Genomic DNA, 144,179 nt, shown 5'->3' on the forward strand with positions numbered 1-144,179 from the left:
AACTTTAAATTGTGCTTGGAAATGTACTGGGAGCCAATGTAGGTCTTTCAAGTGTTATATGTTCTCAGTGGCCACTCCCAGTCATCAGTCTAGCTGCTGCATTCTGGATTAGTTGCAGTTTCCGGGTAGGACCACATAGAGCGTGTTGCAGTAAACTACGCGGAAGATAACTAGAGCATGCATCACTCTGGTGAGACAGTCTGCGGGGAGGTAGGGTCTCAGCCTGCATACCAGATTTGACCTGTGCCTCCATGGACAGCTGGGAGTCCAAAATGAATCCCAGGACCTTCACCTGGTCAGATTTTAAGAGAGAGGTAGAGCTGGGTATCATCTGCATACTGATGAACACTCAGCCCAAACTCCCTGATGATCTATCCCAGCAGCTTCATATAGATAATATAGACATGGGGGAGAGGACAGAACCCTGAGGCACCCCACAAGTGAGAACACCTCTATATTGTCCAGAAGGATGCTATGGTCAATGGTGTCAAAAGCCGCTAAGAGATCCAGCAGAACTAGGCAACAACGTTCACCCTTGTTCCTAACCTGCTGGAGATCATCGACCAGCTTGACCAAGGCGGTTACCATCCCATGATGAGGCCTGAATTCCAATTAGAAGGGATCCAAATGGCCCACATCCTTTGGACATGCATGGAGTTGTTCAGCAATCATCCGCTCCATCACCTTGCCCAAGAAGATTTGAGACTGGGCAATAGTTGGCTATATCAGCTGGGTCCAGAGATTTGTTTTTAAGAAGTGGTCTAATGGCTACCTCTTTCAGTGGGGCTGGGAAGACTCCCTTACAGAGGGAAGCATTCACCACCCTGCAGAGCCCATCGCCCAGCCCTTCCCGGCTCAATTTTAAGGAGACAGGTGGTTGGTTTCACTTGTCCAAGCATCCTGTCCACATCCTTGGAGGTAACAGATTGGAATTTATCCCATGCAACTAGACTAGACAGGACTCCTGCACTCTCCCACCCCAGCCCTACTCACATGGTTGGAGTCTACCTCTTTCTGAATCCAAGCAACTTTATCTCCCCCTATTGCCCAGCTTCCAGAATATGCACTCATAAAACTGGGTCTTCCCAATAGAATGCCTGGTCCAAGCTATTGACTTCCTAAAAATCACTGCAACCCCCTCTCACTGCCCACATGACCTAGGTTGCTGTGCCTAAGGGAAACCTGGTGGACAAGCAGCAGCAAGCAGAGGCCCATCTGCTTCATCCAACCAAGTCTCTCTCACACATGCCAGGTCAAGTCCCCCATCCATGAGCAAGTCATGGATGGCAGTGGTGTTATGAATCTTTGACAGGGCATTGCACAGCAGCACCTTCAGGTCATGTGGGTCTCCCTTGCTGATTCCAATATTCTTCCGGTGAAGACCAGACCCGGAGGCAGAGGTAGTCTTCAAAGCCTCCTCGGTATTGACATGGTCTGGCCTTAGCGTAACTCCTCCCCCTACCCGTGATCACAGAGATCGGGCATCCCAGAGAATCCTCCCCTGTGAAACCTGCCCCAGACATTCGGTTGGCTAGGGCCCACTCCCAGGCAGCCCTAACCCTCATTTGCCATCAACTTTGAAGAACAGACATATCTGCTGAGCATTTATAAAAAATATTGTTGTGTTTCACCTTTTATCATGCACACTACTGTTTTGTGGATTTTCTGGAGTTCTCACTTGGTAGCAGTGTATCAGACAAGGTCTCTGCTTTCTGATTCTAACTCTCTGTATCTGAATGTACAGACAGCTGCATTCTCTTGAAGGTAATCTCTCTCTCTCTCTCTCTCTCTCTCTCTCTGTGTGTGTGTGTGTGTGTGTGTGTGTGTGTTGGTGTGCATTTGTGTGTGTGTGTTGGTGCGTAAGCAAGGAGTGGGCATGTCCAGAATCCACATGGGGGAGAGTGATTCCCAGATTTTCCGGATTTCTACTTCTCTTCCTTCAGTCCCACCAACTGCTTGTTTGAAATGTGACAGATGTATGTAAGGAGGTGATCATCTACTCCACCCATTACAGAGTCATGGATGAACCACCAGTACTTCTTAGACCCTTGTAACCTGCATCTGAATGGACCAAAAGATTTCTATACTTTTCTTGTAACTCAGTGGCACTTATATAATTGGTTCATACAGTGGTTTTTTTCTAGAAAAAAGGGGGCTGGAATTGTGTTTGGCGCCTGCTATAAACATTGAGACTAGCCTATCCATATGTTTAGGCAGTAGATGCAAGTTTTAATATGCTTTTATTCTATTGTAATTTTAACTTTTTGGATTTTATTTTTTTTAACAATCCAGGATTGTATAAATTTAATTAAAAAAATAAAGTGATATGCCAAAGGATTTTTAACACTTCTACATATGTCTACTAAGAATTTATTCCAAGTGAAACGGCCTTGAGATGGCACAATTACATTGCTCACTTCAAGGGTGGCAAACTGATTATCAACCCCGCGGGGAGACCCCTGTCATTGGCTTACTGGCCCAAATGCTCTGACACTGAGCCCCCTCTGCTGGAGATGGGTGGCTTTGGGTAGGAGGCAGTAGGGTTCCGGGTTCCTGTCATAGCCTAGTGCCTCCTTCCCCAAGCCCAGGTAGCATTTGCTCAACTTTGGTCAGGAGGCATGATGCTCTGACAGGGTCTGAGAGTGCTCCCACTACCTCCCCAAAGCCCACCTGTATTTGGGTTGGAGGCAGCAAGTTCCAAGATCCTGTCTCAGACTCATGCCTGCTTTCCCAAGCTTGGGAATAATTTGATCAAGAAAGGAGGTGGTCTGATTGGGTTTCCCAGGGCCTCCTGCATCCTTCCCCCCAAAATGTGGCAGAACTATGTTCCAGCATGTTCCGCCAGAAAAACACACTGTTTTTATAAGCCCTTGACCTTCAGAGATGCAGATACTCACGGTGGACAGGTTCCTTATTGCACTCATCTGTTTGGCAGCAGGAGAGCTTCAGCTGGAGGAATTTACCTTGAGCTGCACTGAAGCTGTAATCACCTGTGTGGCAATAACCGGGAAACGAACATCCCCGGTAGGTTACCACTGCATAATCTGGAACTGAAAAGAACAAAAGGAAATAAATTACAAGATACGGAAAATAAAAATAAAATTTCCTCCCCTCCAAATATATTTATTTTTAATGATACTTCTCTTTAACTACATTTTTTCCAGTGAGAAACTACATAATGCAGAGTTCTTGAACCAAGAAATGAACCAAAACACATTTCTCCTTCAAAATCCATAATTCTCCAACCAAACAGTGCATACAAATATGCAAACATTAAGAAAAAACTAGCATAGAAACAGTGTGTGGGGGGGGGTATTTCAATTGTATACCCTGAGTAGGATTTAGCTGAATGCCACTCAGCTATATGAGTTCAAACAACCAACAGAGTTACTTTGTCTTAGGGGAAATCACTTGATTTCTCAGATGGGCATGCAGACGAAGAGAGATCTGGAAGCTGAAACCTCGAATGACCAGTGTTCCAGGAATCATTGTGTGCCAAAATCACAGGATGCTCAGGATAAAAGGATGATGTGGCTGCTCTTGAGCCACCAATCCCATGAATCGCTCCAAAATTCACAGACAGTTTAGATGCGTGACTTAGTCTTAGCGTCATTGCACTCTGAGTTTCCCACCACCCTCAAGACGTTGAAGGCAACAGAGGGTCTCTGAGCATGACTTCATATCACACCTCTTCTTTCACAGGATGTTATTTCAAGTAATGCAAGAAGGAGAGATAGGGTTGCTAGAAACCATTTTTCCATTATAATATCTCATCTGGAACAGCTGGTGTAACAGCAAAGAGAGAAAGAACTTGTAGGTGCCCAAAATGATGCATGCATTGAAATTGTAATAATATATTTAACTGAATACTTTGCCTTATGATTGAAGGCAAACCAAAACCAAACCAGAGTTCACTGCTTCTGGAGTTAAGACAGCGATGGCTAATTTGTGGCCCTAAAGAATTTACTGAACGACAGCTTGCATCATCTCTAGCCATTTTCCATGCTGGCTGAGGGGGATGGGAGCAGTAGTCCAGAAATGTCTAAAGGGCCAAAGGTTAGTCAACCCCAGGCTGATGCATGCCAGGATCTCTCTGATGTGATGCATGTGATGGAAAGGAAAAGGGAATGCCTTTCCGCCTTATGTGGCTGAATATGGGTGCTGAGTGTTGGACTGGAATCTGAGATGCCAGGGTTCAAATCCCCTCTCAGCCATGAAGCTCACTGGGTGACCTTGGGGAGTCCCTGCCTCTCAGCATAATAAACCTGACATGGTTAAATGCATAAAAGAAGAACCATTTCCTTGGAGAAATTGTGGGCTATAAGGGCAATTAAAAATAGTTAATAATGCTAATTTACACAAGAAAGTCATTCCTTGGGGTGACCAAGAGTAAGTGAGAAAATTCAGCTCACCTATGTTGTTACTCTGAGAACCAGAGAAACAGGTGTCAGTTTGATTGCAGGCTTGGCTCTTGCTCTCTTCGCATGAGGTACTCCTTTCAAAACAGTAGTCACATGTAAGATGTGCCGCTGCAGAAAGAAGATAGAGGTTGGTGGAAGAGATTTCTTGAGATGGCAAAGAACTATAATGTGGGAGAAGGTGTCCTTCTTCTTAAGCAGGTGTCATGCAGAAGGGAAGATGTGTGTTAGCTGTAATGTTCATATTAATTATTGGGTGCCATATTTAGTCAATGCAGCCTTCCCTTCCATAGAATGGTTTCTTAGAGTACCCTCTATGCACCAGTTGAAAAAATAGGAAAAGGAACCGAAATATCTCAATCCTGATGCATGCCAATGATGTTACACTGTGAACAGCCCTGCTTCATGGTGTGAAAGGAGAACACAGTCAAAAGTATAAAAAAATGTGCTTAAATCAAGAAACTACAGAAGAAACCTGTTCATTTATATACCTAGGTGTATTTGTTACTGAAACCCTCTCTGGGAAGAGTCATATTGAGGCACTGAAAGTCAAAGCACCAAAAACCAAAGGCACATTGATGAAATTCTATTACAATAAGGGAGGTCAGCTGAATGAAGCTGTCCTAAAGATACTTTGTAGCAAAGTGCTTACTGAAATGCTCTATGGCACTGAAATCTGGGGGTCTGAGTCAAACCTCCTTAAAGATTTGACACTGTGCAGAATAAAAATGATTTTGAAAGTATACAACCTACTACTAGTAATATCAGCAGCTTTTATTCCTACAGAATCTAGGTAGTCAACAAGTAAGGCAAGAGTGAGATGTCCTCAGTTAAAGTGTGTGTGTGTGTGTGTGTGTGTGTGTGTGTGTGTGTGTGTGTGTGTGTGTTTAATTGCTTCTATGCCAATGCAACATTTTCCTGTATGGAATTGGGGGCCAAGTTGGTTTTTGGTGATTGTTAGGTTTAATCTGAAATCAAGCTAGAATTAAGTTTGTTGGTGTCTCTGATATCTTCTCTCTCTTACATCATTGGTGTTGGTATAGATTAGGGATGTTTGTTCTGTGTTATTTTTGTATACTATTGCTACATTTTTGTTATGGCCTTTGACTTTAAATAAGTGTTAGATAAGGGACCTGCAACTACTTAGAAATGCCAAGTTTCCTCCTTGGTAACCACTCCTGAGAACAAAGCTTTCTAGAGATAGTTATCACATCAAAGGTTTGCCAATCTCCTTAAAAATGTCTTTGTTGAGCTCCATCTCCAAGGGAAACCCAGGACAGTCTTGGATGTCTGCTATAACAAGGTCCTGTATGCAGATGCTTTGCATTTCTGATTCACCTCAGGTGGAATTCATGACTCATACCATCTCCTGGTATGCCCTGCAGAGGACCTTAAGGTCCATGAATAATCATAGTTTAGAGGTCCCGGGCCCTAAGGAAGTCAGATTATCCTCCACCAGGGCTAGGGCCTTCTCAGTGATGGCTCCAACCTGGTGGAATGCTCTGTCCCATGAGACCAGGGTCCTGCAGGATTTAACTTCCGCAGGGCCTGTAAGACAGAGCTATTCCACCTGGCTTTCAATTTGAACTTGGTCTGATCTTTTATTCTCCTCCCTTCCCTCACCCTCCTCTTTTTATGAAGATTACCATCTCTGGGATCCCACAGCTAATTCCCCTCTGTCTCCTCGCTAGCCCAAATAGGACTAATTTAGCCAGCAAGCCCTGGTGATCTTCTAATGTTTATTGGATGGATTTTCCCCCTAAATTGATTTTTGAATTCTGAATTTATTGTTATTCACGTTTTATAATGTATTTTATGCTGTTTTGTTGCATCAATTAAATGTTTTAAATTTGTTGTTAGCCTCCCTGAGCCTGGTTGTCTGAACCAGGAAGGGTGGGGTATAAATAAAATAATAATAATAATAATAATAATAATAATAATAATAATAATAATACATGTGCTCCTTAAATAGAAACTAAGAGATCACTTTCTGAAACCTTTGTTTGTAAAAGCAACCCCCCCCCCCAGAAGAAATAGTTAGGTTTCTTTCGTAAGGCAATAATGGCTTTTTAGAATGTCCCTCTATGCACCAACTGAAAAAAATAATAGGAAAAGGAATTAGATAAGATTGCTATAAGTTGTTTTGGTGATTGTGAGGTTTAATGTGAAATCAAGGTAAAATTAAGCTTGTTGGTTTCTCTGGTATCTTCTCTCCCATACATTATGGATGTTGGCTTATATTATGGATGTCTGCCCTGTATTGTTTTATTAATACCATTCCTACAAGTTTGTCATGGCCTTTGGCTAGTGCAATAAAGTTAGGAACTATATGTGAAATGCTCATTGCTGCTCCAGTACTTGAGATTTTCTCACTCACACACCATTTCCCCATTACCTGACTCTTGTCTTCGAAGGGAGCCCGGCTTAGAGAACACTTACTAAGGGTAACGATATTAGAGAAGCAGGTAATGGTTGGTTATATGCACACCCAAACACACACACACACACACACACATAGAAAGGGGGAGAGGGAGAGGGAGAGAGAGAGACAGAATAACCTCTTAAGCAGGGTGGTATATATGTTAGGGGCTTTTTATTGCATATTTTAACTATGATGTACATTTTAATCATTCTGGATTTTAACAAAGATGCAGATTTCTTTTGTTGCTGTTGTTTCTAAATAGCAGAGAAGCCATTTGGGAATGAAGCAATACATATATTAATGAATAAATAATAATATATTCTAGATAGAATGGCTTTCCTAAGTATCCTGGAAACGGTAGCCTTCACTTCTTCGTATGGTTAATCGGATTCCTCCGTCACAAAAATACATGTTTGCAACTGACTATACATGGCCATCAGGGCTTAAATGCTTAAACTCTTGAGTTTACTCTCCTTGGTAAGCCAGCAGTCATTATTCTCTATTATGCTGATATCCTGTCTTCACTCACATTCCCGCCCAATCAGGAAACATTTCTGGAGTCATCAAAAGATGACAAAAGGAATCCCATTCTATTGGTTTCTACTTACCTGAAGAAGGCAGGGCCAAGAGGAGGCTCAGAAGTGTTTTCATCATTTTTGAAAGATCAGGAAACTCAGAGATGGACCAGGCAAGAGAACTGATACAGGGAGAGCTTTTACTTGGAGATATTTATAGGCCAAGGATTCATGTTGTGGGCAACACTTGGGAACAAATGGTTCCGTGAGGTCTGGGAGTGGGGGCTGTGTGTTTGCCAAGAAGACGCAGAGGGACATAGTGAAATTCAAAGCTCGGTGTTGAAATTGGCTTAATTGTTTATTTTTTATTTCATTAGTTCTTGCCAGAAACCTCTAAGCATTTTTTTCTTTATTATTAATGTACACTTTAAATTGTAATGGGACCAAAGAAAGAATCGAGGGATTACAAAGGCAAGGGCAAAACCAAGATGCAACCTGCATAGAACCCCCCCCCCCAAAAAAAAAATATCCTCCTCCAAAGGATTCGTCTTCTGAGAAAGAGATAGGTCTGGATATCAGATTGTTCTTGGTAAGACTTGGTAAGACTGTAAGCAAGGGAGTAGCCCTCAGCTGAGAAGACTAGCCCTTAGCCTTCAGCATCTAAGAAAACTCTTAACCCATCATGGCTTCATAGTGCCTTAAGGTACTGGCGGCTTCAACAAGGAAGACTGATTCTCCTGTCAGGGAAGTGGTAATCCTCCCATAGGAAAAAAGGGAAGATAAGTGGGCTCCTGTGGGGGACTTCCGGGTTGGCGCCTCCGGCAATGGCAGAGCTCCTCCGATCGGGAGGAACTTGCTCCGTGAAAAGCGGGGTCTGACCGCCACGGTGAAGGCGGAGACCCATAGAAATCACAGGCGGGAGAAGCCTGTGTACTCGGGATTCGGCTGGCACCCTTTGCGCCTCCCCTTCTCGCGGGGAAACCCTGTTTTGGGGATCCGGAGCGACGTGGGGTGAGCGGCGTGGTGCTTTGAATCGACCGCTTCTTTCACGGAGTGAAGCCGCATTGCTGTTACCGGAGAGCGCTGACTTTTTCCTGTGGACAATTGGATTTTAAATGACTACCCGTGAGTAGAACGGAAAATTGGATCTTGAAACATTTTAATTTGGCGCCGAAGCGGGAAGGCTCTAAACAGGAAGTCCGCCTCCCATTTTTGTAAATAGATTGAAGCAAAGACGTTACAAGCTGAAGTCTTTGAAAGCTTTTGATAAAGGATTAAATTCCCACAGGACAAAAATATATAACCCCTCTTGGAAGCAGGAGAAGAGGGGGGAAGTTTTGGATCTAGTGTGCCTGCCTTTGCTTTTGTTTTACGTGGTTTCTAACTTGGTTGGAAAGAGCTTTTTTTTTAATCATCTTCCCGGCCCCAGAAAAAAGCTCTGCTGAGGTGGTAAAACTAGGCATTGCTCAGAGTTATAGACAGGTACCAGGGTTCTGCCATTTCATTCCTCCTTGTTCCAATTGCATCACATTGCTGGCAAAGAGTGAAGATACTTTGAGTCATCTGATCTGCTTGCCTTTAGCCACGTTGTCTTTAACTGAATAAAGCTAGATGTTTACACCCACTTCACTACCCATCTTTAGTAACAACATCATCTTTATGCATTATATTTCTCTATTAACTGGAAACCTTCTTTATTTTCTGATACCTGAACCATTTTTAACAATGTATATTTTATTGGCTTTTATAAATGTATAACAAAGAAACAACAACTCTAAGCAGCTACACAAAAGCAGAATATGCCACCCTTTTTGCAATCTCTCCAGCTACCACATAAGTATCCATATTTTTCAAACATTTGTTCTTCTTTTAAATTTTCAACAAAATTCTCCTATGTTATTTCATCAGCCTTGTATGGAAGCATCCATCCAGAGTGTGGTCATCTTCAACTAAAGCATCAAACAGGTGACGACATCCAGATTTGTGATGATTCTGCTGATAGCATATTGCTTAGATGTTTTTAGCTAGGATACGAAGTAAATGGCCACAGGATGACATAAAATGCATCCGTTGTTTCTTTCTTTTCAGCACTGTTACATTATGGTTTATTTTCTCAGTTATATTCAATATTCATAAATTTTCATACATTTGGTCTCTTCCCAAAGCATGTAATTAACTCAGCATTTGGACAACCAATAATCTTGATGCATCATGCAAGTATAGAAAGTGATCTGTTCTCTTAAGAGACTTCTTAAACCATGTAAAGTATGAAAGGAAACACAACTGTGGGGTAAAATCAATTTGTTCCTATACAACAGCAGTTCTCAACCTGTGGGTCCGCAGATGTCATTGGACTACAACTCCCATCATCCCTGACCACTGATCATGCTGGTTATGAATGATGGGAGTTGTAGACCAACAACATCTGGGGACCCACAGGTTGAGAAACACTGCCACAGAATATTAAAATTATTGAATATATTCTTCACACAAAACCAAAAAATGTTTTCTGTGGCATCCCCATCTCAAATGGTGGTATGTCTCTCTATAACTGGAATATCTCCACCACATTGACACTATTCCAAAATTAATGGGGGAGAAGTTCACCGGTGTGCTATGCCACCTATGCATTACCTGAATATGCAAGGTCCATGGGAAGTAGTTTATTGAGGGATTAAGAGATATGTTGACTATGAACCAGTGCCTCCATCTTTGCTCTCACTTGGTGTGGGTTCCAACTTTATTTGGAATACAAAATTAGTTCCATGGCAAAGTTCTGATCTTCAAGGGCCCAGATAAAAATGTAGCTAAAGCCTATAGGAACAGCTCAGGTAAGTGCTCTTGTGGTAAAGGTGGACATAGTTCAGGGGTACTGATGGGTGCCAGGGACACAGTATTATAATAATTTGGTGGTGGCTGCCCTTAGCCACACTGTTTTGAATGGAACCAAGCTCATGCCTTACAGCTGGTTCGAACCCAGTTTTCAGTGTGAATCTCATCCATATGCCCTAAATCTGGAGCTATTCAAGAACAGGCTGCACAGTGATCTGTTGGATATTCTCTAATGTTTGCTTTTCTGCATTGGATAGGGTGTTAGACTAGCCAACCTACCAGAAACCCATCCCATACACCAAACTTACATGGTTCTACGGGAGTGGAATGTGGAGTTATTGATAGATGTTTGAAGGCAAAGACCAACAATATATGCATGTGAGAAAATGGCCTTTAAATGAAATTACAAAAATGTAATAAAAAGGCTTGTTGTTCGAATCAAAGGTGGTTGCAACACTTTGCTGCTACTCTTAAATGGCTGTAGATGTGCAACTACCCCATCCCCCTGCCTAAAGAAAACTCTGCAATTACAAAACTGTCACCTGCAAATTGATTGAGCAAATCTCTTGGGGATGCTCTAATCTTGGCTTTTCTGCCTTGGATAGGCACATAAATCGTACATTGTTATACAGGGGTGGAATGTGGAGTTATTGATAAATGTTTGAAGGCACAGATCAACAACACAAGCATGTGAGATAAACGCCTTAAAATGAAATTACAAAAATGAAATAACAAGGCTTGTGATTGTAACACTTTGCTGCCACTCTAAAATGGCTGTAGACGTCCAACAACCATGTTCCCCTTGCCTATAGAGAACAATGCAAATTCAAAACTGTCACCTGCAATCTGATTGAACAAATGTCCTAGGCTGTGGTGCAGTTGCAGATGACATAAAAGCAGATGATATGCCCCACACTGTTCCATGTCCCATTAACTGCTGTGCAGCACTACAAAAGCTCTTAAGCAAACAAAACAAAGGAGAAGAAAGAGCAAAGAAAACAATAACACCCAAACTCCAAAGAGCCCAATGAGAACTGAGCATGTCAGTAGCTCCAAAATGTTGTGTGTCAGTTGAACTAGAAAGATGTAAAGTGGGGCAGTGGGGGGGGGGGGTGGCCTTCCTGAGGAAGAGTAGCACTGCCAATGTTTGGTTGCTGGTCTCATTGGTGTATTTATAGACATGACAGCATGCTTCTTGCAAACATATGCAGATTTCTGGCTGTCCTAGGGGAATAGGGTGGGTTGTCATGAAAGGTACACCTCTGGAAATGCCCAGCTTTGCACAACTGTTAAAGGTTAAAGAGCTCAGTTTTAGCCTAGATTATGTTTGTTCATGAAAGAGAGCATCCAGAGAGTTCAATGTTACTGGAAGATTGGAAGCCATTTTGTAGTTGCAGGACATCTTTCTACGGATCTACTGCAGTGGCAGAGAAGCTTTTCAGACTGGGAAAACATTTATGGGATGACATTCAGCTGCTTAAGTCCAGGTTATGTCAGCAGCATGCAGAAGCTATTATTTTTTCTCAGAAATGCTTTTGAGTGCAAATTCTTGAATTTGGACTGTGACCATCTTCCAAGATAGTTTAGTTTAAATATTCCTCTAACATGTTGGGTCAATAGACTTGTCTATGACAGTCTCTCAACAATATGATAACCCTGTTATGTCACCTGGTTTTTCTCTGATTATCATTTTAATTATTTAAAAACGTATCCTCCAATGTCTTATATGATGTATCCATTAATGTATCCATTAATTATGTGGTAAGAAGATAATCTATATGGAATGTCCATCCAATTGTCTGAACGATCTTTGAATGTTATATGTGAGGTTTCTGAGAAATTCAAGGCTTCATTTGGATCCCTTCCTATGCTCTACTGATGCAGTTGTTCCTACGTATTGCCCTGAAGCTGAAGTGGCCCTGATGCCAAGTTGAATATGAAAGACGTGTACTATCTGTCAAAATTACTTTGTGTTTCTGAAACACAAATTATCTGGTTACAACACTGAATATATGTATTTAATAACTGCAATGTGCACGGTGCAGAAACTTAATTGTACCCATACCTCTGAGGCTAAATGCACTTTATAACAGCTTAATTTGTGCATAAAGAAGTTTTTTAGGCTGAGCCTTAGGCTGAACTGTCCTGGGTCAACATTTTTCAGCATTTTGAGATTGGGTCTCTCTTTTCAGCTTCTTGTGCTTAAGACGCCCCAAGGTGCTTGGTTGCTTTCACGGCAACAGGCACAAACTGCTACTACCCAAGTAAGAAATACAAACCTAAATAAAATACCGCATAGAGGTCTTGAGAATAGCACATCCTATCATGCCATAACAAATGATAATTCACTATTCCTCTGTGTTACACATATGTAGAAAAAATTAAGTATGAGTTACAAAAGAAAAGAGAAGAAAAAAACAGTGTCAGCTACCCAGATACTAGAATAGTTAAACCAAACCTATTTAATCACTCCCACAAAATTTGCAGTTATATTTTTCTGAAGCACAGTTATGAAAAACCAAAGAAGCTCCTTATCTGTTCCACTTTCCCTTGGTCCATCCCAGATACCCATCAATGCGGTTTTATTTATTTGTTATTTAATTCATAAATTTCATACAATTTTGAAAAGCCTCCACCCTATCTTCGGCTCATGTGAGCCTGAGGCAGGGTGGGGGCTCTGTTAAACTGTTCCTGCCTCCCAGCTATGTAGAACCCAGTGCCTCATTTGTGAGCCAGAGAGGCGTCAGGGCTTGCTTACCTGGGGGGCAGGAGCAGTATAATGTGCATGTTATGTACTAAGCTTGGATCCCAGAAAAATAGGAAAGTAGGATCCTAGAATGCAACAACTGATTGGCTTGCAGGAAAAGATCCAGGAGGGAAGCAGAATCAGATGGGACTCATTGTGTAAATAATGTATATAAAAGCCTGAGGTTTGGGGGGCAATTCAATCACTGTTTTACAAGCTGCAATAAAGAACATGAAATCACTGCAAGACTCCAAGTATATTTCACAGGTGACAAGGATGGGATCCTGCTGAGCTGTCTGCCGCGCACCGCACACAGCCGCCATAGGCAGCACAGCATTGTACCACACATCCAGGCTACAGCTCCAGGACCCAAGGACCCAGAATGGCGACAGACAACAGCTTCATGGAGTTCAGACCATGCCTTCTTACCTAACAAGACAGCAGTAGTGAGAGCCAGTGTGGTGTAGTGGTTAAGAGCGGTAGTCACGTAATCTGGTGAACTGGGTTTGCGTCTCTGCTCCTCCACATGCAGCTGCTGGGTGACCTTGGGCCAGTCACACTTCTTTGAAGTCTCTCAGCCCCACTCACCTCACAGAGTGTTTGTTGTGGGGGAGGAAGGGAAAGGAGAATGTTAGCCACTTTGATACTCCTTAAAGGGAGTGAAAGGCGGGATATCAAATCCAAACTCCTCTTCTTCTTCTTCTTCTTCTTCTTCTTCTGCACAGACTGCTTGACAAGCGGGCCCCTTGTTTGTGGGGGCAGTGCCAGGAGGCTGTGTTTCAAGCAGTCAAAGATCTGCTCATCTCGAACTCAATCCTGAAGCACTTTGATGAGAGGTTGCAACTTCTGGATGAAAGAGAGGTGCCAGTAGCTTACTTTTCCCAGACCCTCTCCACTCCAGAGGAATTATTTGCAAATAGACAAAGAGGGCCTGGCAATAGTGAAGGGAGTAAAGAAATTTCATGATTTCTTGAATGGGCATGTTGGGATTTTGGATACGTGCAGCTTTACACAGAGGCAGTTAGGAGTTGGCCGACAGCCAAGGCAATGTAAAGGAGTAAAATCTGCCTGGAGATATAAAGGCCTGGAGACAGCTCCAAGATTGGTCAAGCTTTCTCACGGGAATAATGATTTATGGCCTTCTGACTGGAATGTGTTAGTAGAGTGTAGAGCGTTGAGAGTTGAGTATCAATGTAAGAGTCGTGTGGTGAGAGAGCTAGTTAAAGATCCATGTTCTGTTCTCTTCCTGTGAATAGTAACTTGAAGTCCAATGTATATATTAAACACCTATAAGTAAGAAGTTACTGGTTCCTGTTTTGTCCATCCTGCCTGCAACCGATTGCTTTCGTGAACTCTGCATATACTCTGCTAAGGTCTGGCTAAGGTCCTGCAACAGGTCAGAAAGTTGCAAAACACCAATATGGCACCCCTTTACTGTTGTGACAGATCACAAGCCACTGCTTGGCCTATTTGCCCCCAAAAAGCAGACCCCTCAGGTACTGTCACCCCACGTCCTCAGGTGGTCGATTTTCCTCACCAGCTACCAGTATACACTGGTCCACCACGGCGACTGGGAGTACCGCCTCGCTGCATTTGACTGCCACTGTGCTCAGCTACGGTGGTGATTCCCAGGGGGGGAAACAGTGAGGAGGGCTGGACAGAGGAATCTTAAGGGGATAGCAGAAGGGTGAGGCCCATAGAGCAGGAGAAGCGGGTAAGGGATGCAGAACTAGGAAGTCCGGAAGTGACCCATGAGGATGAGCATCCACAAGCACCAGTTCCACGACTGGGTGGACCAGCAGCACCGGACCCAACGGCTCCATCACAGCCGGCAGCCCCAAAGCAAGAGCCAGAACCAGGAAGCCCTACCGAGAGACACCCGAGACCACATCACATACGTAGGTGTCAGGGGCTCAGGAGCAGAGGCACAGGGGAGAGAGGAAATGGAGAGCGAAGGGGAAGAATCTGAGGGCAGCGTAGGGGAATATGACAGTGACCCGAGAGATTCCATGAGCTTCTCCAGCGAATCAGAAGATTCCCAGAAGGAGGCGCCGATGGTCAGGGCAAGGGGGGTCCCAGGGAGGACGCACCAGAAACAAGGGGCCAGCGGGGACTCCCAAAGCAGCAGCAGGAGATCAGGACCAGCTTCCCCACCAGAGCGTAGTGGGGGGGAAGAGTCCCATGTGTCAGGGCCAGCGTCTCCTCCAGCAGGGAGAGAAGATGAGTCAGGGCTGACCACGCCTCTATCGGAGAGTGGGGGAACGGAGGGGAGGTCCGGTCCAGCTAGCCTCCCCGAAGGGGGAAGCAGTGACAGGAGCAGTGTAACGGTCAGGAGGAAGGTTGCCGGCTGGGCGCGCACGCCAAGTTCGAATGTACAGGCGCGCGGGACAGCAGAAAACCCGGATTGGGAACCAGGTCCTAAAGCCCGCCGGAGGCAGGGGGAAGACTCAGGGGACTCAGCGTCAGAAGAGTCTAGGAAGGGCAAGACCCCAGCGGACAGGCGGAACCAGAGGAGGAAAGAGCAAAGGAAGAGGTGGAGCAAGGCTAGAGTCTTAAACTGGTGTCTGGGGGGAGGAGATTCAGACGGAGCTTCAGCGGTCTAGAGTTTGAGACGTAGAGCTGCGTGCTGCGGCTGTGAAAGCGAAACCGAACTTCAATAAAGACTTTTGTATATAACAACGAACTGGCGTTGGTCCTTTGTGAGCGGGGACCTCGGGCAGCTCTGACAGTAGGTGACCAGCATACTTCAAAGACTAGGAATGCTAACCTTCTGGGAGCAATGGAAACTTAGAGAGGAGGGGTTTATGTACTAAGCTTGGGTCCTAGAACAACAGACAAGTAGGATCCTACAATGCAAAAACTGACTAGCTTGCAGGAAAAGACCAATCAGGCTCCAGGAGGGAAGCAGAATCAGACAGGACTCATTGTGTAAATAATGTATATAATAGCCTGAGGTTTGGGGGGCAACTCAATCACTGTTTTACAAGCTGCAAAAAAGAGCATGAAATCACTACAGGACTCCAGTATATTTCAGCTCATCTGGGGGGGCAGGAGCTCCTTTGTCCTTCCAGCTGGCGTGCAAGCCAGAGGGACATTACGGCTTGCTCAGCTGGGGGTGGGAGCCTTTGCACCCTGCAGCTCAGCAGCGCCAAAAAAGTTGTGTCATTCTTGACTTAGTGAGGTGCTGGGGTGAAGCCACCTCCACTTCCTCAGTGAGAGTGGGGACAGTTTCAGCCAGGCTCCTTGCGACGCTGGCTAAAATGCAGCTTGGTGTTTAAAACTGTGATGTATCTCCAGATCGTAATGTGTGGCTGGTGATACATCACGATGCTGAAAATCTGATGTCACCAAACTCTATTCCTTACGGTCCAGTCAAAAAACGGAATGATACATTCAGAAGTTGCACATGAGATAGAGCAGCCCATGGGCAGGGCTCCATCCACATAAAATTTGCCATTGTAATAGGGAACCCTGACCATTAGGTCCAGTCGTGACTGACTCAGGGGTTGCGGCGCTCATCTCGCTTTATTGGCCAGGGAGCCGACGTACAGCTTCCGGGTCATGTGGCCAGCATGACTAAGCCGCTTCTGGTGAACCAGAGCAGCTCACGGAAATGCCGTTTACCTTCCCGCCGGAGCGGTACCTTTTTATCTACTTGTACTTTGATGTTCTTTTGAACTGCTAGCAACAGGAGCTCACCCTGGTAATTCAAAATCATCTGGGTGGACTATGAGTATGTGCAACATAGATTTTTTGCCACTCTTTTCCGTTTCAGATGTGGTGCCAAATGTGCGCACGAAACCAAAACACTGTCAAACAAGTATGTAACATCATCAAGCTCTTGATAACTTTCCTGCAATTAAAAACTTGACAGGGTTTAATTTTTCCCGTATAATATTAGAAATTTCTGAATGTATTACCACCCACCCATAAACTTCTATTCTTGGACAGTCCCACCACAAGTGATGGCATGTCTGCCTCTAACTAAAACCTTTCCTAAACATTGGTGCTATCCAAAAGTAATTTGTACAATTGCTCTGCTATTCTACACCACCTATGTATTAACTTGATGTCCAAGGAACTATGGGAAGTTGCTAAGACATTGATAGATAGAGCAATATATTGATGCTGACGCAGTGCTCCTATGTTTCCTCTAACTCGGTATGGGTCTAACTTGGTTCAAAGAATCATATACTTTTTTTTCTGATCTTCCAGGCCCCAGATCAAAGTAACCAAGGTCCGGTACAGGTAGCAAAGCTGGACATAGCTCAGGGTTATGAACTGTGCCAGAGACAAAGCAGTACGCACTGAATATTGGGCAATGGAGCCAGAGTCATTAGAGTGAGCTTTTATAATTGCCTTCTGGAATATTATTTCTCCTTGTTCCAATTGAACCAAGCTTGTTATTTGCACGTGCTTGAAGTCCCATATTCAGTGCCAACAGCATTCATATGTTCCACGTCTCTCTAACTAAACGTTGGTGACATCTGCAGTCACTGGGAACCTCTCCAAACAAAGCATCCAGGCAGGTTTTCTTATCCTGGTAGGAAAGAGACGTAGAAGCACACAACATGTTTGCAAAAGGCCAGAGCTCCCAAGGAGAATTATTTCAGCGTCAAACTGCCACTACTATTCTAGTAACTATTCTTAAATGTTGTCAAACCAATTCTGCCATCATTTTACTAACACCTGCTTCTTCGGAAAGTAGTTCAGGACTGATTAAAGTACTGCCCATCTCTCCATCCATCTGTTCCCTATGCGTTTAAACTCTTCCTGAGACATTGATGTCAATTTGGCATGACAGTTTTCAAAGTGAGGAAGCCAGATTTACTTCATGTTTGGTTACCATCAGATGCCATTTTGAATAAAAATGTCATGCCAAGCTTTTCCAAACTGCACTGATTACTTCATCGCAAAATTTGGCATGATGGTTTCTGGAGTGAGGAGTGTGTTGTGGTATACATTTGGAAACCATCAGATGCCGTTATGAGTCAGTATGGCAGACTGAATATTTCCAAACTGCACAGATTTAGACACTTCTAAAGTTATCATGACACAATTTGATGTGATGGTACCAAACAATTATATGCATGCTTTTGTTGTTGTAAGGTGTTGGATGCCACTTTGAGTCTCTCCCTGTTTCTTCCAATGCCCTCACCCTCCCTTATACTGTGAAGATGAAATGATACTTTGAGTAATTTAATCTTGTATGTAATTTTGAATCCACAACTGAGTTAATATTGATATACAACTGAAACAATTGGGCATATGGCGCCTATGTGAGATATTTGCATGGTATGTACTCCCAAGTGTCCACAGATGATCTGTAGATTAAGAGTGACAAAAAAAATCTTTCTTCTTCTTCTTCTTCTTCTGGATTTGGGGAGGGATACTCAAGGCTACACAGTACCAGCACCTCCCCCCAAATGTTAAAATTGTGGCACTTACTGCAGCAACTTCATGGTGACTACTGGCACCTAATTTTCTTTAAAAGAGAGAGCACTGATGATGGTGATGATTGGCATCTGTCTGTCTCAAGAGACAATTGAGTGCACCTGGACTGCTTCATTAGCAGCACCAAAATTACTTCCCCAGGGTGCAAACAGTGGAGTGAGTATGGACGTCCTGGGCTGCCTGAATGACAAGACTCTCCTAACAGATTTGGATATTCCACAAAAGAGGAAGGGTATCTTTTTATATGCGATGGCGGCAGCAAGAGTTTTGATCGCAGCAAAATGGAAGAGTAATGAAATCCCCTCTATTCAAGATTGGATCCAAAAGCTGACAGAATATGCTGAATTAGATGGTTTATCAGAAAAAATAAAGAATAAATCAAAACAGGAATTTGTTTCTAAATGGGAGGTTTTTAAAGAATATCTGAAAAATAAATATAGTAGTTTAAATTCTTCCGGAGGCGGCACCATCGGCAATGGCGGTCTCCTTCTAGTTAAGAGGGGGAAGCTCCGCAGAAATCGGGTCGGCCCGCTACGGCGTAGCGGGGACCCTTCCAAAAACCGCAGGCGGGGAAAGCCAGCGGCCGTGGGACTCGGCGGGTGCCAGAAGCGCCCTCCCCAGTGGCAAAGGAACCCCGCAAGGGGCTCTGGAGCAGAACGGGGGTGGCGCGGCACTGAGAGTCAATCACTACTTCTGTGGAGTGAAGCCGCAGCAGCTGTTGCCGGAGAGCGCTGACCTTTTTTCCTTGGAAAAATTGGATTTTAAACTACAACCCGTGAGTAAGACTTTGTAAAGATAGAAAGATCAAAGGACCTGTTCCTTGGATCGGCAAAAAGAACTTGAATTTGGCTCTGAATGCGGGAAGGCGCAAAAAGGAAGTCCGTCTTCCGGTCGTGTAGATAGACTTAAAGCAAAGACGGTTGGAACTGAGAACCGGGCAAATTGACTTAAAAGGAACTAATTTCAATGTCAAATTGAAGAAATCCCCTTCTGAGTGGGGGGGAGGAGAAGGAAAACTCTGATTGAAGGGAAAAGTGAGGAAAGGAAGGAAAGGACCATCACTTAACCCCTGATATTGGGCTGCCAGAATAATAGAAAGCTCTGCACCATTTAGAGACTGTGTAACTGTATGTGATTAATCTGCAATTGAACTGTTGAAGGACCCCCTTTGCAACTGTTGCCTTCTTAGGGGAAAAGTGGAAAGTTATACTAGGATACTGCTGCCTTCTAGACACAAGTTGCATTGAAAAGAACATTGTTGCTACATTATTGCTATTGTGCTCCCCTAGAGGAGGCTGGTGTTACAACTGGGGATTTTCCATTGCAGCTGGCAGACTTTCTCATAACAAAAGCAAGTCAAAGCTGTGAGAAAGACCTTGAGACATTAAAACAAAGCTATGGATCAGGAAAAACCCCAAGAAAAATCTACAAGAATAAAAACTAGGCAGCAGCAACGAAGACAATCAATAGTAGTCCCCTCGGTTTCAGAAAAAGAAGATACTGGGCAGACTGGAGCAAAAGGTGCAGGCTCTGAAGAGACATTAAATGCATCACTGGATAAAATATTTGGAGCTTTGGAAAAATTGTCAGCAAAAATTGATTTAAATACTACAACTATTAACTCAAACACACAGGCCATTGATCGGCTGCTCCAGGAATCTAAAGAGACAAGGAAAATTGCTGAAGAAGCAAAAGAGAAGGCGGTGGAGGTAGAGGGAAAGATACTGCCAATTAATAAGCAACCGGAGGACTATAAGGCACAACTATCCCTAATTGAACTGAGAGATAAACAGATTAATTTAAGAATAAGAGCAGTACCGGACGTGGAAGGAGGTAACTTGTGTGACTTTCTTACACAGGAGTTTGAAGAATTTTGGAGCCTTGAGTCAGACAAAGATTTTAAGATAGTGACTGCCTTCAGAATTGGCAAAGGGGGAAGAAAGAACAGAGTAAGAGACTGCCTGATTTCACTAAGATCTAAAGAAGAGAGAGATAAAATATTGAGCCTTCATTACAAGAATCCACTGGAGATAGAGGACGTGAGAATCGAAATTTTTAAAGATATACCTAAATATTTGCTGGATCTGAGAGCTAACTACGGAGATTTAGTCCATCTGCTAAGGAAAAACAATATTATTTTTAGGTGGGAGTTCCCCCAGGGCCTGTCCTTTAACTACAAAGGGAAAAAAGTGAAGATAAGATCAGAGGAAGACAAAGAGAGATTTCTGAATCGCCACGAGGAAGATCTTCAAAAAGAGCTGGATAAGGAGTTAAGAACACCAAGACCAGGAGCCCTGGACATAGGGAAGCCACCACTAGGACTTGAGAAAATAGAGAAGGTAATACCACCCACTGATCAAGAACAACTGACAGGAGCAGTTGGAGGGACAATAGAATAACTAAACAATGTCTCTGCAATTATTAAGTTGGAACATTCGGGGCCTGAATTCCCCTGACAAGAGGAAAAAAATCTTTCATCTGTTGAAAAAAGAAAATTTGGACTTGATTTGCCTGCAAGAAACTCATGTGACTAGACTTCATAGGAAAGTTTTGATTAATAAAAGATTGGGCCAAGAATTTATTTCATCAGACAAAGTTAAAAAGAGAGGAGTTGTGAACTATGCGAAAGAAAGTCTACTACCAAAATTCATCTTTAAAGATGAACAAGGAAGATTTGTGGCAATTGAAATACAATCCCAAGGAGAGAGATTCTTGATAGTTGGAGTTTATGCACCAAATGAGGGGAAATCAGAATTTTTTAAGAAATTGAATGGAGTGGTATCCATGAACATGGATAAATCAGAAAGACAAGTAATAACAAAAGATGGAAGACTATCGAAATCTTTTTTTGAAATGACAGACAATATGGACTTAATTGACACTTGGAGAACAAAGAACCCCCTCGGTAAAGAAGGGACTTTCTTTTCTGAAGCCAAAAAGACTTGGACAAGAATAGACCAAATCTGGATAACTAGAGGAATGGCCCCAAAGATCCGAAAGGCGGCAATTTGTCCAAAAACTTGCTCTGACCATAACCCAGTGAAATTGGAAATGAAACTAACATTGACTGGCTCCTTCAGATGGAGGATGAATGACACCTTGTTTAGAGATCCAGAAATTATCAGGAAGGCCCAAAAAACTGTGAAAGATTATTTTGAGATAAATTTGAAGACACCAATGGAAAAAAGGGTAATCTGGGACGCAAGTAAAGCCGTTATGAGAGGATTCCTGATCCAGCAGAACGCAATAAAGAAGAGAACTCAGGATGAGAAAAGGGGAAAGATCTTGGAAAAAATAAAAGAAGGAGAGAAGAAGCTTAGAGCTAAACCAAAGTCGCAGGAAATCTTGAGAGAGATCAAATTTTACCAAGCACAATATATGAAAATGACAAATCAGGAGATAGAATGGAAAATCAAACAGATGAGACAGAAGACCTTTGAATCTGCTAATAAATGTGGGAAACTGTTAGCATGGCAATTGAAGAAAAGACAAAATAGAAAAAAGAAAAGTTAAATACAGTGACCAATCTTGAAGTGAATGGTAAGAACATACAAAACCCACAGGAGATTAGAAACTGCTTCCAGAGATACTTCAAACAACTTTACACACAAGGGCCACAGACAGAGATACAAATAGAGCAATTTTTGAAAACTAATGGATTACAAAAAATCTCCCAAGAAAATAAATTATTGTTGAACACCAAAATATCAGAACAAGAGGTTGAAGGTGCCATACAGACGATGCAACTGGGAAAATCTCCAGGGCCTGATGGATTAACCTCCAAATACTATAGAACTTTGAAGGACTATCTGATTCAACCACTAAAGGAGGTTTGCAATGAAATCATGGAGGGGGAAAAGGCGCCGGAGACGTGGAAAGAAGCTTATATCACACTTATACCTAAGACTGAGTCTGAAAAGACACAACTTAAGAACTACCACCCCATATCCCTACTTAATGTGGATTACAAAATTTTTGCAGATATTTTGGCTAAAAGATTTAAAAAAGTATTATCAGAGATGATACACAAAGACCAGGCCGGCTTTCTCCCTGGTAGGCATCTATCAGACAACATGAGGAATGTAATTAATATTTTGGAAAAGTTACAAGTGAACATTAACACAAAAGCTGTTTTGATATTTGTAGACGCGGAGAAAGCCTTTGACAACATTTCTTGGAGCTTTATGAAGAAAAATCTTCAGGGGATGGGGGTTGGACAAAACTTTGAGAATGGTATAAGTGTGATTTATTTTGAACAAAAGGCTAAACTGATAGTTAATAACATAGTGACAGAAGAATTTAAAATTGAGAAAGGGACACGGCAAGGCTGCCCAATTTCCCCACTGCTTTTTATTTCGGTCCTGGAGGTTTTGCTAAATATGATCAGAAGGGACCAGTTGATTCAAGGTATTCAGGTCGGAGCTAAACAATACAAACTTAAAGCCTTTGCAGATGATCTTGTACTGACGTTACAGGAGCCAGCATCTGGTACTAATAGGGCACTAGAATTAATTCAGGAGTTTGGTCAAGTGGCAGGCTTTAAGTTAAATAAGTCAAAAACTAAGGTCTTGGAGAAAAAATTGACGCCGATTGAAAGAGAGAGGTTTCAGAAAGAGACAGATTTAACATTGGTAAAGAAGGTTAAATACCTGGGGGTGAATATGACTGCTAAGAATGTGAATCTATTTAAAGATAATTATGAGAAATGTTGGTCAGAAGTCAAGAAAGACCTAGAAATCTGGTTGAATTTGAAGCTTTCCTTGCTTGGTCGAATTGCTGTTATAAAGATGAATGTATTGCCGAGAATGCTGTTTTTGTTTCAATCACTGCAAATTATTGACAAGATGGACTGTTTCAAGAAGTGGCAAAGAGACATCTCTAGATTTGTCTGGCAGGGCAAAAAGCCCAGAATAAAATTTAAGATACTTACTGATGCTAAAGATAGAGGGGGGTTTGCCCTGCCGGACCTTAAACTCTACTATGAATCAGCAGCTTTTTGCTGGCTGAAGGAATGGCTGCTTCTTGAGAACACTGACATTTTAGATCTTGAAGGTTACGATAATGTATTTGGGTGGCATGTATATCTGTGGTATGGCAAGGTTAAAGCGCATAAGGCATTTAAAAACCATATTGTCAGGAAAGCACTTTTTAATGTTTGGATAAGATATAAAGATTTTTTGGAGAATAAAACTCCAAGGTGGTTATCACCTATGGAAGCGAAAGCCTTGAAAAAACTTAACATGGAGGCCAAATGGCCAAAGTATTGTGAAATTTTGGAACAGGATGGTGACAAGCTTAAATTGCAGAGTTATGAGAAGCTTAAAGGGAAGGTGCGAGGCTGGTTACATTATTTTCAAATAAGAGAGGTTTATAATCAAGATAAAAAAATTGGTTTCCAGGTGGAAAAATCAAAATTGGAAACAGAACTGTTAGAACCCAATGCTAAGATACTATCAAGAATGTACAATTTGCTACTGAAATGGAGTACGGAGGAAGAAACGGTAAAATCTGCTATGATTTGGCACAAGATATAGGATATAATATTATGTTTGCTGACTGGGAGCAGTTGTGGACCACTGGGATTAAATTTATGGCATGTAATGCTCTTAGAGAGAATATTATTAAAATGATGTACAGGTGGTACATGACCCCAGTCAAGCTTGCAAAAATTTATCATTTGCCTGACAACAAATGTTGGAAATGTAAAGAAACTGAAGGTACATTCTTTCACCTTTGGTGGACGTGCCCGGGGATTAAGGCTTTCTGGGAGATGATTTATAATGAATTGAAAAAGGTATTTAAATATACCTTTGTGAAGAAACCAGAGGCCTTTCTCCTGGGCATAGTTGGCCAATTGGTGTCAAAGAAGGATAGAACTTTCTTTATGTATGCTACAGCAGCAGCAAGAATACTCATCGCAAAGCATTGGAAGACACAAGATCTACCCACCTTGGAAGAATGGCAGACACAATTAATTGACTACATGGAAATGGCAGAGATGACTGGCAGAATCCGAGACCAGGGAGAAGAGTCGGTGGAAGAAGATTGGAAGAAGTTTAAAATTTATCTACAGAAATATTGTAAAATGTATGAATGCTGATGACATTGAAATGAAATGAAGGGGTTTTAGTAACAAGATATAAAAATTAGAAACTATAAATTTGGAACTTAATGTAAGTAAGGATAAAGAAATAGGATATGAATTTGCTGAACCAACTGTTAAAAAGGGATACAAAAAAGGGAGGCGTGAGGAAGTCAGGAAAATAAGTTATCAAAGATAAGAAATTAGAAAAGAGAGATTTGTGTTTTACCTCTTTGTGTGAGTATTGACTTTTTTCTTTCTTTTTTCTTTTTTCTTTTTCCCTTGGTAGGTTAAATGTCTGTATTTTTGTATTGTGAAATTTTGTATGTTTTATATTCCATTTGTGTTTATATTGTTTTTGTGGTTGTCTTTTCCCTATTGTTAAACTTAATAAAATATTATATATATATATATATAAAATTCTGTTGCAGCATTCAAGGAACTTCAGTAATAGTTGTAAGGTAGATATAAGAAATTAGATTTAATGAGAATAAGTTTAATTATGAAAAAAAAAAGTGTATTGGCAATAAGTAATATGAATTTGAAGTATGGAATAGACGGGAGGTTGGGCCTTTAGTGTTAAGACCAATAGATGTTTTATTGTTTGCTAAGAATATTATGTGTCTATGCTTATTTTTGTAATTTGTGTATAATTTGTATTTGTGTTTAAATAAATAAATACACATTTTGGATAATCAAAAAAATAAATAAATGACAAGACTCCTCTCTTAGACTCACTGAAATGGTCCAAAAGAAAGCAGAGCAAGACATCTGGCACCAGCTTGGCTGCAGGAGTTGCCAAAAGGACTTCCTTATGCCATCCAACTGTCTCATGGACTCCACTCTGGATTTGTGTCGCGTTTATTTCTTAGCCTCCCCCTCCCCCATAAATATATCCCACAAGACATAGTAGGTTTAGGATCAGAGTATGATCCTTCTCCTGGATCAGCTACCTTCTCAGGTTTTAACCAGAGCCATCAGACCCTCACTTTCTTCTACAACATGTTTAGGAATCACTTTCTTGCCAGCTGGACCCATGATGGGTTTTGCCCACTCAAACCGATGGAGCCTGTTATCACATGTAAAGAAAGTCCGAACTCACTGAAGGTTTGGGACCCATCAACTACCCTCACTTGGCTTAGCCAGCCAGTTCAAGCTGTTCCCAGGATGTGGCATCTGTCAAATGCTGACAGCTTCTATGACCCACAGGGGAGAGTTGAGTGCTGGGTGAGGACCAAAGGTGGACAAACCACCCAAGAAAAACTACCCCCCGAGGCCCTACCCCTCCACTAACACCTCATATTCACATTTTTCTCCAAGGAGCTCAAGCTGGCACACATACTTATCTCCTCAATTTTATTTTTATTTTATTGAACTAAAAATAAAATCAAACAAATCAATATGAAAAACCAAAAGATATACAAAACAGCATTGCAGTATATCCAGGAGAGATGTAATATTTACTTGGAAAAGTACTTAAGAACAATGTTGTTGTTGTTTAGTCGTTTAGTCGTGTCCGACTCTTCGTGACCCCATGGACCAGAGCACGCCAGGCACTTCTGTCCTCCACTGCCTCCCGCAGTTTGATCAAACTCATGCTACTTACAAAAGCCAAATTTCACATATACAGTGGTACCTCGAGTTACATATGCTTCAGGTTACAGACTCTGCCAACCCAGAAATAGTGCTTCAGGTTAAGAACTTTGCTTCAGGATGACAACAGAAATCGAGCTCCTGCGGCGGGGCAGCAGCAGGAGGCCCCATTAGCTAAAGTGGTGCTGTAGGTTAAGAATAGTTTCAGGTTAAGTACGGACCTCCAGAAGGAATTAAGTACCCAACCTGAGGTACCACTGTAGAGGGAGTCCTAGGTACCTGTATTTGTTGCATATATGATAAAATGCCACCCAACAGCAAAGAAATTTTCAGGGTCTTCCAAGCCTTTGATAACAAGTAATTCATGATTTTCAACCAATATTGACCTCCACATAGTTTTAGAAGAAACGCAAATTCTCAAATTCTGTGGAATCTTTTATATGGGGTTCCAGCAGACAACAGAATCAATGCCAAGAATTCAAGAGAGTCAGTCACACCATAACTGTGTTTTTAAAAGTTGTGTAAAAGGTGGAATGGGATCTTTTAATATTTTGGTGTGGGGGTTGTTTCCAGGGGGTCTTTTCTTCTCATGAGGTGGCCAAAGTATTGGAGTCTCAGCTTCAGGATCTGTCCTTCCAGTGAGTACTCAGGGCTGATTTCCTTAAGAATTGATAGGTTTGATCTTCTTGCATTCCAAGGGACTCTCAAGAATCTCCTCCAGCACCATAATTGAAAAGCATCAATTCTTCGGCGATCAGCCTTCTTTATGAGCCAGTGTGGTGTAGTGGTTAAGAGCGGTAGTCTCGTAATCTGGGGAACCGGGTTCCCGTCTCCACTCCTCCACATGCAGCTGCTGGGTGACCTTGTGTTTGTTGTGGGGGAGGAAGGGAAAGGAGAATGTTAGCTGCTTTGAGACTCCTTAAAGGGAGTGAAAGGCGGGATATCAAATCCAAACTCTTCTTCTTCTTCTTCTCTCACTTCCATACATCACTACTGGGAAAACTATAGCTTTAACCATGCGGACCTTTGTTGGCAAGGTGATGTCTCTGCTTTTTAAGATGCTGTCTAGGTTTGTCATTGCTTTTCTCCCAAGAAGCAGGCATATTTCAACTACTTTATTAACAGTCTATATACAAAGAATCCATCAGCATGTCTGTGCTCTCTCAGCAGCTGTACAAAACAGCATAACACACAGAAGTGAAACTAAACTCTCCAGCAAAACTCCAACATTACTGTGACTTCCTGTCTCACACTCTCAGACACTCACATGATATAAGCTACCAGAGAGCTACTACTGAGCAGCTTGGGTGGATAAAAATCCTAACACTACTTCCCACATCCCAAGAAACCAGGTTTCCTAAGTGTTACCCTCAGGGCCCTTTCCTTCTCCTTTAAATTCATCTGAATGGACTCTTTTCCTGTATCAGTTGCCTGTGGTGGTCCAGCTCTTCCTGACTCTTGCTTATTACAGTGCTATGAAGGCACTCCTGGGCACATCCCTCCTCCTGGTCATCCTTTCCCCAGGTGAGTGGAAATCAGACAACTAGCATTCTTTTTTCCCTTTTTCTTTTTACACTAAGCCGCTTCTGGCAAACCAGAGCAGTGCACAGAAACGCCGTTTACCTTCCTGCCAGAGCGGTACCTATTTATCTACTTGCACTTTGACTTGCTTTCGAACTGCTAGGTTGACAGGAGCAGGGACCGAGCAACGGGAGCTCAACCTGTTGTGGGGATTCGAACCGCCACCATTCTGATCAGCAAGTCCTATGTTCTGTGGTTTAACCCACAGTGCCACCCGCGTCCCCTAACTAGCATACTATTCATCATCTCAGAGGAGGTTCAGGATCAGAATTTTCCATAGGTCATCAATACATACATTTCACTGGAAGAATTGGAAGGGTGTAGAATTTATAATAGACATTGATAAAATTATGCATGGCATATACAGAGCGGGTAGCAAGAATTATTTATCTCTAGCACTAAAACATATTGTGATGGGATGATGAGCTGCTTGTGCGTAAAATCCTAATCCCTCAGAGTTTGGTTAAGTCCGCAAACCTCTGTCTATAACGGAGCCCCTTAAGCATGGCTCCGTCAGTCGCTAGCAGAATCCGACAGTGGACGCTTACGGAATCTCTTCCAGCATAAAAGCTCCTTAACGGAAACGCGTCTTCTGGACTCTCGGCGCGACAGTTTCCAGCGAGGAGTGGGTGTCCCTATAGGAGGTCCTGAAACCTCCCCACTGTTTTCGCTGGAAGTGTCTCTGAGCCATCCCTCCGACTGACTTTCCCTCGGAGCTCCTTCTCTCCCCCTGCTGGTTCCCTCTTCAGCTGCTAAGTCTCTCCCAACCTCTGTGAGCCCTTCCACCTCCTGTCCTTCCGATGGCAGTTCCCTGACATCCACCTCCCCTCCAGGGCCCCCTTCACCCCCTCCCGTCCCCTCCTCTATGGGCGGTGAGGAAGCAAAACCCCTGAAAGAACCTCCCTCATCTTCCGAAGTCTCGAACATTTCCCTTCACCGGTTGCTGTTCCTGGTCTCTAAGTACTCCTCCTCATCGGAGTCTATTCCTTCTTCCAACTCCGATTCCATGAATCCTTCCAGTTCCTCCTCCTCGTTGGTGGTGCCGAAGTACTCCCTCCGGAACCTCGCTACAGACTGAGGTTTCCTCGGGAACCTTTGATGGAACGTTTCTATTAAGACCTCGTCATTGACATCCTCTGCCGTTACCCAGGTGTTTTCTGACTCCGGTTCCCCTTCCCACACTACCAAATACTCCACCTGATTACCCTTCCACCTGGAGTCGATGATTTCCGCCACATGGCTGCTGTGTTCCCTTTCTTCTAAGACTGGTCCACGTGTGGACACCCCTTCACGCCCCCCCTATACGGTGACAGTAATGACCTATGGAATACTGGGTGCAGTTTCATGTGGTTCGGTAACCGGAGTTTGAAAGCCACTGGGTTGACCTGTTGAATGATCTCAAATGGTCCCAATCTTTTGGGTCTCAATTTCTTACAACCCCCTTTGAACGGCAACCCTTGGGTTGACAGCCACACCTGATCCCCCACCCTTATGGTTTCACCTTCCCTTCTGTTCTTGTCTGCCTGCCTCTTATATTCTTCTTTGGCCCTTTCTCTCCCCTCCTCCCTCTGGAAATGCCCTGGGGTGACACCCATAATTAGCCAAAAAGGGGCTCATCCCGGTGGACACATTCTCCGCATTATTGTAGGCAAATTCTGCCAGCGCCAACTTTTCGACCCAATTGTTCTCTCTGTCATTGACATAATACCTCAGGTATTGTTGGAGGATACCGTTTGCTCTTTCCGCCTGCCCGTTGGTTTCAGGGTGCCGGGCAGTCGAAAAATTGACCTCCACGTGCAGTAAGCTCATGAGCTTCCTCCAGAACCTGGACGTAAATTGTTTGCCTCTGTCTGAGACCACCCTCAAGGGGGCGCCATGCAACCTAAAAATGTGTTCTACAAACAATTTCGCTGTCTCTTCCGCCGTGACTGCATGTGAGCATGCTACAAAGTGACACATCTTTGTTAACAGGTCTACTACGACCATGATGGCTGTTTTCCCCTTGGACTTCGGCAGATCAGTCATAAAATCTATCGATACTGCCTCCCATGGTCGTTCTGGTGTGGGTAACGGTTCTAATAACCCCGCCGGCGCCCGCCTCTCCCCTTTGGCTCGCTGGCATTGGTCACACCCTCTTACATACTCCCGTACATCTTCCCTCACCTTGGGCCACCAAAATTCCCTGGTAACCAACCACATGGTCTTGTGTTGCCCAAAATGCCCCGCTGTGGGGCTGTCGTGCAACTGCTTGAGTACTCTCCCCCTCAATTCTCCTTCGGGTATATACAGTGCCCCTTTGTAATAAAATGCCCCGTTTCTTTCCTCAAACCCTCCGGGGTTCTCTCCCTCCCTCCTGAGACCTCTGAGCTTATCCTGGGCGTATTCATCATTCTCCGTTCCCTCTACCAGTTCTGTTTGCCCCACCAATGCCGCCCCACACACCCAGCGGTCCTCTGGGATGATATGTCTCTCTTCGGGTGCTCCCTCCCCCTCCAAATATTCAGGTTTACGTGAGAGAGCGTCCGCCCTGACGTTTTCTGGGCCTGGCACGTAACAAATTTCAAAGTGGAATTTGGAGAACTCCTGGGCCCATCTCACTTGTCGTTGGTTGAGTACTCGTGCCGTTCTCCAATACTCTAAATTCTTGTGGTCGGTGCACACTTGCAGCTTGTGTTGTGCACCAATTAGTAAGTGCCTCCATCTCCGGAACGCTTCGTGAATGGCGAGTAGTTCTCGGTCATACACCGTGTAGTTCCTCTCGGATTTATTCAGCTTTCGTGAGAAGAAGGCACACGGTCTCCACTCCGACTTACTCTTCCCCGGCTGGAGAAGCACCGCCCCTACCGCCCGGTCTGATGCATCAGTTTCTACTCTCATCGGTTTTTGTAAATCCACATGCAGGAGCTGTTCTTCCGAAGCGAACGCCTTTTTCAGTTCTTCAAATGCTCGCTCCGCCTCCGCCGTCCAAACAAATTTCTTCTTGCTGCTGAGACAGTCAGTGATGGGAGCCGTCAAGTGGGCAAAGTTCTTGATGAACTTCCGATAAAAGTTTCCAAACCCTAGGAATCTTTGCACATCCTTCTTCGTTTTCGGTGTCTTCCATTCCAGCACCGCCTGGACCTTGCCTGGATCCATGGCCAATCCCTTGTCTGACAAGCGGTACCCCAGGAATTCCACCTCCTTGGTATGAAACTGACACTTCTCCAGTTTCACCCACAGCTGGTTTGCTTGCAGTTTGCCCAACACTTCCCGGACGTCCCTTACATGCTGCTCCTCATTCTCTGAATATACCAACACGTCATCTAAGAAGGCCACGCAATTCTTGTAGAGCAAAGGTCCCAGGACGTGGTTCATAAACGATTGAAAACACGCTGAGCCTGCTTGTAGACCGAAGGGCATAACGAGATATTCGAAGGCTCCCAAAGGGGTGAACATGGTGGTTTTCCATTCATCCCCCTTCCTTATTCGTATCAGGTTGTACGCCCCCCTCAGGTCCAGTTTAGTAAAAATCTTTCCCTTCCTCACCCTGGTCAAAATGTCATCAATTCTGGGCATAGGGAAAGCCACTGGTTCCGACACTGCATTTAGGGCCCGGTAGTCCACTACAAGCCTTGGTTTATCCGTGTTTTTTTTGTCCACAAAAAACACTGGGCTGCCCCCCACCGCTCTGGACTCTCTGATGAAACCTCGCTTCAGGTTTTTGTCAATGAACTCCCTTAACTCCTGCATTTCCCTGTCTGACATGGCGTACAGCTTGCCCACTGGGAGCTGGGCCCCAGGGAGTAGATTGATTTGACAGTCAAAGGGTCTATGCGGTGGTAGTTTGTCTGCTTCCCTTTCGCTGAAGACGTTGCCCAGGTCGGCGTATTGTCGGGGCACCTTCCCTTTGTCCGTTACTTCCGTCCCTGCTAGAGTGGCTCTGGCCCCTTCCGGAGCCTTCCCCTCTTTGCAGTGTTCTAGGCAATGTGCTGACCCAAAGGAGACCACTCTCTGATGCCAGCCCACTAGCGGATCATGTAGCGCTAGCCAGCTCATCCCCAAAATAATGGGAGCTCCTCCCAAGGTAGCCACATTAAACGCTATCCGTTCGGTGTGCCTTGCCACCCTCATTATCATTGGGGTGGTCTGTTGGCTAACTTCTCCTCCCAACAGCTCCCTCCCATCGATCGTGGTCACCTGCAAGGGGTTACTTAAGGGGATAGTCTGTATCTGGTGTTCAGCTGCAAACTCCTTACTCATGAAATTACAGGAGCTGCCTGAGTCCAATAGCGCCTTTATCTTTAGTGGCCGTTTGGCAGCTCTAGCAACACCTCTATCACTAGGGCTGGTCTTGGAGGTTCCGGCGTGGGTACTTTCACTGCTCTTTGGCCTGGCTGCTGTGCCCCGACGGTGGCAGCCAGGCGTTGGCTTTTACTTGCTCCTTGACTTCCTCCTCCTTTCCCCCAACAGCTCCCGCCATCCCTTGCCATTCCTTTCTTTGTGGGCAGACTCTGGCAAAGTGACCTGGCTGTTGGCAGAGATAACATTTCTTGGCGCTCTTCCCCTCCTTCTTCCGCCCTTCACTGGGATTTGAAACTGCGCGCGCCCGCGCTGTTCCAATTTCCATCGGCTCTCCTGGCGGGAAAGGTGGCTCTGGAATCTCTGGAATGCGGAAATCCCTCCAACGTTCCCCTTTCCCTTCCCACTTCTCCAAAGCTCTCGCCTCCTGGCGTGCTCCTATGGTCAGCGCGGATTTGGTCAGCTGGTCCATAGACTCCGCCCTGGGCGCCCGGGAAAGTTCGTCTTTCACCGCCAAAGAAAGCCCTTCTTCGAAAAGCATTTGTATGGGTTCCGCTGATAGATCCCACCCCAATTTATGGATCAACATGGTAAACTCAGTCCAGTACTCACGGACAGATCGGCTCCCCTGTTTACAAGCCATTAACTGTTTGCGCACCACTCCCTGCTCAATGTCGCTGGAAAACATCAGGTCCATGGCGCAAAAAAACTTCCTTGTGTCCTTTAGGATCTCATTATTCACTGCCATCAGGGGCCTAACCCAGTCTTTCGCCCCTGCTTCGAGATGGCCAATCACAAAAGCCACTCGCGATTCCTCGTCGGGAAAGTCATCAAACTGCAGATTGAGGGCATATTGCATCTCTGTCCTAAAGGCTTGATAGTTCCTGGGATCCCCCCCAAACTTCTGCACCAATCCTGGCACCTTTCTTGCGAGCGGGGTGGTTTTTCCCTTTTCTGCATCCTGAGCCCTCCTCTCCTCGAGCCTCGCCGTCTGCAGCGCTAGCTGGACCTCCAACACCCTGTACCTTTCTTCCAGGCTTGGACCCGCTCCAGCTCCTCCTGCTTCTCCGGTTTCGGCTGGGTTGCTCATGATGCCTCTCCCTGCACAAGCTGCTTTCAGGGACTGTCGGATTGCTGTGATGGGATGATGAGCTGCTTGTGCGTAAAATCCTAATCCCTCAGAGTTTGGTTAAGTCCGCAAACCTCTGTCTATAACGGAGCCCCTTAAGCATGGCTCCGTCAGTCGCTAGCAGAATCTGACAGTGGGCGCTTACGGAATCTCTTCCAGCATAAAAGCTCCTTAACGGAAACGCGTCTTCTGGACTCTCGGCGCGACAGTTTCCGGCGAGGAGTGGGTGTCCCTATAGGAGGTCCTGAAACCTCCCCACTGTTTTCGCTGGAAGTGTCTCTGAGCCATCCCTCCGACTCACTTTCCCTCGGAGCTCCTTCTCTCCCCCTGCTGGTTCCCTCTTCAGCTGCTAAGTCTCTCCCAACCTCTGTGAGCCCTTCCACCTCCTGTCCTTCTGATGGCAGTTCCCTGACACATATATATTGAATGATACGGGCATCAGGAGAGTTGGACTTAAGATTTGAAAAATGAGAAACTAAATGAAAGTGATATGTACAGATTCACCTATAATTAGTCCAGGATCTTGTGCTCACAATGGCCAACTAGTAGACTATGGGAAGCACATAAGCAACACTTACCGTATTTTTTGCCCTCTAGGACGCACTTTTTCCCCTCCAAAAATGAAGGGGAAATGTGTTTGCGTCCTATGGGGCGAATTCAGGCTTTCGCTGAAGCATGGAGAGCGAGAGGGGTCAGTGCGCACCGACCCCTCTCGCTCTCCAGGCTTCGCGCACCTCTCCGCAAGCAGCGGGAGCCCGGCGCTGGGCTCTCGCTGCTTGCGGAGAGTTGCCTGCACGCTGAAGCCTGCGCGTGCTGAGCTCAGCGCGTCCAGGCTTCGCGGACCTCTCTGCACGCTGAAGCCTGCGCGCGCTGAGCTCAGCACGTCCAGGCTTTGGGGACGTCTCCGCAAGCAGCTGGAGCCAGCGCTGGGCTCCCACGGCTTGCAGAGAGCTGCCTGTTTGTGGGCTGGGTTTGGGGGAAGCTCGGGCTTCCCCCGCCCCAGCCCCGTGCCTGGGGAAAAAAATTTCCCCCTTTATTTCCCCCCCCAAAAAAAACCTAGGTGTGCCTTATGGGACAGTGCATCCTATAGGGCAAAAAATACGGTAAGTACAACAGCACTTTCCACTCCTGTGTTATCCTGAAACTACCATTTGGAATCATACTACTTTCAGTTATGAACGTAGAATATAGTCATCAAAGTAGTAATTGCTTGATCAAATGGGCACAAGACATCGGTCATGATATTATGTTTGCTGACTGGGAACAGTTATGGATCACCGGTGTTAAGTTCACGGCATGTAATGCCTTAAGAGAAAATATTATGAAAATGATTTACAGGTGGTACATGACCCCAGTCAAGCTTGCAAAAAATTATCATTTGCCCAATAATAAATGCTGGAAATGTAATGAGGCTGAAGGTACTTTCTACCATCTTTGGTGGACCTGCCCGAAGATTAAAGCCTTTTGGGAAATGATCTATAATGAAATTAAGAAAGTCCTTAAAAGGACCTTTCCTAAGAAACCTGAGGCTTTTCTCTTGGGCATGGTAGGCCAATTGGTGTTAAAGAAGGATAGGACGTTTTTTATGTATGCTACTACAGCAGCAAGGATTCTTTTAGCAAAGTATTGGAAGACACAGGAACTACCCACACTGGAAGAATGGCAGACGAAGGTGATTGACTACATGGGACTGGCGGAGATGACTGGCAGAATCCGTGACCAGGGGAAAGAGACAGTGGAAGAAGACTGGAAGAAATTCAAAATATATCTTAAAAATTGTTGTAAAATTGAGGAGTGTTAAGATGTCAAGGAATTGGGAAATAGAGAATTGCAGCTGTAATCAATAAGTTAAGGAAGAATTTAAAAGAAATTGAATTGAATAATTAGTTAATTGGAGGAGTTGCTGAAGAAATGTAAAACAAGGATGCAGAAAAGGGGAGGTATGGGGAAGTCCGGGAAGTAAGGTGTATGAAAATAAGATTATGAAGTTATATATGTTTATATGTTTGTATGTCTGTGTATTGTGTATTGTCTGTTTTTATTTTTTGTGTTTGGAAAACCAATAAAAATTTATATATAAAAAAACAAAGTAGTAATTGCTATCCTTATTCCCCTTTGTCTAATCTGCATTTAACCTGAAGCACTACTTTAGCTAATGGGGCCTCCTGCTGCTTGCGCGCCGCCGGAGCACGATTTCTGTTTTCATCCTGAAGCAAAGTTCTTAACCCGAGATACTATTTCTGGGTTAGCGGAGTCTGTAACGTGAAGCATATGTAACCCGAGGTACAACTGTATTGGTTTTTCATGTTCCAGAAAAGTTTCGATTTACAGATTGTACCTGAAGGAAGTTCTGCAGTATTTCAAATTAACGTATTTTACAAGTTTAAATACAGCAGTTGCATTAAAAAAATGCTTCAAGAAAAACAAATCCCCAGCACTGTTGTTTCAAAGAGTAGCGGCTCTTCTCCTAGTTTACCTAATTTAATAATTCTATATGGTTAATTTGAAATGTCCCTCATTCAGCCAGTTAAGAATATTGGAAACATTACAATGAAATTACATTTGGAGTCAATAGACCAACATTTTTTTGTAATAGTTTTTATTACATTTTCTGTTTTACAATTTCAAATAAACTTTATAAAACTTTAAAATATCCAATGACTTCTCTTACTGTAACCATTCAAATCAATTCTCCACTTTTACATCCACCGTCAATTATTTTTTATAAATGCTGCCAGGATTTTCAGCTATAGAGTTATTCTCCATTTATTCAATTTTCTTTAAATGTGTGTTCTTCTTGCTCTCTTGTTCTATATGGTAAATCTGCAAGTTGTGTATATTCTGTCAACTTAAGTTGCCAATCCTCTTTAGTTGGGACCTCACTAAAGTGAAAATAGGAAATGTTGAATAAAAAGTAGATTTGTTTGCGGATGATACATTGGTAATTGGGCAAGATCCAGTTGTTGTGCTTTAATCTTTGAAAGAACATTTTGAAAGTTTCCATTGAATTTCAGGACTACAAATTAAATATGCAGAAGTTCAAAAGCAGCTGACAGAAATGTCAAAGATAAAGATAGCCCTTGGGGGTTTAAATACCTGAGGATAATCTTTACAGCTGATCTTAAACAATGAAAATGAAGAAATGATAAGTCTTTGCTCAAAATGGTAATAAACAACTGTTTTGATGGAAGCACAAAAACCTTAGCTTGCTAGGTCACATTCCAGCTATAAAAATGTCAGTTCTGCCAAAATTCTCATTCCTGTTTCAGGTTTTATAAACATTTTTTTAAAAAATGGCAAAACAAATTAATCTCCTTTATCTCATTAGGAAAAAGACCCGGACTCAGTTAAAAAATCTTATTTAGACATAGCAATAAAGAGGGGCTAGGAATACAAAATCTTGCATTATACTATGCAGCTTTCCAAATTAAATCATTGATGCCACTCATGAAAGGCAAAGTAGATATTGCATGGGCACAGAGAGAAAGTATCCACACAAGACCATCAGTACGTGCTCTGCCCACCTGAAGCTGCCTCAAATGGAACACGAAAAGGTGGACAACCCTTTTTTCAAAGTAACATTGGCGGTGTGGTGGAATTGGAACTCCGTATTGGCTCCTAGGCCTTCATCACTGATGCCCCTGCTAGATCACCCCTTATTTAAACATGCAAACAAGTACAGTATAACCCATTTGGAGATCTTGAAACAAATGGTTTCTATAGGATTAGAGATTTGTTTGTAGATGGTAAAGGAATCTCAAAAGAGGAAATGAGGGAAAGACAAAAGCCATTAAATGGTCCTGGTTACAACTGTATCAACAGTGCACTTTTGCAAAGTCTCTGGAATGCAATGGTGAAGGCTTGAGACCCTTGACAGCTTTTGAATCACTATGTAGCAGACATAGCCATGACAGGAAAGAGGCAGTTTCAGTGATATATGGTATGATATTAGACAGCTTTGTGGGCAACACAGAAGAGATGGGAGACTGACATCTCTAAAAACAAATTTCTTCTCACCTCCAGGAAATTTCCCTTAAAATTACCTTTTGCTGTCATGGACCTCCACAAGTCTTGCAAAGATAAATCCATCAAGCTCACCATTATGTTGGAAAGACTGTGGAGAATGAGGTTCCTACTTTCACCTTTGTTGTGGGGTATACTGTGGGCCACACCTTTTGGCACAAAGTTTTTCATCTGATCTCTAGATCAGTACTTTGAAGTTTGATATGGGAGTACTGGGAATAAACCTCTAGTATACTGTATTTGATGGCTACTACCATCTCCTCCTTCTCCTTCCCCAACACCACAGATAAAGTTGCTTAAATAAGGCAAAGAGGCTGCAAGCTTTGGAAGGCAAGGGGTGGGAAAGAATTATAAGTCACCCACCAGCGCCCCTACTCCCTGTCTTTTAAAGCAATGGAGATCTGCAGCAACCACAACACAACCAAGGAGCAGCTTTTTACCCATCAGGCTGGCTGAGCCTTGCTCAGAAGTGCTGCTGGCTACTGCATGTGTGCTGTTCTCTCCCTCTTGCTCCCCCCCCCAACACACACACTCTGCTCCCCAAACTCCAAGCCTCTCTCCAGTATGGGTGCCTATGGAAACTCAGCATGGGACTCAAGGAAAGCCACGGCTGGCAAGCGAGTGACCCGTTCGCCAGGGAAACTGGAGTCGCTCTACTGGGTTGGGGTTTGGGTGGGCAGGAAGGAAGGAGAACTGGGGCTCATTAGGTTTTGTGGTGTGCAGGCAGCAGGGTCAAAGTGTCACTTCTCAAATAAAAGTAATTTTTATTCTACAGTACACATTACCTCTGTGAGAAAAGACTGTGGTATGATAAGAGATTAAGTTGAGAAGTAATGAAGATAGAAATGTGATATTGAAATTACTAAGGTTGAGACTGTGAAGATATTAAGAGGGAGAATGAATTGTAACTAAGATCAAGAATATTCTGTATGCCAAATACATTGTTTGACATTCCATTCACTGTTGGCATCCTTCGGCAATCGCTTTATGAGCAAATAAAAATAATGAGAGGTTTGATTGATGAGATGGAGAATGAAATGGGAATAGAAGGGTCAAAAGTGGGTGTGAATTAATGAATACATAATAAGTAAAGAACTGTGGGATATTATTTTTCTATATTATCACAGTGGAGAAACAACTGTTGATAAAGATGAGAAGATTTATTATTGTTGAATATGGAGAAATGGTTGTGAGAGTTATTGGAGGTAAAGTTGTTGTGTTTGATTAGAGAAAATATATTGCTGATTTCTCTTTTTCCTTTCCTTTCCTTTCCTTTTCCTTTTTGTTTTTCCCTTGATGTTTTCTTTTCTCTGTCTTTGTTTTTGTTTTTCTTTAAATTAATTCCTTTTCTTTTATTATGGGATAAGGTGTAGGTAAAGTTATTTCTTTGATTACATCCTTGACAATGGACCTCCCCCTGTGTTGTTTGTTGTTGTTTGTTTTCCCTTGTGCTATGACCCCCCCACCCTAGTATTCTTGCTTGCGGTGAGCTTGTAAATGTAGTATCACTTTCAATAGATGCTTGTCTGCATTTTCTATAATATCTGGATTGCCATTGCCATTTATTATTAATAAAAATTAGTTGCCTTCTTTTATAATTTTTGTGTAAAAAGGAAAATGAAACAATTTATTTGGGTCAGGAAAGAAGATCAACGGAAAGAAGATCAGCTGGGTGGCACCAGCCATTTGTTTTTTGCCTACCTGGAAGCAATCAACACAACTATGTAAGGTTATGCATTGGGTAAGGCTTTGTTTGGATGGATGGGAGGGTGTAGCCATCGCCTGCCCCTGCTCACTAAGGGTATCCTCTTAAAGGGATCTGGGGGTGTGGATTCTGTCCAATGCCTGGACGTGGGCTGTTGGAATGTCACCCCCCAATGGGGAGCCCTCAGAGGGTCCCTATTTGATGTACGTCATAGGGCTCCCCCTATTGGTGGTTTACGCTGCAGATGGGCGCAAGTCAAATATAGTCTGGCTTCACCCAATGCCTAAGCCAAACCACCCGCATCTGTAAACAATAAAACTGTGGCCTATTAGAACCCATAAACGAAAATAATTCTTTCTGTGTAATTATAGTCTGTAAGGGTCGCAGGGCCTTGGCATGCAAGTGGGGCTGAACAAAATAACATGCAAATTCTCATATTTTACTTCAAATGGCTTTCTCAGCATTCTACACATTCTGCATATATATATATATATATATATATATGTGTAAATATAAAACAGAGAGATATAGAATACAGATTCAATGTGCCAGATGAGTTTATTTTTTTATAATGAATTTCATCAATTGTGAAAAAGAAAACCCATGAGGCCTGAGCTCCTCTTCTCACCACTAGGCTCCCAGTTTCTTCTGCAGCTACCTTAAATGGTGGAATTAACAAGGAGGAGAGTTTTGCTGTCTTGTATCTACCCCTCAAGGTTGATTTTCTTTGAGGAAATCTTAGCGTTCCAGCATTTTGCTTCAATTTGAGTCAGTCCAAAGTTACCGTGTAGTACGTTTTTTCCATTAAGGGCACACAAGTCTTCAGTTGCACAGCCTTTAAATGTGAGCCTTTGAAATAAATGTGGATCTGTATAACACAAAGTATAACCTTTGCATGAGTTCTTTATTAGCACTTTGGGGATAGGGATGACTGTGGTTATTAAAGCTCAACCAACACACTGACAATACACACTCACCAACCAATCTGACAGCCAAGTATCACTAGCTTTGAATTTGGGTTTCCTGGCTAACACCATGCTGATGCATTGTGAACAGGAAGTTATCCTATGTCTCAGTGCTATTTTTCTAGAAAAAGAGGTGCTGGAACTCAACATGAGTGCCTCCCTTGTTCTCTTACAACAGCAATGGCGCACACCTGAGAGTTGCTAGAACTGAGTTCTGGCTGAAAAAAAGTCCTGGTCTCCGAACCCATGTATTTTGCTAGATTAAGGCAGCAGTTCTTTTGCACACTTGTGATGCGGTAAGATTCAATTAATACAGTGCAACTTATTTCCTAGGAAATATGAACAGAGGTGTACATGGTAGGACCCTTCTTTCTCCCAGACTTCTTTACTTTTGAATTTTTGGCCAAAGTGTGTGGTTCTGTCCTTCTGGATCAGCACCAAATGGTGCATACTGCTGTGAGGAGAAGCTGTGATGTTCTGGCTAGTCCTGCACCCTCCTCTGTATCCCTCTCCTCTGCTCCTCCTTGTGGATTAGGGGACAAAGGTGTGCTGTAAGGAGTCCTCTGTGCTTTGTAGCCGCCCCCCCCCCCAGTCTCACACAAGGTAAAACCTTGCACATGAGTGAGCCTGTCCCCTCTTGTTGTTATGCTCTTCATGTGGGGATAGTTTGGAATCCAAAACAGGACTAGAGCATTGCCCTCTCCCTCAGAGAAAGAAATCAAAGCTATACACAAATATCAGTCATTGCTTTTCTGGAAATGAGAAAGAGACAGAAGCAGGCAATATTACTCACCTCCAATAAGACTATAATAATGAATGCACTTGGTCTCATTGGCAAGGCAGCTGACATACCCCTCACGTGGGCAACTTTTATTCTTTGGTTTAATAAAATCGGTGGTCTTGAAGCAGGCTGGGCACTGTCGACCATTGGGGGAAAGATCTTCACGTGAAGGAACTACCATAATAAAAAGCTACAGTCAGCATATGGAGACACTACTTCAGGTATACTGGGCGGAGGCCGTATAGGACTTTAAAGGTCAACACCAAAACTTTAAATTGTGCTTGGAAATGTACTGGGAGCCAATGTAGGTCTTTCAAGTGTTATATGTTCTCAGTGGCCACTCCCAGTCATCAGTCTAGCTGCTGCATTCTGGATTAGTTGCAGTTTCCGGGTAGGACCACATAGAGCGTGTTGCAGTAAACTACGCGGAAGATAACTAGAGCATGCACCACTCTGGCGAGACAGTCTGCGGGGAGGTAGGGTCTCAGCCTGCATACCAGATTTGACCTGTGCCTCCATGGACAGCTGGGAGTCCAAAATGAATCCCAGGACCTTCACCTGGTCAGATTTTAAGAGAGAGGTAGAGCTGGGTATCATCTGCATACTGATGAACACTCAGCCCAAACTCCCTGATGATCTATCCCAGCAGCTTCATATAGATAATATAGACATGGGGGAGAGGACAGAACCCTGAGGCACCCCACAAGTGAGAACACCTCTATATTGTCCAGAAGGATGCTATGGTCAATGGTGTCAAAAGCCACTAAGAGATCCAGCAGAACTAGGCAACAACGTTCACCCTTGTTCCTAACCTGCTGGAGATCATCGACCAGCTTGACCAAGGCGGTTACCATCCCATGATGAGGCCTGAATTCTAATTAGAAGGGATCCAAATGGCCCACATCCTTTGGACATGCATGGAGTTGTTCAGCAATCATCCGCTCCATCACCTTGCCCAAGAAGATTTGAGACTGGGCAATAGTTGGCTATATCAGCTGGGTCCAGAGATTTGTTTTTAAGAAGTGGTCTAATGACTACCTCTTTCAGTGGGGCTGGGAAGACTCCCTTACAGAGGGAAGCATTCACCACCCTGCAGAGCCCATCGCCCAGCCCTTCCCGGCTCAATTTTAAGGAGACAGGTGGTTGGTTTCACTCGTCCAAGCATCCTGTCCACATCCTTGGAGGTAACAGATTGGAATTTATCCCATGCAACTAGACTAGACAGGACTCCTGCACTCTCCCACCCCAGCCCTACTCACATGGTTGGAGTCTACCTCTTTCTGAATCCAAGCAACTTTATCTCCCCCTATTGCCCAGCTTCCAGAATATGCACTCATAAAACTGGGTCTTCCCAATAGAATGCCTGGTCCAAGCTATTGACTTCCTAAAAATCACTGCAACCCCCTCTCACCGCCCACATGACCTAGGTTGCTGTGCCTAAGGGAAACCTGGTGGACAAGCAGCAGCAAGCAGAGGCCCATCTGCTTCATCCAACCAAGTCTCTGTCACACATGCCAGGTCAAGTCCCCCATCCATGAGCAAGTCATGGATGGCAGTGGTGTTATGAATCTTTGACAGGGCATTGCACAGCAGCACCTTCAGGTCATGTGGGTCTCCCTTGCTGATTCCAATATTCTTCCGGTGAAGACCAGACCCGGAGGCAGAGGTAGTCTTCAAAGCCTCCTCGGTATTGACATGGTCTGGCCTTAGCGTAACTCCTCCCCCTACCCGTGATCACAGAGATCGGGCATCCCAGAGAATCCTCCCCTGTGAAACCTGCCCCAGACATTCGGTTGGCTAGGGCCCACTCCCAGGCAGCCCTAACCCTCATTTGCCATCAACTTTGAAGAACAGACATATCTGCTGAGCATTTATAAAAAATATTGTTGTGTTTCACCTTTTATCATGCACACTACTGTTTTGTGGATTTTCTGGAGTTCTCACTTGGTAGCAGTGTATCAGACAAGGTCTCTGCTTTCTGATTCTAACTCTCTGTATCTGAATGTACAGACAGCTGCATTCTCTTGAAGGTAATCTCTCTCTCTCTCTCTCTCTCTCTGTGTGTGTGTGTGTGTGTGTGTGTGTGTGTGTGTTGGTGTGCATTTGTGTGTGTGTGTTGGTGTGTAAGCAAGGAGTGGGCATGTCCAGAATCCACATGGGGGAGAGTGATTCCCAGATTTTCCGGATTTCTACTTCTCTTCCTTCAGTCCCACCAACTGCTTGTTTGAAATGTGACAGATGTATGTAAGGAGGTGATCATCTACTCCACCCATTACAGAGTCATGGATGAACCACCAGTACTTCTTAGACCCTTGTGACCTGCATCTGAATGGACCAAATGATTTCTATACTTTTCTTGTAACTCAGTGGCACTTATATAATTGGTTCATACAGTGGTTTTTTTCTAGAAAAAAGGGGGCTGGAATTGTGTTTGGCGCCTGCTATAAACATTGAGACTAGCCTATCCATATGTATAGGCAGTAGATGCAAGTTTTAATATGCTTTTATTCTATTGTAATTTTAACTTTTTGGATTATTTTTTTTACAATCCAGGATTGTATAAATTTAATTAAAAAAATAAAGTGATATGCCAAAGGATTTCTAACACTTCTACATATGTCTACTAAGAATTTATTCCAAGTGAAACGGCCTTGAGATGGCACAATTACATTGCTCACTTCAAGGGTGGCAAACTGATTATCAACCCCGCGGGGAGACCCCTGTCATTGGCTTACTGGCCCAAATGCTCTGACACTGAGCCCCCTCTGCTGGAGATGGGTGGCTTTGGGTAGGAGGCAGTAGGGTTCTGGGTTCCTGTCATAGCCTAGTGCCTCCTTCCCCAAGCCCAGGTAGCATTTGCTCAACTTTGGTCAGGAGGCATGATGCTCTGACAGGGTCTGAGAGTGCTCCCACTACCTCCCCAAAGCCCACCTGTATTTGGATTGGAGGCAGCAAGTTCCAAGATCCTGTCTCAGACTCATGCCTGCTTTCCCAAGCTTGGGAATAATTTGATCAAGAAAGGAGGTGGTCTGATTGGGTTCCCCAGGGCCTCCTGCATCCTTCCCCCCAAAATGTGGCAGAACTATGTTCCAGCATGTTCCGCCAGAAAAACACACTGTTTTTATAAGCCCTTGACCTTCAGAGATGCAGATACTCACGGTGGACAGGTTCCTTATTGCACTCATCTGTTTGGCAGCAGGAGAGCTTCAGCTGGAGGAATTTACCTTGAGCTGCACTGAAGCTGTAATCACCTGTGTGGCAATAACCAGGAAACGAACATCCCCGGTAGGTTACCACTGCATAATCTGGAACTGAAAAGAACAAAAGGAAATAAATCACAAGATACGGAAAATAAAAATAAAAATAAAATTTGGTTTATTTCCTCCCCTCCAAATATATTTATTTTTAATGATACTTCTCTTTAACTACATTTTTTCCAGTGAGAAACTACATAATGCAGAGTTCTTGAACCAAGAAATGAACCAAAACACAATTCTCCTTCAAAATCCATAATTCTCCAACCAAACAGTGCATACAAATATGCAAACATTAAGAAAAAACCTAGCATAGAAACAGGGGGGGGGGGGTATTTCAATTGTATACCCTGAGTAGGATTTAGCTGAATGCCACTCAGCTATATGAGTTCAAACAACCAACAGAGTTACTTTGTCTTAGGGGAAATCACTTGATTTCTCAGATGGGCATGCAGATGAAGAGAGATCTGGAAGCTGAAACCTCGAATGACCAGTGTTCCAGGAATCATTGTGTGCCGAAATCACAGGATGCTCAGGATAAAAGGATGATGTGGCTGCTCTTGAGCCAGCAATCCCATGAATCGCTCCAAAATTCACAGACAGTTTAGATGCATGACTTAGTCTTAGCGTCATTGCACTCTGAGTTTCCCACCACCCTCAAGACGTTGAAGGCAACAGAGGGTCTCTGAGCATGACTTCATATCACACCTCTTCTTTCACAGGATGTTATTTCAAGTAATGCAAGAAGGAGAGATAGGGTTGCTAGAAACCATTTTTCCATTATAATATGTCATCTGGAACAGCTGGTGTAACAGCAAAGAGAGAAAGAACTTGTAGGTGCCCAAAATGATGCATGCATTGAAATTGTAATAATATATTTAACTGAATACTTTGCCTTATGATTGAAGGCAAACCAAAACCAAACCAGAGTTCACTGCTTCTGGAGTTAAGACAGCGATGGCTAATTTGTGGCCCTAAAGAATTTACTGAACGACAGCTTGCATCATCTCTAGCCATTTACCATGCTGGCTGAGGTGGATGGGAGTAGTAGTCCAGAAATGTCTAAAGGGCCAAAGGTTAGTCAACCCCAGGCTGATGCATGCCAGGATCTCTCTGATGTGATGCATGTGATGGAAAGGAAAAGGGAATGCCTTTCCGCCTTATGTGGCTGAATATGGGTGCTGAGTGTTGGACTGGAATCTGAGATGCCAGGGTTCAAATCCCCTCTCAGCCATGAAGCTCACTGGGTGACCTTGGGGAGTCCCTGCCTCTCAGCATAATAAACCTGACATGGTTAAATGCATAAAAGAAGAACCATTTCCTTGGAGAAATTGTGGGCTATAAGGGCAATTAAAAATAGTTAATAATGCTAATTTACACAAGAAAGTCATTCCTTGGGGTGACCAAGAGTAAGTGAGAAAATTCAGCTCACCTATGTTGTTACTCTGAGAACCAGAGAAACAGGTGTCAGTTTGATTGCAGGCTTGGCTCTTGCTCTCTTCGCATGAGGTACTCCTTTCAAAACAGTAGTCACATGTAAGATGTGCCGCTGCAGAAAGAAGATAGAGGTTGGTGGAAGAGATTTCTTGAGATGGTAAAGAACTATAATGTGGGAGAAGGTGTCCTTCTTCTTAAGCAGGTGTCATGCAGAAGGGAAGATGTGTGTTAGCTGTAATGTTCATATTAATTATTGGGTGCCATATTTAGTCAATGCAGCCTTCCCTTCCATAGAATGGTTTCTTAGAGTACCCTCTATGCACCAGTTGAAAAAATAGGAAAAGGAACCAAAATATCTCAATCCTGATGCATGCCAATGATTTTACACTGTGAACAGCCCTGCTTCATGGTGTGAAAGGAGAACACAGTCAAAAGTATAAAATAATGTGCTTAAATCAAGAAACTACAGAAGAAACCTGCTCATTTATATACCTAGGTGTATTTGTTAGTGAAACCCTCTCTGGGAAGAGTCATATTGAGGCAGTGAAAGTCAAAGCACCAAAAACCAAAGGCACATTGATGAAATTCTATTACAATAAGGGAGGTCAGCTGAATGAAGCTGTCCTAAAGATACTTTGTAGCAAAGTGCTTACTGAAATGCTCTATGGCACTGAAATCTGGGGGTCTGAGTCAAACCTCCTTAAAGATTTGACACTGTGCAGAATAAAAATGATTTTGAAAGTATACAACCTACTACTAGTAATATCAGCAGCTTTTATTCCTACAGAATCTAGGTAGTCAACAAGTAAGGCAAGAGTGAGATGTCCTCAGTTAAAGTGTGTGTGTGTGTGTGTGTGTGTGTGTGTGTGTGTGTGTGTTTTAAATTGCTTCTATGCCAATGCAACATTTTCCTGTATGGAACTGGGGGCCAAGTTGGTTTTTGGTGATTGTTAGGTTTAATCTGAAATCAAGCTAGAATTAAGTTTGTTGGTGTCTCTGGTATCTTCTCTCTCTTACATCATTGGTGTTGGTATAGATTAGGGATGTTTGTTCTGTGTTATTTTTGTATACTATTGCTACATTTTTGTTATGGCCTTTGACTTTAAATAAGTGTTAGATAAGGGACCTGCAACTACTTAGAAATGCCAAGTTTCCTCCTTGGTAACCACTCCTGAGAACAAAGCTTTCTAGAGATAGTTATCACATCAAAGGTTTGCCAATCTCCTTAAAAATGTCTTTGTTGAGCTCCATCTCCAAGGGAAACCCAGGACAGTCTTGGATGTCTGCTATAACAAGGTCCTGTATGCAGATGCTTTGCATTTCTGATTCACCTCAGGTGGAATTCATGACTCATACCATCTCCTGGTATGCCCTGCAGAGGACCTTAAGGTCCATGAATAATCATAGTTTAGAGGTCCCGGGCCCTAAGGAAGTCAGATTATCCTCCACCAGGGCTAGGGCCTTCTCAGTGATGGCTCCAACCTGGTGGAATGCTCTGTCCCATGAGACCAGGGTCCTGAAGGATTTAACTTCCGCAGGGCCTGTAAGACAGAGCTATTCCACCTGGCTTTCAATTTGAACTTGGTCTGATCTTTTATTCTCCTCCCTTCCCTCCCCCTCCCCTTTTTATGAAGATTACCATCTCTGGGATCCCACAGCTAATTCTCCTCTGTCTCCTCGCTAGCCCAAATAGGACTAATTTAGCCAGCAAGCCCTGGTGATCTTCTAATGTTTATTGGATGGATTTTCCCCCTAAATTGATTTTTGAATTCTGAATTTATTGTTATTCACGTTTTATAATGTATTTTATGCTGTTTCGTTGCATCAATTAAATGTTTTAAATTTGTTGTTAGCCTCCCTGAACCTGGTTGTCTGAACCAGGAAGGGTGGGGTATAAATAAAATAATAATAATAATAATAATAATAATAATAATAATAATAATACATGTGCTCCTTAAATAGAAACTAAGAGATCACTTTCTGAAACCTTTGTTTGTAAAAGCAACCCCCCCCCCCAGAAGAAATAGTTAGGTTTCTTTCGTAAGGCAATAATGGCTTTTTAGAATGTCCCTCTATGCACCAACTGAAAAAAATAATAGGAAAAGGAATTAGATAAGATTGCTATAAGTTGTTTTGGTGATTGTAAGGTTTAATGTGAAATCAAGGTAAAATTAAGCTTGTTGGTTTCTCTGGTATCTTCTCTCCCATACATTATGGATGTTGGCTTATATTATGGATGTCTGCCCTGTATTGTTTTATTAATACCATTGCTACAAGTTTGTCTTGGCCTTTGGCCAGTGCAATAAAGTTAGGAACTATATGTGAAATGCTCATTGCTGCTCCAGTACTTGAGATTTTCTCACTCACACACCATTTCCCCATTACCTGACTCTTGTCTTCGAAGGGAGCCCGGCTTAGAGAACACTTACTAAGGGTAACGATATTAGAGAAGCAGGTAATGGTTGGTGTGAATGTATATATACACACCCAGACACGCACACACGCACGCGCGCACACACACACACACACACAGAGAGAGAATTACCTTTTAATCAGGGTGGTATATATGAATATTTTAACTATGATGTATATTTTAATCATTCTGGATTTTAAAAAAGATGCAGATTTCTTTTCTGAAGCAATACATATATTAATGAATAAATAATAATATATTCTAGATAGAACGGTTTTCCTAAGTATCCTGGAAACTGTAGCCTTCACTTATTAGTATGGTTAATCAGATTCCTCCATCACAGAAATACATGTTTGCAACTAACTATACTTGGTCATCAAGGCTTAAGTGCTTAAACTCTTGAGTTTACTCTCCTTGGTAAGCCAGCAGTCCTTATTCTCTATTATGCTGATATCCTGTCTTCTCTCACATTCCCGCCCAAGCAACAAACATTTCTGGAGTCATCAAAAGATGACAAAAGGAATCCCATTCTATTGGTTCCTACTTACCTGAAGAAGGCAGGGCCAAGAGGAGGCTCAGAAGTGTTTTCATCATTTTTGAAAGATCAGGAAACTCAGAGATGGACCAGGCAAGAGAACTGATACAGGGAGAGCTTTTACTTGGAGATATTTATAGGCCAAGGATTCATGTTGTGGGCAACACCTGGGAACAAATGGTTCCGTGAGGTCTGGGAGTGGGGGCTGTGTGTTTGCCAAGAAGACGCAGAGGGACATAGTGAAATTCAAAGCTCGGTGTTGAAATTGGCTTAATTGTTTATTTTTTATTTCATTAGTTCTTGCCAGAAACCTCTAAGCATTTTTTTCTTTATTATTAATGTACACTTTAAATTGTAGTAAATTGTTAAAATGTAGTATCACTTTCAATAGATGCTTGTCTGCATTTTCTATAATATCTGGATTGCCATTGCCATTTATTATTAATAAAAATTAGTTGCCTTCTTTTATAATTTTTGTGTAAAAAGGAAAATGAAACAATTTATTTGGGTCAGGAAAGAAGATCAACGGAAAGAAGATCAGCTGGGTGGCACCAGCCATTTGTTTTTTGCCTACCTGGAAGCAATCAACACAACTATGTAAGGTTATGCATTGGGTAAGGCTTTGTTTGGATGGATGGGAGGGTGTAGCCATCGCCTGCCCCTGCTCACTAAGGGTATCCTCTTAAAGGGATCTGGGGGTGTGGATTCTGTCCAATGCCTGGACGTGGGCTGTTGGAATGTCACCCCCCAATGGGGAGCCCTCAGAGGGTCCCTATTTGATGTACGTCATAGGGCTCCCCCTATTGGTGGTTTACCCTGCAGATGGGCGCAAGTCAAATATAGTCTGGCTTCACCCAATGCCTAAGCCAAACCACCCGCATCTGTAAACAATAAAACTGTGGCCTATTAGAACCCATAAACGAAAATAATTCTTTCTGTGTAATTATAGTCTGTAAGGGTCGCAGGGCCTTGGCATGCAAGTGGGGCTGAACAAAATAACATGCAAATTCTCATATTTTACTTCAAATGGCTTTCTCAGCATTCTACACATTCTGCATATATATATATATATGTAAATATAAAACAGAGAGATATAGAATACAGATTCAATGTGCCAGATGAGTTTATTTTTTTATAATGAATTTCATCAATTGTGAAAAAGAAAACCCATGAGGCCTGAGCTCCTCTTCTCACCACTAGGCTCCCAGTTTCTTCTGCAGCTACCTTAAATGGTGGAATTAACAAGGAGGAGAGTTTTGCTGTATTGTATCTACCCCTCAAGGTTGATTTTCTTTGAGGAAATCTTAGCGTTCCAGCATTTTGCTTCAATTTGAGTCAGTCCAAAGTTACCGTGTAGTACGTTTTTTCCATTAAGGGCACACAAGTCTTCAGTTGCACAGCCTTTAAATGTGAGCCTTTGAAATAAATGTGGATCTGTGTAACACAAAGTATAACCTTTGCATGAGTTCTTTATTAGCACTTTGGGGATAGGGATGACTGTGGTTATTAAAGCTCAACCAACACACTGACAATACACACTCACCAACCAATCTGACAGCCAAGTATCACTAGCTTTGAATTTGGGTTTCCTGGCTAACACCATGGTGATGCATTGTGAACAGGAAGTTATCCTATGTCTCAGTGCTATTTTTCTAGAAAAAGAGGTGCTGGAACTCAACATGAGTGCCTCCCTTGTTCTCTTACAACAGCAATGGCGCACACCTGAGAGTTGCTAGAACTGAGTTCTGGCTGAAAAAACGTCCTGGTCTCCGAACCCATGTATTTTGCTAGATTAAGGCAGCAGTTCTTTTGCACACTTGTGATGCGGTAAGATTCAATTAATACAGTGCAACTTATTTCCTAGGAAATATGAACAGAGGTGTACATGGTAGGACCCTTCTTTCTCCCAGACTTCTTTACTTTTGAATTTTTGGCCAAAGTGTGTGGTTCTGTCCTTCTGGATCAGCACCAAATGGTGCATACTGCTGTGAGGAGAAGCTGTGATGTTCTGGCTAGTCCTGCACCCTCCTCTGTATCCCTCTCCTCTGCTCCTCCTTGTGGATTAGGGGACAAAGGTGTGCTGTAAGGAGTCCTCTGTGCTTTGTAGCCGCCCCCCCCCCCGCCCAGTCTCACACAAGGTAAGACCTTGCACATGAGTGAGCCTGTCCCCTCTTGTTGTTATGCTCTTCATGTGGGGATAGTTTGGAATCCAAAACAGGACTAGAGCATTGCCCTCTCCCTCAGAGAAAGAAATCAAAGCTATACACAAATATCAGTCATTGCTTTTCTGGAAATGAGAAAGAGACAGAAGCAGGCAATATTACTCACCTCCAATAAGACTATAATAATGAATGCACTTGGTCTCATTGGCAAGGCAGCTGACATACCCCTCACGTGGGCAACTTTTATTCTTTGGTTTAATAAAATCGGTGGTCTTGAAGCAGGCTGGGCACTGTCGACCATTGGGGGAAAGATCTTCACGTGAAGGAACTACCATAATAAAAAGCTACAGTCAGCATATGGAGACACTACTTCAGGTATACTGGGCGGAGGCCGTATAGGACTTTAAAGGTCAAGACCAAAACTTTAAATTGTGCTTGGAAATGTACTGGGAGCCAATGTAGGTCTTTCAAGTGTTATATGTTCTCAGTGGCAACTCCCAGTCATCAGTCTAGCTGCTGCATTCTGGATTAGTTGCAGTTTCCGGGTAGGACCACATAGAGCGTGTTGCAGTAAACTACGCGGAAGATAACTAGAGCATGCACCACTCTGGCGAGACAGTCTGCGGGGAGGTAGGGTCTCAGCCTGCATACCAGATTTGACCTGTGCCTCCATGGACAGCTGGGAGTCCAAAATGAATCCCAGGACCTTCACCTGGTCAGATTTTAAGAGAGAGGTAGAGCTGGGTATCATCTGCATACTGATGAACACTCAGCCCAAACTCCCTGATGATCTATCCCAGCAGCTTCATATAGATAATATAGACATGGGGGAGAGGACAGAACCCTGAGGCACCCCACAAGTGAGAACACCTCTATATTGTCCAGAAGGATGCTATGGTCAATGGTGTCAAAAGCCGCTAAGAGATCCAGCAGAACTAGGCAACAACGTTCACCCTTGTTCCTAACCTGCTGGAGATCATCGACCAGCTTGACCAAGGCGGTTACCATCCCATGATGAGGCCTGAATTCTAATTAGAAGGGATCCAAATGGCCCACATCCTTTGGACATGCATGGAGTTGTTCAGCAATCATCCGCTCCATCACCTTGCCCAAGAAGATTTGAGACTGGGCAATAGTTGGCTATATCAGCTGGGTCCAGAGATTTGTTTTTAAGAAGTGGTCTAATGACTACCTCTTTCAGTGGGGCTGGGAAGACTCCCTTACAGAGGGAAGCATTCACCACCCTGCAGAGCCCATCGCCCAGCCCTTCCCGGCTCAATTTTAAGGAGACAGGTGGTTGGTTTCACTCGTCCAAGCATCCTGTCCACATCCTTGGAGGTAACAGATTGGAATTTATCCCATGCAACTAGACTAGACAGGACTCCTGCACTCTCCCACCCCAGCCCTACTCACATGGTTGGAGTCTACCTCTTTCTGAATCCAAGCAACTTTATCTCCCCCTATTGCCCAGCTTCCAGAATATGCACTCATAAAACTGGGTCTTCCCAATAGAATGCCTGGTCCAAGCTATTGACTTCCTAAAAATCACTGCAACCCCCTCTCACCGCCCACATGACCTAGGTTGCTGTGCCTAAGGGAAACCTGGTGGACAAGCAGCAGCAAGCAGAGGCCCATCTGCTTCATCCAACCAAGTCTCTGTCACACATGCCAGGTCAAGTCCCCCATCCATGAGCAAGTCATGGATGGCAGTGGTGTTATGAATCTTTGACAGGGCATTGCACAGCAGCACCTTCAGGTCATGTGGGTCTCCCTTGCTGATTCCAATATTCTTCCGGTGAAGACCAGACCCGGAGGCAGAGGTAGTCTTCAAAGCCTCCTCGGTATTGACATGGTCTGGCCTTAGCGTAACTCCTCCCCCTACCCGTGATCACAGAGATCGGGCATCCCAGAGAATCCTCCCCTGTGAAACCTGCCCCAGACATTCGGTTGGCTAGGGCCCACTCCCAGGCAGCCCTAACCCTCATTTGCCATCAACTTTGAAGAACAGACATATCTGCTGAGCATTTATTAAAAATATTGTTGTGTTTCACCTTTTATCATGCACACTACTGTTTTGTGGATTTTCTGGAGTTCTCACTTGGTAGCAGTGTATCAGACAAGGTCTCTGCTTTCTGATTCTAACTCTCTGTATCTGAATGTACAGACAGCTGCATTCTCTTGAAGGTAATCTCTCTCTTTCTCTCTCTCTCTCTCTCTCTCTCTCTCTCTCTCTCGTGTGTGTGTGTGTGTGTGTTGGTGTGTATTTGTGTGTGTGTGTTGGTGTGTAAGCAAGGAGTGGGCATGTCCAGAATCCACATGGGGGAGAGTGATTCCCAGATTTTCCGGATTTCTACTTCTCTTCCTTCAGTCCCACCAACTGCTTGTTTGAAATGTGACAGATGTATGTAAGGAGGTGATCATCTACTCCACCCATTACAGAGTCATGGATGAACCACCAGTACTTCTTAGACCCTTGTAACCTGCATCTGAATGGACCAAAAGATTTCTATACTTTTCTTGTAACTCAGTGGCACTTATATAATTGGTTCATACAGTGGTTTTTTTCTAGAAAAAAGGGGGCTGGAATTGTGTTTGGCGCCTGCTATAAACATTGAGACTAGCCTATCCATATGTTTAGGCAGTAGATGCAAGTTTTAATATGCTTTTGTTCTATTGTAATTTTAACTTTTTGGATTTTTTTTTTTTAACAATCCAGGATTGTATAAATTTAATTTAAAAAATAAAGTGATATGCCAAAGGATTTCTAACACTTCTACATATGTCTACTAAGAATTTATTCCAAGTGAAACGGCCTTGAGATGGCACAATTACATTGCTCACTTCAAGGGTGGCAAACTGATTATCAACCCCGCGGGGAGACCCCTGTCATTGGCTTACTGGCCCAAATGCTCTGACACTGAGCCCCCTCTGCTGGAGATGGGTGGCTTTGGGTAGGAGGCAGTAGGGTTCCGGGTTCCTGTCATAGCCTAGTGCCTCCTTCCCCAAGCCCGGGAAGCATTTGCTCAACTTTGGTCAGGAGGCATGATGCTCTGACAGGGTCTGAGAGTGCTTCCACCACCTTCCCAAAGCTCACCTGGATTTGGGTTGGAGGCAGCAAGTTCCAAGATCCTGTCTCATACTCATGCCTGCTTTCCCAAGCTTGGGAAGAATTTGATCAAGAAAGGAGGTGGTCTGATTGAGTTCCCCAGGGCCTCCTGCATCCTTCCCCCCAAAATGTGGCAGAACTATGTTCCAGCATGTTCTGCCAGAAAAACACACTGTTTTTATAAGCCCTTGACCTTCAGAGATGCAGATACTCACGGTGGACAGGTTCCTTATTGCACTCATCTGTTTGGCAGCAGGAGAGCTTCAGCTGGAGGAATTTACCTTGAGCTGCACTGAAGCTGTAATCACCTGTGTGGCAATAACCGGGAAACGAACATCCCCGGTAGGTTACCACTGCATAATCTGGAACTGAAAAGAACAAAAGGAAATAAATCACAAGATACGGAAAATAAAAATAAAAATAAAATTTGGTTTATTTCCTCCCCTCCAAATATATTTATTTTTAATGATACTTCTCTTTAACTACATTTTTTCCAGTGAGAAACTACATAATGCAGAGTTCTTGAACCAAGAAATGAACCAAAACACAATTCTCCTTCAAAATCCATAATTCTCCAACCAAACAGTGCATACAAATATGCAAACATTAAGAAAAAACTAGCATAGAAACAGTGGGGGGGGGGTATTTCAATTGTATACCCTGAGTAGGATTTAGCTGAATGCCACTCAGCTATATGAGTTCAAACAACCAACAGAGTTACTTTGTCTTAGGGGAAATCACTTGATTTCTCAGATGGGCATGCAGATGAAGAGAGATCTGGAAGCTGAAACCTCGAATGACCAGTGTTCCAGGAATCATTGTGTGCCGAAATCACAGGATGCTCAGGATAAAAGGATGATGTGGCTGCTCTTGAGCCAGCAATCCCATGAATCGCTCCAAAATTCACAGACAGTTTAGATGCGTGACTTAGTCTTAGCGTCATTGCACTCTGAGTTTCCCACCACCCTCAAGACGTTGAAGGCAACAGAGGGTCTCTGAGCATGACTTCATATCACACCTCTTCTTTCACAGGATGTTATTTCAAGTAATGCAAGAAGGAGAGATAGGGTTGCTAGAAACCATTTTTCTATTATAATATCTCATCTGGAACAGCTGGTGTAACAGCAAAGAGAGAAAGAACTTGTAGGTGCCCAAAATGATGCATGCATTGAAATTGTAATAATATATTTAACTGAATACTTTGCCTTATGATTGAAGGCAAACCAAAACCAAACCAGAGTTCACTGCTTCTGGAGTTAAGACAGCGATGGCTAATTTGTGGCCCTAAAGAATTTACTGAACGACAGCTTGCATCATCTCTAGCCATTTACCATGCTGGCTGAGGTGAATGGGAGTAGTAGTCCAGAAATGTCTAAAGGGCCAAAGGTTAGTCAACCCCAGGCTGATGCATGCCAGGATCTCTCTGATGTGATGCATGTGATGGAAAGGAAAAGGGAATGCCTTTCCGCCTTATGTGGCTGAATATGGGTGCTGAGTGTTGGACTGGAATCTGAGATGCCAGGGTTCAAATCCCCTCTCAGCCAAGAAGCTCACTGGGTGACCTTGGGGAGTCCCTGCCTCTCAGCATAATAAACCTGACATGGTTAAATGCATAAAAGAAGAACCATTTCCTTGGAGAAATTGTGGGCTATAAGGGCAATTAAAAATAGTTAATAATGCTAATTTACACAAGAAAGTCATTCCTTGGGGTGACCAAGAGTAAGTGAGAAAATTCAGCTCACCTATGTTGTTACTCTGAGAACCAGAGAAACAGGTGTCAGTTTGATTGCAGGCTTGGCTCTTGCTCTCTTCGCATGAGGTACTCCTTTCAAAACAGTAGTCACATGTAAGATGTGCCGCTGCAGAAAGAAGATAGAGGTTGGTGGAAGAGATTTCTTGAGATGGTAAAGAACTATAATGTGGGAGAAGGTGTCCTTCTTCTTAAGCAGGTGTCATGCAGAAGGGAAGATGTGTGTTAGCTGTAATGTTCATATTAATTATTGGGTGCCATATTTAGTCAATGCAACCTTCCCTTCCATAGAATGGTTTCTTAGAGTACCCTCTATGCACCAGTTGAAAAAATAGGAAAAGGAACCGAAATATCTCAATCCTGATGCATGCCAATGATTTTACACTGTGAACAGCCCTGCTTCATGGTGTGAAAGGAGAACACAGTCAAAAGTATAAAAAAAATGTGCTTAAATCAAGAAACTACAGAAGAAACCTGCTCATTTATATACCTAGGTGTATTTGTTAGTGAAACCCTCTCTGGGAAGAGTCATATTGAGGCAGTGAAAGTCAAAGCACCAAAAACCAAAGGCACATTGATGAAATTCTATTACAATAAGGGAGGTCAGCTGAATGAAGCTGTCCTAAAGATACTTTGTAGCAAAGTGCTTACTGAAATGCTCTATGGCACTGAAATCTGGGGGTCTGAGTCAAACCTCCTTAAAGATTTGACACTGTGCAGAATAAAAATGATTTTGAAAGTATACAACCTACTACTAGTAATATCAGCAGCTTTTATTCCTACACAATCTAGGTAGTCAACAAGTAAGGCAAGAGTGAGATGTCCTCAGTTAAAGTGTGTGTGTGTGTGTGTGTGTGTGTGTGTGTGTGTGTGTGTGTGTGTGTTTTAAATTGCTTCTATGCCAATGCAACATTTTCCTGTATGGAATTGGGGGCCAAGTTGGTTTTTGGTGATTGTTAGGTTTAATCTGAAATCAAGCTAGAATTAAGTTTGTTGGTGTCTCTGATATCTTCTCTCTCTTACATCATTGGTGTTGGTATAGATTAGGGATGTTTGTTCTGTGTTATTTTTGTATACTATTGCTACATTTTTGTTATGGCCTTTGACTTTAAATAAGTGTTAGATAAGGGACCTGCAACTACTTAGAAATGCCAAGTTTCCTCCTTGGTAACCACTCCTGAGAACAAAGCTTTCTATTTTTTTTTTTTTTAATTTAAGAAAAACCTTTATTATATTCCAGCAGTTAAAAACATATATACATCATCCATAAAAGAAAAGAAAACATGAAAACCTAAAAAAAAACAGAATATACAAAAACGAAATTGGATTCCTTACTGACTATACACTCAAACATTGTACAAATCTATAACATTATTGACTTCCCACCACCTCGAGCGAGCGGTAACTCAATACTACATTCAGCAGTGTCTTTATCTAATCATTGTTCTCACCTCGCGATTTTTATATTATGCCTACTGTGATTTTGTCATTTCCCAAGATCCGTTCCATGTATGAGAGAAATGTATTCCAATCGTTAATAAATTTGGTATTCTTCTGTTGCCTGATCTTCTGTGTCATTATTGCTGTATCCATATATTCAATTAGTTTGGTTTGCCATTCACTAATCGTTGGAACGTTGGCTGTTCTCCAATTCTGTGCTAACAGTATCCTTGCGGTTACTGTTGCATATTGAAAGAGGGTTTGGTCGTCTTTTTTGATTTCTTCCCCCACCATTCCTAAGAGGAATGCCTCGGGCTTTTTGGGAAAGTTATACTTTAGGATCTTTTTCAACTCATCGTAGACCAACCCCCAAAACCTTTTAACTTCTTCGCAGGACCACCACATATGAAAGAAGTCTCCCTCCTTCCTCTTGCATTTCCAGCAAGTCTTCTCCCCGGTTTTATACATTTTAGCTAATTTCGTTGGTGTGATGTACCATCGGTACATCATCTTTTCCATGTTTTCCCGAAGTCTGACACAAGCTGAAAATTTCATATCTTTATTCCAGAGTTTTGTCCACCTTTCATATTCTATGGGGTGTCCTAGGTCTATGGCCCACTTAACCATTACTTCTTTGATTTCCTCATCCATTGTATCCCAATCTAATAGTTGGTTATACATTTTAGTTAGCAGTTTAGATTTTCCCTCTATTATTTCTAGCTGAAACTTAGATTTATTCTTACTCATTCCGACTTTTTTATGTTCCCTCCAAACGGCGTTAATTTGGTGGTATTGCATCCACCCCGTTAGTTTATCCTTTAATTCCTCATAAGGTCTGACTTCCCAACCTTTGTCTGTTCTTTTCAGGAGATCAGCGTAAGTCCACCTTTTGCCTTCCATATTTAATTTTTTAATTACTAGAATATCAATAGGTGACAGCCACCATGGGGTGTCCTTTTCTACTAAGTTTTTACATCTGTTCCACACCTCCAGCAGCGCTCCTCTTATGATATGGTTGGAGAAACCTTTATGGACTCTCCCTTTCTCCTGCCATAAGTACGCATGCCACCTGAACCTGGCATCGAACCCCTCTAAATCCAATAGGTCGGTGTTATCTAAGACTATCCATTCCTTGATCCAACAGAGGCATGAAGCCTCATAGTATAGTTGCAGGTTCGGTACTGCGAAGCCTCCTCTCTCTCTTCTGTCGGTGAGTAACTTATATTTAATTCTGGCCCTTTTGCCTTGCCAGATAAATCTGGACAAGGTCCTCTGCCAATCTTTGAACATCGTTGTGCCCCTAATTACTGGGATATTTTGGAATAGGAATATCATTTTTGGCAAAATATTCATTTTGATGGCGGCCATTCTCCCTTCCCATGAGAGTTGTAGTCTACTCCAACTGTCTAGATCCCTTTTACATTCTCTCCAGATCTTATTGTAGTTGTCCTCCACCAGGTTTATACTTTTTGGGGTAATCCAAATACCCAGATATTTAACCTTTTTCGATACTTTTATCCCGGAATCCAGCTCTATTTTGTTTTTTAGTTGTTCATCTAGATTTTTTATCAGGATCTTTGTTTTGATTTTGTTTAGTTTGAACCCGGATAGTCTACCGAACGCCTCCATTACCTCAATGACTGTGTTTATCCCTTTTATGGGGTCTTCTATTGAGACTACTAGGTCGTCGGCGTAAGCTTTTACTTTATATTCTTTTGTACCTATTTTAATCCCTCTGATTTCCGGCGTTCCTCTTATTCTATTTAGTATAACTTCCAAGACCATAATGAATAACAGGGGTGATAAAGGGCACCCCTGTCTTGTGCCTTTGGAGATCATGAATGAGTTTGTCAGGTTACCGTTGACTATTAATTTCGCTCTTTGAGTTGAGTAGATCGATCTTATGCCTTCCAGAAATGGTCCTCTTATTCCTACGTTCTCCATGCATCTTATAAGGAAGTGCCAGGATACGTTATCAAAAGCCTTCTCGGCGTCTATGAAGATTAGGGCGGCGGGGATATCGTTCCTGAATTCCAAGTATTCAATTATATTGACTATATGCCTTACGTTGTCTTTTATCTGCCTACCTGGCAGGAATCCGGCTTGGTCTTTATGGATCGCTCTATTCAAATATTTCTTTAATCTACATGCCATTATTCCCGCAAAAATTTTATAGTCATTATTAAGCAGCGATATTGGTCTATAATTTTTTATCTCAAGTATATCTGAGTCTGCTTTCGGTATTACCGTGATGTAAGCCTCCCTCCAAGAATCGGGTATTTCCCCCCCTTGTAAGATGTTATTAATTACATTGCACAGTACCGGGGCCAGATGTTCCTCTAAAGTTTTGTAGTATTTTTGAGACAGGCCGTCTGGGCCTGGAGCCTTCCCCGGTTTCATTTTCTTAATTGCATCCCTAACTTCTTCCACCGTTATTAGTTCATTTAGAAGTGCCTTTTCTTCTTCTGTTATTTCTTCTCCTCCACTCCTTTCTAAATATCTTCCAGTCTCGTTTATATCTTCCTCTTCCCTCTTTTTATACAGAGTTTTGTAGTATTGGAGGAATTTATCTTTTATCTCATTAGGGTCTTCTATTATTTGCTCTTCCGATTTAATTTTATTAATTACTCTTTGCTTTTTCCTTTTTCTCAATTGCCATGCTAGTAGCTTACCTGTTTTGTTCGCAGACTCAAAGTATTTTTGTTTCATCATTCTTATTCCCCATTCTATTTCCTGATTTAGCAGTACTGAATATTGAGTTTGTAATAATTTACCCAATTGTTTGGTCTTCTCATCTCCCGGGTTTTTTGTTAATTTTGTCTCTATCTCTTTTAATTGTTTAACTATTTCATCTTTCTTTGCCTCTCTTAAGTTTTTCCTGTATTTATTCTGTTGTATTAGGAAACCTCTGAGTACTGCTTTACTTGCATCCCAGACCACATCAATTTTGGTTTCTTTGTTCAGGTTTTGGTCAAAATACTCTTTCAAGATATTCTTTGCCTTAGAGATGGTCTCCTCTTGTTCCAACAAGTAATCATTCATTCTCCATCTATAAGGTCCTAGTAGCTTACACTTTATTTCCAGATATATTGGATTGTGATCCGAGAGTGTTCTGGGCTCTATTTCACATTTCAGTGACCTTGTCGAAAGCTCTCTGGAGACCCAAATCTGGTCTATTCTCCCCCAGCTTTGATGAACTCCTGAAAAAAAAGTAAACTGTTTTTCTGTGGGGTTTTTAAACCTCCAGATGTCAATCAGATCTAAATTTTCTTGGAGGTCATCAAAGGTTTTGGGGAGTTTCCCCTGCTTCCCTTTCTTTCTTTTTTCACTTCTATCTATCTCGGGTTCCGGAACTCCATTCAGGTCACCTAATACAATTAGATTGTGATTTTCCAATTCCAATAGCACTTTTTCCAATTTCCTGAAAAACTCGGTTTTGTTTGTGTTGGGGGCATAAACTGTTACTACGTTAAATCTTTCCCCTTGGTGTGTGATTTGGACTCCCAAGATCCTCCCTTCCTCATCTTTGCAGATTAATTTGGGTTCCAATTTCTCTTTCACATAGATTACCAACCCTCTCTTTTTATTCACCTCTGAATTTATAAATTCCGTTCCTAGTTTTTTATTAACCAATATGTGTTTATGTTTTTTCGCTACATGCGTCTCTTGGCAGCAAACCACGTCACATTTTTTATTTCTCAAAACTTTCTCTATTTTATTCCTTTTTGTTTTTTCGTTTAGACCGTTAACATTCCACGTTAGAAAAGTTAAAGACATTACTGAAATTAAATATCAAGTTTATTTCTAACTTTCAATTCCTTGCTTCTTCCTCTTCTTCTGTGTTCTCCTCCTCCACCTCACCTTCCTCCTCCTCCACCCCTCCCTCTCCCTCTCCCTCCCCCCTTCGCGGCCCCGCTCCTCCCCCCTCTTCAGCTCCCCCGCCTCCTATGTCTCTTCTGTTTTTTACTCTATCCTCCTTTTTGTCAAGCTCTCTCTCGTATCTTCTTAGGAACTTTTCTACCTCTAATGGGTTGGTCAGTTTGAACTTCTTGTCCTTAAAAAAGAAGGCAATTCCTTCGGGGAATTCCCACCTGAATTGAATGTTGTTCCTTCTCAAAACCCCTGTTATGTGTCTATATCCCTCCCTCTTGCGTAATAGTCTAACTGGGATCTCTTTAAGGACAATTATTGGTCTTACGCCTATTATTAATTTTTTGTGGTAACTCGTTTTAAGTATCAAATTCCTCATTCCTATTGAGTTAAACACTACTAAGCAGTCCCCGAGGGGTTTCTTAGTCCTGTTCTGGTATGTTCTTGTTTTAATTCTATAGGCGTTGTCTATCGTGTATGCGACCTCCTCCTCCTTCATCTCTAACCACTTGGCTAATTCCTTAATTATTCTCTCCCTGATGTTCTCATTCATTTCCTCCTCTATACCTCTAAATTTTAAATGCATTTGCCTTTGTCGCATTTCCGTCGTTGCAATACTGTCCCATATCTGTTCCTGTGTCTTATTCAATTCTTGCATTCCCTCCTTCACCTTTTCCGTCTCCCTTTTCTGTTCTCTCACGTCTTTTTGAATTTTTTTGTTGGTTTCCTCAAATGTCTTGGTTTTGGCTGTTAACTCTTGAACTTTATTCGAGAGTTCCCCTATTGCATCCTCTATTCTCCTATCTATCCTCTCTTGTAGTTCCTCTAGTTTATTTTCTATATGATTTTCATTCTGTTTAAGTTCCTCCTTGATTTTTAGCCACAAAAAATCCAAATCTTTAATTTCTTCCTGTCTAGATACTTTTCTTTCACCTGGAGTCCCTCCTCCCCTCCTCCCGTTCTTCCCCTGCATTTTTATCTTAGTAAACCACTGTGGTTTTGAGGTGATTCTCTCCCCTTAAGGGCTCACAATCTGTTTATTCTCACTCTAACGGTCGTTAATCCTTTCTGGGAGGTTTCTCTAACCACAGTAAGTAATCCCTAACTACCACTCTCCCCCGGTCCACTTCCCCCTCTTTTGTATCTGAGTTATTGTGTCTGCTCTCTTTTCCAATTAATCCACAAGTTCCTTTAGTTAGAGCGACAATAGGGGGTCAGGGTGGTTGTAGTGTATCACAGTCTTATCCAGGTGGGGTGAATAGTTCAACTATCCAATTAAGGTAATTGTCCCAATTGAAAATTCCGACTGCGTTGGGGGTCTTTTTCCGGCTGCATCAAAGTTTTCCAATTCCTCCCAATCCTTCAGGGGGGTCTTCAATCTCTCTCGATCTCACTCAGTCCTTCAGGGAGATCTCTATCTTTTTTTTCGGTCTTATTCCCTTTCTTTCTCACCAATTAGGGGCTTAATAAGACATTAAATAGCCAATAACAAGTATCCAAGGTGTCCCAATCTCAGCTAATTATCTATCTGCCCATACACTTATTCGGGAGATTGATAGGATCTATTAATAAGAAGGGGGGGCAGGAGCGGGGGGCTTGGCGATAAGACGTTTACAGATAAAGTAGGAAAGACAGAGAGGGGAGAGTGAGCGTCACTATAAAGCAGTAAAAAAGAAAAAACACACTTCAATTGGTCTGTGGGGGGGGGGGGAGAGGAGGGGGTAATCAGTACACAGAACACAAATCAATAGAAAATACACACTGTGCAGTGGCCAGTCTAGAACGTCCAATCGACCAGAGCAAGTAGTTCGCCAAATAGAAGTCTCAAATCAAATCCTCTGCAGCGTTTGTTGCTGCGTATACTTAATAACGTGCAGTTGGGAATCCTCAAAGAAAGAAAGTAAAAGAACAAATCGCAGTCTAGAGCGGATCGTAAGCCAATCCAACTGAGCAAGTAACGAACTCAGGCAAACAGTTCTAAGTCGTTCAAAGTCATTCAAAACGTTCTGCGTATAAAATTAGTCTATATATACAAGTTGCACTTCACTTATCCAAAAAGAAGGAAGCCTCTCATCGTTTCGTGCACGCACAGCACGGCTGTTATGAAGTGTAAAGGGCTATTATGGGCTGCCCCCCTTCCTGACTACCGACGATTTCACAGCCTGCGCCATTTTCGCTCTCCTTCGGGTGGGGTCCATGCACGAAATCTATAACAGCCCGGACTCACCCATCTTTAGAAGTCTTTGATGTTGTTCAGAACCAGCGACGATGGGGATTCCGTTTTAAAGCTTTGGAGGTTCGTCGTCTTACTCGGTGGGAGCTTGAGGCATCGTAGCTCGGAGACGGAATTTCCCTATTTGCGCCCGCGGCTCCTCCCTGTGCTTCTCCCCATACAGGGGAGCCACAGCAATGAGTCGCCGCTCTCGCGCTGCCGGGAATCCTTCCCCCAGGGGTTCCCCCCCTGGGTTTCTGCTTTTCTCTTGGGGGGCGCAGTGCCCTTGCGGCACCCCCTGAATCTCCAAGTTACTCGGAAAGCTCTTAGCGTAGCTTTCCGCGCTCCCTCTCCGACCGCGACCGGAACCGGAAGCCTGAGAACAAAGCTTTCTAGAGATAGTTATCACATCAAAGGTTTGCCAATCTCCTTAAAAATGTCTTTGTTGAGCTCCATCTCCAAGGTAAACCCAGGACAGTCTTGGATGTCTGCTATAACAAGGTCCTGTATGCAGATGCTTTGCATTTCTGATTCACCTCAGGTGGAATTCATGACTCATACCATCTCCTGGTATGCCCTGCAGAGGACCTTAAGGTCCATGAATAATCATAGTTTAGAGGTCCCGGGCCCTAAGGAAGTCAGATTATCCTCCACCAGGGCTAGAGCCTTCTCAGTGATGGCTCCAACCTGGTGGAATGCTCTGTCCCATGAGACCAGGGTCCTGCAGGATTTAACTTCCGCAGGGCCTGTAAGACAGAGCTATTCCACCTGGCTTTCAATTTGAACTTGGTCTGATCTTTTATTCTCCTCCCTTCCCTCCCCCTCCCCTTTTTATGAAGATTACCATCTCTGGGATCCCACAGCTAATTCCCCCCTGTCTCCTCGCTAGCCCAAATAGGACTAATTTAGCCAGCAAGCCCTGGTGATCTTCTAATGTTTATTGGATGGATTTTCCCCCTAAATTGATTTTTGAATTCTGAATTTATTGTTATTCACGTTTTATAATGTATTTTATGCTGTTTTGTTGCATCAATTAAATGTTTTAAATTTGTTGTTAGCCTCCCTGAGCCTGGTTGTCTGAACCAGGAAGGGTGGGGTATAAATAAAATAATAATAATAATAATAATAATAATAATAATAATAATAATAATACATGTGCTCCTTAAATAGAAACTAAGAGATCACTTTCTGAAAACTTTGTTTGTAAAAGCAACGCCCCCAGAAGAAATAGTTAGGTTTCTTTCGTAAGGCAATAATAGCTTTTTAGAATGTCCCTCTATGCACCAACTGAAAAAAATAATAGGAAAAGGAATTAGATAAGATTGCAATAAGTTGTTTTGGTGATTGTAAGGTTTAATGTGAAATCAAGGTAAAATTAAGCTTGTTGGTTTCTCTGGTATCTTCTCTCCCATACATTATGGATGTTGGCTTATATTATGGATGTCTGCCCTGTATTATTTTATTAATACCATTCCTACAAGTTTGTCATGGCCTTTGGCTAGTGCAATAAAGTTAGGAACTATATGTGAAATGCTCATTGCTGCTCCAGTACTTGAGATTTTCTCACTCACACACCATTTCCCCATTACCTGACTCTTGTCTTCGAAGGGAGCCTGGCTTAGAGAACACTTACTAAGGGTAACGATATTAGAGAAGCAGGTAATGGTTGGTGTGAATGTATATATACACCCAGACACGCACACACACGCGCACGCGCGCGCACACACACACACACACACACACAGAGAGAGAATTACGTTTAATCAGGGTGGTATATATGAATATTTTAACTATGATGTATATTTTAATCATTCTGGATTTTAAAAAAGATGCAGATTTCTTTTGTTGCTGTTGTTTTCTAAATAGGACAGAAACCATTTGGGAATGAAGCAATACATATATTAATGAATAAATAATAATATATTCTAGATAGAACGGTTTTCCTAAGTATCCTGGAAACTGTAGCCTTCACTTATTAGTATGGTTAATCAGATTCCTCCATCACAGAAATACATGTTTGCAACTAACTATACTTGGTCATCAAGGCTTAAGTGCTTAAACTCTTGAGTTTACTCTCCTTGGTAAGCCAGCAGTCATTATTCTCTATTATGCTGATATACTGTCTTCTCTCACATTCCCGCCCAAGCAACAAACATTTCTGGAGTCATCAAAGGATGACAAAAGGAATCCCATTCTATTGGTTCCTACTTACCTGAAGAAGGCAGGGCCAAGAGGAGGCTCAGAAGTGTTTTCATCATTTTTGAAAGATCAGGAAACTCAGAGATGGACCAGGCAAGAGAACTGATACAGGGAGAGCTTTTACTTGGAGATATTTATAGGCCAAGGATTCATGTTGTGGGCAACACCTGGGAACAAATGGTTCCGTGAGGTCTGGGAGTGGGGGCTGTGTGTTTGCCAAGAAGACGCAGAGGGACATAGTGAAATTCAAAGCTCGGTGTTGAAATTGGCTTAATTGTTTATTTTTTATTTCATTAGTTCTTGCCAGAAACCTCTAAGCATTTTTTTCTTTATTATTAATGTACACTTTAAATTGTAATGGGACCAAAGAAAGAATCGAGGGATTACAAAGGCAAGGGCAAAACCAAGATGCAACCTGCATAGAAACCCCCCCCCCCCCCAAAAAAAATATCCTCCTCCAAAGGATTCGTCTTCTGAGAAAGAGATAGGTCTGGATATCAGATTGTTCTTGGTAAGACTTGGTAAGACTGTAAGCAAGGGAGTAGCCCTCAGCTGAGAAGACTAGCCCTTAGCCTTCAGCATCTAAGAAAACTCTTAACCCATCATGGCTTCATAGTGCCTTAAGGTACTGGCGGCTTCAACAAGGAAGACTGATTCTCCTGTCAGGGAAGTGGTAATCCTCCCATAGGAAAAAAGGGAAGATAAGTGGGCTCCTGTGGGGGACTTCCGGGTTGGTGCCTCCGGCAATGGCAGAGCTCCTCCGATCGGGAGGAACTTGCTCCGTGAAAAGCGGGGTCTGACCGCCACGGTGAAGGCGGAGACCCATAGAAATCACAGGCGGGAGAAGCCTGTGAACTCGGGATTCGGCTGGCACCCTTTGCGCCTCCCCTTCTCGCGGGGAAACCCTGTTTTGGGGATCCGGAGCGACGTGGGGTGAGCGGCGTGGTGCTTTGAATCGACCGCTTCTTTCACGGAGTGAAGCCGCATTGCTGTTACCGGAGAGCGCTGACTTTTTCCTGTGGACAATTGGATTTTAAATGACTACCCGTGAGTAGAACGGAAAATTGGATCTTGAAACATTTTAATTTGGCGCCGAAGCGGGAAGGCTCTAAACAGGAAGTCCGCCTCCCATTTTTGTAAATAGATTGAAGCAAAGACGTTACAAGCTGAAGTCTTTGAAAGCTTTTGATAAAGGATTAAATTCCCACAGGACAAAAATATATAACCCCTCTTGGAAGCAGGAGAAGAGGGGGGAAGTTTTGGATCTAGTGTGCCTGCCTTTGCTTTTGTTTTACGTGGTTTCTAACTTGGTTGGAAAGAGCTTTTTTTTTAATCATCTTCCCGGCCCCAGAAAAAAGCTCTGCTGAGGTGGTAAAACTAGGCATTGCTCAGGGTTCTGCCATTTCATTCCTCCTTGTTCCAATTGCATCACATTGCTGGCAAAGAGTGAAGATACTTTGAGTCATCTGATCTGCTTGCCTTTAGCCACGTTGTCTTTAACTGAATAAAGCTAGATGTTTACACCCACTTCACTACCCATCTTTAGTAACAACATCATCTTTATGCATTATATTTCTCTATTAACTGGAAACCTTCTTTATTTTCTGATACCTGAACCATTTTTAACAATGTATATTTTATTGGCTTTTATAAATGTATAACAAAGAAACAACAACTCTAAGCAGCTACACAAAAGCAGAATATGCCACCCTTTTTGCAATCTCTCCAGCTACCACATAAGTATCCATATTTTTCAAACATTTGTTCTTCTTTTAAATTTTCAACAAAATTCTCCTATGTTATTTCATCAGCCTTGTATGGAAGCATCCATCCAGAGTGTGGTCATCTTCAACTAAAGCATCAAACAGGTGACGACATCCAGATTTGTGATGATTCTGCTGATAGCATATTGCTTAGATGTTTTTAGCTAGGATACGAAGTAAATGGCCACAGGATGACATGAAATGCATCCGTTGTTTCTTTCTTTTCAGCACTGTTACATTATGGTTTATTTTCTCAGTTATATTCAATATTCATAAATTTTCATACATTTGGTCTCTTCCCAAAGCATGTAATTAACTCAGCATTTGGACAACCAATAATCTTGATGCATCATGCAAGTATAGAAAGTGATCTGTTCTCTTAAGAGACTTCTTAAACCATGTAAAGTATGAAAGGAAACACAACTGTGGGGTAAAATCAATTTGTTCCTATACAACAGCAGTTCTCAACCTGTGGGTCCGCAGATGTCATTGGACTACAACTCCCATCATCCCTGACCACTGATCATGCTGGTTATGAATGATGGGAGTTGTAGACCAACAACATCTGGGGACACACAGGTTGAGAAACACTGCCACAGAATATTAAAATTATTGAATATATTCTTCACACAAAACCAAAAAAACCATAAGGATTTGTTAGAAAAGAAAACCCCAAGGTGGTTGTCACCAATGGAAGTGAAGGCTCAGAAAAAACTCAATATGGAGGCCAAATGGCCGAAATATTGGGAAATTTTGGAACAAGTGGGAGACAAACTGAAATTGCAGAGTTATGAAAAACTAAAAAACAAAGTGCGAGATTGGCTCCATTATTACCAAATAATGGGGGCATACAATTTGGACAAAAAAGTTGGTTTCCAGGTGGAAAAATCAAAATTGGAAACAGAATTGTTAGATCCAAAAATCAAGAATTTGTCAAGAATGTATAACTTGCTGTTGAAATGGAACACTCAGGATGAAATGGTGAAATCACCTATGATTAAATGGGCACAAGATGTTGGACATAACATAATGATGGCTGACTGGGAACAGTTATGGACCACAGGTATGAAATTCATGGCATGTAATGCCCTAAGAGAAAACTTAATAAAAATGATTTATAGGTGGTACATGACACCAGTCAAGCTTGCAAAAAATTACCATTTGCCCGACAATAAATGTTGGAAATGTAATGAGACTGAAGGTACATTCTTTCACCTTTGGTGGACATGCTCAAGGATTAAGATATTCTGGGAGATGATTTGTAACGAAATGAACAAGATATTCAAATATACCTTTCTGAAGAAACCAGAGGCCTTTCTCCTGGGCATGGTCGGCCAAATGGTGCCAAAGAAGGATAGAACTTTTTTTATGTATGCAACAACAGCAGCAAGAATACTTATCGCGAAGTATTGGAAGACACAAGATTTACCCACCCGGGAAGAATGGCAGATGAAGTTGATGGACTATATGGAACTGGCGGAAATGACTGGCGGTGAAGAGAAGAGTCGGTGGAAGAAGACTGGAAAAAGTTTAAAGACTATTTACAGAAATACTGTAAAATTAATGAATGATAGAAAAATGTTGGAATGAAGTTATATGGCTTTACTAGAAATGTTATAAGGAATTAAGTATAAATAGATTGATAGAGTACTAAAGGAAAAAATAAGGTTAGAATGTGTTAAGATAATTATAGGATAGAAAACAGGGGAAGATGGAAAGGAATTGCTGAAACAATTAACAGAAGTGGAATACAAAAAGGGAGGTGTGAGGAGGTCGTTGAAATAAGTGAATGAAAGATAAGATATTGAAATTGTTTGATGTGTTTTAAACGGTTTTTGTTTTGTTAGTTTAATGTGTTAGTGTTATGTAGTGTTTTTGTATTGTATTGTATTGTTCTTTTTTTGTAGTGTTTAAATTGTTGGAAAAGTAATAAATATTTTTTTATATAAAAAAAAGGAAGGAGAACTGAGGCTCATTGGGCTTCGCAATCTGCAGGCAGCAGGGTCAAAGTGTCACTTCTCAAATGAAAGTATTTTTTATTCTACAGTACACATTTCCTCTGTGAGAAAAGATTGTGGTATGATAAGAGATAAAGTTGAGAAGTAATGAAGATAGAAATGTGATATTGAAATTATTAAGGTGGAGACTGTGAAGATATTAAGAGGGAGAATGAATTGTAACTAAGATCAAGAATATTCAGTATGCCAAATACATTGCTTGACATTCCATTCACTGTTGGCATCCTTTCGCAATTGCTTTATGAGCAAATAAAAATAATTAGAGGTTTGATTGATGAGATGGAGAATGAAATGGGAATGGAAGGGACAAAAGTGGGTGTGAATTAATGAATACATTAAATACATTACAGTAAAGAACTATGGGATATGATTTTTCTATATTATCACAGTGGCGAAACAACTGTGGATAAAGATGAGAAGATTTATTATTGTTGAATATTGAGAAATGGTTGTGAGAGTTATTGGAGGTAAAGTTATTGTGTTTGATTAGAGAAAATATATTGCTGATTTCTCCTTTTCCTTTCCTTTCCTTTTCCTTTTTCCTTTTCCCCTTGATGTTTTCTTTTCTCTTTCTTCGTTTTTGTTTTTATTTAAATTAATTCCTTTTCTTTTATTATGAGATAAGGTGTAGGTAAAGTTATTTCTTTGATTACATCCTTGACAATGGACCTCCCCCTGTGTTGTTTGTTGTTATTTGTTTTCCCTTGTGCTATGACCCCCCCACCCTAGTATTCTTGCTTGTGGTGAGCTTGTAAATGTAGTATCACTTTCAATAGATGCTTGTCTGCATTTTCTATAATATCTGGATTGCCATTGCCATTTATTATTAATAAAAATTAGTTTGCTTCTTTTATAATTTTTGTGTAAAAAGGAAAATGAAACAATTTATTTGGGTCAGGAAAGAAGATCAACGGAAATAAGATCAGGTGGGTGACACCACCCATTTGTGTTTTGCCTACCTGGAAGCAATCAACACAACTTTGTAAGGTTATGCATTGGGTAAGGCTTTGTTTGGATGGATGGGAGGGTGTAGCCTTCGCCTGCCCCTCCTCACTAAGGGTATCCTCTTAAAGGGATCTGGGGGTGTGGATTCTGTCCAATCCCTGGACATGGGCTGTTGGAATGTCACTGCCCAATGGGGAGCCCTCAGAGGGTCCCTATTTGATGTAAGGCATAGGGCTCCCCCTATTGGTGGTTTACCCTGCAGGCGGGTGGAAGTCAAGATATAGTCTGGCTTCACCCAGTGCCTAAGCCAAACCACCCGCATCTGTAAACAATAAAGCTGTGGCCTATTAGAACCCATAAACGAAAATAATTCTTTCTGTGTAATTATTGTCTGTAAGGGTCGCAGGGCCTTGGCATGCAAGTGGGGCTGAACAAAATAACATGCAAATTCTCATATTTTACTTCAAATGCCTTTCTCAGCATTCTACACATTCTGCATATATAAAACATAGAGATATAGAATACACATTCAATGTGCCAGATGAGTTTATTTTTTTATGATGAATTTCACTAATTGTGAAAAAGAAAACCCATGAGGCCTGAGCTCCTCTTCTCACCACTAGGCTCCCAGTTTCTTCTGCAGCTACCATGAATGGTGGAATTATCAAGGAGGAGAGCTTTGCTGTCTTGTATCTACCCCTCAAAGTCGATTTTCTTTGTGGATATCTCAGCATTCCAGCATTTTGCTTCAATTTGAGTCAGTCCAAAGCCACCGTATGTTATGTCTTTTCCATCAAGGGCACACAAGTCTTCAGTTGCACAGCCTTTAAATGTGAGCCTTTGAAATGAATAAGGAAGATCTGCGTAACACAAAGAATAACCTTTGCATGAGTTCTTTATTGGGGCTTTGGGGAAAGGGATGACTGTGGTTATTAAAGCTCAACCAACACACTGACAATACATACTCACCAACCAATCTGACAGCCAAGTATCACTAGCTTTGCATTTGGGTTTCCTGGCTAACACCATGGTGATGCATTGTGAACAGGCAGCTACCCTATGCCACAGTGCTATTTTTCTAGAAAAAGAACTAAACATGAGTGCCTCCCGGCTTCCGGTTTGGCACGAACATCAAAAGAGAAGTGCGGAACAACCGCTCTGGTAATTCCGAGCAGCGTGGGGTTTTTTTTTAGAGGTTTGTAAGGGCTCTACGGACCTCAAAACCTCAAGGGGAATACCTTGGGGGGCAGAGCACCCTTCGGTGCCCAGAAGTGCTCTCCTGCTTCTCGGGTTTTTAAGTAAGAATCTGAGGATGGGATAGAGCTGCAGGCACAAAGGGGAAGCACCTACCGCACGCTGTGAAGTCTAAGGGTTCTGATGAAAAGTGCTAAACTTCCACGAGGAACTTGAATTCCAAGAAACAAGATATATTTGAAATCTGTCTACTGGAAGGAGTTCAAAGAATTTGATCAGCTGAGGGACGTAAAAAGGGAGTCCATCCTGGCTGCAGTGTTAAGATGGTGCAGAGAACACAGACATGAGAACAAGACGGAAGTGAAAGTTCCCTGCTGAGTAAGTGTAGCTGAAAGTCCTCAGAGGCAGTGTTCTGAGGCAATTATCATTTTACAACGTTGGAAGAAAGATAAGAGTTCAAAAGGAACTTTGTTTTTCCTCCTCTTTTGCAAAGACTTGGCGACTTGGCTGGAGAAACAGTAACGTTTTAATCTTCAGCCCAGAGCTTTATACTTTGTATAAATCCTTATATAAAGCAAAGGGGGAGAAGGCAACATCGGAAGAGACTGACAAAGGAAAGTGGAGCAGCTAGAGTTTTAAAGTGCTGCAGGAATACCTATGTTTTTCCACATCCCTTTGATTAAATGGATATAGAAGAGGCTTGAAAATAAATTGTAACTATTCTCATATCCCCATTGGAGTACGAAGGGAGAATGAAAGATTAACTGGGGAAAATCTTTCTATATTTAAACACTCTGTGAGGTTTAAGCCTTCAAGTGGCTAGAAAATTAACAATTTGGCTCCCTGATTGGATTACAGTTATATTTGGATTTATATGGATTTATATGGACTTGTATGGGTTTTTATTTGGATTCATATGTTGGATTGAGCCCACAAGAAGCGGAAGAAAAGAAGAGGGCAGAAGAGGACAGAAGAGGAAGGGGACATTTAAATTGTGATGTTATCTGGGACAATGTCTATATATTTTTGATGTGTGCCATTTCCTATTTTTCTCCTTTTCCTTTTCTTTGAAAGAATATTTGATATACAGTTTGAAAAGATATTTGATATACAGTTGATATATGTTCAAAGGGGTGAATTTTGAAGTGTGTGGTTAAGACAAGAACTAAAAGCCATTGTGAAGAGAAGGGAAAGAAGGACCCCTAGGGGCCATTGTTTAAACTATAATTGGTGATAAATACAATTTCTAGCTCTTTGGTGTAACTGCTCCCCCTAGTGGTGAAAGTATACAGTTTGGAAAAATATTTGATATACAGTTGATATATGTTTAAAGGGGTGAATTTTGAAGTGTGTGGTTAAGATAAGAACTAAAAGTCACTGTGAAGAGAAGGGAAAGAAGGACTCCTAGGGGCCATTGTTTAAACTATAAGTGGTGACAAATACAATTTCTAGCTCTCTGGTGTAACTGCTCCGCCTAGTGGTGAAAGTATATAGTTTGAAAAAATATCTGATATATAGTTGATACATGTTTAAAGGGGTGAATTTTGAAATGTGTGGTTAAGACAAGAACCAAAAGTCACTGTGAAGGGAAGGGAAAGAAGGACCCCTAGGGGCCATTGTTTAAACTATAATTGGTGATAAATACAATTTCTAGCTCTCTGGTGTAAATGTTCCCCCTAGTGGTGAAAGTATATAACATTGAGTTATCTGTTTAAAAATGTCAGGGGAAAAGGGGGGGGGGGAATGGAGGAACCCCAGGTGACTGAAGACAGTCAAAACAGGAATAAATTAAGTATTTGGATGTCCTTTGGCTAAAATTAAAGGAAGAATTTAAACAAAATGAACAACACATGGAGAAAAAAATTGGCAGAAGTGCAAGAAACCCTGGATAAGAAAATAGAGGGAGTGGTGGGGGAATTGTCAAGTAAAATTTGACGGTTAGATCTAAAACAACAGAAGAGTTAGCTAAACGAACTCAGAAAGAAGTCAAGGAAAATAGAAAAGAGACAGATAGAATAAAAGAAGATCTGGTTGAGGTTAGCAAAATGCAAGAACAGATCTGGGACAATACGGCTCTGATGGAGATGAGGCAGAAACAGAAAAACTTAAAATTTAGAGGGATTATTGAAGAGCCAAATGAGGACATTAAAACAAAAATGATTAAGGTGTTGGCAAGGTGGATGGACATGAAGGAAGAAGAAATTGAGTACACAATAGAGAATGTGTTCAGAATTAAGGTGAGATCTGTAAAAGCCAAAACCAAAAAATTACCTGGAGACTGTTTATGATCTTTAATTCATTAGAGATGCGAAATGCAATTTTGAAGATGAGCTATAATAACAGGTTATTAATTGATGGCAGACCAATTATTATATTTAAAGAGGTTCCTATTAGACTCCTACGAAAAAGAGATGGATATAAACAATTGGTGACTTTATTGAAGAGAAACGGAATCCAACATAGATGGGAGTTTCCTGAAGGAATCTCTTTTTACTATAAGGATAAAAGATTCAGATTAACAGATCTGCAAGAGGTAAAGAAATTATCCAGAAGATATGAGAAAAAATTAGGCAAAATAGAAGGAAACCTTGTCGGGCCCAGAGCCACTAGAGCAGACCTCCATGGGAAAGACAAAAACAAAAAGAAGAAAAAGAAAGAACGAAATAAAGGAGGAGGAGGAGGAGGAGGAGGAGGAGGAGGAGGAGGAGGAGGGGGAGAAGAAGGGGAAGCTGCAGGAGGAGGAGGAGGAGGAGAAAAAGAAGAAGAAGAAGAAGAAGAAGAAGAAGAAGAAGAAGAAGAAGAAGAACAGGTCACTAGCAAAACCACCCAAATTTAACTTTCTCTATCTGTAACAAATAAGAGAAAGAAATGACGCTGAAATTGATTACTTGGAACATTCGTGGACTTAATGAAAAATCTAAACGAAATAAAGTTGAACATGTTTTAAAAAAAAAGAATGTCGATGTAATCTGTTTATAGGAAACACGTGTTGTAAAAAAACATAGACACATTTTGATTAACAAAAGATTGGGAAAAGAGTTTGTAACTTCTGATGTTAAAAAAAAAAGAGGGGTGGTGCTAATGTTAAGGAGAGATTAGATCCCAAATTGATTTCCATAGATGAGGAGGGGAGAGTGATTGTGGTGCAAATTACAGTACAGGGTGAGAAGATAATTCTTGTGGGAATATATGCCCCTAATGGAAATAAAGATGAATTTTTTGGAAGATTAGAGGAAAGACTGATGGAGTTTATGGATCAGAAGATGATTTTGATGGGGGATTGTAATGGAGTAGTAAGGCCAGAAATGGACAGAACTTCAAAAAGAAAATATGTAAATGAGGGTAAGCTCCCCAAGACTTTTTTTGAATTGGCTGAGAATTTTGGTCTAATAGATATCTGGAGGTGGAAATACCCAATTACAAAACAGTTCACTTTTTTTCAGAGCCCCATCAAAGTTTGAGTCGGATAGACTATATCTGGGTTTCTAAAGAATTGATTTCCACAGTAAACAAAATTGAGATTTATTGATCATAATTCAATTTACATAGAATTAAAAGGGAAAGAACTATCCTCATTTAGATGGAGGATGAATGACACTTTACTTGAGAACCCAAAAACAGTAGAGAAAGCAAAAGAGACAATAAAGGAGTATCTTAAATGGAATTTACATAAAGAAACTGACTTAGATACTGTGTGGGAAGCGAGTAAGGCTGTCATGAGAGGCTTCCTAATTCAGCAAAATAGTCTTTAAAAAAAAAGAAAGGGAAAAGAAAAAAGAGGAAATTCTGGTTCAACTCATGGAAAATGAGAAAAAATTGACAATAAAAGCAAAAGATGAACAAATTAAACAGACTATTAAAATGCTACAAATTCAGTATTCTATGTTGGTAAATCAAGAAGTGGAATGGAAAGTAAAATTAATGAGACAAAAAATTTTTGAATCAGCAAACAAAACTGGGAAGTTATTGGCATGGCAGCTGAGAAAACATCAAAGTCAAAATTTAATTAATAAAATCAGGATAGGGGACTGAAGATCCAAAAGAAATAAGAAGAGCCTTTCAAGGATATTATAAGGAACTCTACAGGAAAGAAAAAGAATATATAAAAAGGATAGAAAGATATTTGGAAATTCATAAAGGAAAACAGATATCTTCAGAGGAAAGAGAACAATTAAACGCCCCAATAACATATCAAGAAATCCAAAAATCAATAAAAAAGATGAAACAAGGTAAAGCTCCAGGACCGGATGGGTTAACCTCTAAGTATTATAAATCACTTGGTGAGCAGCTAATACCGGTTCTAAGGGAAGTAATGAATGCTATTTTACAAGGGAAAGGGAAAATCCCAAACTCCTGGAAGGAGGCCTACATAACTCTGATCCCCAAACAAGACACCGATCATCAGAGTGTTAAAAATTTTAGGCCGATATCATTGCCAAACAATGATTATAAACTTTTCGCGGACACCTTGGCCAATAGACTGAAGATAATACTAAATGATTTAATTCATAAAGATCAGGGAGGTTTCCTGCCAGGTAGGCAATTGAAGGATAACGTGAGACATATTGTCAATAGCTGGAATACCAAGAAGTAAGAAATGATAAGCCAGCTGTACTGATGTTCATTGATGCTGAAAAAGCATTTGATAATGTATCCTGGTTATTTATGAAGAAGAGTATAGAAAGGATGGGGATTTGCAGCACCTTTTTAAACGGAATTGAGGCAATTTACTCAGAGCAGAAAGCAAAATTAATTGTGAACAACATCTTAACAGACTCATTTGATATCACTAAGGGCACCAGACAAGGGTGCCCATTATCTCTATTGTTGTTTATTATAGCATTAGAAGTATTATTAAATTGCCTGAGAGGAAAAACAGAGATAAAAGGGGTCAAAATAGGTGCCAAGGAGTTCAAACTTAAGGCCTATGCGGATGATTTGGTATTAACCCTTGAAGAACCTCAAGAAAGTGTTAAAATAACACTGGAAGAAATGGGAAAATTTGGGCAATTGGCTGGGTTTAAACTGAACAAGATAAAGACAAAAATGAAATTTAGGAAAAAGTGAGGTAGAAAGGTTGGAACAAGAAAGTGAAATCAAGGTGGTCAAAAAAGTCAAGTATTTTGGAATTTGGATGACGGCAAAGAATATAAATCTTTTTAATGACAAGTATCAACCAGTCTGGAAGGAGATTAAAAGAGAATTAGAAATATGGGACAGATTAAAGCTATCAATGATGGGAAGAATGTCTGCGATCAAAATGAATCTACTACCGAAAATGTTATTTTTGTTCCAGACAATTCCGATAATAAGAGGTTTAAGACAATTCAAAGAGTGGCAAAAAAACTCTCTCGCGTTTTATATGGCAAGGGAAAAGACCAAGAATTAAATTTAAAACATTGACAGATAAGAAGGAAAGAGGGGGGTTTGCAGTACCTGATCTGAAACTCTATTATGAAGCAGCATGTTTATGTTGGACAAAGGACTGGATAACTCAGAAGAACCTAGACTTGTTAGATTTGGAGGGGTTCAACAACAAATTTGCATGGCACTCTTATCTTTGGTGTTGTAAGGCAAAAGAGCCTAAGGGGTTTACAAATCATGTGATAAGAGGTGCCTTATTTGAAGTCTGGGAAAGAAACAAGAATTTGTAGGAAAGGAAAACACTGTGGTGGCTGTCATCAATTGATATATTAACAGAAAAAACTGAACATACTAGGGAGAGGGGCCACATATGAGGAAATTTTGATGAAGGCCGAAAAGGTTGGAAATTAAAGCCCTATGAGTGTATTGCTGAAAAATTGACAGGATGGTTGCAATACCATCAAGTCAATGATGTCTTTAAAGAGGATAAAAAAATAGGATTTGAGGATAAAAAAATTGAAATTTCAAATAGATATTTTAGAGAGTAAATCCAAGCTATTATCAAAAATGTACAATCTCTTACTAGAATGGAACACAAAAGATGAATTTATAAAAGAGGCTATGATAAAATTGGCTATTGATTTAGGACTTAACATAGAATATGATGTTTGGGCCAAACTCTGGAATGAGAGCATAAAATTGACTGCCTGTTCTGCCTTAAAAGAAAATATTATGAAGATGGTTTATCGTTTGTATCTCACTCCCACCAAATTGGCAAAAATGTATAGAACAAGTAGTAAAATCTGCTGGAAGTGCAAGGAAAAAGACGGCGACTTCTATCATATGTGGTGGTCTTGCAATAAAATAAAAGAGTTTTGGGATGTGGTTTACAACAAGTTAAAAAAGATGTTTAAGTACAGCATTCCCAAAAAGCCGGAAGAATTTTTGGTAGGTTTGGTGGGAGAAGGGATTAAAAAGATAGATCAAAGATTATACTTATATGCAACAACTGCAGCCAGAGCTTTGATAGCTCAAAAGTGGAAGCAACAGGAGATGCCGACGATAAGAGAATGGAAGGTAAAGTTGGTTGAGTATGCTGAGATGGCTAAATTGACACACAGAATTCGCAATCAGGAGGAGACAAAGTACCAAAAAGAATGGAGTAAATTTATGGTTTATATAAGTGAGAATTGTACAAATATGAAAACATTGGCAGGATTGAAATAAATCTCATGTCATGGTATAATTTATAATTAAAGAATGTGTAAACTATAGAAGGGAATAGGAAAACTGGTGGAAGGGAAGGACGGAGGCTAATGGATCTATGAAACACAAAGTAGGATACATGTAACAAGATGTGATGTTTTGGTGGTGGGTGGTGGGGGTTGGTTGGTGATTGTAAATTTCGATAAAAATCATTAATAAAAAATAATAGACATGAGTGCCTCCCTTGTTCTCTTAAAATGGCAATGACGCCCACTTGAGAGTTGCTAGAACTGAGTTCTGGCTGAAAAAATGTCCCGGTCTCCCACCCCATGTATTTTGCGAGACTAAGGCAGCAGTTCTTTTGCACACTTGTGATGCGGTAAGATTCAATTAATACAGTGCAACTTATTTCCTAGGAAATATGAACAGAGGTGCACATGGTAGGACCCTTCTTTCTCCCAGACTCCTTTACTTTTGAATTTTTGGCCAAAGTGTGTGGTTCGGTTCTTCTGGACCAGCACCAAATAGTGCATACTGCTGTGAGGAGAAGCTGTGATGTGCTGGCTGGTCCTGCACCCTCCCCTGTATCCCTCTCCTCTGTTCCTCCTTGTGGATTAGAGGACAAAGATGTGCTGTAAGGAGTCTGCTGTGCTTTGTAGGCCCCCCCTACAAGGTACAACCTTGCACATGAGTGAGCCTGTCCCTTGCTGTTATGCTCTTCATGTGGGGATAGTATGGAATCCAAAAAAGAACTAGAGCATTGCCCTTTCCCTCAGAGAAAGAAATCAAAGCTATACACAAATATCAGTCATTGCTTTTCTGGAAATGAGAAAGAGACAGAAGCAGGCAACATTACTCACTTGAAATAGCACTATAATAGTGAATGCACTTGGTCTCATTGGCAAGGCAGCTGACATACCCCTCACGTGGGCAACTTTTATTCTTTGGTTTAGCTATATTGGTGATCTTGAAGCAGGCTGGGCACTGTCGACCATTCGGGGAAAGATCTTCACGTAGAGGAACTACCATAATAAAAACCTACAGTCAGCATATGGATACACCTCGTTCTCCATTCTCTTTATTTTACTTTTATTTTGATTTCTTTCATGCCTTCTAGTAATTGCTGACACAAGCTGGACAGGCTACCTCCACATTATGTCCTGCATTAATGATGATGATGATGATGATGATGATGATGATATTAATAATAATTATTACTTATTTCTATCCTACGCATTTGGCTGGGTTTTCCCAGCCACTCTGGGTGGCTTTCAAAAGAACATTAAAAACAGAATAAAACTTCACATCTTATGGGAGGGCATTCCACAGGGCATCATTATCGAGAAGGCCCTCTGTCTGGTTCCCTGTAACCTTACTTCTCACAGTGAGGCCAGCGATGGTCAGAAGGCCATCGACGCTGGACCTCAATGTCCGGGCTGAAGGATGGAGCTGGAGGCACTACTTCAGGTATACTGGGCTGAGGCCGTTTAGGACTTTAAAGGTCAGCACCAACACTTTGAATTGTGCTTGGAAATGTACAGGGAGCCAGTGTAGGTCTTTCAAGTGTTATATGTTCTCAGTGGCCACTCCCAGTTACCAGTCTAGCTGCTGCATTCTGGATTAGTTGTAGTTTCCGGGTAGGACCACATAGATCGTGTTGCAGTAATCTAAGCGGGAGATAACTAGAGCATGAACCACTCTGGCGAGACAGTCTGCGGGCAGGTAGGGTCTCAGCCTGCACACCAGATTTGACCTGTGCCTCCATGGACAGCTGGGAGTCCAAACTGTGTCCTTCAGGGGCACAGTTACCCCATTCAGGACCCCACACCCGTCTGCCCCCTGTTTTCCCAAAACAGTAGTTTTGTCTTGTCAGGATTCAACCTCAATCTATTAGCCATCATCTATCCTCCAACCACCTCCAGGCACTCACACAGGACCTTCACCTGCTCAGATTTTAAGAGAGAGGTAGAGCTGGGTATCATCTGCATACTGATGAACACCCAGCCCAAACCCCCTGATGATCTCTCCCAGCAGCTTCATATAGATACTATAAGCATGGGGGAGAGGACAGAACCCTGAGGCACCCCACAAGTGAGAGCCCCTCTATATGGTCCAGAAGGATGTTATGGTCAATGGTGTCATAAGCCGCTAAGAGATCCAGCAGAACTAGGAAACAACTTTCACCCTTGTCCCTAGCCGGACTGAAAGGGATCCAAATGCATCCTTCGGGCGTGCATGGAGTTGTTCAGCAATCACCCGCTCAATCACCTGGCCCAAGACAATTTGAGACTGTGCAATAGTTGGCCATATCAGCTGATTCCAGAGATTTGTTTTTAAGAAGCGATCTAATGACCGCCTCTTTCAGTGGGGCTGGGAAGACTGGAAGATTGGAATTTATCCCATGCAACTAGACTAGACAGGACTCCTGCACTCTCCCGCCCAGCCCTACTCACATGGTTGGAGTCTACCTCTTTCTGAATCTGAGCAACTTTATCTGCCAAAAAAACTTTGGAAAATCATTGCAGGAGATCTTGGTTCGGCCTTATCAGGCCCCGATGGCAAAGGTGGTTCTGTTAGATTCTGAACCACCTGAAAGAGTCTCCTGCTGCTGCTTTCTGCAGATGCAATAGAGGTGTTGAAGAAGGTCCTCTACGCCGTTGATATCACCACTTGATAGGCTCGACGTTGAGCTGTAACCCTTGTTAACTCCGCATTCCAGTGGGGCACCAGGGAATCAGCTGAAGGGCCATCAACGTGGGAGAAAACATCCCCTACCATTCTCTGGAAACCATTAGGATCCATTAAGTGGTGAGGGCAGACCATCCAAATCAGTCCCATTTCCCTGCAGAGGGGAAGGGTCATGGAGAAGTCCCGTGGCACCAGGAAGTGATCTGACCACGGCACTTCTTTAGTTTCGCTTTTACTTAGTGTCAAATCACCCACATTCATAGAGGTAAACACCAAGTCTAAGGCACGTCTATGACTATGAGGTGGGCCAGACTTATTCAGGGACACCCCCATGGAGGCCATGGTTTCCACGAAGTCCCGAGTGACCCCTTATAAGGTCGTGTCAGCATGGATGTTAAAATCCCCTAGGACAACCAAACTAGGTGTCTCCAGGAGCACGTCCACTACGACCTGAAGTAGCTCGGCCAAGGAATCCTTGGTGCAGCAGGGAATCTTATACTGCCCCTATTGCCCAGCTTCCAGAACATGCACTCATAAAACTGGGTCTTCCCAATGGGCTGCCTGGTCCAAGCTAGTGACATCCTAAAAATCACTGCAACCCCCTCTCCCTGCCCACATGACCTGGGTTGCTGTGCCTAAGGGAAACCTGGTAGACAAGCAGCAGCAAGCACAGGCCCATCTGCTTCATCCAACCAAGTCTCTGTCACACATGCCAGGTCAAGTCCCCCATCCATGATCAAGTCATGGATGGCAGTGGTGTTATGAATCTTTGGCAGGGCATTGCACAGTAGCACCTTCAGGTCATGTGGGTCTCCCTTGCTGATTCCAATATCCTTCCGATCAAGACCAGACCCGGAGGCAGAGTTAGTCATCAAATAATGATTAAACCTGCCTCCTCAGTAGTGACATGGTCTGGCCTTAGAGTAACTCCTCCTTCTACCCGTGATCACAGAGATTGGGCATCCCAGAGAATCCTCCCCTGTGTAAACTGCACCAGACATTCTGTTGGCTAGGGCCCACTCCCAGGCAGCCCTAACCCTCATTTGCCATCAAGTTTGAAGAACAGTCATATCTGCTGAGCATTTATAAAAAATATTGTTGTGTTTCACCTTTTGTCATGCACACTATTGTTTTGTGGATTTTCTGGAGTTCTCACTTGGTAGCAGTGTATCAGACAAGGTCTCTGCTTTCTGATTCTAACTCTCTGTATCTGAATGTACAGACAGCTGCATTCTCTTGGAGGTAATCTCTCTCTCTCTCTCTCTCTGTGTGTGTGTGTGTCTATGTGTAAGCAGGGAGTGGGCAGACCCAGAATCCACATGGGGGAGAATGATTCCCAGATTTTCTGGATTTCTACTTCTCTTCCTTCGGCCCCACCAACTGCTTGATTGAAATGTGACAGATGTATGTAAGGAGGTGATCATCTACTCCACCCATTACAGAGTCATGGATGAACCACCAGTACTTCTTAGACCCTTGCATCCTAAATCTGAATGGACCAAAAGTCAGATTTCTATACAGTGGTGCCTCGGGTTACATAGGCTTCAGGTTACATATGCTTCAGGTTATAGACTCCACCAACCCAGAAATAGTACCTCGGGTTAAGAACTTTGCTTCAGGATGAGAACAGAAATCGTGCACCGGCGGTGAAGCGGCAGCAGGAGGCCCCATTAGCTAAAGTGGTGCTTCAGGGTAAGAACAGTTTCAGGTTAAGAATGGACCTCCAGAACGAATTAAGTACTTAACCTGAGGTACCACTGTACTTTTCTTGCAACTAAGTTGCACTTATATAATTGGTTCATACAGTGGTTTTTTTCTAGAAAAAATGGGGCTGGAATTGTGTTTGGCGCCTGCTATAAACATTGAGACTAGCCTATCCATATGTTTAGGCAGTAGATGCAAGTTTTAATATGCTATTATTCTATTGTAATTTTAACATTTTGGAATTTTTTAATTATTATTTTTTTACAATCCAGGATTGTATAAATTTAGTCAAAAAAATAAAGTGATATGCCAAAGGATTTCTAACACTTCTACATGTGTCTACTGAGAATTTATTCCAAGTGAATCAGCCTAGAGAGGCAGTTGGCACAATTACGTTGCCCACTTCAAGGGTGGCAAACTGATTATCAACCCTGCGGGGAAACCCCTGTCATTGGCTTACTGGCCCAAGTGCTCTGACACCGAGCCCCCTCTGCTGGAGATGGGTGGCTTTGGGTAGGAGGCAGTAGGGTTCCTGGCTCCTGTCATAGCCTAGTGCCTCCTTCCCCAAGCCTGGGAAGCATTTGCTCAACTTTGGTCAGGAGGCATGATGCTCTGACAGGATCTGAGAGTGCTCCCACCACCTCCCCAAAGCCCACCTGGATTTGGGTTGGAGGCAGCAGGGTTCCAAGATCCTGTCTCAGACTCATGCCTGCTTTCCCAAGCTTGGGAAGAATTTGATCAGCTTAAGAAAGGAGGTGGTCTGATAGGGTCCCTAAGGCCTCCTGTATCCTTCCCCCCAAAATGTGGCCAGACTATGTCCCAGCTTGTTCCACCAGAAAAAAACACTGTTTTTCTAAGCCCTTGGCCTTCAGAGATGCAGATACTCACGGTGGACAGGTTCCTTATTGCACCCACTTGTTTGGCAGCAGACCTTCTTCAGCTGGAGGAATTTACCTTGAGCTGCACTGAAGCTGTAATCACCTGCGTGGCAATAACGGGAAATCGAACATCCCTGATAAGTTAACAATTCATACTGTGGAACTGAAAAGAAGAAAAGGAAATAAATCACAAGATACGCCAAAAAAAATAAAATTGGTTAATTCCGTCCAAATATATTTATTTTTAATGATACTTCTCTTTAACTACATTTTTTTTCTTCAGTGAGAAACTACATAACGCACAGTTCTTGGACCAAGAAATTAACCAAAACACAATTCTCCTTCAAAATCCATAATTCTCCAACCAAACAGTGCGTACAAATATGCAAATACTAAGAAAAAACAAGCATAGAAACAGTGGGTGGTGTTTCAGTTGTATACTCTGAGTAGGATTTAGTTGAATGCCACTCAGCTATATGAGTTCAAACAACCCACAGAGTTACTTTGTATTAGGGGAAATGACCTGATTTCTCAGATGGGCATGCAGACAAAGAGAGATCTGGAAGCTGAAACCTAGAATGACCAATGTTCCAGGAATCATTGTGAGGCCAAGGAGCCATATAGCCCATTGTTGTGTGCTTAAATCACAGGATGCTCAGAATAAAAAGATGATGTGGCTGCTCTTGAGCCAGCAATCCCAAGAACCACACCAAAATTCACAGGCAGTTTGGATGGGTGACTTAGTCTTAGTGTCATTGCACATCCACCACCCTCAAGAATTTGAAGGCGACAGGGGGTCTCTGAGCATGACATCATATCACACCTCTTCTTTCACAGGATGTTAGTTCAAATAATTCAAGAAGGAGAGATAGGGTTGCTAGAAACCATTTTTCCATTATATCTCATCTGGAACAGCTGGTGTAACAGCAAAGAGAAAGAACTTGTAGGTGCCCATAATGATGCATGCATTGAAATTGTAATAATATATTTAACTGAATACTTTGCCTTATGATGGAAGGCAAACCAAAATCAAACCAGGGTCCACTGTTTCTGGTGTAGTGTGGACTGCTAATTAAGGCAGCGCTGGCTAATTTGTGGCCCTAAAGAATTTACTGAACGACAGCTTGCATCATCTCTAGCCATTTTCCATGCTGGCTGAGGTGGATGGGAGCAGTAGTCCTGAAATGTCTAAAGGGCCAAAGAATAGTCAACCCCAGACTGATGCATGCCAGGATCTCTCTGATGGGATGCATGTGATGGAAAGGAAAAAGGGAATGCATTTCCGCCTTATGTGACTGAGTATGGGTGCTGAGTGTTGGACTGGAATCTGAGAGGCCAGGGTTCAAATCCCCACTCAGCCATGAATCTCACTGGGTGACCTTGGGGAGTCCCTGCCTCTCAGCATAATAAACCTGACATGGTAAAATGCATAAAAGAAGAACCATTTCCTTGGAGAAATTGTGGGCTATAAAGGCAATAAATTATGCTCATTTACACAGGAAAGTCATTCCTTGGGGTGACCAAGTGTAAGTGAGAAGATTCAGCTCACATATGTTGCTTCTCAGAGACCCAGAGGAACAGGTGTCTAAATCCATGCAGACTCTGGTCGGGCTCTCTTTGCATGAGGTATTCATTGCATGACAGTGAACACAGGAAATAAACGCCGCTGTAGAAAGGAGAAAGAGGTTGGTGGAAGAGATTTATTGAGATGGTAAAGAACTATAATGTGGGAGAAGGTGTCCTGCAAAAGGTGTCAGGCAAAAGGGTAGATGTGTGTTAGCTGTAATGTTCATATTAATTACTGTGTGCCATATTTAGCCACTGCAACCTTCCCTTCTGTAGAATGGCTTCTTAGAGTACCCCTCTATGCACCGGTTGAAAAAGAAATAGGAAAAGGAACAGAAATATCTCAGTCCTGATGCATGCCAATGATTATACACTGTGAACAGCCCTGCTTCATGGTGTGAAAGGAGAACACAGTCAAACGTAAAAAAATGGTGCTTAAATCAAGAAACTACAGAAGAAACCTGCTCATTTATTTACCTAGGTGTATTTGTTAGTGAAACCCTCTCTGGGAAGAGTCATATTGAGGAAGTGAAAGTCAAAGCACCAAAAACCAAAGGCACATTAATGAAAATCTGTTACAATAAGGGAGGTCAGCTGAATGAAGCTGTCCTAAAGATACTTTGTAGTAAAGTGCTTACTGAAATGCTCTATGGCACTGAAATCTGGGGCTCTGAGTCAAACTTCCTTAAAGTTTTTGAAACTGTGCAGAATAAAAATGATTTTGAAACTATACACCCTACAACTAGTAATATCAGCAGCTTTTATTCCTACAGAATCTAGGTGGCCCACAAGTAAGGCAAGAGTGAAATGTGCTCAGTTAAAGCGTGTGTGTGTGTGTGCGTGCGTGTGTGTGTGTTTTACATTGCTTCTAAGCCAATGCAACATTTTCCTGTGCTGTACTATATGGAGTTGGGGGCCAAGTTGGTTTTGGTGATTGTTAGGTTTAATCTGAAATCAAGCTAGAATTAAGTTTGTTGGTGTCTCTCGTATCTTCTCTCTCTTACATCATGGGTGTTGGTATAGATTAGGGATGTTTGTCTGTGTTATTTTTGTATACTATTGCTATAAGTTTCTTATGGCCTTTGACTTTGAATACGGCAAGTGCTGGCTAAGGGACCTGCAACTACTTAGAAATGCCAAGCTTTCCCCTTGGTATCCACTCCTGAGAACAAAGCTTTATAAAGATAGTTATCACATCAAAGGTTTGCCAATCTCCTTAAAAAATGTCTTTGTTGAGCTCCATTTCCAAGTGAAGCCCAAGACAGCATTGGATGTCTGCTATAACAAGGTCCTGTATGCAGAGGCTTTGCATTTCTGATTCACCTCAGGTGGAATTCATGACTCATACCATCTCCTGGTATGCCCTGCAGATGACCTTAAAGTCCATGAATAACCATAGTTTAGAGGTCTTGGGCCCTAAGGAAGTCATATTATCATTCACCAGGGCCAGGGCCTTCTCAGTGATGGCTCCGACCTGGTGGAATCCTCTGTCCTATGAGACCAGGGCCCTGCAGGATTTTACTTCCTTCCGCGGGGCATGTAAAACAGAGTTATTCCACCTGGCTTTCAATTTGAACTTAGTCTGATCTTTTATTCCCCTTCCTTCCCTCCCCCTCCCCTTTTTATGAAGATTACCTGCTCTAGGATCCCACAGCTAAATCCCCCCTGGTCTCCTCACTGGCCCAAATAGGACTGATTCAACCAGCTAGCCCTGGTGATCATCTAATGTTTGTTGGATAGATTTCCCCCTAAATTGATTTTTGAATTCTGAATTTATTCTTATTCATGTTTTATACTGTATTTTAAGCTGTTTTTGTTGCATCAATTAAGTGTTTACATTTATTGTTAGCCGCCCTGAGCCCGTTTTTTCGAACCGGGAAGGGCGGCGTATATATAAAGTTGTTGTTGTTGTTGTTGTTGTTGTTGTTGTTGTTGTTGTTGTTGTTGTTATTAATGTGTCCTTAAATAGAAACCTAAGAGATTACTTTTTAAAACTTTTTTTTGCAAAAGCAACACCCCAGAGGAAATAGTGTGGTTTCTTTTGTAAGACAATAATGGCTTTTTAGAATGCCCCTCTACGTACTGGCTGAAAAAATTAATAGAAAAAGGAATTAGATAAGATTGCTATAAGTTGTTTTGGTGCTTGTTGGTTTCTCTGGTATCTTCTCTCCCATACATTATGGATGTTGGCTTATATTACGGATGTCTGCTCTATATTATTTTATTAATACCATTGCTACAAGTTTGTCTTGGCCTTTGGCCAGTGCAATAAAGTTAGGAACTATATGTGAAATGCTCACTGCAGCTCCAGTACTGGAGATTTTCTCACTCACACACCATTTCCCCATTACCTGACTCTTATCTTCGAAGGGAGCCGGGCTTAGAGAACACTTACTAAGCGCAACAATATAAGAGAAGCAGGTAATGGTTGGTGTGAATTTATATATACACACCCAAACACACACACACACACACAGAGAGAGAGAGAGAGAATATTACCTTTTAATCAGGGCGGAATATATTTTAACTATGATGTATATTTTAATCATTCTGGATTTTAAAAAAGAAGCAGATTTCTTTTGTTGCTGTTGTTTTCTAAATAGGACAGAAGCCATTTGGGAATGAAGCAATACATATATTAATGCATAAATAATAATATATTCTAGATAGAACGCTTTTCCTAAGTATCTTGGAAACTGTAGCCTTTACTTATTAGTATGGTTAATCAGATTCCTCCGTCACAGAAATACATGTTTGCAACTAACTATACTTGGTCATCAAGGCTTAAGTGCTTAAACTCTTGAGTTTACTCTCCTTGGTAAGCCAGCAGTCCTTATTCTCTATTATGCTGATATCCTGTCTTCTCTCACATTCCCTCCCAAGCAACAAACATTTCTGGAGTCATCAAAAGATGACAAAAGGAATCCCATTCTATTGGTTCCTACTTACCTGAAGAAGGCAGGGCCAAGAGGAGGCTTAGAAGTGTTTTCATCATTTTTGAAAGATCAGGAAACTCAGAGACGGACCAGGCAAGAGAACTGATACAGGGAGAGTTTTTACTTGGAGATATTTGTAGGCCAAGGATTCATGCTGTGGGCAACACCTTGGAACAAATGGTTCCGTGAGGTTTGGGAGTGGGGGCTGTGTGCATGCCAAGATGATGCAGAGGGACATAGTGAAATTTAAAGCTTGGTGTTGAAATTGGCTTAATTGTTTATTTTTCATTTCATTAGCTCTTGCCAGAAACCTCTAAGCATTTTTTTTCTTTATCATTAACGTACAATTTAAATGGTAATGGCACCAAAGAAAGAATCGAGGGACTACAAAGGCAAGGGCAAAACCAAGAAGCAACCTGCAAAGAAACCCCCCAAATATCCTCCTCCAAAGGATTCCTCTTCTGAGAAAGAGATAGGTCTGGATATCAGATAGTTCTTGGTAAGACTGTAAGCAAGGGAGTAGCCCTCAGCTGAGAAGAGTAGCCCTCAGCCTTCAGCATCAAAGCATACCCTTAACGTATCATGGCTTCATAGTGCCTGAAGGTGCTGGCGACTTCAACAAGAACGACTGATTCTCCTGTCAGGGAAGTGGTAATCCTCCCATAGGGAAAAAGGAAAGATAAGTGGGCTCTAGAGTTGGTGTCAATGACTAAGACAGGGGTCAGACCTTGTGGGGGGCCAGTCTATATTTTGGAGAGGAGAAAAATGAAGAAATTCCTATGCCCCCAAAATAACCCAGAGATGCATTTTAAATAAAAGGACACATTCTACACGCAGATTCCCAGACCGTCCATGGGCCGGATTTAGAAGGTGATTGTGCTGGATCCAGCCCCCGGGCCTTTGTTTGCCTGCCCATGGACTAAGAAGTGTACCTGGTTAGAATCAAACACACACACAGCATGGAGCGAGCAGTCTTGACAAACTACACAAACAAGGCTATGTTCTCAATCACTCTTCATCACATTGAATCAGTCAAGTGGAAGGTACTGGGCAATGTTAAAGGCAGCAGTTGAGGAAGACATTGTTGGTTTCAGCTTCAAATTAACTCAAAGGCCGTTAGTGCAGCCCAGCAGTGGGATGAGCCAATGGCAGTGAAGCAATCAAATGGGGTATAGGGATGTAAGGTTGAGGTAGAAAGTAAAATTATGTATGTGGAAGTAAAGGACAAAGCCATTTCCCTTCCCTGGAGAAATGGAGATGTGGGCTGGACACGAGTCCACCCCATGGGTGGGGGTGTGGCTAGCCCTCACATCATAGGGAGTCCCCTCCATGTCACGCCCAGGCCAACCAATCTGGCCAGCCAGGTGGAGTTGCGTGCTCTATTTAAGCAGCCTGCGGGAGGAGACACCCCCCTTATTTCTGGTTCCCGCTCATGCAGTTCTCCCTCCCTCCCAAGATTAGCTCTTAATCCTTTGATCTTGCTATGGACCTCGGTTGGTTGCCTGATGAAGAGGCCTGGTAGGATTTTTTTCCACTTGGCAAATTGGCACCAGTTATTTGCTTTTTCGCCTGCCCTGTAGCAAATTGTCAAAACTCTGTAAGGTTGGGGGGTTAGGCATTGGAGTATTTGGTTGGAGGTGAGAGGAGGTAGTGGCATTCACCTACCCCTCCAATTTACAGCCAAAGCTCACCCAGGAGTTGGTTCTTCTACTTCCATTGTTGGGGAGCGACAGTCTGTGGCTTTCTTATGAGTCTGGGAGTCTGTGGAAATGTTTCCCTACAAGCGCTATTTAAAATCTTCAGCTGCCTGTAGTTTCTTAATTAAATTTATTTTGGTGTGCAGTTCCTTCAGGAGGTGGATAGAAGGCCAACTTAAAGCCTACTTTACTCCTCGCAAGGTAGGCTTCCCCAGTAAAAACAAAACTCTAAGCAGCTACACAAAAGCAGAATATGCCACCCTTTCTGCAATCTCTCCACCTACCACATAAGTATCCATATTTTTTCGAACATTAGTTCTTCTTTCAGATTTTCAACAAAATTCTTCTACGTTATTTCATCAGCCATGTATGGAAGCATCCATCCAGAGTGTGGTCATCTTCAACTAAAGCATCAAGCAGGTGACGGCATTCAGATTTGTGGGGATTCTGCTGATAACACATTGCTTAGATGCTTTTAGCTAGGATACAAAGTAAATAGCCACAGGATGACATGAAATGCCCCGGTTGTTTCTTTCTTTTCAGCACTGTTACATTATGGTTTGTTTTCTCAGTTATAGTCAATATCCGTACATTTTCATACCTTTGCTCTCTTCCCCAACATAATTTCCTCCACATTTGAACAACCAATAATCTTGATGCATCATCCAAGTATAGAAAGTGATCTGTTCTCTTAAGAGACTTCTTAAACCATGTCAAATATGAAAGGAAATACATCTGTGGAGTAAAATCAATTTGTTCCATAGAACAAATTGGTTCTCAACCTGTGGGTCCCCAGATATCATTGGACTACAACTACCATCATTCCTGACCACAGATCATGCTGGCTATGAATGATGGGGGTTGTAGTCCAACAACATCTGGGGAACCACAGGTTGAGAAACACTGCCACAGAATATTAAAATTATTAAAATTATTGAATATATTTTCCACACAAAGCCAAAACGTATTCTGTGGCATCCCCATCTCAAATGGTGGTATGTCTCTCTATAACTGGAATACCTCCACCACACTGACACTGTTCAAAATTAATGTGGGAGAAGTTCACTGGTGTGCTTTGCCTCCTACACATTACCTAAATATCCAATGTCTATGGGAACTAGTTTATTGAGGGATTAAGAGATATGTTGACTATGAACCAGTAGCTCCATCTCTGCTCTCACTTGGTGTGGGGTCCAACTTTCTTGAGAGTACAAAGTTAGTTCCCAGGGCAAAGTTCTGGTCTTCAGGGGCCCAGATAAAAATGTAGCTAAAGCCTAAAGGCACAGCTCAGGTAAGTGCTCATGTGGTAAAGGTGGACACAGTTCAGGGGTACTGATGGATGCCAGGGACACAGTGTTGTGTCATGAATATTGGACAATGACTCCAACGTCATTACTGAGACCTGATGAAATCATTTTCTGGATCCTTAACCCTCCTTGTTCCAATTGCAGCAGATTGTTGTGAAAGAAAGGATAATTTGTGACACTTGATCTGTTTCGTCAGATTATATAATTATAATAATTTCGTGATGGCTACCCTTAGCCACACTGTTTTGAATGGAGCCAGGCTAATGCCTTACAGCTGCTTCGAACCCCATCTTCAGTATGAATCTCATCCATTTGCCCGAAATCTGGAGCTATTCAAGAACAGGCTGCACAATGATCTGTTGGGGATGCTCTAATGTTGGCTTTTCTGCCTTGGATAGGATGTTAGACTAGACAACCTCCCAGAATCCCATCTCACACACAAAACGTACATGGTTCTTCAGGGGTGGAATGTGGAGTTATTGATAAATGTTTGAAGGCAAAGACCAACAACACAAGCATGTGAGAAAAACGCCTTAAAATGAAATTACAAAAATGAAATAACAAGGCTTGTAATTGCCACACTTTGCTGCCACTCTAAAATGGCTGTAGACGTCCAACAACCACGTCCCCTTGCCTAAAGAGAACCCTGCAATTTCAAAACTGATTGAAGAAATGTCCTGGGTTGTGGTGCAGTTGCACATGACATAAAAGTGGGAAGGTAAACGGCGTTCCGTGTGCTGCGCTGGCTCGCCAGATGCAGCTTGTCATGCTGGCCACGTGACCCGGAAGTGTCTGCGGACAGCGCTGGCTCCCGGCCTATAGAGTGAGATGAGCGCACAACCCTAGAGTCTGGCAAGACTGGCCCATACGGGCAGGGGTACCTTTACCTTTACCTTTACTATGTTTGTTCATGAAAGATAGCATACAGAGTTCAATGTTACTTGAAGATTGGAAGCCCTTTTGTAGTTGCAGGACATCTTTCTACGGATCTACTGCAGTGGCAGAGAAGCTTTTCAGCCTGTGAAAATATTGAGGGGATGACGTCCAGTTGATGTCAGAGGCTGCTTACCCCCATATGAATCTCGCTAGCCAACTAAACTTTTTTTGTAGGCTTACAGTCTCTCTGTTCCATTAACTATGCTAGGTGGATAGATGTGAGGGGCTGGATACCTTCAGTGGTTGCAGTATAATTTTGGAACTGGAAAGTTTCTGAAATGGGACATTCCCAGCCCTATACTGTACAGAGGTTTGGGGATTCATATCTGGCGTCTTCTGCATGCAAAGCAGCATGCAGAAGCTATTATTTTTTTCAGAAATGCTTTTGAGTGCAGATTCTTGAATTTGGACTGAGACCATCTTCATAGATAGGGAAAATCAATCAGAAGTGCCAACCACAAGTCTGGAAATGACTGTGCACAACTTAGACATGCATTGACATACTGAATGGCCATTCTGATAGTAAGGAAAACATTGTGCATGCAGAGTAGCCCAAATGTGGGGATACAAGTTAAGTCCCAGAGAAGTCAAGAGCTGTTATAAGAAGAAGGTTTGAGTTATGCACTGATCTTCAGGAGGGCTGTGAATGTGTTTACTGACATGCATTGCTGCGAAATGAATGCTGGGAGTGAGTGGAAGAGGGGTCCAGATAATCTACATGGAATGTCCATCCAATTGTCTGAAGGATCTTTGACTTCCCATGTTATATGTGAGGTTTCTGAGCAATTCAAGCCTTCATTTGGATCCCTTCCTATGCTCTACTGATGCAATTGTTCCTACGTATTGCCCCGAAGCTCAAGTGGCCCTGATGCCAAGTTGAATATGAAAGACGTGTACTATCTGTCAAAATTACTTTGTGTTTCTGGACGCAGGTTGCGTTCGCTTCAGGATGCGAACGGGGCTCTGGAACAAATCCCGTTCGCATCCAGAGGTACTACTGTATGAGTTCCAAAAGAAAAGAGAACAAAAAAACAGTGTCAGCTACCCAGACACTAGAATAGTTAAACCAAACCTATTTAATCACTCCCCCAAAATTTGCAGTTATATTTTTCTGTGGCACAGTTATGAAAAACCAAAGAAGCTCCTTATCTGTTCCATTTTCTCTTGGTGCATCCCAGATACCCATCAATACGTTTTTATATATTTATTATTTAATTCATAAATTTCATAGTTTTGAAAAGCCTCCACCCTGTCTTCGGCTCATGTGAGCTTGAGGCAGGGTGGGCGATCTGTTAAACTGTTCCTTCCCCCCAGCTATGCAGAACCCAGTGCCTCATTTGTGAGCCAGAAAGGCATCAGGGCTTTCTTACCTGGGGGGCAGGAGCAGTTCAATGCTTATGTTATGTACTAAGCTTGGATCTTAGAACAATAGGCAAGTAGGATCCTAGCATGCAGCAACTGATTGGATTGCAGGAAAAGACCAATCAGGCTCCAGGAGGGAAGCAAAAGCAGCCAATCAGATCAAACTCATTCTGTAAATAATGTATATAAAAGCCTGTGGTTTGAGGGGCAATTCAATCACTGTTTTACAAGCTGCAGTAAAGAGCATGAAATCACTACAGGACTCTAAGTATATTTCACTGGCGATGAGGATGGGATCCTGCTGAACTGTCTGCCGCGTACCGCACACAGCTGCCACAGGCAACACAACATCACATCGCATATCCAGCCTACAGCTCCAGGGCCCAAGGACCCAGAATGGCGACAGACAACAGCTTAATGCCATTCAGCCCAGCCTCAGGAGACTGGGAATGATACGCCACCCGCTTCCAGTTCCTCCTGGAGGCAAAGGATGTCACCGACGCAACCAAGAAGAGGGTGACCTTCTTCAGCATCTGTGGAGAAGAAACGTTCAAGATCGCCCAAGCCCTCCTCGCTCCCACAAATATCATGACCATTCCCTACGACATGATAATGGAATGGCCGAAGGGGCACTTCTCACCACAGCCCTTGGTGGTAGCGTATGTGACCTCCCTCCGCCAGGCTGCCCGGCTTGGCAACTTCAAAGAGCTGGAGAACATGCTCCGCAACCGCATCATGGGTGGCCTGAGGGACAAGAAGCTGCAGCAGTGCCTCTATGACAAGAAGGAGCTGACGTTCCAGGTCGCCTTAGAGGAGGCTCTAGCAAGTCTACCTCTCTTTGCCCACTCTGTTGTGAGCACTGCAGACTGGACAATCTGGTGTGTTTTCTTCCCTTGCAGTGCTTCACAACCTTCATGTATCTCCTCTAAAGCTCTTGCGATGGCGTTACTTCCCTATGTCATCAGTTAGTCTTTCTGGAATGGGGAGCTATGGAGACTGCCTTTGCTGTACTATTTATTTCTCCTCTTTTGATGTCTCACTGCAGCAAATATTCACTAGAGCCTTCCCAGACCCGCTGAAAGAGGCGGTCATTAAACCGCTTCTTAAAAAAAAACATCTTTAGACCCAGCCAATTTGGCCAACTATCGCCCAGTCTCAAATTTACCATTCTTGGGCAAGGTGATTGAGCGGGTGGTTGCCGAACAACTCCAAGCACACCTGGAGGATGCGGACCATTTGGTTCCCTTCCAATCGGGATTCAGCCCTCACCATGGGACTGAAACTGCCTTGGCTGCGCTGGTTGATGATCTCCGGCGGGCTAGGGACAAAGGTGAGAGCTGTTTCCTAGTTCTGCTGGATCCCTCAGCGGCCTTTGACACCATTGACCATAACACCCTCTGGACCGTCTAGAGGGGCTGGGAGCTGGGGGCACTGTTATACAGTGGTTCCGCTCCTTTCTCCTGGGCTGTGTCCAGAAAGTGGTGTTGGGGGATGAGTGTTCAGACCCCTGGGCTCTCACTTGTGGGGTGCCTCAAGCTTCCGTCCTCTCTCCCATGATTTTAATATCTATATGAAGCCATTGGGGAGATCATCAGGGGGTTTGGGCTGGGTGTTCATCAGTATGCAGATGACACCCAGCTCTACCTCTCCTTTAAATCAGAACCAGTGAAGGCAGTGAAGGTCCTGTGTGAGTGCCTGGAGGCAGTTGGAGGATGGATGGCAGCTAACAGATTGAGGTTGAATCCTGACAAGACAGAAGTACTGTTTTGGGGGGACAGGGTGTGGGCGGGTGTGGGGATTCCCTGGTCCTGAATGGGGTAACTGTGCCCCTGAAGGACCAGGTGCACAGCCTGGGAGTCATTTTGGACTCACAGCTGTTCATGGAGGCACAGGTTAATTCTGTGTCCAGGGCAGCTGTCTACCAGCTCCACCTGGTATGCAGGCTAAGATCCTACCTGCCCGTGGACTGTCTCACCAGAGTGGTGCATGCTCTGGTTATCTCCCGCTTGGACTACTGCAACGCGCTCTACGTGGGGCTACCTTTGAAGGTGACCCAGAAACTGCAATAATCCAGAATGCAGCAGCTAGACTGGTGACTGGGAGTGGCCGCCGGGACCACATAACACCCGTTCTGAGAGATCTGCATTGGCTCCCAGTACGTTTCCGAGCACAATTCAAAGTGTTGGTGCTGACCTTTAAAGCCCTAAACGGCCCCGGTCCTGTATACCTGAAGGAGCTTCTCCACCCCCATCGTTCAGCCCGGACACTGAGATCCAGCTCCGAGGGCCTTCTGGCGGTTCCCTCATTGCGAGAAGTAAGGTTACATGGAACCAGACAGTGGGCCTTCTCGGTAGTGGCGCCCACCCTATGGAACACTCTCCCTTCAGATGTGAAGGAAAGAAGTAGCTATCCTATCTTTAAAAGACATCTGAAGGCAGCCCTGTTCAGGGAAGTTTTTAATAGTTAATGCTGTATTGTTTTTAATACTTGATTGGGAGCCGCCCAGAGTTTCTATGGAAGCTGCCCAGAGTGGCTGGGGAAACTCAGCCAGATGGGCGGGGTATAAATAATAAATTATTATTATTATTATTATTATTATTATTATTATTATTATTATTATTATTATGAGGGATGCCTTCCTTACAGATCTATTCTCTGCAGTGACAGCTCTTGAGTAGAGCAGTTACCTCACGGAGTTTGACAGACTTCAATCAAATGATGCATGACCAAGGCAAATTAGTTTTCCTTGCCCTGAATCTCTCAGCTTCATTGGATGTTCAAGAGGTCTAATGTTATGGGGAAAGGACCAAAATGAACCTCTTTAAGCTTTCTCTACATAATACACAGTTGTTTAAGATTTGTTTAAGAATTGTGTAAGACTCAGTGGGGAGGAGTATTTACTTGAGAGATCCAATGGGTAGGAAATTACTAAACATTACTAAACTCTCAACTGAAAAAGAAGGAAGGAAGGAAGGAAGGAAGGAAGGAAGGAAGGAAGGAAGGAAGGAAGGAAGGAAGGAAGGAAGGAAATCACTTTGCAATAATATTTCTCTCCTGTACGGAGCAGTACCTCTGAAACACATGTCTGCGAAGGACCTTACTAAACTCTCAACTGAAAATTTTTCAGTATGTAAATCCAGAAATAATGTCTGTGTTGCCAGTGTTTTGTGAAAGTAAGAAAGAAAGAAGGCGTTTACAACATAAAACCAGGGCGTTTACAACATAAAACCACTATATTAAAACACAAAATTCATAATAAAAACAAAGGCAACCCAATAATCCTCTTTCCCCAATACATTTCAAAAGGGCATTGAATGTCAGTCAGTTTAAAGTCGAACATTTTTGTCAGGCACACTTCCTTTCCCAAGGGAAAAAGAAACCTCAAACAACATCTCAGCTGAAGAGTCTGTTTAGCAGCCTCAGCTTTTGTAGCTGGAATTAGTTGGGGGACCACCATCTCAGGCCAGATGGAAAAGACCTGCACGGTAGAAAGCATGTCTTCCAGGTCTCACAGCCAAGAGGCAGTTGTTGTTCACCCCTTGTAGCATGCAGGAGCAAGGCTTGGATGACTTGAACCCTCAATAGGCACACTCCTGAGACAGTTCTCCCCTCTAGAAAGAAAGTTCATAGATTGGTTTCCTATATATGCTAAGCACTCATCCACACTTTGGTTTCCCTCACAATTTCTTCATGGTTTCACACAGAGGCTAAACTGCATTGTGGAAAACAGTGCCACATAGATTAAAATGAAACCAATGTAGCACAGAATGCAGTTCAAACCCTGCAAACCAGCAAAGGAGGGTGCCATGATCCAGGGGTTCCAATTTTAATATTGGGGGGCAGGTAAGCACCGCCCCACATAATCAATCACAAGATGGAGCACACAGACTCCATTTGAATGGCAATACACATTAACTCCAGCCCCATTAAAGATTTTCTGGGAGAGCAAAGGGACCTTGGCCCCTCGGAGTTGGCTTCTATGCTATGATGAATGGCATCAACATCCACACAGAGAGCAAGAAGGAGAAGAAAGGTCACATACCCCTTTGTCCCACTTTTGGTAAAGGTCATCTATCATGGTGACCAACGGTGTATGTCCCATAGCCAGATGTGAACCCAGATTGGAATGGGTCTAGATCAGCCTTCTCATCCAAGAATGCTTGCATCTGCCCCCCCCCCAAACCCTAAAACATCCTAGGAAGCGTTACAACATGCAGATATAAACACAGAGAAAACCATTACATATACTGACAGTATTTTTGTTTTGGCAGTTCCAGGTCGCAACACTCTTCCCTCAAATGGTCTGAAGTGCCCAGCCTGCTTCCACTACAGCTATGGAAATTGTACAAGTAAAAGTACCATTGACTGCCGTGGGAATGAGAATCAGTGTATTAATTTTAAAATTCATAAAAGGTAAGATTGCTACTAAGACAGGGAAAAAATCCTGCAAAGTGGTTGGGGAAAACATGCTCACCCCAAGAAACTTTTCTTCTTTGAATGTCAATATCTGTTTTTTGTTTTAAAACAAAGTTTATTTTACATGTCTATAGATTTGCTATACCAGACACCAATACATATTATAGAGAGAAAGAAGAGTCCTGCCTACCCCCCACCATCCTTTGTTATCTCCTGTATGTACATGCTTTTCAATGTTTGATAGAATGCACCAGTGGGCTCTGCTCCTGGAGGGCTATCATTGAACACATACCTTTCAGATGGGTGGGTTCCAGAATTAGTAAAGATGAAGGAGGATGGAAGATAGAACCAGCTGGAGAAAAAGACATTGACTGGGGAAATTGTCCTATGGGGAAGAGCCCATCATCTTATCTTACCTACTTCTCTGTTTACACCAGTAGAGTGGAACCTCAGGTCTCTATTACTGCCCCTTGAAATTCTCAACAGACCACATTCCCTTGTTAAGAGGAAGCAAAATAGCAGAAACTGATTAGAACAGATGCTTGCAGTACCCCCCACAAAAAATTCTGAGGCACCCAGTTTGGGAGGGGGGCAGGGCTGCCGGGGTGATGGACCCAGGAGCACACTGCCCTACCCGCCTTGTAACACTTTACAAAGCCAAGTGAATTATTCAGATCAGATCTCAGCATCACAAAGCAGCTCAGAACAGACAGGATGGTGTGAGAAGGACAACCACGTCCCCTTTGATCTGCCGGGATTGAAGAGTGCATGATTGTTCTGTCCTTCTCACACACCCCTGCCAGCCCCAAGCTGCTTTGATAGGCTGGGATCAGCTTCACAAAGCGGCTTGGGGCTGGCATCGCTCAGGTTGCGATCAGCGGTGAGGGCTGGTGAAGTGGTGCCCGGGCACCAGCAAACCATGATACGCCAGTGTCCAAAGTCTTTTTGCGATCCTATACAGATAATTTATGGAAAACTGAAACCAGTCTCAAAAGAAAATTAGAAGCCCCCTGGGACTATCTTGGTTCCATTCAAAGCACTAGTGTCATATAGTTAGAAGCCCCACACATCTTGGGAATTGGGCAGCTTATACTTTCTTCTACATAAATCTACTCATCTTTTGAGTTCACCTGTTAAGGTCCTGTTTCTGGGCCACTATATCCTGCAATTGACAAAGCGGTAAGTGAGTTTGGAACTTCTTAGTAGCAGCACCTCAGCCCTCAAAGATACTCGCCATGGCATTCCTATGGTGCCTGCTGAAAAAATTCTGTATACTGTACTCATGTTTTTTATTCACAAGTGTCATATCCTCTGTACACCCACTTCCTTTTTCTCCCTCCCCATCCCTTTTTGGTACACTCTACTTTCCACCCCCCCCCCAAAACATTAAACCCCCCTACTTCATTGACCAGGTCTTACTTGGTACATAGGAAACTATGTTTAGTACCCTGCATTCCCTTAATTTTTGTCTCTCTTTCACAAACAGAGATCACAAATCTGTCCTGTGCCACTTCCTCTTTATATCTCTATCTGTTGCAAACGTGCAAAGACAGCATACCTGCCAAGTGGTATCTCCAAAAATGGGAGCACCTATTTTCTTGCGCGAAATCAGGGTGGCCAATTTGGGTGCCATGTCTCACACACTCTCATGTTGCATGCTTTCCTGGCACTCTCACCCTGAAGAAAAGTGCTTTTACTGAGACCGTGTTTTGGGATGCAGGGTGAGATCTCACCCTGATTAAAGCACCTTTTCAGAGTGAGAGCAAGGTGCCTGTAACATGACTCTCCATGTCCTGGAAGACACGTGTCCCAGCTTTGGGTCTGAAAAAGTTGGATGGTATGAGACAGCCCATCAAAAAGACACATATGCATACATACAACCCCTCTCTTTCTGTCTCTCTTTTACACAAACACACACAAACCACACATGCATATACATATACACACATATACTGATGCGCATCGTAAATTAATAATGCAGAGTTTTAAAGAATAAGAGCTTTAATGGATTAACATAAACTTCTTCATAAACAACATGGTTCCAAACAGTTTGACTGAGATTACATACTGACTCTGTTCACAACTGAAACAGACAGACTCTCACTCTGACGACATCTTACAGAGAGCACAAAAGAGAAACTGGCTAAGTCACATGTCAGAGTGAGTCAACACTTAGCAGTAAGGCTTGAATAACTTTAGCAGGCCCAAATGACTGTGCAGTCCCAGCACTTCTCAGCCTGCTTTGCTGCTTTTGCTGTCATGTGTCTTTCTCACATGACATATACCTGCCTCCTTCTTTTTCTCAAATCTGGATAAAAAAAGACAATGACTACTTCTCACAATCTCTTGCCCTCCTTCTTAATCTGCCCTCCAACTCCTTCCTCTTCTGATGATCAGTGAAAGCTTTTCCATGGAAGCTTTTCCAGCAGTTAGGGCTGGAAACCAGGCAAATGTCTCAGTAATGGGAGTTAAATCATGCCGAAAATGCCTTAAAAAACCCCCAGAACTCAAAGAATCTTGTGGCTCTTACTAAAGAATTCCGGGGTTTGTCTAAAAACAGCTCAAACAATTTTGTGGGGTTCCTTAAAAAACCTCAATAATTTTGGAGTCTTCCTAATAAAAGCTCGGGTTGTCCTGGTTTTCACTTTTTGAAAATTGGTAACTCTACAGTATTTGGGAGGCTACAAATTGCTAAGCAAATGCATTGGTCTCTAAAATCTCTACTTTCTGCCCCACAAAACAACAGGGGGCCTTATAAAATGTACACTATCAGCTGTGATTTCCAATGGATTCCTGAGGCCGCCAACATCATATTCCTCCTCCCAGCCTCTACCTCAGTTGCTTCCTCCACCTCCGCAGTTGCCAGGCCAGCCTTCTTGCTTCAGACTCTTCTCCTTCTCAAATTCCTCTCCCTCACCTCCTAATTGCCACCATACCATCCATCAGTGGCTACATGAACATTGTATTTCCAACTTTAGATGAGTTTCTGCAGATTTTTCAATTGTATACTTTATAAAAATACATTTTAAGAATTCTCATTCACAAACACAAACACAATCTTGAAGACCTGGGAAAGTGCTTATATGAACATTTCTTTATTCTTTCTTTTTCAGATTTGCAATATATGCGGAGAATTAATTTTAAAGGATGTGCAACTACAGAGTTTTGTTCCATCAGGGATGAAAACACACATCCTATCCATGCTATCTTTGTTAATGACAATAACCTCTACTCCGCAGAAGAGACATGTTATGATGCTTCAGAAAACTCATACCAGCCTGAATTTTAAGAATGGGATACATAATAGCCTCCCTTCCTGTGGTTTCCACAATGTGTTGCAGTTAGGAAGAGGGAGCTTGAGATCTAGTGGAGACAGCAGGCCTCAGGATCTCTGGCTCTTCTTCCTCCCCATTTGTTGGAGGGGTTGTGGGTTCTAATTCCAAAAAGCTAAAGTGTAAGATTTAAATCATTTAAATTTCCAATGTGACCTCTATGGAAAACAAAATAAATGATCATGGCAAATGAAATTTTGGTTCTCAAATCTATATCTTTCAAATAAATACAGTATGCCCATAACTGAAGCACATTTAACTTGTGTGCATTCAGCTTTATGTGCTTGGCCAATTAAAATAAATAAAGATAAAAGTAGGTGGAAAGGCGGCAGGTGTCTGGGGGAAGAACTTTGGCAATCCCCACCTGCCATTGTACCCAATGTATTTTAACCACATAAAATTTTTGCTTTAGGTTTGATCCCCAGAACGTGACCCCTGCCTAAGTCTTAACTGTAGTTCTGAATGAGAAAGTATGATATTTCCTGATGGAAGCAATCCAGACTTGAGTATTTTGTTTCACAGAATTGTAAAGTTGTAAGGGATCACAAGGCTCATCTAGTCCAACGCCCCTGCAATGCAATAACCTTTTTTGCACAACATGGGACTCAAATTTACAATGTAAATTTACAATGTCTCTTAATGTAAAACAGTAAGCAAGCAAAGTATTGACAGTATTTGAGTACCGTCATACCTTGGGTTGAATGTGCTTCAGGTTGAGCACTTTTGGGTTGCGCTCATGTGCAGACGCTCAAAATGACGTCACACGCATGCACAGAAGCAGCAAAACGTGACCCGTCCACGCACAGACATGCTGTCACATCTTACATTCCATTCAGGATGTGAACAGGGCTCCAGGATGGATCCTGTTCGCATCCCGAGGCACCAGTGTAAATGCTTCTATCTTATAAACTGGTTGTAAGAGAAATAATCATCCAGAAAAATAAAATTATCCTAGAAGAAGAAAAAGGTAACACCATGATGTTACAATTTGGCTGAGAGACCGTTGTGGCCAAAATTATTGACCCAACACACTGAGGGAGAACTTGGATTAAAGTATCTATGCAGCTGGTTTGAACAGAAGTGCAAGAAAAGGTATTAAAAACCACTTTAAGCGGTGCTACACTTCAGAGCAGTTCTCAAACACTGGACTGTTCTCTTAAATGTGAGTTGCAAAAATAAATAAATAAAGGGACATATTACCATCTTATTGTCATAAAGTGGCAGAAGTTCAGGAAATGGTATTTCAGGAAACACTAAACAAGATCTCTTACTGATGCCTTCTCTAGCACAGGTGTGTATCTGGGATGGACAAATTGAAAATTGAACCTATAAAGAGCTGGTTTGGTTTCCAGGAACCATCTGTGCATTAAAGCTCCATGTCCAAGCACTCTTTTTCTTGATGCAGAGCGTTCTCCAAGAAAACCTGCTTAATAATAATAATAATAATAATAATAATAATAATAATAATATACCCTGCCTGTCTGGCTGGATCGGAGCAAACAGCAATCCAGGGAGAACCCAAATTGACGTTTGCTCCAACTGAACACTGAAGAGTGGCTTTTCATTGGGGGAACAAAAAGGAATCCTCAGACAAGGATACACATGCACAAAAACACACACACTTATATATATTGCAAGAGCACAGAGTAAGATAAGACACAAAAAAGAAGAAATAAATAGTACCCATGTAGAAAACATAAAAAAGAAAAAGAAAGAAAGAAAGAAAGAAAGAAAGAAAGAAAGAAAGAAAGAAAGAAAGAAAGGATATTGTGTACATTATAAGAAGGGGGAGATTATATTTAATAAAAAGTCCAACATGCAAGAATTGTTATGTACTTGACTATAGAATGAAAACCTCCCTTTGGTGGGGTGCCTAAAGTGCCAAGAGTCAACCAAATTCAACTTCTGAATATATTTTTTGAGACTTTCTCTGACTAATAAGTCTTCTTTTTCATAGTGGTATTTCTATCAAGATTAGGATTATTTATTTCATTAAATTTGCACTATAACTTAGACGACTAAAGCATTAGTGAAACTTATCTGGGGAGTCTACATTTGGCTCATATGTATAACTCAACATTATTTCCATATGAATTATTGTCACACTCAAAATTAAATAGCTTCCATTTTCATCACTAATCATTTGTTGTGTATTCATCATCATTTCTCTTCATATCAAGAGAGTGAACCCTCTAGTGTTAGAAGCATAATTTGTAGGATCCATCCATCCTGCTCATTACGGTGCTCAGCTGAGGCATGGGCAACCGTACGCCCCCTCAGCAGAGCAGTTTAAAGAAGTGGGCAGCCTTTGCCTCAATCACCGATATGATTTACATGACCATAGTGCATACCATTTAGAATTCTTTAGAGGCTTGATTTTCCCCTTCCTCTCTTTTCCCAACTTTGATGAACACTGCAGGCTTTGGCACTGGTGTGTTTTCTTCCCTTGTCATCCCCATGTAGTGCTCCACAACCTTTAGGTACCTCCTCTAAATAATAATAATAATAATAATAATAATAATAATAATAATAATAATTTTTTTTTTATTTATATCCCGCCCTCCCCAGCCGAAGCCGGGTTCAGGGCGGCTAACAACAATAAAACAGTACAAAAGTACAGCATAAACAACATTCTAAAATCATTCATTATAAAATTAATTAATTCAAGCCATTGGCAACCATTGGGCCAGAGCTCCGCGAAGATTGCTGAGGGAGGGAGTCAGGCTGTGCCCTGGCCAAAGGCCTGGTGGAACAGCTCTGTCTTGCAGGCCCTTGGGATGATATTACTTCCCTTTATTATTACTGAGGCTTTCTATTATGGGGTGATATGGAGAGTGGCTTTGTTGCACTAGAAGGTTTTCTATTGATTTTTCCTCTTCTCATGTCTCACTGCAGCAAGTATTCACTAGAGAGGGAAGCCTTCCTTTCATAGCTAATCTCTGCACCCACAGCTCTTGAGCAGTGCAATTCCCTCAATTTATCACTATGTATAGCAATTGAGGGAGGTCCTTTTCCTTTTCTTCTTTAGGTGTGTTAGCCTTGCTAAGCAATGCAACTCCTCGATAGCCAAGACTTCCGGGTTGGTGCCTCCGGCAATGGCGGAGTTCCTCTGATCGGGAGGAACTTGCCCCGTGGGAATTTGGGTCTGTACCGCCACGGTGAAGGCGGAGACCCGTAAAAATCACAGGCGGGAGAAGCCTGTGAACGTGGGATTCGGCAGGCACCTTTTGCGCCTCCCCTACTCGCGGGGAAACCCGGTTTCGGGGATCCGGAACGACGTGGGGTGAGCGGCGCGGTGCTTTGAATTGTCTGCTTCTTCCACAGAGCGAAGCCGCATAGCTGTTGCCGGAGAGCACTGACTTTTTCCTGTGGTCAATTTGACTCCAAAGTAATTACCTGTCAGTAGAGCTGAAACGGGAGAATCGGATTTTAAACGTTTAATTTGGCATCGAAACGGGGAGGTTCAAAACAGGAAGTCCACCTTCCCTATTTGTAAATAGACTGAGGCAAGGAGGCTGCAAGCTGAAGTCTTGGAAAGCCTTTTGTAAAAGACTAAATTTCCATTGGTAAAGAGCATAAAACCCCCCTTGGAGGCAGGAGAAGAGGGGGGAAATTGTGGACTGAGTATGCCTGCAGGAGAGAGTGAAGAGAGTTAAAATACCGCCGCTCTGACCCTGGAAATGGGCTGCTAGTAGGACTGACGTTTTGGAATGTTCATTGACAGCACTTAGAACGTTCCTTGACAGCTAGCAAAATAAGAGAGAGATATTGTTTCTACTGTCTCCGGCTGCTTCTAAAAAGGAGTAAAAAGTAACTGAAAACTGAAACTAACTTTGGATTGTATGAGTTGCGTTTAAAGGGGACATTGTTGACTATTATAAATAGAAACTCTCAAGTCAGTGGAAGTGCTTTTGTGCTTCGCACTGTTACACCCCCAATGCTGTGCGCCGCTATATTCCCAAATTGTCAATAAGTTGTATGTGGAGAATATCTGCCCATTGACTGACTTAGACAAGGCAGCTCTGCTCTGACCCAAGAGGACAGGTTAAGTATAATACTGGAAGATAGAATACACCAGACGGTGGAATCTAACAATAGTGCACTGACCTGTCCAAAGGGCGGGCCAGAGTAACCTTTTTTGAGACATTTAAAATTACCTAAGATTGTGCGCCCTCTAGGGGAGAGCTATAAGAAATCTAAGCTTGTTTATTACTAAAGATAGGGGGTGAAAGACGGAGCGGGGCAGATGGCGGGAAAGGACGGGAAGAAGTCAGTAGGAACACCTACAGAGAGGAAAACCTCAAGGCAAGAGGAAATTAGAGATTTAGATGCATTATGGTTGAAAATAAAAGAGGAATTTAGACAGAATGAATCTCATATGGGAAAAAACTAGGAGAGATGCAGGAATCTTTCGATAAAAAAATAGAAGATGTGGTAGGGGAACTGTCAAATAAGATAAAAGATTTAACGACTCGAACAAAGTCTTTAGAAGACTCAAATAAAAAGATACAAAAAGAGATGAAAGACCAGAGAAAAGAAGCTGAAAAAACAAAGGAGAATCTTGGAGAATTGAACAAGAGCCAAGACCAAATTCTAGATAATTTAGCTCTGATGGAAATGAAACAAAAACAGCTAAATTTAAAATTTAGAGGAATAGGGGAGGAAAGAGATGAAGATATCAAAGGAAAAATGACTAAAGAACTGGCGAGGTGGTTAACATTGAAAGAAGAAGAAGTTGCACAAACGATAGACAATGCTTTCAGAATAAAAATAAGACCCAAACAAAACAGACTGAAAAAGATCCCAGGAGACTGCTTAGTGATCTTTAAATCGATAGAGATGAGAAACATAATATTGAGAGAAAGTTATCAGAAGAAATTGGTAATTGACGGAAAGCCAATTATCATATTTAAAGAAATACCAATCAGACTCCTTCGTAAGAGAGAGGGCTACAAACAGATAGTCAACACCCTGAAAAAGAATGGTATACAACATAGATGGGAATTCCCAGAAGGGATTTCCTTTTTTTACAAAGGGAAAAGATTCAAGATAACGGAAAATCAGGAAGTCAGTAAATTCCTTCGCAGATACGAAAAAGATCTCGGGGGGATGGAGGAGAGATACGGAGGTAGAGGAAGGGAGAACGAGGAGGGTGGTGGTGCAGGAATGGAGGGGAGGGTGGAGGAGGGGGGGAGGGACGGGGAGGAGGAGGCGGAGGAGGAAGAGGCGAGTGAGGAGGAAGAGGAAACAGAGGGCAAAACCACCCGAATCTAAATCAGTTAAAACTTAAATCGGTAAATTACTGACTTATCAATAGACAAAAGTGATAATGAATCTAAAAATTTTAACATGGAATGTAAATGGTTTGAATGAAAAAACCAAAAGGAATAAAATTGTAAATGTGTTGAAAAAGAAAAAATTGGATGTCATCTGTATGCAAGAGACACATGTAGCCAAAAAGCATAAACATGTATTAGTAAATAAGAACTTAGGAATAGAATTTATAAACTCCACGGTAGAGAAAAAAAAAGGAGTAATAACATATGTTAATGAAAAATTGGAACCCAAATTGACCTACAAGGATGAAGAAGGAAGGATACTGGGGGTTCAAATCTGCTTTGAGGGGGGGAAAATTAATGTGGTGAATATTTATGCCCCAAACTCAAATAAATCAGAGTTCTTCAAGAAATTAGAACAAGTGTTATTGGAACTAGGAAATAATAGGACGATAGTACTGGGAGATTTTAACGCAGTCCCGATACCAGAGATTGATAGACAAACAGAAAAGAAAAAACGAAATCAAGGAAAGCTACCGAAATCATTTCAAGATCTGGAAGAAAACATGGACTTAACAGATATATGGAGACATAAACACCCAACAGAAAAGCAGTTTACCTTCTTCTCAGAGGTACATAAAAGTTGGGGCAGAATAGATCAGATTTGGACCTCGAGGGAACTCATTTTAAGAGCCACAAAATGTGAAATTCAACCGAGAACCCTCTCTGATCATAATTCGATTTTACTGGAAATAAAAGGGGCAAAACAGGGAGGCTTTAGATGGAGGCTGAACGAATATCTACTCGATAATGAGGAGGTCATTGAAAAGGCTAAAGCCACCCTAAAAGAATATTTTGATCTGAACCTTAACACAGGAACAAATATAGAAGTGGTATGGGACGCCAGTAAGGCGGTTTTAAGAGGCCTTTTTATTCAGCAAAACAACTATAAGAAGAAAATAAGAGAGCAAAAGAAGGAAGAAATCCTCAGACAGCTAAGGGAGCATGAGAAAAATTTAATAGAACACCCAAAAGATGAACAAAGCATACAAACAATAAAAATATTACAAACACAATATTCGATGCTAATGAACCAAGAAATTGAATGGAAAATTAAGTCAATGAGGCAAAGATATTTCGAATCAGCAAACAAAACGGGAAAATTTTTAGCTTGGCAACTGAGAAAAAGACAAAAACAGAATCTGATAAATAAAATAATGGTAGAGGAAGAATTGATAGTAGACCCAAAAAAATATACAAAAAAACTTTCTTAAATTCTATGAGGAGTTATATAAGAAAGGAGTAGAAGACCCAGCCCAAATAGGAAGATACCTAGAGAGCTACAAAGGAAAGATCGTTACAGAAGAGGAAAGACTCCAATTAAATAGACCCATAAACATAGAAGAGATTCAGAATGCGATGAAAAAAATGAAATTGGGAAAGGCACCAGGACCGGATGGCCTATCGGCTAAATATTATAAAGTTTTGGGAAACCAACTGTCACCAGCGCTCTGCGACACTATGAATAACATCTTAAGAGGAGGGAAAATACCTGAGTCCTGGAAGGAAGCTTTCATAACATTAATCCCCAAACCAGACACAGATAAATTGAACATGAAGAATTATAGGCCAATATCCCTGTTAAATAACGACTACAAAATATATGCAGATATTATGGCAAACAGATTGAAAAAGTGTTTAACAAACCTAATCCACAAAGATCAAGCGGGTTTTCTACCAAATAGATTCTTGAAAGATAATGTGAGACAGGTCATAAATATAATTGAACATTTGGAAATTAACAATGATATACCTGCGGCCTTGATCTTTATAGACGCGGAAAAGGCGTTTGATAATGTCTCTTGGTTGTTCCTAATAAAATCTATTGAAAAGGCAGGGATTGAGGGCGAATTTCTGAAAGGAATACAGGCAATATATTCAAACCAATTTGCCAAATTGGTTATAAACAACAACCTCACAAATACATTTAAAATTGAGAAGGGAACTAGGCAGGGGTGCCCTCTCTCCCCGCTCTTATTCATCATGGTGCTAGAAATTCTGGCGAACAAAATAAGATCTACGTCAGAGATACAAGGGATTAAAATAGGAATAAAGGAGTATAAATTAAAAGCCTACGCGGACGATCTGATGTTATCCCTGGAAGAGCCGCAAAGAAGTATTGGCAAAGCGCTGGAGACACTAGAGGAATACGGTAAACTATCTGGCTTCAAATTGAATAAATTAAAAACAAAAATGTTAACAAAGAATCTGGGAAATGAGGTGAAGGAAAAATTAGAGACACAATACAGAATTAAAGTTGCTAAAAAAATAAAATATTTAGGAATTTGGCTGACACCAAAAAATATAAACTTAATTGAAGATAATTATTCGGCTACGTGGAACGAAGTTAAAAAAGACATGGATGTCTGGAACAGGGTCAATCTTTCGTGGTTGGGCAGGATGGAGGCGATAAAAATGAACATACTCCCGAAGATGCTGTTCCTATTTCAAAATTTACCGGTTATCAGAGGGTCTAAAATATTCAAAGATTGGCAGAAAACTTTATCAAGATTTATTTGGCAGGGAAGAAGGCCAAGGATCAGATTTAAATTACTTACAGACAGAAAGGAGAGAGGAGGGCTCGCAGTACCTAACTTAAAATTGTATTATGAAGCTGCCTGCTTATGTTGGGTCAAAGATTGGATAACTTTGGAAAACACTGATTTATTGGACTTAGAAGGGGCAGATAATAGGTATGGCTGGCATGCCTACCTCTGGTCTAACAAAGAAAAAATTCACAAAGGATTTTCGAGCCACATCATTAGGGGTCCCTTGTACGAAGTTTGGGGGAAAAACAAAAAATTGTTAGAATGGAAAACACCTTGGTGGTTGTCCCCAACAGATATCCTAACAATCAAAAAAACAAATCTAGAAGAGCAAAAACTGACATATGAAGACTTACTGGAAATTAAGACCGTATGAGGAGCTAAAGGAGAAGCTGACGGGCTGGCTACAGTACCATCAGATCAATGCAATATGGACAGAAGATAAAAAAACAGGAATGAACGAAAAGAAATCTAAATTTCAGATTGAAATTATTGAAAGCAAATTTAAGTTATTATCTAAAATGTACAACATATTATTGGAATGGGACACAAAAGACGAAGAAATTAAAGAAGTTATGGTCAAGTGGGCAATAGATCTGGGGCATAATATAGAATATGAGAAATGGTCAAAATTGTGGAATGAGGGAATAAAATTTACGGCAAGCGCTGCAATCAGAGAAAACTTAGAGAAGATGATATATAGATGGTATTTAACACCAGAAAAACTAAATAGGATGTACAAGACTGGCAACAAGGCCTGCTGGAAATGCAAAACAAAAGAAGGAAACTTTATACATATGTGGTGGACATGTGAGGAAACGAGAAAATTTTGGAATCAGATATACAACGAACTAAAAAAAATTCTTAGGTACACATTCCCCAAAAAACCAGAGGCCTTTTTGCTAGGGATTGTTGGGAATGAAATTCGGGAAAAAGACAAAACCTTATTTCAATACTCAACAGCAGCGGCCAGAATGCTAATCGCTCAAAATTGGAAAAGTACAAACCTACCAACGGTGAGGGATTGGCAACTAAAATTATACGACTTTATCGAATTGGCAAAAATGACGCAAAGAATTAGAAACCAAAAAAATGCAAAGTTAAAAGAAGATTGGAACAAATTCATGGTCTATATTGATGGTAATTTTAGAAACTTACCAACTATAGCAGGTCTGTTATAATACTTTCGATGTTTAAACCAAAAGTTAATACCAGCTGTAAAATTGAAACTATTAAAAGTAGAAACCCGAAATCAATAGGGAAGGAAGTCGATGTTTTATGTTAACTGTTATATGTATCAACTTTTTTGTCTTTTTTATCTTTTTTTTTAATTCTTCTTCCTTTTCTTTTTCTTTTTCTTATGTTTCAGTGCCTTTTTGTAATCTATTCTGCTATTGTATGTATGGAGTAGATGTATTTTTGTTTCTTGTTTTTTCTTTTTAATTTTTAAGTGCACATGTTTCTTTTTTTGTATGTGTTTGATAAAGGAAACTTAATAAAAAGATTTTAAAAATAAATAAATAAATAAATAGAAACTGTTTCCCCCTAGTGGAAGTCTCTGAAATTGGTTACTTTATAAGAGCTGGGCTAGGGGAATTTCCAGCTGCAAGATAAAAATTGTGAGACTCTGGGATTGACCTTGAATCTCTTAAGTGTTATGGCAAATGGAAAGGAAAAAACAGGCGAAATGTCTGGACTTCCGGGTTAGCGCCATCGGCGAATGGCGGAGTTCCTCCGATCGGAGGAATGGGCTCCTTGGAAATTGGGGCTTCCTGCCGCGGCGAAGGCGGGGGCCCGTTAGAAATCCCAGGCGGAGGAAGCCTGGGAACGTGGGGTTCGGCAGAGCACCAAGAGCGCCTCCCCTACTCACGAGGAAACCCATTTTGGGGGCTCCGGAGTGAAGTGGGGTGAGTAGCGCGGTGCATCGAACTGATCGCTATTTCCATGGAGGGAAGTCGCGCAGCCATCGCCGGAGAGCGCTGACTTTTTCCTGATGACATTTGGACTCTAAATCAAGTACCCGTGAGTAAAAACAGAGAATCAGATTAAGAACCTACAAATTTTATGAATTAGGCACGAAGCGGGAAGGTGTAAACAGGAAGTCTGCCTCCCGTTCTTGTATACGGATTGAAGCAAAGACCTTGCAACTTAATAGCTTTAAAAGTCTTTTTAAAGTTGGAAATTTCCTGCACCCGTAATCAACAAACCCCCCCCCCTTGAAAGCAGGAGAAAAGGGGGGGGGGGAATTTGACTGTTTAATCCTGCAGGAAGTGAGAGAAGGAATATAAGTTTCTACCGTCCCAAACCTGGGGACGGGGTATCGAGACAGAATTTGCTTGAGACGTCCATCGATTGAAAGTGGAGTACTTTGACAGATAGAAAAAATAAAAGAAAGAGAAACAAACTAACTTCAATGCCACCTTCTGCATTTTTGCCTTAAAGAAACAAAGTATTTGAAACCGAAAGGACTTTGAAATTGAAAGGAACTTTCTTTGTTTGATACTTTCCTGAAAAATGGATACAAATAGAAACTGTGTCCCCTAGAGGGAGCCTGTCAGTTTGCGGTCTCAGCTTACATATGTGAGGCTTCGGACCGTGGGAATAGCCATCTGACCTTGTTTTTGAATAGAAATGTTTTGGCAGGAAGGTTTGGTGTCTGCCCTTGACAGGACTAATGCTCTCCTCGAGCAGCTGTCCGGGAAAATGAGCCTGATGAATGAGAAATTGGACTTTATGAGTGCTGTGGCCAGCGAATATGACTTAACAGGGAACAAGGATAAAGAAGTTACACAGCGACCAACTCAGGAATCCGGCTTGACAAAGCAAGTTCAAGGGCAGATGGAGAAGGAAGAGGCAGCAGTTATTCCTTATACAACACAAATGGTAAGACCCAAAGTTCTACAGGAACAAAAGCTATTGCCTTGGAAGATTGAATTTGGAGAGTGCTGGGAAGCATTTGAAGTCAAGGAAGCTTTCTACTCTAGTGGGACTCTGAAACAGGTGATCAACTACTTGGACAAATACCTTCTGGATTACAAAGATGAGGATTGGGAGTGGAACTGGGGGGAAGGAGACAACCAGATGAAGAAAAATGGAAATTATTACTGGATGGAACCCTCCAGAGACCCAGTCCCCCAGAAACTAACAATAGACAAAGAACTGCGTAAGTACAAACAAGAACAAAAAAATCTGCAGAAGGGGCCTAGAAGAGATTTGAGAGCCTCGGACATCAGAACACCAGATTGATGGACTAAGTAATGGACAGAAAGGACTGATATGACCCAAAACCAGGAAGAAGGTACGTTGGATGAAAATTAGAAATATGAAGGGTTTTGTTTTTTTTGTTTTTTTTTGGTTAATTTTGGAATTAATGTAATATTATTGAATTTTGAGGGATCTTGCCAGAAAGGAACTAAATTGGCTTCAGTAGAAATGTTTTTAAGAAAAAATGCATGAATATGTTGTGTTTTTGAAATTTTAAGATTTTTAGCATGAGATAAGGTTAAATGGAGTAAGGTAAATTGAATAATAGATTACTTTAAAAGAGGGAAAGGCTATGTTGTTCAATAAATAAGATAGAGTGTGAAGATTAACTATTTAAATTAAAATTGAGAAATATGGGAAGAATTTGCTGAAATAATGAACTAAACTAGAATACAAAAAGGGAGGTGTGAGGAGGTTCAAGAACTAAGCAAATGAAAAACTGTAATTGGAGATTTGTATTTTTTCTTGTTATTTTATTTTCTATTTTTTCTTTTTTGGGTTAGGGTTGGGGTTCTTTTATGTAATGATGAAATATTGAATAAATATCATTTTTTTAAAAAAAAACAGGCGAAATGTCGACAGAAGAGGCCTTAGTGGTCGCATTATTGAAAATAAATGATTTGCTGGAACAGCTTCACAAGAAAACAGACGTGATGAATGTGAAAGTGGACGCTGTAAATAATAAAATCGACTTAATTGTAGAAAGTTTAAATAATCTGGGACAAAAGGTGAACACCAACACAGAAACCATCCAGAAATTGATACAGGAATCTACTTTAATACGGCAAACTGCGGATGAAGTCAGGGAGAAAACCCTTGCTGCTGAATGTAAAGCAATACAATTGGAGTGTGAGAGAGCCCCATCCATTCAAAAGCAACTCGATGAACATAAGCTGACATTTGTTATGACGGAACTTAAAGAAAAACAGATGAATTTGAGGACCAGACCCCTACCTGAACTGGGAAAGGAAAGTTGACAGAGTTTCAGGAGGAGACAGGACTAACATTGGTTGAGAAAGGGGGGTCAGTATGACCGCCAAAAATGTGAATCTATTTAAGGGTAACTGTGAAGGATGTTGGATTGAAGAGAAGGGGGATTGGGAAATATGGACAAATCTGAAGTTGTTATTGTTGGGCCAAGTTGTTGTGGTGGGGATGAGGGTTGCTGTGTTGCCAGGGATGTTGCTTTTGTTTCAAACAGTGCAAGTTTTGGATGGGATGGATTGTTTCAGGAGGTGGCAGAGGGATGTTTCTGGATTTGTTTGGCAGGGCAGGAAACCTCGAGTAAAATTTAAGATATTGATGGATGCCAAAGAAGGAGGTGGACCTGCCCTGCCAGACCCCTAAACCTTGTTGTGAATCATCTCCTTTTTGCTGGCTGAGAGAATGGCTGCTTCTTGAAAGCACTGAAGTGTTGGATAATGGCAGATGAAGTTGATGAACTAGATGAAATTGGTGGAAAAGACTGGCAAGATCCGAGACCAGGGAGAAGAGTTGGTGGAAGAAGACTGGGAAAAGTTTAAAGACTATTTATAGAAATATTGTAAAATTAATGAATGTTAGAAGAATGTTGGAATGAAGTTATATGGCTTTAGTAGAAATGTTATAAGGAATTAAGTATAAATAGATTAATAGAGTATTAAAGGGAAAATAAGGTTAAAATGTGTTAAGATAATTATAGGATAGAAAACAGGGGAAGATGGAAAGGAATTGCTGAAATAATTAATAGAAGTGGAATACAAAAAGGGAGGTGTGAGGAGGCCGTGGAAATATGTGAAAGAAAGATAAGATATTGAATTTTTCTTTTCTTTTCTTTTGATGTGTTTTCAAAGTGTTTTTGTTTTGTTTTGTTAATTTTTATGTAGTGTTTTTGTATTGTAATGTTTTTTCTGTTTTTTTTTGTAAGTGTTTAAATTGTTGTAAAAGTAATAAATATTATTAACAAAACAAAAAAAAAAGATAGCCAAAGTTCCTTCTTGTGTTCCCACCCCACAGCTCAACAGTAAATATTTATAAAAGACATTGATAAATGCAGCATGGCATGGGCAAAGTAGTTTTCTTTCTGTCCCTACATTGGATGTTCAAGAGTTCTAGCATTATAAAAAAGGACCAAAGTGAATCCCTTTAAACTTTCTCCATATAATTCATAGTTGTTGTTGTTTCTCAGAATTGCGTAAGACTCCTGGGGTGTCATGTATTCTTCCCATATTGATCCAGAGCAGAACTCCAACCTAAAGTTTGCAAAGTAAAAAATGTAAACAAGTTGTGGGGTTACCAAAAAATAAACCAGAGGCAATTGTACTTGATCCAGCAGAGCTTTACTGCTACTGAAGGCAAAGGAGCATAATGGTCACAAATCCAATACATTCAAGATTGGCACTGTCCATAAGAAGTCCAGTTGCAACAGACACAACTTAAACTTTCAATAATTTATGTAATGGGAATTGGGGGTTGCTCGTGCGTAAGTTGCCGCCACTCATAATTGACTTTAGGAGAAAGAAAAGTGTATTTTTACCATTGCACATAAATGGCGAGGAGGTGGAGAGGGTTGGTAGTTTTAAATACCTGGGCATTTATATCTCTGAGGACCTCTCATGGACTGCAAATATTAATATGGTTGTGAGGAAGGTGCAGGGGAGGTTGTATTTCCTGAGAATGCTCAGGGGACTGAATCTATCTCAGCACCTACTTCTGTCCTATTATCACAGTACCATCAAGAGTGTCTTAACCTATAGTATATTATCGTGGTATGGGAGCAGCTCTGAAACGGATAAAAAAGCTTTACAGAGAATAATTAAAATTGCCCGGAATGTTATTGGGCTCCAACTACCAACCCTGGATGAGATCTTCACGTCTCGCACTTTGAAGAAGTCACACAATATCCTGAGAGATCCCACCCATCCTGCTCACAACTTCTTTGAACTGTTGCCTTCGGGCAGAAGATATAGGACAATGAAAACACGAACCACACGCCTTCTGAATAGTTTCTATCCAATAGCTCTGATTGCACTAAATAATTATCTCAGGGCCAGTTGCAAGAAATAGCAAGCAGGGAGTAGGAAGGAATGAGATAGGTTTTAGGTTATGTTATGCCTTTAATAGGTTATGTTATATTCTGGATTATGTTATGTTTTTATAGATTATGTCTGAATAGGATGAGAGTGTTGGAGATACGTGCAAATGTGTATGTGAACCCGGTCTTTGGGTGGGTGTTTGATTTTCGTTGTTGTGTATACTGTGTATATACGGACAATGACAATAAATTTATCTATCTATCTGGATAAACCTTTCCCTGGCTGGACAGCCCTGATTCCGCGGCTGTCTTAGTCACTGGCAGAATCTGTCAGTGGGCTTTTCCTGAACTTCTTCCAACATAAAAGTTCCTTGACGGATAGTCTCCGCCTAGCCTCCCTGCACGGAGGTCTTCTGCGCAGGGTGGGTGTGGGCAGCGGAGGACCCGTGCTCTCCCCGCTGGTCTCTGGCGAAGAGTCCTGGAGCCATCTCTCCGAAGCCCGCCTCTGCCTGCCTTTCTCCCTGGTGTAACGCTGATTTCCTTCCCCGGCCGATGAGTCCCCTCTCTCCCTGCTGGGCCCCTCTCCGGCATCGCTTGGGAGCCCTTCCTCCACTCCTGGCTGCAATGGCAGTTCCCTGGCATCCACCTCCCCCCCCCAGGACCTCCTCCACCTCCGGCCCGCTCCTTTGACCCAATCTTGTCCCTTTCCTCGGCCGACGATGCCGGGAATCCCCTGAAGGAACTGCCCCCATCCTCTGATGATTCAAACTCTGCTTCCCACCTGCTCCTATCTCCTCCCGCGGGGTAACCTACCCAGTCTGATTCCTCTCCCTCTGACACCTCTCCTCCCTCCTCTTTGGAGGCCGAAAAACCCACAAAATCCTCTTCATCTTCTGTGATTCCAAATTGCTCTTCCCAGAATCTCGCTAGTGGTTTGGGTTTCCTTGGGAACCTGCTGTGAAACTCCTCCCTAAGATACTCATCCCTGATGGCCTCCGCGGGAACCCACGTGTTTTCTGACTCGGGTTCACCCTCCCAGGCCACCAGGTACTCCACCTGGCACCCTCGCCATCTTGAATCGAGTATTTCCGTGGCTTGACTGCGAAGTTCCCTCTCACCTGCGGGTGTATGGGGACTTCTCCCTCTTGCCCCAGAAATTCCCGTCCCTCCCTGTATGGTGAGAGTAGAGACCTATGGAACACCGGGTGTAATTTCATGCTGGCTGGCAACTTGAGCTTAAATGCCACAGGGTTCACCTGCTGTGTTACCTCAAAAGGTCCTAGTCGCCTTGGCTGCACCTTCTTGCACTCTCCCTTAAAGGGTAACCCTTGGGTTGACAACCACACCCGATCCCCAACCCGTATGGTTTCCCCTTCCCTACGGTGCTTGTCTGCCTGCCTCTTGTAAGTTTCCTTGGCCCGTTCCAAGTTCATCTTAAGTTGCTGGTGTAAGGCCTCCATTTCTTCCACAAACTGCTCTGCCGCCGGTACGCTCCACCCTTCCTCCCCTCTCCCCGGGAATGCCCTGGGGTGACACCCATAATTAGCCATGAACGGGCTCATTCCCGTGGACACATGTTCAGCGTTATTGTATGTAAATTCGGCCAACGCTAGTTTCTCCACCCAATCGTTCTGCCTCTCGCTGACGTAGCAGCGTAGGTATTGTTGGAGTATACTGTTCACTCTTTCCGCTTCCCCGTTGGTCTCCGGGTGTCTCGCCGTCGAGAAGCTCACCTCGACTTGCAGCAGGCTCATGAGCTTCCTCCAGAACCGGGAAGTAAATTGTTTCCCGCGGTCGGATAAAACCCTCAAGGGGGCACCATGCAGCCTGAATATGTGATCCACAAACAACCTGGCTGTTTCCTCTGCCGTCACCGCATGCGAGCAAGCTATGAAATGGCACATTTTTGTCAGTAGATTGACTACCACCATGACTGCTGTTTTCCCCCTTGACTTGGGCAAATCGGTCATGAAATCTATGGACACCACCTCCCATGGTCTTTCCGGCGTGGGTAAGGGTTCCAGTAACCCTGCGGGTGCAGCCCTCTCCCCCTTTGCCCGCTGGCAGCGGTCGCACCCCCGTACATATTCCCGTACATCTTCCCTCACTCTTGGCCACCAGAACTGCCTGGTGACTAGCAACATGGTTTTGTGTTGACCAAAATGCCCCGCCGTCGGGTTGTCGTGGAGTTGTTTGAGTACCCTACCCCTCAAGTTCTCCCCCGGTACGTACAGTGCTCCCTTGTAATACAGCACCCCTTCCTTCTCCTCAAAACCGCCATGGTTTTCCCCTGCGTCCCTGAGTTCCCTGATTTTGGTTTGAGCGAACTCGTCGTCTCTTGTAAGTTCGGCTAGTTATCGTCCCCCGACCAACACTCCCCCACCCACCCATCGGTCCTCGGGGATCACGTGTCTGACTTCTGGCGGTCCCTCTCCTTCCATGTACTCCGGCTTCCGGGAGAGAGCATCTGCTCTTATGTTTTCCTCTCCCAGCACGTACCGAATCTCGAAGAAAAACTTGGAGAACTCCTGTGCCCATCGCACCTGTCTCTGGTTGAGCACCCGCGCGGTCCTCCAGTATTCCAGGTTCTTATGGTCCGTACACACCTGGATCTTGTGCTGTGCCCCTATTAGCAAATGTCTCCAGCGTCGAAATGCTGCATAAATCGTGAGCAGTTCACGGTCATACACCGTGTAGTTTTGCTCCAACTTGCTCAGCTTCCTTGAGAAAAAGGCGCACGGTCTCCAGCTCGACTGGTCTCCCGGCTGTAGCAGTACCGCTCCGACGGCTCGGTCTGATGCGTCTGTCTCCAGCCTCATTGGCTTCTGCAGATCTATGTGCAGGAGCTGCTCCTCCGAAGCAAAAGCCTTCTTCAGCCTTTCAAAGGATTGCTGTGCATCTTCCGTCCAGACGAACTTCCTTTTGCTACTGAGACAATCTGTGATGGGCGCGGTTAAGTGGGCGAAGTTCTTGATGAACTTCCGGTAGAAGTTCCTGAACCCTAGGAACTTCTGCACGTCCTTCCGGGTTTTGGGGGTCTTCTATTCCAGCACCGCCTGCACCTTGCCAGGGTCCATAGCTAGGCCCTTGTCCGACAACCTGTACCCCAGGAACTCGACCTCTCGGGCGTGGAATTGGCATTTCTCCAGCTTGACCCACAACTGGTGCTTCTGTAGTCTCTTTAGCACTTCCCGGACGTCTCTGACATGTTGCTCCTCGTCGTGCAAATAGATTAACACGTCGTCCAAAAAGGCTACACAGTTCTTGTACAGCAGGGGACCCAACACGTGGTGCATGAAAGCTTGAAAACAGGCGGAGCCCGACTGTAATCCAAAAGGCATAACTAAGTACTCAAAGGCCCCCAAAGGGGTGAACATGGTGGTCTTCCATTCATCCCTCTCCCTCATCCTAATCAAATTGTATGCTCCCCGAAGGTCCAGCTTCGTAAAAATTTTTCCCTGCCTTACTCGTGTTAAAATGTCGTCAATCCTGGGCATTGGGAAGGTCACGGGTTCTGACACCAAATTGACAGCCCTATAGTCCACAACGAGCCTGGGCTGATTAGTATCTTTCTTGTCCACAAAGAACACAGGGCTGCCCCCCACCGCTTTTGATTCTCTTATGAAACCTCTTTTCAGGTTTTTGTCAATAAAATTCCTTAACTCCTACATTTCTCGGTCCGACATGGTGTACAGCTTACCCATTGGTAGCTGAGCCCCTGGGATCAAGTTGATTTGGCAGTCAAAGGGCCTATGGGGGGGTAGTCTATCCGCTTCCTTCTCACTGAAGACCTCCTGCAGATCAGCGTATTGTGGTGGTACCTCCCCTTTCTGCTCCACAGCCATCCCAGCCACCCTGGCCATGGCTATTCTCAGGGTTTCCCCCCCTAGACAGTGTTCCAAGCAGTGTGGTGACCCAAAGGTGACTGTCCGCTGATGCCATGCCACTACTGGATCATGTAGCACCAGCCAGCTCATTCCTAATATGATTGGGGGTCCTGCCAGTGTGGCTACGTGAAAGGCAATGGTTTCTGTGTGTCTGGAAACCCTCATTCTCATGGGTGGAGTCTGGTGCGTCACTCCCCCCCCCAGCAGTTCTCTTCCATCAATAGTGGTCACCTGCAAGGGAAAATCTAGGGGCAGTAGGTGGAGCTGGTGCTCTAGTGCGAAGTCTTTGCTGAAAAAATTGCAAGAACTGCCTGAATCCAGCAGCGCCTTTACCTTAACTGGGTGCCCGTTTGGGAGTTCTAATACCACCTCTATGGCTATAGCTGTCTTGGGGGGGGGGTCTGGCTGGGGCACTTTTAGTGGTTGCTGGCTTGGCTGCTGTGCCCGATGATTGGCAGCCAAGCGTTGGCATTTCCCTGCTCCTGCTCTTTCCCCCCTCCTCCTCACAGCCAGCTGCTCCCACCATCCCTTGCCAAGCCTTTGAGGGCAGACCCTGGCAAAATGTCCTGGCTGTTGGCAGAGAAAACACTTCTTGGCTGTTTTCCCATCCCTTCCCTCCTTCTTTCGAACTTCGCTGGAGTTTGAAACCCCTTGCGCACGCGCGCCATCGATTTCCATTGGCTCCACTGGCTGGGAAGGCTGCCTCGGGATTTCAGGAATGCGGTTGTCATGCCAACGCTCTCCTCTCCCTTCCTGCTTCTCTTGAGCCCGCGCCTCCTGGCGTACTCCAATCGCAAGCACAGCCTTGGTCAGCTGATCCATCGATTGCGGGCGGGGCGCGCGGGAAAGCTCGTCCTTCACCGATGGGGCTAATCCTTCCTCAAACAACATTTGCACAGGTTCCGAGTCCAGATCCCACCCAAGTCTGTGGATAATCATCGCAAAACGTGACCAGTACTCCCTAACTGATTGGCTCCCCTGCTTGCAAGCCATCAGTTCTCGGCGAGTCACACTTTGCTCCACCTGACTGGAAAACATAGTATCCATGGCGCCAAAAAATTTCCTAAGGTCTTTTAAGTCAGCATTCTGCGTTGCCATTAAGGGCCTGATCCATTCCCTGGCCGCATCTTGAAGATGCCCTACAACATAAGCCACCCGCCCGCCATCGTCAGCAAAGTCATCATACTGCAGTTCCAAAGCGAACTGTACCTCCGTTCAGAACGCATTATAGTCTCGGGGGTTCCCCCCAAACTTGTACACCAGTCCTGGTACCTTCCTTGCGATGGGGGTGGGCCTCCCCTGGGCATCCTGAGTCCGCCTTTCGTCTAGCTGCGCCATCAACAGAGCAACCTGCTGTTCCAAATCCCGGTTTCTCTCCTCCAGATTTGGCCCTGCCGCTGCTCCCTCCTGGGCACCTGCTCCACCGGTTTGACTCATGGTGCTGCCAGTCTTGTCGTTGTGCACAAGCAACGTCAAGGACTGACGGATTACTGTAATGGGAATTGGGGGTTGCTCGTGCGTAAGTTGCCGCCACTCTTGGCGAGGTTGCCTGGATAAAACTTTCCCTGGCTGGACAGCCCTGATTCTGCGGCTGTCTTAGTCACTGGCAGAATCCGTCAGTGGGCGTTTCCTGAACTTCTTCCAACATAAAAGTTCCTTGACGGATAGTCTCCGCCTAGCCTCCCTGCGCGGAAGTCTTCTGTGCAGGGTGGGTGTGGGCAGCGGAGGACCCGTGCTCTCCCCGCTGGTCTCTGGCGAAGAGTCCTGGAGCCATCTCTCCGAAGCCCGCCTCTGCCCGCCTTTCTCCCTGGTGTAACGCTGATTTCCTTCCCCGGCCGATGAGTCCCCTCTCTCCCTGCTGGGCCCCTCTCCGGCATCGCTTGGGAGCCCTTCCTCCACTCCTGGCTGCAATGGCAGTTCCCTGACAATTTATAATCAGATTAAACCTTAAAACTAAGCATACTATATACAGAACTCACACAATTGGAAATAGAGATAGAAAAGAGTAAAACTGACTCCTTCTGACCTATTATAGTCAGCATGACATTAACAGAAAAAGATAACAGAACCAGTTTAAGTCAGCTGTACTCAACTACTCTGAAGGAATAACCCAAACATGACAAACTTTTTGTTTCTTTCACACAGAGAAGCTTACAGAACCGTCTTGCATTATTTGGAACAGGAAAGATATCTACACATCAGATCAATACTTTTTGTACTAAGATATGCAAACTGAAGGGAGTGGGAGGAGGAATAATCTCTTGAGAGATCCAGTGGGGGGGAAATGGGCTTGCTTCGCAAAACGGAAACGTCTTGCAAGTTTGTTTCCTTTTTCTTAACACCGTTAATACAGTTGTGACTTGACTTCGAGGAGCAACTCATAGCGCGTGGTGTGGTAGCCTTTTTTTTGAGGTTTTTGAAGACTTTGGTGATTTTTGAAGCTTTTCCAAAACTTTTCCGACACCGTGCTTCGCAAGACGAAAAAAATTGCAAGACGACAAAACTCGCGGAATGAATTAATTTCGTCTTGCGAGGCACCACTGTAGTTTACAAGTTTAAATGCAGCAGTTGCATTAAAAAATGCCTCAGGAAAAACAAATCCCCAGCACTGTTGTTTCAAAGAGTAGCGGCTCTTCTCCTAGTTTATCTAATTTAATAATTCTATATGGTTAATTTGAAATGTCCCTCATTCAGCCAGTTAAGAATATTGGAAACATTACAATGAAGTTACATTTGGAGTCAATAGACCTACATTGTTTGTAATAGTTTTTATTACATTTTCTGTTTTACAATTTCAAATCAACTTTATAAAACTCAAATCAAATCAATTTTCCACTTTTACATCCACCATCAATTATTTACTCTGTTAAATTTTTATAAATGCTGCCAGCATTTTCAGCTATGGAGTTATTCTCTGTTTATTCAATCTTTTTTAAATGTGTGTTCTTCTTGCTCTCTTGTTCTATATGTTAAATCTGCAAGTTGTGCATATTCTGTCAACTTAACTTGCCAATCCTCTTTAGTTGGGACCTCACTAACTTTCCATTTTTGGGCTAACAAAACACAGGGCACATTTTTTGCATACATAAATAAGCTTTTCTGGCACCTGGAATTTCAGTCTGGATTATCCCCAACAAAAAGGACTCTGGGTTTTTAGGGAAAGTAATTTTGAACTCCCCTCCCCCCCATTCATTATCAATCATTTCCTGATACCTTTTACCTGTTTACATGTTGGAGTTAAGTACTATCTATAATCTTTTATAAATAATTTTCTTTCAATGAATAGCATGGTATAAATTTCAGGTCGCTTTTCCAGAGTTTCTCCCAGAGGTTAAAATCTATATTGTATCCTATATTTATTCTCTAGTGTGTCACTGAACAAATTCTAGTGTGTCACTGAACAAATAGTGTGTCACTGAACTTTAACAAATTTGTCTTTTGTTTCCCATTCTAATAACAAATTACAGTGGAACCTCTACTTACAACCGCCCCCACTCACAGACGTTCCAAGTTGCGACTGCAGCCAACCCAGAAATAACTGGTGGGTTTGCTGCCATTCGCACATGCACAGAAGTGGGCAAACGCCACCCATGCCTGTGCACAATGGCGCCTCTCCCAGTGACCCGTTTTGACCTCTGGGCAGACCTCCAGAACAGATTATGGTCGCAAATACAGTGGAACCTTGACTTACAAATGCCTCAGGTTACAAACGCTTCAGGTTACAAACTCCGCTAACCTGGAAGAATTACCTTCGAGTTGAGAACTTTGCCCCAGGATGAAAACGAAAACCGTGTGCCGGTGGTGCAGCGGCAACAAGAAGCCCCATTAGTGAAAGCATGCCTCTAGTTAAGAACAGTTTCAGGTTAAGAATGGATCTCTGGAACGAATTAAGTTCGTAACTAGAGGTACCACTGTAGAGGTTCCACTGTACATTTTTTTTTGGGGGGGGGGGTATCTTTGCTTTGCAAGAGTTCTTTTTCAAATTTCCAGAACATGCACTCAGAGAACTGGGTCTTCCCAATAGGATGCCTGGTGCAAACTAATGACTTCCTAAAAATCACTGCAACCCCTTTCCCTACCCATATAACCTGGGATGCTGTGCGTAAGAGAAAGCTGGTGGACAAGCAACGGCAAGAACAGGCCCATCTGCTTCATCCAACCAAGTCTCTGTCACACATGCCAGGTCAATTCTGTTCCAAAAGAACAGAGAAGAAGGAACAGATAAGAAAAACATTGTCAGCTACCCAGATACAGTGGTACCTCGGGTTAAGTGCTTTCATTCTGGAGGTCTGTTCTTAACCTGAAACTGTCCTTAACCTGAAGCACCACTTTAGCTAATGGGGCCTCCTGCTGCTGCTGCGCTGCCGCTGCACGATTTCTGTTCTCATCCTGAAGCAAACTTCTTAGCCCGAGGTAATATTTCTGGATTAGCGGAGTCTGTAACCTGAAGCGTATGTAACCTGAAGTGCATTTAACCTGAGGTACCACTGTACTAGAATAGTTAAACCAACCCTATTGTCAGAGAAGTGGCTGTTCAGACAGGCAGCAAGAATGCAGACACAGAGGAAGAAGAGACAGACAGGGTGAAATTCTTACGGAAGGGGGAAGAAGCAGAGAGCAGCAGAAATATGACTCCCCTACACAATGAGAATAAAAGGGAGTTACATTTTCAGTATAGGGACTCAGGTGGTGTGGTGGGTTAAACAACAGAGCCTAGGACTTGCTAATCAGAAGGTTGGCGGTTTGGATCCTCGCAACGGGGTGAGCTCCCATTGCTTGGTCCCAGCTCCTGCCAACCTAGCAGTTCGAAAGCACATCAAAATGCAAGTAGATAAATAGGTACTGCTCCGGCAGGAAGGTAAACAGTGTTTCCGTGCGCTGCTCTGGTTCGCCAGAAGCGGCTTAGTCATGCTGGCCACATGACCTGGAAGGTGTTACTGCTCTGGTGAGCAATGCAAAATAAGAGATCAAATAGAGCGTTTGAGGATAGTACATCTTATCATATCTTAAATGACAATTCACTATTCTTCTGTGTTGCGCTTATGCTGGAAAAAGGTGATTTTATATTTGGAAAAACATTGTCAGCTACCCAGATACTTGCATGGTTAAACCAACCTCTTTAGTCACTCCCACATTTTTCTTAGCTACAGCTCTTTATCTGTTTTATATTCCACCCCAGATATCCAGCAATGCTATTTTATTTACAGTTTATTACTTTCATGAAATGGATGCACTGCTTGACTGTGAAAATCTGTGAGGTATTTTAACAGGGATTGTCTGTGCTGTGTTGCGGTCCCCTCTTGACTTCAGACCGAACTCTGTATTTAAAAAGCTTTGTATCTCATCTTCTCCCTTGCTGCCCACCTTCGCTAGTGGGGAGTTGTTAAAAATTCTGAGCTTTCTACAGCTGTTTCAGGAGTAGAACATCTTATTTTTAACAGTCTCTCTCTTATAGGAGAGTTCAGTGCTGCCTCATCATGTTTTTGGGACGTTTGCATTAGGGAGTGGGTTAGCCCGTTTGCGCGGAGGTCCTCCCTGCATCTTAATTATATGCTTTGTTTTCTCGCTGTGGGAGACCCCTTTTCATGCCTCCGTGGGCTCTGCCCTCAGGATCCCCCCAGAGTTCGGGGTGACTTATGGCTCGTCCCCCGTTTCTCTCTCTGACACCGGATCTGCCTCGAGATACCAGGAGCGCAGATCTCCACCCGACTGTAGGTGCGCTGTTCTGGAAGTCTTGTCTCTCTAACTAAACTGTGGTGTCATCTGAGCTCACTTGGAATCTCTCCAAAGAAAGCATCCAGGCAGGATTTCTTATCATTTGAGTGAGCTTTTAGAATTGTTTTCTGGGACATTATTTCTCCTTGTCCCAATTGCATTGGAATGTTTGGAAGGAGAGGGTATACTCTGAGTCATCTGATCTGTAAAAGGTTGCAGTTCAGAGCTCCAAATGATAAATATTTTGAGGGTCAAATTGGAACTACCATTATTGTAGTCATTCTTAAATGTTGTCAAAGCACACCCCCATTTGAATGTGAAGATAATGCTTTGAGTATTCTAATATTCATGTTGATTTTGAACCCTCCATTGAGTTTATACTGATATAAAACTGAACCAAGGGTTATATGGAGCCTATGAAAAATATCTTTATTGTAACCATACCGAATTGCCACTCGAAATAGAACTGTTTGAAATACTGGTTTTTAAAATCAGATAGGTTATCATGGTGATAATGTGAAAAAATCTCCATGCATAACACTTCCTTTGCCCCACCAAACCATTTCTGCCCAGGTGCTCCTTAGAATCAGAAAGACTCCTTAGAATCAGAAAATGTGTCTTGGGGAAAATAGCCAATTTACAGAAAATAAATTTCAATACAATACATTAACAAGCTTTGTAATCTGTCATCAAATATATGACATGTTTAAAATAGATTTTCTAAAAATGGGTTCCTGGATCAAAGCTCACAGTTTGAAAGAGAATTATTATGGAATAAGGATAAATTTTGTCAGAAAATTTATAAAATATTATTAGAATGGGCAATGGATATAGGACATAAGATAGAACTAAACCTCTGGGAGAAACTCTGGAAGAATGATTTGAAATTTATCACACGTTATACTTTGAAAGAGAATTATATGAAAGTGATGCATAGATGGTATTTAACCCTCAGTAGGTTAGTCAAGATGTACAAAATTGGATCAGAACTGTGTTGGAAATGCAGAGAAATGGAAGGAACATCCCCCCCCCCCTACACACACATATGGTGGACATGCAAAAAGGTTAAAGGCTATTGGGAAATGATCTACAATGATTTTTAAAAAATGTTTAAAATAACATTCCCTCCAAAAACCTGGTGTCTTTTTGCTAGGAATACTTCAGTCTGAAGTTCCCAGTTCTCAAAAAAATATTTATATACACTACACGGGAGCTCAAAATTTGCTAGCCCAAAGGTTGAACGTAAGAGAGATCCCTGGTAAGGAAGACTGGCAACTTAAGATGATAGAAATTGCAGAAACAGCAGGTTTATCTTATAGAATAAGAGACAAAGAAGAATCTCTATTTAAAGAGGAGTGGATACTTTTTGCTGAATATTTAGAATATTTAGAAAATAATTGTGTACAATTGGGAACACAAGTAGCATTTAGAGAAATTCAACTGTAGGGTAAATATTTGAAGGATGTAAAATGGAGAAACGATTAGATTGGCTATAGTAAAATATGCAGGAATGATAGATAAGTAAAATGAACCATGAAAGGGAAAGCAGAAAAGTCATATGTTACATAGTAACATATGTAAAATGTTTATTTTGAGATGTATAAACTGAAAAATTAATAAAAATGGTTGTAAATGAAAGACTCCACCAAACTGATTCATATAGAACGATTGCTTTAATAAACGTGGATGCAAAACTATTCACAGCTGTGATGGTTAAGAGATTAAATGTCTTCATAGGTCAATACATGACCACAGATCAAAAGAGGGGGAAAATCTCCAGTTCCATTTCCACCACGCCATCAATGTTAATTTGAAAAATCAGTACATGCTCTGCCCTTCCTGAAGCTGCCTCAAATGGACCACGAAAAGGCGGATAACCCATTTTTCAAAGTAACATTGATGGCGTGGTGGAAATGGAACTCAGTATTGGCTCCTAGGCCTTCATCACTGATGCCCCTGCTAGATCACCCCTTATTTAAACATGCAAACAAATACAGTATAACCCATTTGGAGATCTTGAAACAAATGGTTTCTATAGGATTAGAGATTTGTTTGTAGGTGGTAAAGCAATCTCAAAAGAGGGAAAGACAAAAGCCATTAAATGGTCCTGGTTACAACTGTATCAACAATGCACTTTTGCAAAGTCTCTGGAATGCAATGATGAAGGCTTGAGACCCTTGACAGCCTTTGAATCACTATGTAGCAGACATAGCCATGACAGGAAAGAGGCAGTTTCGGTGATGTATGGTATGATATTAGACAGCTTAGTAGGCAACACGGAAGAGATGGGAGACTGACATAGGAACCTCAATAAGTGAAAAAACATGGAAATCTATATGGCGTAATCCATCTCTAAAAACAATTCATCCTCAGCTCCAAGAAATTTTCCTCAAAGTTACCTTTTGGAGACATTGGACCACCACATGCCTTGCAAAGATAAAGCCTTCAAGCTCACCATTATGTTGGAAAGGCTGTGGAGCACGAGGATCCTACTTTGAAGTTTGATATGAGTGTACTGGAAAGAAAGCTCTAGTATACCATATTTGATGGCCACTACCATTTCCTTCTCCTCCTTCCCCAACACCAGAGGAAAAATTGCTTAAATAAGGCTAAGAGGCTGCTAGCTTTGGAAGGCAAGGGGTGGGAAAGAATCACAAGTCACCCACCAGCAGCCCTGCTCCCAGTCTTTTAAAGGATTGGAGATCTGCAGCAACCACAACACAACCAAGCAGCAGCTTTTTACCCATCAGGCTGGCTGGGCCTTGCTCAGAAGTGCCGCTGGCTATTGCATGTGTGCTGCTCTCTCTCTCTTGCTCCCCCCCCCGCCAACACACACACTCCACTCCCCAAACTCCAAGCTTCTCTCCAGTATGGGTGTGTATGGAAACATTCAGAGAAAGGGGACTCAGCATGGGTCACAAGGAAACCCATGGCTGGCTAGCGAGCAACCCGTTCACCAGGGAAGCTGGAGTTGCTCTGCTGGGTTGGGGTTTGGGCGGGCAGGAAGGAGAACTGAGGCTCATTGGTCTTCACGGCGTGCAGGCAGCAGGGTCAAAGTGCCGCTTCTCAAATGAAAGTAATTTTTATTCTACAGTACACATTTCCTCTGTGAGAAAAGAATGTGGTATGATAAGAGATAAAGTTGAGAAGTTATGAAGATAGAAGTGTGATATTGAAATCATTAAGGTGGAGACTGTGAAAATATTAAGATGGAGAATGAATTGTAACTAAGATCAAGAATATTCAGTATGCCAAATAAATTGTTTGACATTCCATTCATGGTTGGCATCCTTCTGCAATTGCTTTATGAGCAAACAAAAATAATTAGAGCTTTGATTGATGAGATGGAGAATGAAAGGGGACCAGAGACAGATTACATGGAAAGTGGAATTACACAGAGCTCATAGAGACTTTGGAGAACAATATGGATGAAGCATTGCCAGAGCAGGAGAGTACAGGTGTAGAGGGGGTGGGGCGGGGACAGGCAAATGGTGGAGTTTTGATGTTGGAGGAATGGAATGAAGTCATGAATAGAGAGGTGAAGAGACATCCTGAGCTGGCAGGGAGAGCGAGAAAGGACTCTGCATACAACTTGGAGTGATTTTAGTGGAAATAGCTATCAAACCTGTGACACTTTTCTTAGAAAAAGATGAAAGCATAAAATCAAGTTGGAAATCCATGGCAAATATAACAGGAAATGGGAATGGAAGGGACAGAAGTGGGTGTGAATTAATGAGTACATAATAAGTAAAGAACTATGGGATATTATTTTTATATATTATCACAGTGGAGAAACAACTGTGGATAAAGATAAAAGATCTATTATTAATGAATATAGAGAAATGGTTGTGAGAGTTACTGGAGGTAAAGTTGTTATGCTTAATAATAATAATAATAATAATAATAATAATAATACCATTTTGGGACTTTTGTGGGAAAAGGAAAATGAATTGATCTATCTGGGTCAGGAGACTGGGAAAATATTACCTCATAGGAAGTAGAACAGTGGATAATTTCTTCTGACAGACATAAAATCGGAAGTTCCTTTAATTTCTCTCTTTTCTCTTCTCTTTTTCCCTCTTCTTTTCTTTTTCTTTTTCACTTGATGTTTTCTTTTCTCTTTCTTTGTTTTTGTTTTTATTTAAATTAATTCCTTTTCATATATTATGAGATATTGTGTAGGTAAAGTTATTTCTTTGATTACATCCTTGACAATGGACCTCCCCCTGTGTTGTTTGTTGTTGTTTGTTCTCCCTTGTGCTATGACCCCCACCCTAGTATTCTTGCTTGTGGTGAGCTTGTAAATGTAGTATCACTTTCAATAGATGCTTGTCTGCATTTTCTATAATATCTGGATTGCCATTGACATTTATTATTAATAAAAAATAGTTGGCTTTTTTTATAACTTTTGTGTAAAAAGGAAAATGAAATAATTTATTTGGGTCAGGAAAGAAGATCAACGAAAAGAAGATAATCTGGGTGGCACCATCCATTTGTTTTTTGCCTACCTGGAAGCAATCAACACAACTTTGTAAGGTTATGCATTGGGTAAGACTTTGTTTGGATGGATGGGAGGGTGTAGCCTTCGCCTGCCCCTCCTCACTAAGGGTATCCTATTAAAGGGACCTGGGGGTGTGGATTCTGTCCAATGCCTGGACGTGGGTTGTTGGAATGTCACTGCCCCAATGGGGAGCCCTCAGAGGGTCCCTAATTGATGTAAGTCATAGGGCTCCCCCTATTGGTGATTTACCCTGCAGATGGGTGCGAGTCAAGATATGCTGGCTTCACACAATGCCTAAGCCAAACCACCCGCATCTGTAAACAATAAAGCTGTGGCCTATTTTAACGCATAAACCAAAATATTGTGTAAATATTGTCCGTAAGGGTCACAGGGCATTGGCATGCAAGTGGGGCTGAACAAAATAACATACAAATTCTCATATTTTACTTCAAATGTGCTTTCTCATCATTCTACACATTCTGCATATATAAAACATAGAGATACAGAATACAGATTCAATGTGCCAGTTGAGTTTATTTTTTTATGATGAGTTTCACCAATTATGAAAAAGAAAACCCATGAGGCCTGAGCTCCTCCTCTCACCACTAGGCTCCCAATTTCTTCTGCAGCTACCATGAATGGTGGAATTAACAAGGAGGAGAGTTTTGCTGTCTTGTATCTACCCTTCAAGGTGGATTTTCTTTGTGGATATCTCAGCATTCCAGCATTTTGCTTCAATTTTAAGCAGCCGAAGGTCACGGTTTCCTAAGTGTTTTCCATCAAGGGCACACAAGTCTTCAGTTGCACAACCTTTGAATGTGAGCCTTTTAACTAAATGACGACGTTCTGTGTAACACAAAGAATAACCTTTGCATGAGTTCTTTATTGGGGCTTTGGGGAAAGGGATGACTGTGGTTATTAAAGCTCAACCTACACACTCTATGATTAATCTAACAGCCAAGTATCACTAGCTTTGAATTTGGGTTACCTGGCTAACACCATGGTGATGCATTCTGAACAGGAAGTTACCCTCTGCCACAGTTTCTAGAAAAAGAGGTGCTGGAACTCAACATGAGTGCCCCTTTTGTTCTCTTAGAATGGCAATGGCGCCCACCTGAGAGTTGCTAGAACTGAATTCTGATTGAAAAAAAGCTCTGGTCTCCCACCCCATGTATTTTGCTAGACTAAGGCAGCAGTTCTTTTGCACACTTGTGATGCACTAAGATTCAATTAACACAGTGCAACTTATTTCTTAGGAAATATGAACAGAGGTGCACTATTAGTACCCTTCTTTCTCCCAGACTCCTTTACTTTTGAATGTTTGGCCAAAGTGTGTGGTTCTGTCCTTCTGGACCAGCACCAAATGGTGCATACTGCTGTGAGGAGAAGCTGTGATGTGCTGGCTGGTCCTGCACCCTCCCCTGTATCCCTCTCCTCTGCTCCTCCTTGTGGATTAGGGGACAAAGGTGTGCTGTAAGGAGTCTGCTGTGCTTTGTAGCCCCCCCCCCCAGTCTCACAGAAGGTAAAACCTTGCACATGAGTGAGCCTGTCCCCTCTTGTTGTTATGCTCTTCATGTGGGGATAGTTTGGAATCCAAAACAGGACTAGAGCATTGCCCTTTCCCTCAGAGAAAGAAATCAAAGCTATACACAAATATCAGTCATTGCTTTTCTGGAAATGAGAAAGAGACAGAAGCAGGCAATATTACTCACATGCAAAAGTGCTATAATAGTAAATGCACTTGGTCTCATTGGCAAGGCAGCTGACATACCCCTCACGTGGGCAACTTTTATCCTTTGGTGTTTCAATATCGGTGGTCTTGAAGCAGACTCCTTTACTTTTGAATGTTTGGCCAAAGTGTGTGGTTCTGTCCTTCTGGACCAGCACCAAATGGTGCATACTGCTGTGAGGAGAAGCTGTGATGTGCTGGCTGGTCCTGCACCCTCCCCTGTATCCCTCTCCTCTGCTCCTCCTTGTGGATTAGAGGACAAAGGTGTGCTGTAAGGAGTCTGCTGTGCTTTGTAGGCCCCCCCAGTCTTACACAAGGTAAAACCTTGCACATGAGTGAGCCTGTCCCCTCTTGTTGTTATGCACTTTATGTGGCAATAGTTTGGAATCCAAAACAGGACGAGAGCATTGCCCTTTCCCTCAGAGAAAGAAATCAAAGCTATACACAAATATCAGTCATTGCTTTTCTGGAAATGTGAAAGAGACTCACTTGGAAAACCTGTTATAATGGAAATACCACTATTGTAGGAAATGCACTTGGTCTCATTGGCAAGGCAGCTGACATACCCCTCAGGTGGGCAATTTTTATTCATTTCTTTATTGACATCAGCAATCTTGAAGCAGGCTGGGCACTGTCGACCATTGGGGGAAAAATCTTCACGTGGTGGAACTACCAAAATAAAAACCTACAGTCAGCATATGGATGCACCTCATTCCCCATGCTTTCCACAAAGTCCCAAGCGGACCCTTATAAGGTCGTGTCGGCATGGATGTTAAAATCCCCTAGGACAACCAAACAAGGTGTCTCCAGGAGCACATCCACCATGACCTGAAGTAGCTCGGCCAGGGAATCCTTCGTGCAGCAGGAAGGTTGGTACACCAAAAGGAATCCTGTCCTGCCCCTATTGCCCAACTTCCAGAACATTGGGAAAACTGGGTCTTCCCAATAGGACCCCTGGTTCAAGCTAATGACTTCCTAAAAATCACTGCAACCCCCTCTCCCCACCCACATGACCTGGGTTGCTCTCTGTCTCTGTCACACATGCCAGGTCAAGTCCCCAATCCATAGATGGCAGTGGTGTTACGGATTATTGACATGGCATTGCACAGCGGCACCTTCAGGTCATGTGGGTCTCCCTTGCTGATTCCAATACCCTTCCGGTCAAGACCAGACCCAGAGGCAGGGGTAGTCTTCAAACAACGACAAAACCTGCCTTTTTGGTATTGACATGGCCTTTAGCGTAACTCCTCCTTCTACCCGTGATCACAGAAATTGGGCATCCCAGAGAATGCTCCCCTGTTTAACCTGCCCCAGACAATCTGTTGGCTAGGGACCACTCCCAGGCAGCCCTAACCCTCATTTGCCATCAACTTTGAAGAACAGACATATCTGCTGAGCATTTATAAAAAAATATTGTTGTGTTTCACCTTTTGTTATGCACACTATTATTATTTTTAATAGATATTTATTAAGATTTTTAAAGTGTTACAAAATGAAAAAAGAAAAATACAAAATAAAAATAATTAAAAACAATTCCATCTTTCCTTTGCATATCTTTCATTTGCTTATTTCCCGGACCTCCTCACCCTTCCCTTTTTTGTATTCCAATTCAATTTGTTAATTCAGCAAATCATTTCCCTCTTTATTTATCCTAATCTTTCATTGCATTACCTTAATCTATTTTCATCTTATCTTATAAGAAAAACCTTAAAACTCAAAACTTAAATCTTATTTTTACTAACTTCTCATAACCATTATATTCTTACCTAATCCTTTAAACATTTTTACTAGAGCCAAGCAATTTCATTTCAACATCTTTCTAACATTCATCAATTTTATAAGACAGTCCTAATAACCAAAAAAAAAACCAAAAAAACAACAACAAACAAAACAATCCAATCTTCATCCAGCATCCCTCCCTCCTGGTCCCAGGTTTTGTCAGTCCTTTTTATCCCATTGATCTGGCACATTAACCTGGTAACCTTATGTCCGAGGCCCTTAAGTCTCTTCCATGTCCCTTTCGCGGTTCTTCTTCATATTCTCCTTTCACTTGTGGGAACTCCAGCCTAGTAATGTTTTTGTCCCTTTTCAACAAATCAGCCCCATTTCCATAGTCCAGACTAAACTCCACATGGTATTTAAAAGCATGTTTCAAAATCCCTCCAAAATTAAGAGCCCCCGCAGCTCCAAACCTCTCATGGCCCATTGCCAGACTCGAAAAGACCAAACATTCCTGCACAGGGGAGTCAATCCAACCCCCCATTTCCAAACCAGTCAAAACTTTATCTTTCCAAGTCTGGTTTTTTCGAAATTCATTTGCCAAATCCAAAAGCTCATGTTCCTGCAGGGCCGCAGCTTCCTCCATCTCTGGCTCCCAAAATTCAGCAGCATCCTCTTCTCTCATCTGTTCTGTCAGGGCACACTCCTGATTTGATTCCTGGGTAGACTCCATCCCTTTTTCCACTGCCTGTTCAAAATTTCCCACTGCCTGTCTAAGGCAGGTCAGTCGTCAAATTTGTCCTCTCATGTAACTCTTCCAGTAGGGCATTTGTTTTATAAAAAGCACACAGCAGAGCTTCTGAATACATTGTCCTTCAAGGTCACAAGTCAATTCCCACGATTGTAATCTGTAACAGCTGTGAGCTCCCTGGAATTAGTTACAGTTTCTCAATCTCCCTCTAGGGGGAAAACTTCTATTACAGATCCAACAACAAAGTTTCTTTTTTTGAGATATTTTATCAATATTTGTTACTTTAAAATGCGAAAGGAAACAGTGGAATCACTATGTTTCTCTTCTTTTAGCTATCTGACAAAAGACTTCTGTTTCTGGTCAATGAGCTTCGACAGTCAGTCCTGACACCCCGCTGCAGGGTCAGGACAGTGGAAAGTTACTTTACTTTAGACTCACTTCTGCAGGTTTAAACAGTCCAAAAAAGAAATCCCCCTTCTCCTCCTGCTACCGAAGGGGGGGGGGGTTAACAATTTTAAATGATGAAATCCAATCCTTTAGTGATGATTTTCTGAGCTCTAGTTTACTTTGTCTTTGCTTTAATCAGTCTACAAAGAAACAGAAGGTTGACTTCCTGTTTAGACCTTCCCGTTTCAGTACCAAATTGAAATAGATTTCTAAGACCGATTCCTTTTCTGTTCACAATTCCTTATTTAAAGTCCAATTGTTCAGAGTTTAGATACTCACGGGTGATTATTTTGAAAGCCAAATTGTCCCAGAAAGAAGGCAGTGCTCTCCGGCAACGGCTATGCGGCTTCGCTCCACGGAAAAAGCAGTTAACTCACAGCACCGCGCCACTTCCCCCTCTTCGCTTCGGAGCCCGTTAATGGGTTCCTTTGCGGGTTGGGGGGGCGCTAAGGGTGCCTGCCGAGTCCCATGGTCACAGGCTTCGTCCGCCTGTGATTTTTTACAGGGTCCCCACTTCGCCGTAGCGGAAAAGACCCGTTTCGCGCGGAGCTGGTCCCTCCAATTCAGAGGGAGTCCGCCATTGCCGATGGCGCCACCCCGGAAGTCCATGCACACTATTGTTTTGTGGATTTTCTGCAGTTCTCACTTGGTAGCAGTGTATCAGGCAAGCTCTCTGCTTTCTGATTCTAACTCTCTGTATCTGAATGTACAGACAGCTGCATTCTCTTGGGGGTAATCTCTCTCTCTCTCTCTCTCTCTCTCTCTCTCTCTCTCTCTGTGTGTGTGTGTGTGTGAAAGCAAGGAGTGGGCAGGCCCAGAATCCACATGGTGGAGAGTGATTCCCAGATTTTCCAGATTTCTACTTCTCTTCCTTCAGCCCCACCAACAGCTTGTTTGAAATGTGACAGTTTTAATATGCTTTTATTCTATTGTAATTTTAACTTTTTGGAATTCTAATTTTTATTTTTATTTTACAATCCAGGATTGTATGAATTTAATTAAAAAAATAAAGTGATATGCCAAAGGATTTCTAACACTTCTACATAGGTTTACTGAGAATTTATTCCAAGTGAATCAGCCTTGAGAGGCAGTTGGCACAATTACGTTGCCCACTTCAAGGGTGGCAAACTGATTATCAACCCCGCAGGGAAACCCCTGTCATTGGCTTACTGGCCCAAGTGCTCTGACACCGAGCCCCCTCTGCTGGAGATGGGTGGCTTTGGGTAGGAGGCAGTAGGGTTCCTGGCTCCTGTAATAGCCTAGTGCCTCCCTCCCTAAGCCCGGGATGCATTTGCTCAACTTTGGTCAGGAGGCATGGTGCTCTGACAGGGTCTGAGAGTGCTCCCACCACCTCCCCAAAGCCCACCTGGATTTGGGTTGGAGGCAGCAAGTTCCAAGATCCTGTCTCAGACTCATGCCTGCTTTCCAAAGCTTGGGAAGAAATCAAGAAAGGAGGTGGTCTGATTGGGTTCCCCAGGGCCTCCTGCATCCTTCCCCCCAAAATGTGGCAGAACTATGTCCCAGCATGTTCCGCCAGAAAAAAACACACTGTTTTTATAAGCCGTTGACCTTCAGAGATGCAGATACTCACGGTGGACAGGTTCCTTATTGCACTCATCTGTTTGGCAGCAGAACATCTTCAGCTGGAGGAATTTACCTTGAGCTGCACTGAAGCTGTAATCACCTGAGTGGCAAGCTTGGGGAGGCACACATCCCCGGAAAGTTGACATTTTATAATTTGGAACTGAAAAGAACAAAAGGAAATAAATCACAAGATCTGCAAAAAATTCTGGTTAATTCCCTCCAAATATATATATTTTTAATGATACATCCCTTTAACTACATTTTTTTTCTTCAGTGAGAAACTACATAATGCACAGTTCTTGAACCAAGAAATGAATCAAAACACAATTCTTTTTTTTTTTTTATAATATTTTTTATTGCGTTTCTTTTCATAGTTTTGTACATACAGAATAAATCAAATACAAGAAACAATTTTTGATTTTTTTTTTACAAAAAAAAAAAAAATATTGTACTTCCCCACATCTTCCAGTTCTGCATTCTTTGTAATAACAATATCAGCAATTTGTTACCTTATTTCAAACCTTGTTACAACTTTCAATTATTATGTATCCGTATTCAATATATTGTATCTCAAATTTGTTACCTTTAAAATAAACATAATATGTTTAGTTCACTATGTCTTCTTTTCTCTTTTATCACTTACTTTGCCATTTACTTAATCGTATTTGCTAAAGCATAACATTTCCAATAACATGCACAATCTTAAGTTTCATACAACTTGTAATGTTTTTGCAAATAGTCTTTAAATTTTTTCCAATCCGCCTCAGCTGATACTTCATCCAAATCTCGGATTCTGCCGGTCATTTCAGCTAATTCCATGTAGTCCATCAACTGCGTCTGCCATTCCTCCAACGTGGGTAAATCACAAGATCTAAAATAAATCACAAGATCTGCAAAAAATTCTGGTTAATTCCCTCCAAATATATATATTTTTAATGATACATCCCTTTAACTACATTTTTTTTCTTCAGTGAGAAACTACATAATGCACAGTTCTTGAACCAAGAAATGAATCAAAACACAATTCTTCAAAATCCATAATTCTCCAACCAAACAGTGCATACAAATATGCAAATATTAAGAAAAGCATAGAAACAGTGGGTGGTATTTCAATTGTTTACTCTGAGTAGGATTTAGTTGAATGCCACTCAGCTATATGAGTTCAAACAACCAACAGAGTTCCTTTGTATTAGGGGAAATCACCTGATTTCTCAGATGGGCATGCAGACGAAGAGAGAACTGGAAGCTGAAACCTAGAATGACCAAGGTTCCAGGAATCATTGTGAGGCCAAGGGCCATATAGTCCATCGTTGTGTGCTTAAATCACAGGATGCTCCGGATAAAAAGATGATGTGGCTGCTCTTGAGCCAGCAATCCCGTGAATTGCTCAAAAATTCAGAGCCAGTAAAGATGCATGACTTAGTCTTAGTGTCATTGCACTCTGAGTTCTCACCACCCTGCAAGAATTTGAAGGCGCCAAGGGGTCTCTGAGCATGACATTATAACACACCTCTTCTTTCACAGGATGTTAGTTCAAGTAATGCAAGAAGGAGAGATAGGGCTGCTAGAAAACCATTTTTCCATTATAATATCTCATCTGGAACAGCTGACGTAACAGCAAAGAGAAAAAGAACTTGTGGGTGCCCAAAATGATGCCTGTATTGAATTTGTAATAATATTTAACTGAATACCTTGCCTTATGATGGAAGCCAAACCAAAACCAAACCAGAGTTCACTGCTTCTGGTGTAGTGTGGACTACTAGTTAATGCAGCTGAAATCTGTCTTTGATTCCATCCCTAGATTCCAACTATGGTCCAAATTACATCTAGTACTGAAGGATAAACGTCTCCTATATCTTATTAAAGCTCTGTACTGTGGAAGCAATTTGCAGGTTAGGTGTGGGTTGCAGGGCCAGCTCTCGGACTATATTGTGATGGACACAGGGGAGTGAGACAGGGATGCATTTTGGCACCTACTTTGTTCAGTTTGCTTCTGAATGATTTAGAGGCAAGCTTGATGGACCCTGATGGCCATCTTCCAAAAACAGGGACGAGAAAGAGCCCTCTCTTGTTGTATGCGGATGATTCGGCCATCCTCTCCCAAACCAAACCTGGCCTGAACTACCAACTAAGGAAATTCTTAGACTACTGCTCTGGTAATGGGTTATCCATCAATTATGAAAAATCAAGTCCTGGTGTTTGAGAAGAGATTCTCCCCGAGTAAATGGGTTCTGGATGGTCACAAACTACCTAGGGCTTCTATTCCATCATTCCAAGTCCTGGAAACATCATTGGCAGACCACCTATCAAAAGGCAGAGGTAAGCAAACTGGCTAAACTTCGATTCTTTTATACAACAGGAGGACATTATGTTCCATCAGCGATTAAGGTGTTTAATGTAAATTCTGTCTCTCAACTCCTCTACGCCTCAAAAGTCTGGTTCAATGGCTCATTTTCCAGGTTCAATGGCTTCCGGGCAAAGTTTCTCCAGTCCCTCCTACAAGTTCCAAACTGGGTTCCAAATGCAATACTATGTTCAGAAACAGGTGAATGTCCTTTATCAACTAAAGCATGGTGGGCTGCCCCGAGATACTGGCTCAAGATATCAGTCTTTGGCCTAGGGCAGGGGTTACTTCCATACCTAAACAAGAAGGAGTTTACCAGCTCATGGATGAAAATTATGGTTCGAAAAGCTACTTCGATTGGTATGCCACCTTCTCTCCTATTCCATCTGGGCTATGATACCGCCCTTGAATCTCTGAGGCAAAGGCTCTGGGACATTCACATAGTGATTTCCGATCTCAGTCTCATGTTATCTGTGGCCCATTAGCGGTAGGAATTCACTATGGGTTCGAGTTTCAGATACCATATTTTTCACCCTATAGGACACACTTTTCCCCATCCAAAAATGAAGGGGAAATGTGTGTGCGTCCTATGGGGTGAATGCAGGCTTTTGCTGAAGCCTGGAGAGCGAGAGGCATTGGTGCGCACGACCCCTCTTGCTCTCCAGGCTTCAGGAAGCTATCTGCAAGCCTTGGGAACCCGGCGGGAGTGCCCGGCAGGCTCCCAAGGCTTGCGGGCAGCAGCCTGCAGCCCGAAGCACGGGTTGCGCTGCGGAGCACGCCCCGTGCTTTGGGCAGATGTCTGCAAGCCTTGCGTGCCCGGCAGGAGGTAAATCAGCTGGGTCATCCTGAAGCCTACTATATCAAATAGCTTCTGGATGACAAGTCCAATGAAATCACAGTGGCCGTGGCAAAGTTGTTTTCAGTAGTTATATAAATCAATGATCAACATACCCATGACTGAACAAATAACGCTTCATTCTCCCTTCCCTGGGGGGTTGTCTGAATGAATTTGTATTTTATTTTATTTTGAATTTTGTGGCCCTACAGAATTTACTGGACTACAGCTTGCATCATCTCTAGCCATTGACCATACTGGCTGAGGGGGATGGGAGCGGTAGTCCAGAAATGTCTAAAGGGCCAAAGGTTAGTCAACCGCAGGCTGATGCATGCCAGGATCTCTCTGATGAAGCCTGTATGTGATGGAAAGAGAAAAGAAATGCTAGAGTAAGATTATGTGGCTGAGTATGGGTGCTGAGTGTTGGACTGGAAAGAACCATTTCCTTGGAGAAATTGTGGGCTATAAAGGCAATAAATAAATACTAAATAATGCTAATTTACACAAGAAAGTCTGGGGTGACCAAGAGTAAGTGAGAAGATTCAGCTCACCTATGTTGCTACTCACAGCACTAGAGGAACAGATTTGAGTATCATTGCAGGATTGACGGCTGCTATCTTCACATGAGGTACTCATATTATAACAGTAGTCACATCTAATATATGCTGCTGTAGAAAGGAGAAAGAGGTTGGTGGAAGAGATTTCTTGAGATGGTAAAGAATTATAATGTGGGAGAAGGTGTCCTTCTTCTTAAGCAGGTGTCATGCAAAAGGGTAGATGTGTGTTAGCTGTAATGTTCATATTAATTATTGTTTGCCATATTTAGCCAATGCAACCTTCCCTTCCATAGAATGGCTTCTTAGAGTACCCCTCTATGGAAAAAAGAAATAGGAAAAGGAACAGAAATATCTCAATCTTCATGCAAGCCAATGATTTAATACTCTGAACTACCCTGCTTCATGGTGTGAAAGGAGAACACAGTCAAAAGTAAAAAAAAAAAAAGGTGTTTAAAGCAAGAAACTACAGAAGAAACCTGCTCATTTATATACTTAGGTGTATTGGTTAGTGAAACCCTCTCTGGGAAGAATGATATTGAAGTCAACGCACCAAAAACCAAAGGAGCATTAATGAAATTCTATTACAATAAGGGAGGGCAGCTGAATGAAGCTGTCCTAATGATACTTTGTAGCAAAGTGCTTAGTGAAATGCTCTATGGCACTGAAATCTGGGGGGGGGGGGGGTCTGAGTTAAACTCCCTTAAAGTTTTTGAAACTGTGCAGAATAAAAATGATTTTGAAACTATACACCCTACCACCAGTAATACCAACAGCTTTTATTTCTACAGAATCTAGGTGGCAAACAATTAAGGCAAGAGTGAAATGTGCTCAGTTAAAGTTTGTGTGTGTGTGTGTGTGTGTGTGTGTGTGTCTTTTAAATTGATTCTATGCCAATGCAACATTTTCCTGTGCTGTACTATATGGAATAGGGGGCCAAGTTGGTTTTGGTGATTGTTAGGCTTAATCTGAAATCAATCTAGAACTAAGTTTGTTGATTTCTCTGGTATCTTCTCTCTCTTACATCATGGGTGTTGGTATAGATTAGGGATGTTTGTCTGTGTTATTTTTGTATACTATTGCTATAAGTTTCTTATGGCCTTTGAGTACGGTAAGTGCTGGCTAAGGGACCTGCAACTACTTAGAAATGCCAAGCTTTCCCCTTGGTATCCACTCCTGAGAACAAAGCTTTCTAGAGATAGTTATCACATCAAAGGTTTGCCAATCTCCTTAAAAAATGTCTTTGTTGAGCTCCATTTCCAAGTGAAGCCCAGGACAGCCTTGGATGTCTGCTATAACAAGGTCCTGTATGCAGAGGCTTTGCATTTCTGATTCACCTCAGGTGGAATTGATGACTCATACCATCTCCTGGTATGTCCTGCAGAGGACCTTAAGGTCAATGAATAATCATAGTTTAGAGGTCCCGGGCCCAAAGAAATCAGATTATCCTCCACCAGGGCCAGGGCCTTCTCAGTGATGGCTCCGACCTGGTGGAATGCTCTGTCCCATGAGACCAGGGTCCTGTAGGATTTAACTTCCTTCTGCAGGGCCTGTAAGACAGAGCTATTCCACCTGGCTTTCAATTTGAACTTGGTCTGATCTTTTATTCTCCTTCCTTCCCTCCCCCTCCCCGTTTTATGAAGATTACCTGCTCTGCGATCCCCCAGCTAATTCCCCACTGTCTCCTCGCTGGCACAAATAGGACTAATTTAGCCAGCTAGCCCTGGTGATCATCTAAGAGATCACTTTCTGAAACCTTTGTTTGCAAAAGCAACACCCCAGAAAAAATAATTAGCTTTCTTGTGTAAGACAATAATGGCTTTTTAGAATGCCCGTCTATGCAACGACTGAAAAAATTAATAGAAAATGGAATTAGCTAAGATTGCTATAAGTTGTTTTGGTGATTGTGAGGTTTAATGTGAAATCAAGGTAAAATTAAGCTTGTTGGTTTCTCTGGTATCTTCTCTCCCATACATTATGGATGTTGGCTTATATTATGGATGTCTGATCTGTATTATTTTATTAATACCATTCCTACAAGTTTGTCATGGCCTTTGGCTAGTGCAATAAAGTTATGAACTATACGTGAAATGCTCATTGAAGCTCCAGTACTTGAGATTTTCTCACTCACACACCATTTCCCCATTACCTGACTCTTGTCTTCGAAGGGAGCCTGGCTTAGAGAACGCTTACTAAGGGCAACGATATTAGAGAAGCAGGTAATGGTTGGTGTGAATGTATATATACACACCTAAACACACACACACACACACACACACAGAGAGAGAGAGAGAGAGAGAGAGAGAGAGAGAGAGAGAGAGAGAGAATTACCTTTTAATCAGGGTGGTATATATGAATATTTTAACTATGATGTATATTTTAATCATTCTGGATTTTAAAAAAGATGCAGATTTCTTTTGTTGCTGTTGTTTTCTAAATAGGACAGAAGCCATTTGGGAATGAAGCAATACATATATTAATGAATAAATAATAATATATTCTAGATAGAACGGTTTCCCTAAGTATCCTGGAAACTGTAGCCTTCACTTATTAGTATGGTTAATCAGATTCCTCCGTCACAGAAATACATGTTTGCAACTAACTATACTTGGTCATCAAGGCTTAAGTGCTTAAACTCTTGAGTTTACTCTCCTTGGTAAGCCAGCAGTCCTTATTCTCTATTATGCTGATATCCTGTCTTCTCTCACATTCCTGCCCAAACAACAAACATTTCTGGAGTCATCAAAAGATGACAAAAGGAATCCCATTCTATTGGTTCCTACTTACCTGAAGAAGGCAGGGCCAAGAGGAGGCTCAGAAGTATTTTCATCATTTTTGAAAGATCAGGAAACTCAGAGATGGACCAGGCAAGAGAACTGATACAGGGAGAGTTTTTACTTGGAGATATTTGTAGGCCAAGGATTCATGCTGTGGGCATTACCTGGGAACAAATGGTTCTGTGAGGTCTGGGAGTGGGGGCTGTGTGTTTGCCAAGATGACACAGAGGGACATAGCGAAATTCAAAGCTCGGTGTTGAAATTGGCTTAATTGATTATTTTTTATTTCATTAGTTCTTGCCAGAAACCTCTAAGCATTTTTTTTCTTTATTACTAACGTACAATTTAAATTGTAATGTCACCAAAGAAAGAATCGAGGGACTACAAAGGCAAGGGCAAAACCAAGAAGCAACCTGCAAAGAAACCCCCCAAATATCCTCCTCCAAAGTATTCCTCTTCTGAGAAAGAGATAGGTCTGGATATCAGATAGTTCTTGGTAAGACTGTAAGCAAGGGAGTAGCCCTCAGCTGAGAAGAGTAGCCCTCAGCCTTCAGCATCAAAGCATACCCTTAACTTATCATGGCTTCATAGTGCCTGAAGGTGCTGGCGACTTCAACAAGAACGACTGATTCTCCTGTCAGGGAAGTGGTAATCCTCCCATAGGGAAAAAGGGAAGATAAGTGGGCTCTAGAGTTGGTGTCAATGACTAAGACAGGGGTCAGACCTTGTGGGGGGCCAGTCTATATTTTGGAGAGGAGAAAAATGAAGAAATTCCTATGCCCCCAAAATAACCCAGAGATGCATTTTAAATAAAAGGACACATTCTACACGCTGATTCCCAGACCGTCCATGGGCCGGATTTAGAAGGTGATTGTGCTGGATCCAGCCCCCGGGCCTTTGTTTGCCTGCCCATGGACTAAGAAGTGTACCTGGTTAGAATCAAACACACACACAGCATGGAGCGAGCAGTCTCGACAAACTACACAAACAAGGCTATGTTCTCAATCACTCTTCATCACATTGAATCAGTCAAGTGGAAGGTACTGGGCAATGTTAAAGGCAGCAGTTGAGGAAGACATTGTTGGTTTCAGCTTCAAATTAACTCAAAGGCCGTTAGTGCAGCCCAGGAGTGGGATGAGCCAATGGCAGTGAAGCAATGAAATGGGGTATAGGGTTGTAAGGTTGAGGTAGAAAGTAAAATTATGTATGTGGAAGTAAAGGACAAAGCCATTTCCCTTCCCCGGGGAAATGGAGATGCGGGCTGGACACAAGTCCACCCCATGGGTGGGGGTGTGGCTAGCCCTCACGTCATAGGGAGTCCCCTCCATGTCACGCCCCAGGTCAATCAATCAGGCCGGCCAGGGGGAGTTGTGCGCTCTATTTAAGCAGCCTGCGGGTAGAGACACCCCACTTTTTTCTGGTTCCCGCTCATGCAGTTCTCCCCCTCCCTCCCTCCCTCCCTCCCTCCCTCCCTCCCTAAGATTAGCTCTTAATCCTTTGACCTTGGTATGGACCTCAGTTAGTTGCCTGTTGAAGAGGCCTGGTAGGATTTTTTTCCACTTGGCAAATTGGCACCAGCAATTTGCTTTTTCGCCTACCTCGTAGCAAATTGTCATAACTTTGTAAGGTTGGGGGGTTAGGCATTGGAGTATTTGGTTGGAGGTGAGAGGAGGAAGTGGCCATCACCTGCCCCTCCAATTTACAGCCAAAGCTCACCCAGGAGTTGGTTCTTCTACTTCCATTGTTGGGGAGCGACATGTTGTTGTAAAGCAGAGTTCCGTGCCCAGCGGAAGGATGAGGAGTACGTGCTACATACTCTATATTGCTTTATTTACAGTTCAAAGCAGTTATATTACAGAAAAACATCTTGCCTCTGCCGGAGCAGATAATGCATCCTCTCTCCTCAACAGCTTGGAGAGAATCACACAGTGAAAAACAGGAAACCAGTGTACGTCACATCCAGTCTCCCTTTCCCGTGAGAAACTCCAACAGTACAGACTGTGGAATGTAAACACCTGTCTCGTGACAAGCCCTTTCGCTGCACAGTGAAGGAAAGCAGAAACCAACATCCTCCCCCTTTCTGTGAACATCACTGGGCAGCGTGTTCGTACAATATCAGTACAAACCCAACTTCTGCACATAGGTACAGTGTTGATCCCTTGATATAATCTTGGACAATACATCAGCAGGAATTTCATTACCTGGCATATAGGACACCGTTACGAGTCCCTTCTGAATACATTCCCTAGCATGCTGCAACTTTAATTGCAAGTGCTTCGTGCTTTGCTTACAACCTTCAGACTTCAGCAAAGCCAAACATGCTTTGTTGTCCTGGTAAACCTGGATTGGACATTTGACAGGAATTTTCATATCTTTGCACAATTGTAACAACCATTCATAATCCTTAAGTGAATAAGACAGTGCATTCAGTTCAGCTTCACAAGTACTTAAGCTAACTGTTGTTTGCTTCTTGCATGACCAATCAAACAGACCTTGATTGTACATGTAGCAAACTCCAGACGTACTTTTCCTGTCTGCAGTGTCACTTCCAAAACTTGCATCTGCAAATATTTCAAGACCACCAGACTTCTGATTGTTAAGTCTCAGTCTGTAATGCATAGTGCCTTTCAAATACCGCGCTATGCGTTTCAGAGCTTTCCAATCCTTGACACTAGGATTGTTGACTTGTCTGCTTAGCAAATTACAGCTAACAGCAATGTCTGGTCTTGAACATCTGGCAATGAAGTTTAGCTTGCCTAGCACACTTCTGTACAGTGTAGTGTCAGAAAATACTTCTTCAGTGTCATCTACCTGATAACCTGTTGTCATCGGTGTGTCTACAGGGTTAGCATCCATCAGATTTAGTTTGCTTAACACATCAGCAATTTTCTGTGACTGGTGTACTAGAATGTTACCACCTTGATCTCTCTCTATTTCCAGAGATAGGTAGTTGTTTACCTCAC

The sequence above is a fragment of the Podarcis muralis genome, chromosome 7 (assembly GCF_964188315.1).
Source record: "Podarcis muralis chromosome 7, rPodMur119.hap1.1, whole genome shotgun sequence".
NCBI lineage: Eukaryota > Metazoa > Chordata > Lepidosauria > Squamata > Lacertidae > Podarcis > Podarcis muralis.